Source organism: Onychomys torridus, chromosome 9 (assembly GCF_903995425.1).
Source record: "Onychomys torridus chromosome 9, mOncTor1.1, whole genome shotgun sequence".
Classification (NCBI taxonomy): domain Eukaryota; kingdom Metazoa; phylum Chordata; class Mammalia; order Rodentia; family Cricetidae; genus Onychomys; species Onychomys torridus.
The window spans coordinates 35,805,487-35,943,735 of record NC_050451.1 but is presented as its reverse complement, the minus strand read 5'-3'; the positions used below and the strand labels follow the sequence as shown (position 1 = coordinate 35,943,735).

General features: G+C 43.8%; 1 protein-coding gene and 2 pseudogenes across 7 annotated transcripts; 1 reads left to right on the top strand and 2 right to left on the bottom strand.

Annotated features, from left to right (window-relative positions):
• Positions 1 to 22,754: 22,754 nt before the first annotated feature.
• On the top strand, positions 22,755 to 98,637 carry Ddhd1 (DDHD domain containing 1). 7 transcript variants are annotated; one of them, XM_036198758.1, is made up of 15 exons: positions 22,755 to 23,709; positions 58,836 to 59,009; positions 59,718 to 59,738; positions 66,384 to 66,485; positions 67,884 to 68,012; positions 69,801 to 69,948; positions 72,569 to 72,675; positions 75,835 to 75,941; positions 80,457 to 80,719; positions 82,680 to 82,755; positions 87,649 to 87,798; positions 89,910 to 90,162; positions 91,057 to 91,251; positions 93,505 to 93,588; positions 97,729 to 98,637. In XM_036198758.1, the coding sequence occupies exons 1-15, from the start codon at positions 22,923 to 22,925 to the stop codon at positions 97,908 to 97,910; spliced, it is 2,778 nt and encodes a 925-aa protein (XP_036054651.1). In that variant the 5' UTR covers positions 22,755 to 22,922; the 3' UTR covers positions 97,911 to 98,637. The 7 variants fall into 7 exon arrangements, with proteins under 7 accessions (XP_036054651.1, XP_036054652.1, XP_036054654.1 ...); XM_036198759.1 differs by lacking the exon at positions 59,718 to 59,738; XM_036198761.1 differs by lacking the exon at positions 66,384 to 66,485 and having other exon boundaries at positions 22,756 to 23,709.
• Positions 43,434 to 43,745, bottom strand: LOC118591141 (annotated as a pseudogene).
• LOC118590928 lies at positions 49,178 to 50,497 on the bottom strand (annotated as a pseudogene).
• Positions 98,638 to 138,249: the final 39,612 nt, after the last annotated feature.

Sequence of the window (138,249 nt, the reverse complement as noted above, 5' to 3'; positions counted from 1 at the left end):
GCTCTCTCTCTCTCTCTCTCTCTCTCTCTCTCTCTCTCTCTCTCTCTCTCTCTCCCTCTGTGTGTGTGTGTGTGTGTGTATCTGTGTGTGTATGCATGTATGTATGTCTGTCTCTCTCTCCCTGTGTATGCATCTGTGTGTGTGCTTGTGTGTGCATGCATGTATGTGTGTCTGTCTGTCTATGTGTATGTGTGTGTGTGTGTGTATCTGTGTGCCTTTCATCTTTCTTACATCTGCCACGTACCTAAAACTCACCAAGTAAGCTAGGCTGGCTAGCCAGCTAGTGAGCCCCTGGGATCTGCCTGTCTCTGCCTCCTTACAGTGGGATTACAAGTATGGACCAACACGTGGGTTTTCTGTTGTTGTTGTTGTTGTTGTTTGTTTGTTTGTTTTTGGCTTTGTCAGTTCTGAAGCTCCAACTCAGGTCTTGATGCAAGCAAGGAGAATACTTTACCAATGAGCCCCATCCCTACAGCATCTTTCAGCCCGTGGTGCATCCCAAGCACACACTCGAACTGGCAATGTCCTTTCCCATTCCTCAGTTTTAATCCTAGCCACAGGAAACCCTCAGTCTCTTCTTAGTTCTGTCTGAACACTCAGGTGTACCGACAGAAGTGTCCTCTCAATGGGATCCTACTAGTTAGCTTCTGATGGCCTTGTGGACACCACTGTACATCCCAACCTGATTTCTAAGCTCAGGGCTGCCTCCTCTTGAAAAATTATCCTTCTCTTAACTGACTTGTTCAACACTTTAAGAAAACGAAAGTATGCCTATGTGATGGTCACTAAAATAAAAAGATAAAGATCTCTCCACTCCCATTATCGTAAATTCCATCCACAGTGACCCATTCCTGGTCATTTTAAATGCAGACTTCTTAATACTGTTTTTTTAATATCTTATAAGAAGTGAAATCTATTATGATTGGATTTATCTGAATTTCTTCCCCATGATGAAAGAGAACAAGATACTGAAGTATTGCTGAAGGGAAAAATAGAAGAAAAACAGAGACAAGAAGGGAATATAGAAGCCTAAGTCAGCATTACTGTTTCCTAATTTTAATATTAATGTGCACAGCATTGGACTTTTGGAAACAACATCCTACCATAACTACATCTTCAGAATGGCAAAGCCAAAGTTGGTTAGTTTGTTTGTCTTATGCCCAAATAGGGCACTCCATGGTTCACTAATATTAGCGTTAGGGGCCTTTTTTTCCCCCTGAGACAGGGTTTCTCTGTGTAGCTTTGTGCCTTTCCTGGAACTTGGAGACCAGGCTGGCCTCGAACTCACAGAGATCCGCCTGGCTCTGCCTCCCAAGTACTGGGATTAAAGGCGAGCACCACCACCACCCGGCGGGACCATATTTGTGAGACATCACTCCAGGGTTCCTCCCCCTTTCCTCTCATCTTCATAAGTTGTCATCTGGTAGTCCCTAGTGCCATTTGGCCCTGCTCTAAGCCTGGCAGCCAGGATACTCTCTATTCACTGTCCAAGGGTCCGGCTTGGGGAACCCTCTAGGTGCGTCAGTCAGTCTGTGTCACCACCCCACTGCCCCCAGCTCAGCCGGGTGCAGAAGAAGCAGAAATCGCTCCAGAGTGCTTCCCATTGCTTAGAAGGTCCAAATTTACCGCACAGAATTTTCTCTATGCTTCTGCGGCACCCAGACGAGACTCCAAATCCGCCTGAGTTGGGGCTAGCAGACTTGGAGAGACTCTGAAATTAGAACAGCAAGATCACCCTCAGCAAATCAGATGGGGTGCTGACCATCATGTCAGGTGCTCCAGGATGGAGAGGTGATGATGGTGTAAACAGATGCTCCCAAATTCCCACCTCCATCCTGATCCCTCCACACAGGACCCTGAGGTGAATATTTAACCAAAGACCATGGCCACTGGAAGAGGAGGCATGTTTCCCTCGTGTAACTGAATGTATCACCTAAAAGATATACCCACTACATTGATTAACAAAACACATTGCAAGTTCACCAGATAGAAATATACTTTCTTTGTTTGTTTGTTTTTGTTTTTGTTTTTCAAGACAGGGTTTCTCTGTGTAGCTTTGCGCCTTTCCTATAACTCGCTCTGTAGCCCAGGCTGGCCCCGAACTCACAGAGATCCACCTGCCTATGCCTCCCGAGTGCTGGGATTAAAGGAGTGTGCCACCACCGCCCGGCAGAGAAATATACTTTTAAGAAACAAGAAATCGAGGTGCAGCAAAGTGCGGGCGCCTCACTCAGTCAGCCGGGTGGAGCTTGTGCTTGGGTGGCTGTGAAAGAATCCCGTCCCAGGGACGGCACAGCCTGAGCAGAGCCACCCACCCCCAGTTCCAGAGGCTTCGCCCAGCGTATGCAAATTAGCTGGAATTATATTCCAGTTAGCCAGAACAACAATACATTCCTTTCAGACGCAAATTCTGAAAATTCCTTGGCAGGAACACTGCAGTCTGAACACTGCAGAGAAGAAAGGGCTAGGGACTGGAAGGGTTCAGTCAGATAATAGGAAACACTAAAGAGAAAAGTGGGAAAATTAGAGAGATGCCAAGCAGAACGCTGGTACGTGAACTCATGCAGACAGGTTTTCCGCAACAGCCACCCACTCTCTGCCTCCTCCAGGACCATCCCCAGATAGTTCAAGGGCCCTCCTCCAGTGATCTACATAGCTGGCTGGTGTTAAGAGCAGCATGCTGAACGCCCTCATTTTGCAAAAATGCCAAAAAAGCTTCCATGGTCATGGATGTTGAAATCGGGAACCGGGAAAAAACAATCATTAGAAAGTCACAGTTAAAATGACATTAGCTCGATTTCCTCAGATTACAGATGAGAAAAACACTCTGTAAGCCACTTAGTGACAACGCCACTAAAAAGCTCAGTCTAGAAATGAGGCTTCTCGACTTCCTCCCTCCTGCTTATTCCGCGGCAATTGTTGCGTGCTGTTGCTAGCTACACCTTTTGAAGCACATACTTTCCCGGGTCGCCTTCCACGATACCAACGTTCTTCCTTTCCCTTTCGGTAAAAACGAAGGTCACTGCGAAGGACACCTGCAGTCCGTGAGGCTCAAAGAAACTCTCTACAGCAAGAAAGACTAAATTACTGTCACCCAAATACTTGGGGTCTGTACCGGGTACCCTGCTGTACACGTGCATACAAAGGCAACCAGAGTGGTCCGGTTTTAAACCGGCACACACCGCAGAGGCGCCCATTTAACATATTAAAGCGGACTTGGCTGCCTGATTCTCCCAGAATCCCTCAGTCCCTAGCTGTCACAGGGTCCTCCTGGCTGGCGTTCCCCGCCCCTTACCCTAAACTTCTGCAGTCCAGGGGCTGGGCTGCCCTTCCCCCAGCTGCCCTTTCCTATATCATCCAGCCCTTTCGGTTACCTGGTCTCTTTGGTCTGCTCCTTCAGGCCTCCTGGCTGCTGTACCTGGTTCCCTTTTCTCCCGGCTCAGGGTCATGTCCAGACGTCCCTGCCCCGGACTTCACTCTTTCTTTTATCGACAGTAAACTTTCTCCTCCACCACACCTAGGAACAGTCATGTCCTTTCCTTTCCTTTTTCTTTTTCTTTTTTTTTTTTTTTCATTCACACGTGTTTAATTATTACTTTTTAGTAACTTGTCACTGGAGGGCAGCTGACAGCATGGACTGACTGTGAACCTTAGCTGGGGCTAGGGGTACTCGTCACTGTATCCTGAGTGAGCTGTGGGAGCATGGGTAAAACACAGACACAGAAGAAATGTGTGCAGGGAAAATGGAATGTTGCTGAAGTCCTTGGCAATCAAACAGAATTATTGTCTAGTTATTTCTTTGAAAGAAGGAAACATTATTGTTCACTTAGGGAAAGGCATCTTCTGGGAAAGATGCTGTATTTGTAAGTTGATTTATCAGGAAACGCTTTGTCCTTGGAGTAAAGCCAAACTCCACACTTAAGAAAGCCTCATTTTTTTCAGACAACAAGAAAAACAAAACACACACACACACACACACACACACACACACACACACACAAACCCACATTTTTAAAAAATGATGTGGCCATTCTAACGAGGCTGGTAAAAATTATTCCTTTTCATGGTCAATAAAAAAGGAAAGATCACTACTTCTTGATGCTGATGTCTTTTAGTATTTGTGTGCAGAGGTGAATTTCTTTTTTTAACTTTTTTTTGTTTTGTTTTTGTTTTAGTTTTTTCAAGACAGGGTTTCTCTGTGTAGCTTTGCGCCTTTCCTAGAACTCACTTTGTAGACCAGGTTGGCCTCGAACTCACAGAGATCCGCCCGGCTCTGCCTCCCAAGTGCTGGGATTACAGGCGTGCGCCACCACCGCCTGGTCTTTTTTTTAACTTTTATTCTTCTCTTATGTCTATGTGTTTGTCTCTCTTTGTGAGTGCCCATAGAGGCTGGAAGAAGACATAGGATTCCTGGGAGCTGGAGTAAGAGGAGCTTGTGAGGCACCTGACCTGAGTAATGGGACTGGAACTGGGATCCTCTGAAAGAGCAGCAAGTGCTCTTGGCCACTGGGCCATCTCTCCAGACCGAGTTCCTTTAAGAAGGCATTTCTATTCAGTGTAAAACCCGAGTGACTGATACTCCTGTGTGACACAATCTTATGTACAGTAGCAGGGAACATTGGCATCTCTTGGCAGGCAATAAGCACTAGTAACAGGCAGGGCATTGGATGGAAAGGGTCATTAACAGGGTATCTACACTGGCCATTTCTGTAAAGTTTCTTCACCTTCATGATTACACTCAGCAATGTCATCTGCTTTAATCCATTCTCTATCCTACAAACTGATTTTCCTTTAAAAACAAAGATAAAGAAAGGCTAGAGAGATGGTGAGGTGGTAAAGCATAGCTGACTGGAATTCAGTTCCCCAGAAGCCATGTAAAACATCAGGGGATCATAATAATTGGCCTGCCTTTAATTCCAACCTCAGAGGTAGAGACAATGGGTCTCCACAGCAGGTTTTCTAGGGAGACTAGATACATCTTGGAGTTTCGGGGTTCATTGAGAGACTGCCTCATTGAATCAGGTGAATAGAATAGCAATAGAAGACAATTACGGCAATCAGTCACTGGCATCCACATGCGTGCGTGCACATCCACACACGTGCAAACACACACACACACACACACACACACACACACCAGAAAAAGAAACAATGGGCAATTGCTGAGTTAATGTTACTGTTCTTCTAAAAAGCATTTCTATGTCTTCACACTCTATAAGAGTTATCTTCTCTTGAATATGGCATTCCAGGTTCTCTGTGACTGAGTTGACTACAGCATTCCAGGTTCTCTGTGATTCAGTTGACTGGTATTCCATGTTCTCTGTGATTCAGTTGACTGGCATTCCAGGTTCTCTGTGATTCAGTTGACTGGCATTCCAGGTTCTCTGTGATTCAGTTGACTACAGAATTCCAGGTTCTCTGTGATTCAGTTGACTGGTGTTCCAGGTTCTCTGTGATTCAGTTGACTACAGAATTCCAGGTTCTCTGTGATTCAGTTGACTGTGGCATTCCAGGTTGCCTGTGATTTAATTGAATATGGTATTCCAGGTTCTCTGTGACTGAGCAAATTTTGTTTCATTAATTTTGTTATTGGCTAAAGTACCAGATGAACTTTTTTGATCCACTCTTTCAATAATTTTCTAGCTTTCATTTCCTCTCTTGCTAATTTTTTGTTCCTAACTTTTGTCTAGTTTTCTAATGAAAATTATTACTTGCTGAGCTTTGTAACCTTGTAACAGCCAGCCATTTTAAGGGTTTGTTGGTAATATCTTATGAGAGATTTTAGGAAGTCAAAAGTACACAGCAAAAGTTTGTCTTCCACACAGCTCAGATCAAGACTCTCTTGAGGAACTAGAGAGATGTCTCGTGGACACAGGCACTTGCTGCAGAACCTGATGACCTTTGTTCAGCCATTAGAAACCCACGTGGTAAAAGGGAAGAACTGGCTCCCTAAAATTGTCCTCTGATGTCCAAATGCATGCTGCGATATGTATGTGCGCACACACAGCACAAACACACACATAGCACAAACACACACACAGCACAAACACACACACAGCACAAACACACACACAATAAACAAGTGAATAAATGTAAAAATAATTTTGAAACAGGAATTCAGGGAAGGACTGAGTCAGAGGGTAAAGCACTTGCCACAAAAGCCTCAGTGTGATTGCAAGAGCCCCAAGAAATCAACTCCTGGAGGTGGTCCTCTGACCTTCACACTCGCCTACCTGCCCTTTATCCACCCCCCTTTCTCAATAATTATAAAGTTTGAAAAACTCTTCAAAAAGTCTTGCTTTCTGTCTTTTCTATCTCCTATCTGATTCACACGAACCTACCCAGCATTTTTCTGTTTTGGGGGCATCCCTCCGTGTCCACAGGAAGTTTGTTCTAGAACTTCTCAAGGATACCCAAATCCATGGATGCTCAAGGCCCTTATATGAAATGGCAAAGCATAGATGGCGACCCTCCATATCTATGGATTCAACCAACCTTGGGTCCAAATCATTGGAAAAACAAAATTGTGTCTGTGCTGAACATGTATAGTCTTTTCTCATCATTATTATCTAAATATTACAGCTATCAATTGTAGTTAGAGTTTTTCTGCCTGGCCCACAGTCAGGACAAATCTCTCTCACCCACCAGGCCCATAGACGCTCAGACCCAACCAAGTAAACACACAGAAACTGTATGGCCATGGCAGGCTGCTTGTTATCTACTTCTTCTATTTTAAATTAACCCATTTCTATTAATCTATACTTTGCCACGTGGCTTGTGACTTACCGGTGTCTTTACATGTTGCTTGTCATGGCGGCAGCTCGCAGTCTCTCCTCCCCCAGCCTTCCTGTTCCCAGCCTTCTCCTCTTCCTTGTCCCGCCTACCCTATCCTTCCTGCCTGGCTACTAGCCAATCAGCACTTTATTTATACAGAGTGATATCCACAGCAATCAATGTTGTGCTTACATTATAATAGGAATAAAGGGAGCTATGGTTAAGCTATATGCAAATACTACACCTTATTATATTGGGGTCTTGAGTTTTGTAATGCAAAGTGGGGAAACCTTGGAACCAATCCTCCATGTATACTAAGGGATGTCTTTGCTTATAGCCTACATCCATCAATATGTATTAAATTACCACTGGGTTATTCACAGTACTCACAGTGCTTAATACAATATTCATTTATGTAAATTGTTGTTGCACCATGCTGATTAATGAATAGGGAATAAGGAAAATACCCTTTACTTAGTACCAAGCCATTGTTTTTTCATTTACTAATAATGGTTGGTTGGACGCACCCCTCACCGACATAGAGAGCTGACTGTGGCATTATACACTGACACTGACTAGTCAATAGTGTTCAGACATTTTGTACCTTTTTAAACTCGATGACAGGTGTTAGCTGTGCTGATGTGATCATGTATTGGGGAGGGTTATGAAAGGACTTTGGGACTTTGAGCCAGAAAAGCCATTGAGTGTTCAATGTTTGATGAGCTGCTCTCTGTGTGCTTGGAAGATAGACTATGAAGAAAAATGCAAGTCAAGCAGCGGTAACAGCACACCTTTAATCCCAGCACTCGGGAGGCAGAGGCAGGGGGATCTCAGTGAGTTCAAGGCCAGCCTGGTCTATAGAGTGAGTTCCAGGACAGCCATGGCCACCCAGAGAAACCCTGTGTAGGGAAAAAAAAAAAAAAAAAGGCCAAAAGGAGTCCCTTTTGTGGTTTGTGAAGTTCCAGGGGGAAGTTTGAGAGTGACTTAAGGACTCTGGGCCCATTGCGTATTTTGAGTTAAGAATCTGGAGTTTATGACTCTGGTTAGCTGGGGCTGAAGAATTGGCTGTGATTAACAAAGATACCAGAACTACCAAAGTGAAACCTTTGCTTTGCTGGGAGAATCAATGCTGGTCAGTTGGAGCTGAGAAATTAGCTGTGGTTAAAAAGAGAACAGAATTGTTGAGGGAAAATCTGGGAAGCATTTCCTGAGAGGACAGAGAAGCTGTGTTCCAGAAGGCTCCAAAATTATACCTCATGCTGGTAGCCGAACTTGGTAGTGTAAGAGTCACCCAGAGGGTACTGGTTTTGAAGGCATGACGGAATCATGGAGAGCAGCTGAGCCCAGGAGAGACTATTGGTGTAAGTGCAGCCCATTTACAAGAGAGCCCAGGAATTTGGAAATGCTAGCACCATGGGATGACTATCAAAAATAGATTTAGCTCAGTGGTAGAGTGCTTGCCTAGCAAGCACAAGGCCCTGGGTTCGATCCTCAGCTCCAAAAACAAAGCAAACAAACAAACAAACAAACAAACAAACAGCAGCAGCAGCTATGGAATGGAGCTAGCTTGAACTTAGGAAACAAGTTGTGTGTGTAGCGGAGGGTGGAGCTGGAGAAGTGACCCAAGACCCTTGGAGAAGCTTAGAACATTGTGAGTGACATTGAGTTATTTACACTTTGGGAGCTTGATTTTGCCCTGTTCAGATTGTGAGTGTGCCCTGGCTCCTCCTTCTTGAAGTTAGAAAACATTTTTTTTTTTTTTTAAATTTTACAGGAGCCCACAGTTGAAACAATTTGAACTTTTAAAAGAGATTTTGGATTTTTAAAGAGACTGGATTTTAAAGCATTGGAATTTGTAAAGACTTTCTACATTTGCAAAATGTTTTATATTGTGATGTTTATATTAATGTGCGAGCTTCGGGATGAACAAGAAGGGAAAAGCTGTAGCTGAACAGTGATGTGTTTGTGTGCCAAGTCAACAAGGGGTCAGTTGTGCTGGCTACTTCCATGTCAGCTCCACACAGCTAAGGTAAGCCCCATAAACCCTCTCCTCCCCAAGTTGCTTTGGGTCATGGTGTTTCATCACAGCAATTGTGACCCTGACTGAGACATTCTATTTGTATACTTATCCTTCCCAAGAATTATAACGAGTTCTATAATTTCACCTCTGACTTAGACTAAGTTGTCAAATAAAAAAAGAAACCCAAGAAAGTTTGATTTACCTTATTAACATTCCAACGAATCTCTTAGGTCCCCTAAGGAATATTCCTAAGCACCCTGAAGAGTGTGGCAAAGTTTAGCTCAGGGAACCTCATGGGCCGGAATACCCGCACTAAGACACTCCACAGTAGTCAATAGGGAAGAGCACAGAGTTGCATCAAGAATTTCCCATGACCAGAAATTCATGTCTGGAGACTCTCCGAAAAGCAGAAACCAAAAAGAATTTGTGAGCAGCCCTAGAAAAAGGGATATGGGCATTTGCAGGCCCTTTCTGGGTGGAGAGGTCGGGTTCCTTCCCCTGACCTCCGTGTGAATTGGCCAAGAGTTCTAAGAAGAAGGTTATGCAACTGAGGAATCACAAGGCTGGCGTGGAATGCAAACAAAGCAAGGTCCTTCAGACGCTGAGGACCACTGGTTCTGCTTTGTGGAACTGACAAAGGAAAATCAAGGATGGAAAGGGAAACGTTTTGCAATGTAGGAAAGTCTTCCTTTGCATAACGTTCCTGCTGCCACCTATGGCAGGTGACAGACAGTCACGGGAGTCACCACCAAAGCTTTCATGTACGCTATCTCGTTTTGCACTAAATACTATCCACCTCTACAAAGAAAGGCAAGCATTGTTATTCCCGTGCACTGGGTGATGAATCCAACTCCACGGATTGTAGAGCCGCTCTTTGAAGGGCTCAAGAACCGAGCTCAGCTCCATCTGCAAGGCACATGTGAGTTCTGTGACATCTACCGATAATTTCGTTCAAATATACTTGTTTCCTGTGTTGGCATGGTCATACAAGAAGACTTCTAGAGAAGAAACCTTTAGAGCAGGCAGACTTAAGTCATATTTTAAAATCTATTTCCTATTCAGTTTTACCTATTTTAAAAGCTATATTAATGATACAAATACCATATAAGTGTATGTTTAAAATGAAATAATTGTTTATTCACAGTAGTTTTTAACGTGTTAGCAAAGAAATACAGCATTATCTGACAAAGGGAATTACTACCTATGTTTTCTTGAAATTTCAGGTAACTGTTTTCGTATTTTGTTTTGGATATTCTTATCTGTAATTTCTCAGAGTAGTCACACATTTTTCTGCCAAACACTGGGGAGGGGAGAAGGGTGGGAGAGAGATTCCATTCTAAACATAGTGATATAGACATTGGTAGCACAGTCCGGCGCTGTTCTCTGGAGAACTCTGCTCAGTCTACCTTCAGCGTCCAGGGTCTGGGCACCAAGAGATCCTTCTCATTTGGATCCTGGGTCTTCAGTGTCCTCTCTCGGCCCTGCCTTGTAGGTGTGACCGTTACAGAACCCTCAATGGGGGTTGGAACTTCCAGGCCAGTGCTGGAATGGCTACCCACTACACTAGACAATATTATTCAAAGTGGCCCATCTCTGTTTTGAAAGCATAATCAAAAGAAATAGAAAAGCATATTGTAGTAAGAATGTAGTAAAATACAGGGTAAATATTCAAATCATATGAAGCCTGAAGTCTACCTTTACTTACCCCCCAGTATCCAGAAGAAGAATGTGGGTACTTTGAGAGATTATTCTTTCAGAATTTTACATGGTGATCTACGATCTACATGTAAATGATGTACATCTATGAAAATGAAGTAGACAGGTAGTAGAACCTTTAGGAAGTAATTGGGTCAGAGAGGCTCCACCCCCAGGAAGCAACTGACTTCCTTTCCAGCTTACCTTTAACCCAGAGTGAGAGAGTGAGCCGGGCCCCTCCTCTAAGCCTCGCCTAGACATGTGGTCCATCTTGAAGTGCTTGCCTCCCTTTCTGTGATCCGAGGCGCCAGAAGCCAAGCAGATGCTGGTAGCACACTGTGATACTTCTTTCTTTTAGAAGTCCGAGTCAAAATAAACTTCTTTCTTTGTAAATCATTTGGTCTTCGACACTTTGTTATACAAACAGTAAATGATGACCATGGCTGAATAGAGGTATGAGGGATTCAAGTCTATAATTCCTAAGCTGGGGAGAGTAACATTCCAAATCACCTGGAGGACTGTAATCGCCTGGTAATTAAGAATTAGTTTGAGGCATCAGGCTGTGCCAAAAACAAGCGAGTATGTGGTGGAGAGGTGGGAGAGAAAGACAAATGGAGCAGTTTGTGCTCTGAAGAGAAGCAGAACTGGAGACATCAGTGAGGAATAGCCTGATGGGAGAGCCTTGTGCTGCCACCTGAGATCATGGTCAGGACTGTGCTGCGGCCCAGAGCCATGTCTGGATCCAAGGTCCTACTCCAGCAGGGTCTGTCTTGTTATGTCCATGGCCCATGTGACCACCAAAGGCTGGGATGATGTCCATGGTCTGTACTGCAGCCTGAAGCCATGTTAATGTCCAAGGGCCAAACTGAGCTGGCTCCACCCCTCACTGGCCACCACATGGTAGGGTCAGAAAGAGTGCAGGAGAGTTGGCCCTACCTGGCACATTCAAAGTGGCCCATCTCTGTTTTGAAAGCATAACCAAAAGAAATAGAAAAACATAGTATAGTATTTGTAGTAAAATATAAGGTAAATATTCAAATCATATGAAGCCTGAAGTCTTCCTTTACTTACCCCCCCAGTATCCAGAATTAAAATGTGGGTACTTTGAGAGAGTACCTGGCCAGCGGGAGAGCTGACCCCCAATGGCATGGAGGCTGGAGAGCCAGATATGGAGGAAGTATAACATGCAGGATATGAGGTAACAAGCCATGAGCCATGTGGCAGCATGTAAATGAATAAAAATGGGTTAATTTGAGTTATAAAAGCTAGTTAGAAACAAGCCTAAGCTAGTTAGAAACAAGCCTAAGCTATTGGCCAAGACTTTCATAATTAATAAATCTCTGTGTGGTTATTTGGCTGGTTCGCAGGACAGAGAAAGACCTACATCTATGACCTGCTGAAGTTCCTGAAGGGGCCAGTCCTGTGGCTCCTTAGCCGCAGGTACTCCATGACAGAAGGATATCCAAGAGGCATCTCTATGAGGCTCCAGTATTGATGGTGCAGCAGAAGGCAGAGACCTTGAACTAGACCGAGGAACATTCACAAATTACGCCGTTTGCGAGAAAGGGTATGCTGCATGACACACTGCAGCTTCCGATGCCACTATGACAAACGAATGAGCGATGGAGGGGCGGGAAAGATGCAGGAGTGGAAAGGCACATGCACAGGCGTCTGCAGCTGATAGAGGAGCAGGTTGCCCAGAGGATCAGACAGATTCGTTTTATTTTTGTTTTGGGGTGTTTTGTTTTGTTTTTGTTGTTTGTTTTCTAAATTTTATTTTTTATTTTCTTTGAGGGGTAGGTTACAAGGGTAGAGGGTGGATATGGAAGGACTGGGAAATGAATGGGATTGGGGTCCACGATGTGAAATTCCCAAAGATTCAACACAAAAACATTAAAAAGAATTAGTTTGAATCTGAAATTCTAATGCTAAGAAATGAAAATGGCATGTGTTTCAAATGTAGGGCCACTATTTCCCATTTCCTATATTTAAAATACAGGTTGTTGAACCTTTAAACTTTTAAAGAAATTGGCATTCCTACCCCCTCTTATAATTTCTTCTATTACTTAACTACTTGTGTCTATAAAGTACTATTCAGAAAACAATAGGAGAAATAGGTTTGTGAACATAGACTATTTTGCTCTGGAAACCTTAAGATTTTATATGTTGATCTCCTACAGCACCAGCAGCCATTGGTGCCATATGGCCCCCAAGCACCCATTGAGAAGAGGTGAGACCCACTAGACAGCCTAGTTCTCTAGCCCCTAGACCCAGGGGCTTATTCAGTGCACCTTCCCTCCCCCTTCCCCCCCCCCCCCAGCAATTGCAGTCCTAGAGACCTGGCAGCAACCGGCTCCTTGGCTCCCTCGCCAACCATCCCCTGCAGCACCAGCGACCACTGGAGCCATATGGGAAGAACACCTATTGAGAAGAGTGACCACTGTAGCCATATGCCCCTCAAGCACCTCCTTCAGCTATTGGGAAGAGTGACCACTGGAGCCATATGCCCCTCATGCACCTCCTTCAGCTATTGGGAAGAGTGACCACTGGAGCCATATGCCCCTCAAGCACCTCCTTCAGCTATTGGGAAGAGTGACCACTGGAGCCATATGCCCCTCATGCACCTCCTTCAGCTATTGGGAAGAGTGACCACTGGAGCCATAAGCCCCTCAAGCACCTCCTTCAGCTATTGGGAAGAGTGACCACTGAAGCCACAGGCCCTACCTGCACCAATGGGGAGAAGAACGACCTGGAGCTCCATCTTCATGGATTAAAGGAGGAAATGGGTAGACAGCAGGGTAAGAACACATTCAACATCATAAAGAGCAATACGGCACCACCAGAACTTAGTGATCCTACAACAGCAAGACCTGAACATCCCAATGCAAATGATACAGAAGAAAATTATCTTAAAAACAACTTATGAAGATGATAGAGGACATAAAAGAGGAAATGAAAAATTCCCTTAAAGAAATTGAGGAAAAGACAAACAAAAAATTGGAGGAAATCAATAAATCCCTTAAAGAAAGCCAAGAAACCCAAGAAAAAACAATCAAACAGATGAAGAAAACAGTTCAAGACTTGAAAATTGAAATAGAGGCTATAAAGAAAACACAAACAGAGGGAATTCAGGAAAAAGAAAATTTGAATAAACAAACAGGAGCTACAGATGCAAACATAACCAAAAGAATACAAGGGATAGAAGAAAGAATCTCAGACCTTGCGGATATGATAGAGGAAATAGATAGAAAATGTGAAATCCAGCAAATTTTATAACATAAAACATCCAGAAAATCTGGGACACCATGAAAAGACCAAACCTAAGAATAATGGGTATAGAAGAAGGAGAATAATTCCATTTCAATGGCACAGAAAATATATTCAACAAAATCATAGAAGAAAACTTTCCCAACCTAAAGAAAGACATGTATATGAAAGTACAAGAAGTGTACAGAACACCAAATAGACTGGACTACAAAAAAGTCCCCTTGGCACATAATAGTCAAAATACTAAACATACAGAATAAAGAAAGAATATTAAGAGCAGCAAAGGAAAAAGGCCAAGTAACATATAAAGGCAGACCCATCAGAATAACACCCTACTTCTCAATAGATACCCTGAAAGCAAGAAGGTCTTTGACAGACGTTCTGCAGATACACAGATGACAGCCCAGGCTACTATACCCAGCAAAGCTTTCAATCACCACAGACGGAGTGAACAAAATACATAAAATACATTCCACTAAAATAAGGAACAAGATAAAGATGTTCACTCTCTCTGTTCCTATTCAATATGGAACTCAAAGTTCTAGCTAGAGCAATAAGACAACAGAGAACTCTTACAGCTGATAAACACCTTTAGTAATGTGGCAGGAACACAAGGTTAACTAAAAAAAGTCAGTAGCCCTCCTAATTACAAATGATAAACAGGCTGAGAAAGAAGTTAGAGAAACATCACCCTTTACAATAGCCACAAATAATATAAAATATTGTGAGGTAACTCTAGCCAAACAAGTGAAAGACTTGTATGACAACAACTTTAAGTCTTTGAAGAAAGAAATTGAAAAAGATATCAGAAGATGGAAAGATCTCCTATGCTCATGGATAGGCAGGATTAACAAAGTAAAAATGGCAATCTTACCAGAAGCAATCTACAGATTCAGTGCAATCCCCATCAAAATCCCAACACAATTCTTCACAGACCTGGAAAGAACAATACTCAATTTCATATGGAAAAACAAAAAACCTAGGCTAGCCAAAACAATCCTATATAATAAAGGAACTTCCAGAGGCATCACCATCCCTGACTTCAAGCTCTACTATAGAGCTATAGCAATAAAAACAGCTTGGTATTGCCATAAAAATAGACACATTGATCAATGAAATCAAACTGAAGACCCTGACATTAATCCACACACCTATTAACACCTGATTTTTGACAAAGAAGCCAAAATTATACAATGAAAAAAAGAAAGCATCTTCAATAAACGGTGCTGGCATAACTGGATGCCAACATGTAGAAGATTGCAAATAGATCCATATATGTCACCGTGCACAAAACTTAAGTCCAAGTGAATCAAAGACCTCAACATAAATCCAGATACACTGAACCTGATGGAAGAGAAAGTGAGACGTAGTCTTGAATGCATTGGCACAGGAGACCACTTCCTAAATATAATACCAGTAGTACAGACACTGAGAGAAATAATCAATAAATGGGACCTCTTGAAACTGAGAAGCTTCTGTAAGGTGAAGGACACTGTCAATAAGACAAAACAGCAGCCTACAGAATGGGAAAAGATTTTTACCAATCCCATATCTGACAGAGGGCTGATCTCCAGAATATATAAAGAACTCAAGAAACTAGATATCAAAATACCAAATAATCAATTAAAAAAATAAGCAGAATTCTCAACAGAAGAATCTCAAATGGCTGAAAGATATTTAAGGAATTACTCAACATCCTTAGTCATCATGAAAATGCAAATAAAAACAACTCTGAGATACCATCTTATACCTGTCAGAATGGCTATGATCAAAAACACTGAAGACGCTTATGTTGGAGAGGATGTGGAGCAAGGGTAACACTCATCCACTGCTGGTGGGAATGCAAACTTGTACAACCACTCTGGAAATCAGTATGGCAGTATCCCAGAAAATTGGGAATCAATCTACCTCAAGACCCAGCCATACCACTCTTGGGCATATAGCCAAAGATGCTCAACCACATCACAAGAACATAGGCTCAACTATGTTCATAGCAGCATTATTCACAATAGCCAGAACCTGGAAATGGTCTAGATGCCCATCAGCTGAAGAATGGATATAAAAAATGTGGTACATACACACAGTGGAGTATTACTCAGCAGTAAAAAAACATCATCATGAAATTTGTAGGCAAATGGATGGAACTAGAAAAAAATCATCCTGAGTGAGGTAATGTTATGCCCAGATCATGGGGACCCCCAAAAGACCACCACAGAGACTGAATCCTGTATGTAAAAGCAAAGAGCCTTTACTTTCAAGGTTAGAGTCTGGGCTCTCTGCCTGACGCAGCAGTGAGAGCCCAGAGCCCAGAGCACAGGCAGGGTGAGGTTTTTATCACAGCAGAGGTTGGGGTGAAGGGATTTCCAGGGTTCAGGACCCTGACTGGCTGACATTTGTATAGGGTATGTTTGGAATGTCAGGTATTTCCCCTTAGATGCAGGCCCCACTGGGTGGGGTCAGCTTAAGGCTTTTCCTGGGTCCAGGTGTTGCCTGCCAGAAGCTGTGTCTGGGCCTCTAAGCCTGTCATGGCAGCTGTGTGCTCAAACTGTTTCTCCCCTACCCCAGCAGTAACCCAGACCCAAAAAGAGAAACACAGTATGTACTCACTCATAAATGAGTAGTAGACGCAAAGCAAAGGATAACCAGGCTACAGCCCACAATCCCAGAGAAGCTAGGTAAAAAGGAGAACCCTAAGAGGGGAAAGGGTTAAGACCTCCTGGATAAACTGGAAGATGAGAACATGAGGGTTCAAGATGGCCGATTTGGGGGAGGGACGGAGGAGAGCAATGAAAGAGATACTTTGATAGAGTGAACGATTAAGAGGTTAGGGAGAAATCTGGAACTAGGGAAATCCCCAGGAACTCACAAGGCTCTCCTCAGCTAAGATTCATAGTAATGGTGGATGGGTGCTTAAACTAGCCTTCCCCTGCACTTGGATTGGTGTGTACCCTAATTGTCATCACAGAACCTACATCCAGTGACTGATGGAAGCAGATGCAGTGACCCACAGCCAAGCACTTGGCCAAGCTCCTGGAGTTCCGTTGAAAAGAGGGAGGAGGGAATATAGGAACAAGGAGGGCCAGGATCATGATGGGGAAAACCACAGAGATAGCAGACCCAAACTATTGGGAGCTCACAGACTCTGGACTGACATTGGGGAGCCTGTGTGGGACCACACTAGGCCCTCTGAATGTGGGTGAGAGTTGCTTGATGTGTTGGTGGGTCCCTGGCAATGAGACCAGAACTTATCCCACGTACACAAACTGGCTTTTTAGAGTCCATTCCCTATGGTGCAATGCCTTACTCAGCTGTGATGCAGGGGGAGGGGCTTGTTCTTGCTCCAACTTGGTATGCCAGCCTGTGTTGACTACCCAAGGGAGGCCTTACCTCCCCCCATGAGCAGGGCATGGGGGTGGTGGGATGCGGGGAAGGAGGGTAGGGTGTGTGTGGGGAAACAGGGGCTGGAATGTAAAATGAAAAAAAATTAATTAAAAAAAAAGATTTTAAATGTTGCCATACAGATAAACTTACTTCCTCAAGCAGTAGTTGTAAAAAACAGGAACTGTATCTGTTAGTATTTAAGCGGCGCTAGGAACACGTCCCGAACACGACAAGACCATAGAAGAGTTTTATTAAAGAGGATAGAGGTGACAGGCCTGCGTGAAACACACGTGGGTGAGGAGATAAGGAGATACTCATGTAAGATGGCGCCGGCTTTTTAAAGGTTGGGCCGCGCATGCGCACAGGGACTCTTGTGGGTACTCCACGCATGCGCGTAGATTACATGGCTGCGTGCGCGCTTTATGCAACCACGTAGGCCACAGAGATGTCTGACCCGGAGATGGCTATTCTACACCGGAAATAGTTAGGCGGTCCGCCGGGCAAGCCCAACTGTGTGAACATGTAATTATCTATCAGTATCCTGCCATATAAAAAAAATCCCAGCAAATAACTCAGGGTGTCCATGCTAAACATCCCATCAGAGCGTAGGGCTCATTGTTTATTGAAAAATCAGAATAAAATACATAGGTACAATCTCTCTCAGCACAATATGATAATTATCAATGGTTTTTTACATGAATCACATACTATATTAATCATTTATCTCTGGGGTGAGACAGGAAGAAGGAAAAAAACCTAGAACACAGTAGTTATGAAGTAGCGCAGCTAAGCCTCACAGCAAACCACAGCTGTGGTCGAAATCATGTTTTACTACTGACATCTCCCTTTAAAAAGTCAAGGAGTATTTTGTGAGTGTCCCATGATATATATAGATCAAATATTGTATTGATTTTTTTATTTCTATAATTAAATGACATTTATCTTCAATAGAATCAGTCTTTATTTGCAGAAAGAACACTTCTGTTTTACGGGGTTTGAAGTATTTTGTGGGGTTTATAGTTTTGTGGCTAGCCATTTAACAAATTTGTAAGCAAATGCATTTCAGAATCCTACACTTTCAGTTGTATATATTTAAAAACAACATATTTAATACTACTAGACAAATACTTGTTGAATGACTAGATGGAAGAATGAATGACTTCATTACGTATGTATTATGTATGTATTATGACTTTATTTTCAATGGCACTTCAGCTGCAGTTTGGTTTCCTCTATTGACCTGTCTTTAGAGAAAATGGCTGTGTACCGGTACTACCGTCCTCACCTTATGCTCACATTCCTCTTAGGGATTAAAACGTTGTCACTATATTTTGTTTTGTTTAACTTGCGCACTTTTAAAGATTATTTTATTTGGGGCTGGAGGAATGGTTCAGCAGTCAAGAGCACTGGCTGCTCTTCCAGGAGACCCAGGTTCAATTCCCAGCACCCACTTGGCAATTCACAACTGTCTGTAGACACCCTCCACACAGACATACGTGCAGACAAAACACCAATGCACATAAAAAATAATAATTTTTTAAAAGATTCTTTTATTTTTAGGTATGTGTGTTTCTGTGTGCACTTGCACACAAAAGGCAGAGGAAAGAATCAGATCCCCTGGAGTTGGAGTTACAGGTGGGTGAGCCTCCAGATGGGGATACTGGGAATCAAACTCCAGGCCTCTGAAAGAGCAGCAAGTGCTCCTAATGGATGGGCCATCTCTCCAGTCCTACCTCTCTGTTTTTATTGGGAGATACCCAATGTTAGGACATTTCATACAGTTCCTCATTTTGTTGTGAACCTCAACCATAAAATTATTTTTGTTGCTACTTCATAACTGTACTTTTGCTACTGTTATGAATTGTAATGTACATATTTGATATGCAGGCTGTCTGATATGTGACCCCTGTGAAAGGGTCACTTGACCCCCAAAGGAGTCACAACCCATAGGTTGAAAACCACTGCTGTAGAGCCTTGCAGAAGGCCTGGAACTTGGGGGACACTGATATGTCTGTGACTGTTCTCTAAGTCTAGAATGTGGTTGAATTTGGTCAGGGTCCTAAAACACACCCTCACTTAAGGAAATGGAAAAATACCAGTTTTAAAGAGTAAAGTTCAAATGTAGACAGAGTGGTAAGCAGGAGATACTGCAGATCGCTTGGGTTTCATTCTAAACGCGCTCTGTCACCCGTCTGGATGAAGCCATTTCAGTGTGAGTGTAGGGTACTAGCTCAAAATAACTTATATGGCATCAGGCTAGCCTCGTATTTTCTACAGGTGAAAGCAGATTAAAGTGAAAAGGAGACACAAGACTGACAAGAAATGTACCCGTGTAACTTCTGAGAAGCAGGAAGAGGAAGGTGGTCTTTCTTGCCAGATAACCCTTGCCAGGTGCATTATGGGAAGGAAGGCAGTAGGATGAACTGATGCACTACGCTGTTTTTCTTTTGTATTATGAAAAAATGCTAATTTTCCTCCCCCATACTGAGGCTCCCTTGGGCTTGGTTCTAAAAACCACCTGGCTCTTACAGGCCCACAAATGCCAGATGTTTGAATCAGTCATGCCTAATTTCCTTATGGAAAAGAAGCTTGGTTGGGTAATTATTAAAATGCAATAGGATGTGTTGCATAATGCCTAGGCAGGTCAGAGAGTGCTGTGTCCATTAGCCTATTCATGATGTGCAGGACTGAGGAGCTACTTGACTCCTCTTCTTGCTGGTGAGGAATGGAAGGCATGCCAGACCCCTTACCCACCTGAGAGGAACATATAACCTGAAAATAAAATCTTCTAGGGAGCAAAAAGATTCCAGCAGGAAGTCTTAGCTAGGAATGACCTTTTAAAGCAGAAAAGAAGGTTGAGAAGAGCTGCTTCCAAACCTTTGCCTTGCTATGGCTAGGGAATAATAAGGAACACACAAAGACACATGCGAGCTGTTCTAGTCCATGGGAAGCAGCGAGCTCAGTTCCCACAAATATGGACTGACATCTCTCACCAATGCACCCTGAAGTCAGGAAAGAGTCTACAACATCTTTTTCTTGCTACCTGGATGACAATGAGAAATCAACACCTACTTCAGGAAAGATTATGCTATCTAGCTGCGTGGTCTGAATCAGTACACAAACAATAAAAACATTCACTCAGTACAGGGCAAAGAGTCCTTTTTAAAAAACAGATGAGAGCAGATGTGGTGGCCTGTAATCCTAGCAGAGACTGGCAGATCTCTGAGTTTGAGGCCAGCCTGGTCCATAAAGCAAGTTCCAGGACAGCCAGGGCTACACAGAGAAACCCCCATTTCAAAAAACAAAAAGTACAACAATCAAAAAGAAATAGCAAACAATAATATTCATTGATAGAAATGATGTCATCCTTAAGAGATAAAATTGCTAAAAATAAATAATAAATAAATCTGACCATTAACATTTGGGCTACATCCTGTCAAGAAACAGGAAGGTATTTCAAATGTCATAATGTCTATTGCTTTTAATTACAGTTTAGTATAATGTCTGTGTTTATTTATCAAGGTCCCTCCACTAAGCAATAGGTTTTTTGTTTTTGTTTTTGTTTTGGTTTTTTGAGGCAGGGTTTCTCTGCATAGCCCTTGCTGTCCTGGAACTCATTCTACAGATCTGGCTGGCTTCAAACTCACAAAGATCCCCCTGCCTCTTCCTCCCGAATGCTGTGATCGAAGGTGTGAACCACCAACACCCAGCAAGCTATAGGTTCTTGGTTCTTTTTTGCATCAGAAGCTAACACAGAGGTGCCTGTATATCGATACCTATCAGAACGGTGATAAGGCCTTCATGAATAACAAACAGTACATACCCAATTTCTTATCCTGCATACTACCAATAGAAATATTGGAAGAGAATTTGGGATACAGGTACTCAGACAGTATGGACGCTTTGTTATTGGGGTTGTGATGTACAAATGGACAGACTGTTCCCTGGGCAAGATTATCCAGACAAATGCACAAATTACAGTAGAAAATTCAGCCCATATTCTTCACCGTGAGCCACAGTATCACTTGCATAGAAAGCAGGGCCTTCTTACAGATCCCTACAGAAGCATTGTGCACAGCAGAGATGAGCCTAAGTTCAAGAATGACTTTGAATTCTCTCTGACAGGTACATCCTAAGAGCAAGACACCATGCCCTGCTGACCTGATTCCACAAGGTCAATGTAACAGTGGGGATGGTCTGTTCTTGAACTAAGAACAAGATTGGAGATTGTTTTCCAAGGATTGTCGACATAGGATGGGCTTATAAAATAAATACGTCTCAATTAAAAAAATTGTCTGAGGTGATAGAGTACCTCAGCTATAAAACAGGATCCCTACAAGGTTACAGCTGACCCTGACCAACCTCATCCGTCAACCACAATCCAGAGAATGTCTGCTAGGGACAGTCTATGTCCCAAGATAGCTGTCTTGCCTGAAACAGACAATTCCAAGAAAGACAGAGTACAGACCCACACAAAGCCCGCTATGGCTGCAAGAACTTCCTCATTCCCAAGCCTCCCACCTGCTTCTGTTAAAGGGCCCCAGCTAGCCTTTCCCCTTTCAAGACACTCCTTCCCTCAGGAGAATGTCTGTCCTTCCCTGTAAGTGTTCAGTCTGTTGAGGTCAGATTCTGGTCTCTTTCTGCCTTTTGTCTCTTTAAGCTGTTTCTGAAATCTAACAGAAGGGAGCCTCAGTATTTCCCTGATCCCAGGAAGTAAGTTACAGAATCTGAGGCACACAATAAACAAATAAAAACAAAACCAACCCTGTGAAGGCTTAAAGATCATAGAATCACTACTAGGCGTTACTAGAGACTATCCGGTCCAGTGATATCCTGATTATACCAACAAGCAAGCCAAACAGATTAAGTGACTTGCTTGAGGGTGGCAAAGCTGAGCCTAGAACCTTGATATTTTTTCTTTCAACCTAATAATCTATCACATCTGGTTGGCGATGCCATCGTTATAACTGAGGACCATCAAACATACATCAATGTGGGAAATGACTGAGACACAGGGACTTGGTTTCTATCCAAGGCCTTACTGCACTATGGAAAGAACAGGAAATGTAAGTACAAGAGGGTAAGCAATCCTAAGAGCTGGCACAGGGGGAGGCTGGGACTCCTTTTTCTAAGTGGGAGTAGTGTTGCCTAGGTGAGCAGCAGGCATAGGGTGGGTGCCTTCTTATGTCTGGGCTGAAGGTTGGGGAAGGGCCAGGCCAGGTGGCCGAGCAGGTCCAGCGGAAGCTGCAAGCGGGCCTAAAGCCTGGAACGTGAGCGAGCAACTTCCAGGGCCCCTCTGGGCATAGGGCTGAATCAGCCTCTGGGCTCAGGACCCGAGTGTGTAAAGATGAGTGGGAGAGAGCCTCATTCCAGCTGGCATCTGGGGGCGTGGGAGCGAGGGGGAGAAGCCACGGCGCCGAGAGCCGTAGCGGGGGAGCTGCTCTGAAGTCAAGACCGCAGTGACCCCATCCGATCCCCCTCCCGCCCCCCGCTCTGGGCGGAGATAACTAGATACCGCCGCCCAGCGCGCGCTAAACTAGCAGCTACGGGCCTTCCGGGGCGGTGCGCGCGGCTCGGGGGGCGGGGCCTCGCCGGGGCCCCGCCCACGCGGGGCTGCGTAACAATGGGGCGGTCCTCGGAACGGCGCTGCGGCGGCCCCGGGGCCTGCGGGGAGGCGGAGTCCCCTCGGCCGCAGCTGCTGGCCAGCTCGGGATTTGAAAGCTTATAAAGTCCGGGCGGAGAGGGCGGCGGCATCGGATGCGCGTGTGGCGGAAGCGCCGGCGGCATGAACTACCCGGGCCGCGGCGCCCCGCGGAGCCCCGAGCGTAACGGCCGCGGCGGCGGCGCCTGGGAGCTGGGCTCGGACGCGGCGGGCACGTTCGGCGGCGGCTGCTGCTTCGAGCACCAGCCGGGAGACGGCGTGCCGCTGGCGTTGCTGCGCGCCGAGCCGCTGCACCTGGCGCCGGGCACCGACGACCTGAGCCACCTTGCTCTGGACCCGTGCCTCAGCGACGAGACCTACGACTTCAGCTCGGCCGAGTCGGGGTCGTCGCTGCGCTACTACAGCGAGGGCGAGAGCGCGGGCGGCGGCAGCTCTTCTTCGCCTCCGCCGCCGCTGGTCGCTCCGAACTCGGGGGGCGGTGGGGCGGCGGGAGGGGGCCCCGGGGACAGGAAGCGCGCCCGGGCCGGCAGCGCCGCTGCCCGGCACCGCTACGAGGTGGTGACGGAGCTGGGCCCCGAGGAGGTACGCTGGTTCTACAAGGAGGACAAGAAGACCTGGAAGCCCTTCATCGGCTACGACTCTCTGCGCATCGAGCTCGCCTTCCGGACCCTGCTGCAGACCACCGGCTCCCGTACCGGGGTGGAGGGCCGCGATGGAGACCCGGCGTGCGGCCAGGCCTCCAGCTCCGGGGAGGAAGACGACGAGGACCGCGCCTGCGGCTTCTGCCCGCGGGCAGCGGGGCCCGAGCCCGAGATGGAGGAGCTGGTGACCATCGAGCCGGTGTGCGTGCGCGGCGGCCTCTACGAGGTGGACGTCACTCAAGGAGAGTGCTACCCGGTGTACTGGAACCGTAAGTGGCTGGCTAGGGGCCGGCCGGGTACGGTGCGCGCGGGACCGGGTTAGGGGCTTGGTTGTCCCCGCGATGCCTGCTTACCGCTGGTTGGGTTAGGATGCAGATTGTGCGCGGTGCGTCGGCAGGTGAAGGGTAAAAGAGCAGATGGCAGCGCCCAAGCTGCCGGGAGGGGGGGGGGGGGTGGTCAGGAGAGGAGGATTCCGCCGGGGATGGCGCCTCCTGGGTGAACCGAGTGCTGCTGCCATCCCCTGGAGGGGGATCCTGGAGCGGATCCCCAGTCCGGTAGCTTTAGTTTCTTGACCCTACCAGTGTCCACCTGGATATCTGATTTGGTCTCACATCTCCGGAAGCGCTCGTGATTTAAACAAGATGCCCTGCAGTGAGTGGGGAGGTTTGAAAGTGTCTGCTTGAGAATCAACAGTTTAGTTAGAGAGAGACCCGGGAAGAGAAAAGCCCTGGCGGGAAAGGAGAGCTACGGTGTGCTATTCCTATATTCCCTTGGTTGCATCGGCAGAAGAGGAAAGAACCGCAGGAAACGGCTCTAGGGAGTGGGTCCGTGCCCTCTGTGTGGGATGCTTGTGTACCTCTTGGGTCCTCTACATAATTTTACTTTTACTTTGGCTGCTGCTGCTTCTTTTTTGAGCTGAGGATCGAACCCAGGGCCTTGCGTTTGCTAGGCAAGCGCTCTACCGCTGAGCTAAATCCCCAACCCCTACTTTAGCTTCTTAACCTGGGAAAATTTGCAAGACCTATGCCTCGGTTTTCTCATCTGTTAAATGTATGTGATATATAATAATAGCAGCTGTTGGCCATCAGTAAGTAATTTGTAACATACAGTATTAACTTTATGGGGTTCAGTGCCCTAACTCAAATGCCCTTCCCGATCTTTAGGCCCTCCAATACATCCTACTTTATTCTGACATGTTAATAATATATATGGATGCCTTGGCTTCCTTTCAGTGTAGTTAGTGACTTCTGGGCAGAGTCCACCACCTTTATCTTTGTGTTCATAAAACCTAGCACAATAGGTGTTCAATGACTTGGTATCGGTTGGATGGCACCGGTGATTCTGATAATGTCAAAGCATGCATCCATTAAGTGCAAGTTACCAACATGGCAAATTCAACAACATGCCAAATCAGGTAAAATTAGCATAGCAGAGATTGCCTGCTACTCTTGATGACAACAAAGGCATTTGTTACTTTTTTAAGATGAGACTCATGTGGACTCTGTTAGGTCACCTCTTGATTATAAGCTCACTGAGGACAAGGAGCCTTGCATTCATTCATTGATTTGCATATTTACTTAGTGATTGAATCTGCAAGCACAGTGCTCCTGTGCACATTATTAGGAAAATCCATATCTATCAGAGGCCCTCTCGTCTGTCTGTGTCTCTGTCTCTCTGTCTAATGATCCAGACATCACCGTGTGTCTTTTCTGCAGATAGAAGCACAGACCCTACCAGTGTCCACCTGGCTATCTGATTTGGTCTCACGTCTCCGGAAGCGCTCGTGACTTAGAAAGAAGGATGCGAATGCAGAGCATCCTCTAAGAGGAACTGGGAACTAGAACAAGCTCAGCCTCACCCTTAGCTTAGATTTTGAGTGCCTGGATTATGCTTACACGTTTTGGTTTTGGTTTTGGTTTTTGGTTTTTTGAGACAGGGTTTCTCTATATAGTTTTGGTGCCTGTCCTGGAGCTGGCTCTATAGACCAGGCTGGCCTCGAACTCACAGAGATCCACCTGGCTCTGCCTCCTGAGTACTGGGATTAAAGGCGTGCGCCACTGCAGCTGCCTGGCTATGCTTACATGTTTTAATGGCTTATTGTTCACAAAGTAATTTTGACAGTAGTCATTGCACTGTGACAGCAAACTGATGTTGACTTTCAGCATATGAGGAAGTAGCCCCAGTGCAATTAATGAACTTGACCAAGGTCATTCAGCTAGAAAGTGATGCAGTGAGCATCTCTTTAATCAGTGAGGGAGCACAAGGCCATATCTGAGAAGTTTCACTCATCCATTGGGGAGGCTGCCCAGGATGTAAAACTGAGTCCAGAGGTTGGCTTTAGTCAGGCAGAGGAAGCAGGGGTGTTAGGGGAAAGGGTTCCTCTCAGTTGGGGCCAGAGTATCCAAGGATACACAGGTAGGAAACTGCAGAGCAGTTGAAGAATTGAAGGGTACATCTCTGGGGTTCAGACATCCAGTGTGGGTTTGGATTTGACCACTGCAGAGGTGAGATGTGTGAGGGCTGCTCAGTGGCACACTCGGGAGAACACTGCCCAGGGTGGATGTGCGGTGCTGAGTTTGGACTTTATCCTTTGAGTCACGGTGAACCAAAGGTGCTGTATTAGTTAGATGTGATTAGTGCTGGTTGCAGAAGAGAAAACAGAACATCGTGTGATACGTAAGTCATGTTATAAACCTGAAGGTCATGTGGACTTAGGCCTCTCCAGTTTTCTTTCCTAAAGCAATTATTATTTGGCCAATTATGACTGATAAATTATTTGTTAATTAGTATAGAAAAACTATTTTATTTTAATTTTATTATTTTCTGATCAGCTCTTTACAGTACTCAACCCTGTGGGTGTTCATCTTATAATATAGTGTGAAAACACAAAAGCAGTCTTTCTGGTGTCCTGTTAAGTGGCCATGTCTCACAAAGTCCCCTGTAACTTTAGTTGAATTGGTTACCTGAGTATCTGTGTACTATATACATGTTCACACCATTGAGCAAGAGTTCATGCCCAGTTTGATGGTCTCATCCTTTCCTCAAATAACGGAGCAACAATAATGTCCAGCTCTTTCCCATTGTGTGTTCCCTTCTTCACCCTTTGGGTGAATGGTGGTAATGAGGTTTTTAAAAGAAAGCATTCAACAAGGACCTCCTTAGTGTGGTAGTAATGTCTATCTATTGGCCATGTAGGTTTTTGTGGCCTAATTTAACCCACTTTTTCTTGGCATTAGGGAGAATGAGCTAGCTCTGTCCAATAAAAGAAAGGTATTAATTTACCCTTTTTTTTTTTAACTTCATTCACAGACAGTATTTGAATCACCTGAACATCTGTCAATTAGACGGGGACAGCATTGTCTTCTACAATAGATGGGGGTGGGGTGGGAACTAGCTGTAGGGCATTTATTTTGGTTTATCATCTACTTGAATATTCTTATGGCTGTGTGTGGATGTTGTAGATAAAAGCTGATCATTGCTGAGTAAAGGCTAGGTGAACTCCCTTGTCTTCACTGTTCTTTCTAAGCTCCTTGTTTTGAGAATTACTATCTGTGACATGTTAGAATGTGCTTGGGCACACAGGACGAGGTAGGTAACTGCTAACTGTAAATGGATCTCAAAAAGCTATGTACCCAACAAAGATTAATAATGTGACCACTGCAAAATTGTGTGCTCCAAGTGTGTTGTTGGCCTTGTCCTCATCAAAGGTGACAAAATATTTGTAAAGAATATTGGCAAGAAAGTGGCCCAAGAATTTAGTCACACGCTGATGGGAAGACATCTGGAACTAGAGATGTTTCACGAGCTTAAAATAGTGTCGCTGCTATTTCATGGCATTGGTGTGTACAGTATACACTGAGAGTGTATGATTTTTATTCACTGAGCAAATTACTTAATTGGCCACATTTTTCTTCTGTGAATGTGTAGTGTCCCAAAGCAGCCACTAGCCTCAGGTCCCTCGTCCCCTCCGGCTCTAGTCTGGTTAGTTTTCAGCCATTCACACTGTCAGGTGCTTTAGAAATTAGTTTGTTATCTTTGTGGATGGTAAGATGAAAGGGACATTATATTGCTGACAAAGCAGGATTTTAAAAATTGGAGGTTTTCCCTCAAATTTGTATTTATTAATTTAGCATAAATGTAACCTATTCAGGTGTGAACAGTAATTCTTTATGTGCACAATAGGTATCATGAGAGACTGTAACAGAGTCCAGGGGGGGTTCTAGGCACTTTTCCTTGATCAGTTTATGTCTCCAAAACAGGATTGTAAGGGGTTTAGAGACCACTTACAATAGTAATATTCATCATTAATATTAATATGCCTATCTGAGAAAGTGCTGCGGAGCTTCCCCAGATCGCCCTTCCCCAGTAGTTCAGATTAGAAAGCAGCCCTGGGCACCCTTTTGCAGACCTACCCCAGGTGGAGTCTGCTTTAGGTGCTTTCTAAGTCACTGAAGCGGCACAGGATGCCATTGGCTGCCACATGTAATAGAAGGCAGGACCTGGCACTCCCAGCACATTCCATCCAAGACTTCGGTTAATCTTTGCTGTTAGTTAAAAAAATCTTGGGATATCACTTACTGGATTCACCTTGTTTCTGTATGGTTTGAATGTAATCATGCACACTATACAAGTGCGTTATGTAAATGTTCAGGACGGGTCTCTCCTCTGCCAAGCCCCTCCTCTTTCTTCATATACTGTTTTATTATAAAAGACCCTTTGTGCTCCTTCCTCTTCCAGAATTTATTTCCTGGTCTTTTATTTCCCCATCAATGCCTGTGTTTTGTTTGGTTGAGGCCTTTTATGTCTGGAACCCTACAGCTGATCCCTTTTTGTAGAGAACAAGAAAAGACTGGCTGTGCTGGCCAAGGCATCCTCAGAAAGTGACAGACACTAGGAGGGGGAGGAGGAAGGGTGAGGAGGGAGAGAAGACTTCACAGAGATCTGAGGTGGAGATGCTGGCAGAGAGGGGCAAAGTCGTGCAGAAAGCCTGGAAATTGGGGAATCGGATCTAAGACCTTTATCTTTCCATGAGCAGGATAGAGTTTGAACATGTCATCAAGGAAAAGCAACACCAGTGATAAAAGGTACAGAGTCAGACAGTCCTGGCTTTGTCATTGTACATTCCTAAAAGGTAGAAAAAAAGAAGGGGCGGAATGTACTTACTATATGTAATCTACATTTCTGCTTTAAAAATATTTTCATTAGACTTACTCATTTTATGTGTGAGTATTCTGCCTGCATGTATGTCTCTGAATCATGCCCCTGATTGGTGCCCATAAAAGTCAGAAGGGGGCGTCAGGTACCCTAGAACTGGAGTTACAAATGGTTGTAAACACTGTGTAGATACTGGGAGTCGAACCCGGCCTTCTGGGAGAATAGCCAGTGCTCTTGACCCCTGAGCATCGCTCCAGCCCCCTGCTTCTACTCTTTCAGTTCTGCGCCTTTAAAGGAAATTGTCCCCACAGGAAAAAGGTTACATCACTGATAAATGAATGGTCTGTTGAGACAAAGGACATAGATATTTCTGGTATGGCAACATTAGGAGACAAGTGGAATTGTAGATAGTAAAAAGCTGGTATTGACTATGTCAGAGAGCTATGAACAAACTGAAGCGATATGATGGCAGCCGCAGATTCCTCTTTTATGTACTACTTGCCATTTCTGCCAGATTGCTAAGAATAAACTACATATTCCTTGTTTATCCTAAAGTCTTAAGCTACATCGAGACATCTTTATCATTGTTATTCTTGTGTGTTCAGACTGACTCTGCTAAGTGAGCACAGGGGCTGGGCCAGCCTTTGGAAATCACATTGTTATTGTCACGTCTTTATCCCATAACCAGAGAGCCCCGAAAATGCTGGAGAACTATAAATTGCATCTCAGTGGTAGATGGCATTTCTGAATACATGTAAGCGAAGTTGTTAAGTGCTTTGTGCAATTCTTACTCCTGTGTGAGTAGAAATCTGTGTTACTACTTCTCCATTGGGCTATTTCATGGACCATTGTTTTAAACATTGGTACAGACTCACCCTGGACACATTCCACAGGACAGAGAACTAGGTGAACGCAGCCAAAGCCTGAGGTTTCTGAAGCCTGTGCCGGGGACCGTGCTGCTCAGTGGCTTCCGTGACGCACCAACAGCAGAACTGAGCCAGGTCTCAGCCTCAGGACGGGAATAGTTAGAGGAGTCCCAGCACCACGTTCTGCTTATCACAAGTGGCCAACTTCATTCACATTCTATTGACAGAATCCACTGTTCTCATAGACTTGCTTTTGGTTTAGCCCAGGGTCGACCTGGTTTGCCTCCATACTTCTTCAGTAAAACCTGCGTGTGCACATGTGTAGCAGTTATCCATGTTAGTTACCTTCCTGAATTGCTCAACACCTAATTTTTTACATAATAATTTTATTTATTCTTTGAGAATTTCATATATGTATGCAATGTATTTTGGTCATATTTGTCTCCTCTACCCTCCAATGCCTTCCAGATACCCTCAACATGTCCTTCTCCCAACCTCAGACCCTTTTTATTTTTATAATCCACTAAATCCAGTTAGTGCCTCCCATAAGCCCATGAGTGTAGAGCCTTCCATTGGCTCATGGTCAACCTGCTAAGGCCTCACTCCCAAAAGAAAAACGACTTGCTTCCCTAGCAGCCATCTATTACCTCCCCTTCTGTTTTGAGACAGAATTTCTCACTTGTCCAGTACTTCCCAGCTAGACTGGCTACACAGTAAGTCCCAGAGATCCTCCTGTCTCTACCTCCCCGTGCTGGGACCACAGGCATATGCTACTGTGTCCCACTTTGTATGTGGGTACAGGGATCTGAACTCAGGTCCTTGTGTTAGCGCTCGGGCAAGCATTTTACTAATTAAACCATCTCCTGTCCCCCCAAAACCTACATTTTAATATCCAGTATATTTAACCTTCCTCTAAGTTCATTTATGATTTGAAAAACAAAGTCTTTGCTTTGACTCAAAAGACAATCCTTGGAAAGAGACTACTTCAGAGTAAACCAATGTTGGGTTCCACTCACTAAAGAAGTAAGTGTGAGTGCTCAAGCATGTGTCGTGGCACCTACTAGACCCCTGGACATTGGCTGGCCACTGCTGAAATGAGCCCTTGTTGTATACTGAACCCTAAGTAAGACAAATGTGGTGTCCATGAATTAATGAACAGTGGCTGAAGAGATGGCTCAGCAGTTACTGCTTTTGCAAAGGACCCAGGTTCAATTCCTAGCATACACATGACAGCTCATAACCATCCATAACTTCATTTCCAGGGAATCCAATGGCTTGTTTTGGTTTCTCTGGGTACCAGGCATACATGCACATGGTACATGTACATACAGACAGATTTTCTTATTTAAGGTTAGTACAAGTCAGTTGTTTTGCTCTTTGCCTTTCACTAGAAAAAAAATTGAGACACGTTTTGCTGTTGTTGTTTGATGTTACTGGGAATTAAACCCAGGACCTCATACATGCCAGGCCAGCCACGTTACCAAGCTTTAGAGTATCTTTTTGGATAGAGTCACAGGTGTGTGTGTGTTCACTCATTCACGTGTATACACGTATGTGTTCATACGTGTGGAGGCTAGAGGATGTCTGGTGTCATTCCTCAAGCACTGTCCATCTTGTCTTTTGAGACAAGATCTCTCACTGGGACATGGAGCTGAGCTGGCCGGCCAAGTGAGCCCCAGAAATCTGCCTGACTCCACACAAGACCCACGAAATCTAAGTGAATGAAGTAGTAGACTGCATTGTCTATTACACTCTGGTGTGTAACCCTGCCTTGTGGATAGCGAATGCCCAGCGTTGTAAAGCAGGGTAGACTTGTTTGGAATTCTGCTCACCTGACAGGAGTCTGTCTTCAAGGAAGACTGCCAGCTGGTTCAGGAGGACGATGGGTCCACACACCGGTGACCTAGCTTTAGCATTGGTTTTCAATTCACCTTCCACCGCAGTGCAACTCCTCAGTTTCCTTTCTGCCGTCTCTGCCTCGGTGCTGACTGGCTTTGCTAGAAAAGCAGCATTGTGTAGCCCTTAAAGTCAGGACTGAAGAGCCCCTGGCGCCAGCTCTGCCCTTGCTTGTCTGTGTGACTGGATAACGGTAACCTGGCTCACCTATGCCTTTGTTTGCCCGAAGAATGTGGTCAGCGGTTTCCACCTCTTAGCACTGCAGCCGATGAGTGAAAAGTCCCCATCTTCCTGCCATGCTCACCCGCTCAATTTGTGCACTACTTGACATTCCTCGCTCTCTTGATTTAGAGTCTTTCCTGAGGTGACATTTCCTTGGTCTGTTGTTTTGATAGTCACCCCTCAAGTAGGCAGAGTCCCCGTAATTGTTGCCCAGACCTGAGAGGAGCCATGGTTTTCACTTGATCTCTCAGATCCCTGAAAAGTCTGAGGTGTCTTGAGTCTCCCCTGCTTGGACCTCAGAGAAGTGCCTCCGTGGTTCTCTTGCTGCCTGCCTGAATGTGTCGGGGGTGGGGAGGGGGTTCTTTGCCATAGAAACACTCCAAAGCCTTGAGCATCTGCCTTGGAGAGACTGACTCCATCCCCAAAGCTCCTGCAGGTCATCTCTACCACCTTCTGGGATTCTGATAGAATCAGAAACTTTAGAAAGTCTGCCCGCTTTTCATTTGAGGTGGAGCCAATGCTCTTGGTTTTCTGCCATGTTGGCAAAGAAGAATGGCTGACACCAGCCCCTCCTACGGTGGGGATCTCAGCCTGGAAACTTCGCAGGAGTCCTGGAGTTGACCTCTAGGTAAGCCAGCAGGTACTGACAGCGGGTTCTGGCATCTAGTAGGCATCTAACTTGAAATAACCTTGACTCTACCCTTAATAAAGGGGTTTGGGAGAACCACCTCTTTTCAGCATTGGCAGTAAAGGCTGGGCAGGCTCAGAGCTGGTCTTCACTGTCAGATTTCTTTACTTAAATCCTGTAGTCACATGACTTTGAACAAGTTACAACCTGTGGCCTAGTTTCTTCTTTGTAAATGGAGTTCATTCCTGTGTCAAAAGATTCCAGTGAAATATATGTAGAGTCCTTCCATGACCGAGTAAGTTGTTAATTGCTGTAACTAAGCCAAGCTAGTGTAACTTTTTTTGACCCGGAAGCCTTGTCTCTTGGAAATTTCAAGTGATGTGATAGGCCTGTTTTCTTTGTGAGAAAGAGGTGTGGAAAGCTATAACTCTACCAGAGCCACTTTGGCTTAAACTTGACATCATTCACCAATTTGTGGACATGACTATAAATATATTTCCATACACCCGCCTTAAACTTGTTTTCATCCCCAGAAACTAGGAGGAATCCCACTGAAGTCTCACCGCATGGTCTTTCTGTAACCAGGCGAGATGAAGATGGCGGAGTCTGCAGTGCGCATGTTGGTTCTGTCTCCAGAATGGCATCTGGTGTTAGGCTGGTAGTTGGCAGTTATTGTTAGCATTGTTCATCAGTCAGCCATCTTTTGTCCTCCTGGCCTCCTCCCATTGATGGCTTTCAGCAGTTTGATTGTGTTGTTCCTTGGTGTGGTTTTCTTCATAGTCCATTTGCATAGGATTCGTTGACATTCTGGTGCCTAGATTTGTAGTGTTAATCTAATTAGTAAAACATTTGGCTTGGGGGAGTTTTTTTCCTCCATATTTATTTGATTAGAATTATTCTCTTTTACAGTTTGGCTTGGAATCTAGTGTATTCGATGTGTCACCACAACTCTGCATTTTGATTGACTTCACAAGCTCTGATTTTTCCTTTCAGTACTTTTCTGTGTATTTCATTCTAGATAGTTCCTATGATTACTTTATATTGTCAGCTTCCTATTTTGAACCATGAAGAATTTCACTGGTCTTCTCTAATCTCTAATCAGCTATCTCATTTTAGATGTTTTTCATGTGTGATATATTTCTCACTTCTACAAGTTGTTTAGGTATTTTCTAAACCTTGTTTTCTCCTTCATTGTGTTCATATTTTCCTCTACTTCATGCATCAAGGATATGGGATGGTTGTTTTAACATCTTGTTCTTCTAACCTTACCGTCTGTGTTGTGTAGGGGTATGGGGGGCTGTCTGCTGGTTTTCTCCTCCTGGTGGGGTTGTCTTTGAGCTTAGAGTGCCCAGTTGGTGTTCTCAGGACTCTGTAGGACTCTAGAATTCTGTAGGAGCCTAGAATTCTATAAGACTCTAGGATTCTCTAGGACTCTGTAGGATTTTGTAGGACTCTAGAATTCTGAAGGACTCTAGGATTCTGTAGGACTCTGTAGGATTCTGTAGGACTTTGTAGGATTCTGCAGGACCCTAGGATTCTCTAGGACTCTGTAGGAGGACTCTGTAGGATTCTGTAGGACTCTGTGGGGCTGTTGTAGGACCCTGTAGGACTGTGTAGGACTCTATAGCATTCTGTAGGACTGTGTAGGATTCTAGGACTCCGTTCGGACTCAGTAGTACCTCTCAGCTTTGCTCCAACACACAGTAACTGATAGGCTGACAATCTAGGGCTTTCCTTCAACCTTTTCTAGGGTTAGAGCAGTTTGTAATAGAGTGATTTATCCCTATTACTGAGGCAGTGCCTGTAAGGACATTTGTCAAGATCCCTTGGATTTGGTGCTGGAGAGGTGGCTCAGCAGTTAAGGACACTTAGCACACAGGTTCAGCTCCTTACATCTCTGATCCCATCTATAGCTCCTACTGTTTATTTCTCTCCGGCCAGCACTGCACTCCAACTACAACAGACTCTTACTGATCCTAGAGTGTGAGGTCTAGCCCCAGGGCCTTTGCACTTACAATTCCCTCTGACCCATTTCATTGTTCCTGGGTCATCATGTCTTATGATACACATTTCTCATGCCTAAGATGTCTGCAAGGCTCATACTCTGACCTAGATCTTGACTGTAAAGCTCACCCTCACAAGCATCAAAGCAAGGCTGGAGAGGTAGTGGTTAAGAGCACCAGCTGCTCTTTCAGAGGACCTGGATTCAATCCCTAGCACCACATGGCAGCTCATACCCACCTCTAGCTCCAGTTCCAAGGGATCTGATGCCCTGATCTGGCCTCACTGAAGACATGAGTGGTACACAAACGTAAGTGTAGGCAGAACACCATATACTGAAATGACAAAAGCAAACCCTTTGAAACGATTAGTCTTTTTGTAGCCTGGCTTTTTGGACCATAAGCCACCCACAAGCTGTATGAGCTGTGGGAATTGTCACACCGACTCATTTTCTAGGGTTCTTTTCTCCCACGTGTGCATAAATCAGAACTTAGCCAAAGACTTTCCCTGAGGCCTCTTGTATTGCTAACACGGCTCTTCTCTGCGGCCCTCTGGCCCCGGTGTTCTACCCACAGATTCTGACCGCAACTCAGCAAAATTCCTAGGGTCTTTTGGGGTTGTCTTCCCCACATCACAACCTGGGAAGTGCCCCGTAACCAGCAGTGGATGGTGGTAGCGCTTGTCCCATGGATTGCCGCCTTCTCAATCTGTTCTCCATTATTGCTGGGAGCAGAGGTCTCCTCTTCCAGACTAACAAATTGTTCTGTGTTCTCTGTTTAATTTTTAGATTTAATTTGATTTTACTGTTTTGGGTTTTTTTGTGTGTGTGTGTCAGATTTCTTTGTGTAGCCCTGGCTTTCCTGACACACTCTTTCTAGGGTAGGCTGGCCTTAAACTTGGAGATCCACCTGCCTCTGCCTTCCAAGTGCGGGGATTAAAGGCATGTGGCACATTGTCGAACTCTCTGTTTAGAGTTTTGTTACACTTAATTATCATTTTGTGTATGTGCACAAATGATGTGTTTGTGTAGGGGTGTGCATATGGAGGTCAGAGGACAATTGAGGAAGCCAGTTCTCTGCTTCTACCATGTGGGTCCCAGGGATTGAACTCAGGTCATCAGAACTGGTGGCAGGAACCTTTACCTATTGACCATCTTACAGGCACCTGCTCTTGCCATTTTTTAAAATTTTTCTTCCTATATTTCTGCATTTATGAGACAAGATGGAGTATTCTCAAATACTTTGTGTCTTTCTGTGTGTGGGGGGGAGTAATTAGAATGAGCGACAGTACCCCTTTAAGTGGGGGACAGATCAAGGGTCTGCCACATTGGGATGCCTCGCTAGCCATTTTTAGGGGCTATAGGGTAAAAATGCTTGCTGACTTTTTATAGCAAAACTCTGCTGCTGGCCCTTTTATTGCCGATATAATACCTGTGGGCTAATTTAATTTCTTTGGCCCTCCAGTGGACTGAGTGTTCATAGCACTCTGAGACTTCATATACTGGAATCCTAACTTCCAAGGTGATGGTATTGGGACATGGAGGTGGAGATGATGATGTAATAAGGTCATGAGGTTAAAGAGTCCTCCTCAAGGAGATCAGTGCTTTTATAAAAGAGGCCTGATAGAGCTCTCTGCCCCATCTGCTGTATGTGGGTGCAGCAAGCTGTATCTGTGAAGCAGAAAGTGAGACCTCACCAGACACTGAGTCTGCCTGGTTGAAGTCTTTACCTTCAACTTCCCAATCTCCAGAACTGATGAAATTGCCGTGTGTGAGCTACCCAGTTTATAGTATTCCACTGTAGCAGTCTAGATGAGTGAGACAGCCTCACTACCTCCTCCTTCGTCTGTTTCTTACAACTCCATTGTAACAAGGACAGGAAGGACCTGCCTTTTATTGCTATCACCAAAAAAATAACTCGGAATGCTTGATTAACCCACCAGTCCCAGGATGATGGACTACACACTCTCATCCTCAAGTCTTAGCAGACTTTGGGCTCCCCAGCTACCTTCCACACTCGGCCTGGTAGGAGGTACTCCTTCGGAATTTTGAGATAATAGGAAAATGGGGTTTTAATGATGCCAGATGGCTGAGGATTCCAGGAGGATAGAGGCAGATTTAACTGTTCCTGTGGCTTGAGAGACTTCAGATGGCTCCAGAGTCAAGGCGGTGTGGTAATGTAGAGTGGGGTCTGGGTGAAGCGGTGACATTATGATCCGTTGCCACTCCACTGAAGGCCGTGTCTGATTTCAGTCTGGCCCGGTATCTTTAGTGTCCGGCTTTCTGTGCGCTTCTCAGTGTTCTGGACCTGTGCCATGAGGACCCCCTTTTCTTCTTCTCCCCTCTTCTCCTCCTCTTTTAAAAAAGACTTGCTTTTCTTTTGATTTCTTTTCAGTTCACAGCTCAGGTTCAGATTCATTTGCCCCTCGGTTAGTTTGGCAGCGGCAATGTTACCATCCTAAGTACGGTTCATCCGTTACACTTTCCATGGTTTCTAAAAACTTGAATTACTGTGATTCAGTGCTTATTTATCTGTTGTCTGTGGTCTTCAGGTAAAAGGAGACCCCTCTCTGACAAATAACTCCATAGAGAAACATGTTGTTGGCTTGCGTCTTAAAGGTCCTCACGCCAGGAGTGAATTTAAAAACCCCGAGTCAGGAGGATGGTCGCCCTTTCAGAGATTGTGTGGTGTGGAGCAATGAGGTAGAGTAGAGAAGGGTCAGAGACAGCTAGATCCGGACTAGACTGGGGTGAGCTTCATCACGCTGAATTTTTAAATTTTATCTTGTGAAAATGAAACATTTGGCAGGTGTAAAATGGAGAGGCCGAAATTTGCATTTTAGATTGCTGCTTTGGCAGCGGTGTGAAAGAAAGTGTAAAGGGGGGGGCGGGGCAGAATGAGGGAGAGTCTCTAGGGAGTTGGTGTAGTGCTGTGAGACCGCCCCGAGAGGGCGCTCTGAACGGTTGGGACGGGTGAGGAGGTGACAGGATGTACAGTGCTGTGTTCCTCACATGGCAGAGGGTGTGTGGAGCAGCCTAGGCTCTCTGCTCTCCTCACCTGATCCAACCCAGCCCCAGCCTGTGGTGGCAGAGAAAAGGAGCCCGCTTCAGCTGGACCGAAATACCCATGGCAGTTGAGGGCATAAGTCTAGAGTTCAGGAGAAGAGCATGCTGAGATTCAGGGTACAAAGAGACTGTAAACCAGTAGCCTCTAAGATGGAGTATGTCAACACTGCTTTTGGGGGTGTTACAAATGAAATATTTGAATTTTATTTAATTTCTATTTCATCCTTCCAATTTTATACCATATAATTAATAAAGAAATTTTATAACACTAGTATACATACATAATTTGTAAATATATATGTATGAGAGCATGTTAAAAAATACCTTTTTTTTTTTTTTTTTAAATCTTTGATGAGTGACCAGATGTGGAAATGTCTGTTTTAAACTGGTTGTGAGCCAGTGGTTACTTTTGAGCATTTTCTTGCATGCCCTGTAACCTGGAACTCTTCATTAAAGACATATATTGGTTGATGCTATCTCTAGAGAGGATTGTTTAGTGAGGGTTCTGAAAAGCCTGTCTTTTAGTTCCAACTCAAGTGACTTATGATACTTTGGACAGGCTTAGAAACCACTGGTTAAAATTACAGGAAACATGTTGAACAGAAAGAGAGCGCGTGTTCAGGTGATACTTTTCTCATTCTAAAAAGTCCAGGTATGGTAGTGCATATTCTTTTTTATTTTAGACAGCATTGTGTTGGTATATACAATGGCTGTGTTGTAAATAGAGCAAATGTTGTCAGTGTAGAACTGATGATCTCCACCACTTTAAAATTCACACTAAGAGCTCAGGTGACTGAATGTTTTGTTTGTTTGTTTGTTTGTTTTTTGAGACAGGGTTTCTCTGTGTAGCTTTGCACCTTTCCTGGAACTCACTTGGTAGCCTAGGCTGGCCTCGAACTCACAGAGATCTGCCTGCCTCTGCCTCCCAAGTGCTGGGATTAAAGGCGTGCGCCACCACCACCACCACCTGGCTACTGAATGTTTTTAATCCATCTTTTAGCACAATTTCTTTCTACATCTATGTACATTATACCAACTTATTTTTATGTTATCCCAGTACTTGGATATAGAATTTTCCTTAAGCATATAAAATTCTGCATATGTAAATGTACCAAAACAGTGAATTTGGGAGGCTTAGTATATAGTGAGTTATGATATAAAGTCTGTTCTCCAGATTCGAGGGGAAGAGATGCTAAGAACATCTAATGTCAGTCATCTACTAATTAAAATTCGAGGAACTTAGCTGGGCGGTGGTGGCACACGCTTTTAATCCCAGCACTTGGGAGGCAGAGGCAGATGGATCTCTGTGAGTTCGAGGCCAGCCTGGTCTACAGAGCTAGTCTAGGACAGGCTCCAAAGCTACAGAGAAACCCTGTCTCGAAGAAAAAAAAAAATGCGCAGAACTATGAGTGCAGTATGAATGCTGGAAGAGATCATGTGGTAGAACTTTAGGGGACTATTATGGGTTGAATTGTGTCCCCATACAGCTCCACTCTCCAGTCTTGAGAGTGTGAGTCCAGGTGAGACCGGTGACATTGGAATCAAGCCGATAGGTAAACCCCAGTCTGCCCCGGTCAGCCGCAGCTGGGTGAGAGGAGGAAATTTAGGCACATATGAAGGAAAGACTGTGTGGACAATGTGGCAGTGAGCACCCACAAGCCGAGCAGAGAGGCCCATGAGTGCCTGAGGCTTTGTGGGGTCTCAAGATGCCAACCCCTGTATTTGGGGCACCGAGACTCCAGTTTCAACAAAACACATTTCTACTGATGTGCGTCTCTAGACCTGTTGTATTTGTTAAGGCAGCTCTGGCAAACTGGTTGATAGTGAGGCAGTTAGCTTTGTAGTGGAACAGACAGGTGGGCTTTCAGACCCTAAATGGAACCAGAGCAGTTGGTGTTCAGTGTATAACTACATCTAGCAATTTCACCTCCGTGAAATTTGTAAGTTTGCCTAAGTGTGGCTAGTTTTAGGTAGTATTGGCATTCATTTAAGCATGGCTAACATTCTCAGTGTGATTATAACTTTCCAGTATGACCCAAGGCATATTTGGAGGTCTGTTGGTTTTGTAAGATCAGTTGTAGTACTGCAGGGAAGCAGAGTTGACTCTGTTAGAACAGTCATTTGATTGCACTCATCCTACATTCCTTCAAATCCCAGATTCTAGTGAATGAACTGGTTTCCAGGAATCCTGATGTGTGACAGCTTTCGATACTCGGTCCCTAATTTACTTTCTTTAATTCCACTTACTAGTTGAATATTTGTTAACTTTATATTTTATCATTCACTTAGTTTATTATAATTATATGTCTCAAATATATAAAGAAAAATGGCATAACCAACAATATCCTCTTTACTTAGTTTAAACATTAAGCATCACAGATCAATCAAGATCTCCTCTATGACCTCTCCAGTCACTGTTTTCATTCTAGACACAGCCACCCTAGTCTGTGTTCCTTCGCATTTTTTAGGTGACTAATCCCTGTTAGCACTTTGGGCTTATTGTAGTTCTTTATAAAGGACTATTCTATTTGTATCCTTCTGCACCTTGTTTTTTAGCTCAGAGATAAGTTGCTGATTCACGGAATCCACCTATTTCCATTGTATGAGTATGTCCCTTGACTTTCCTCTTTGGCCTTTAAGTTGTTCATGGTTTGGGGTGCTGTGAACATTGCTGCAGCACACATCTTTCTATGTACCCCTTGTGGGCTTGTGCCAGAATTAGAGCTGTTCAAATCTGTCTAATAGGTTTTTTGTACACTACAAAAGGTTTCTCCACCAACACAGTAAGCCAGATCAAGCCAAATTGAAAAAGTAAAAGAACAGGTTTATTTGAGCAAAGCAACTCCCAGGTGAGATCTCCAGCCTCAGAGATCGAAGCAGGAGAAGTCAAGTTCCCAAACTGAAGTAGGAGCTCATATTGCCTGTAGGCTAGGGGTGGTGACATGTCCCCTGATAAGCTAGCCGGGTTTGTGCCCAAGTATGGTCAAAAGCTGGAGTGCTTAGGTGAGGACTTGGGCAGCTGGCAACCTGAGGGGCAGGGGGAGGAGCTAAAAATGCGGAACTGGGTGGGCTTTTTGGTGCCTTCCCTTTGTTCTGAGAGGGCATGGTTTGGAGAGAGAGAGGGGGAGGGATAGTGCTTTCCTGATCAAGCAGGAGTGAGCTGGAGGTTCCAACCAAACACTGTCCATCTCTGATGATTACCAGTGAATCTGAGCATACTTTATGTTACAGACTTAACTATGTAAGTTCCCTCTTCTGTAGAAAGTCTTGCTATAGAAGTCCAAGGAAAAGCCAGAAATTCTTCACTAGTTTTAACAGAAAGAATAACACAAATATCTATTAATAGAGGAATTAGTAAAGCAAAGGTAACTATATAAAGAACACAGAGGTAGAAGGTACAGGTAGCAGCCACTTAACCGTGGGATTGAGAAAGAGAGCATTCCTGGGAAGGTAAAGATTCAGACCTAGTTGAAACTGGCAGTGACCACTGAAGCTATCCCTTTAAGGAATGCTGGAAATTGACCCCTTGCTGGTGGAAGTAACCTGAACTTGGACATCACTGTAAGCCTCCCAAGGCTGTGCTGAATAAGTCACTCAAAATGACCTGGGGATACAATGCCAGGGGGAGCTTCCCTAACAAAGGTGACATTTTGTCAGCTCTGTGGACTGTTGAAAATGGAGGGTGCAGAGAACCCCCTCCTTATCTCCATGACATAGTTTGCATGGGTAGACTTGTTTTTATTTAATCTATTGTATGTGGTGTGTGTATGTGTGTGAAATGTGTGTGTGTAGCACATCTGTGTCATGCATGGCACATGGGAAAATTGGAGGACAGCTTTCAGGACTCAGTTCTCTCCTTCACTGTGGGCTCCGAGGATCAAACTCAAGTTGTCAGCTTTCACAGCAAGTGTCTTATGCGCTGAGCCCTCTCACCAGCCCCACCTTCTGCCTATATTTTTAATTGACTTCTATTTTCTATTTATAGAATGTACTCGTAAAAACACAAACAGACAGAATGTTCAGACAAATTCGAAGTACCTTCCTTCTGATCCTAAATTATTTTTGACCTGTTTTTTTAATACAGCAGGGGTTACCTTTAAATTTTTGCATAATTCTCTGTCAGGTAGTGCTAGTTTATCTTTATATTCAAGTACCTTCAGGTGCCCCAAACAGCACACAGACAGTATTGCACAAGTCCAGCACACTTAATGATAGGTGTGAAGAACCTCCCGCTGTCCTGTGATAGCAAGGAATGTGTATGCTCTACACACTGTGTTAATATAAAAGGTAGATGCCATGGAGACTGTTACAAGTAAAGCTGGAAATCAGAGCTGTTAGTTTGGTAAGCAGGCTGGCAGCTAACTACACCAGTAGAACAGCGGATGACATGTCCTGGCTCTCGTGGGTATTGAGAACGTGTGGAAAGCATAATTGCCATAGTAGATGGCTGCTTCTTTGGGAAGGAAGTCACCTGAGCAAAGACAGATTGACCAATGTAACTTCTTCTGCTTGTCTCAAAGAGATACAGATGGCTGGTGAACAAAGCTTAGGGTGGTGACTTAGACGATGGCTAACATATCAATTCTACCTCCTCTACAGCATTGGTGTGGACCACAACTGTCTTCTTTTCGTAATAAATAAAAGCATTCGCTAGAAAATGTCAAATTATATGAAGCATGTTCTGTTTACTAAAGAAGTTAAATACTTGAGAAAATTTCCCGACCTTTATGATTAGACAGTTGTCTTTTATGACACTGTAATTAGCCAGAATACTACATTTCAATAACCAATACATGGTTGTATTTTACTGATTTTAATGGGAGATGCCAACCAATGTTGTTATGTCTGAATAACTCAAACTTTATATTTCTGTAAGATGAATTGGAAGTAAGTGCAGACATTGAAATGACAGATTGTTTGTTTGACCGAGCTTACCTCATTTGTTTTGGTAACAAGTTCAGTTACTTTATACCATCTTACCCCTCTTGTCTTACTGATGCTTAACAGCTTGCAGTGCCCTGCACAGGAAAGTCAGATTCTGCACTGCTCAGGTTCCTAAAGAATCTCAGCGTTGTAGGGCCCAGTGCCTATGCTGTGGCCACAAGGGAGAATTGTCACCTTTACCTGCCCAGTCCTGCATATTGTTAGGAAAATAAAGATGTTCATGGGATATAATTTCTGCCATAGTGGAGAAATATGTATCTAGAGCCTAAATTGTAACAAAGGATTCCCTTTTCTCCTTGTTACTTTGTGTGTGTGTGTGTGTGTGTGTGTGTGTGTGTGTGTGTGTGTGTGTGTGGTCAGTCATAGCATGTGTGTGGAAGTTAGAGGACAACCTGACCTGTTAGGGATCGAATTTAGTCCTCAGACTTAGCACCTTTACCCACTGAGCCACCTCAACAGCCAAAATGCATTTTTCTTTAATAAAACATTATAAAAGATGATTTTGTGGAAATGGTACATTAATTAATGCACATATAATGGCTGAAGAAGGCATCTGTGGGAACGGTCTGGCCCTCTTTTAAAGCAGTGAATCTATGAAAGATAAAGTCAGAGCTCCTAGATGTGCATTTACAGTAAGCGTTCAAATAAAAGACAGTTTTCCACCTTGTTTTTCTGTCCTCCAGGTCTTGTATAGTTCCTTCCTCTGTGTCTTTTTTCCCTTCTAATTCTTGCTGGTTTCTTCTTCTCATGGATAGCAATAACCCACCACTCCTGTCCCACTTCTGCAGTGACTTCTTCCCTCTCTGTAGTCAGACTTGCCCTGGAAGTTTCTATGAAATGACTCATAACATGGTGTGGTGCAGCGATCAGGGCATAGAAGGAGGGTGATCTGAGTTCAAGGCCACCCAGAGCTACACAGGGAGGCCCTGTCTCCAGACTTTTAGGTGTGCATTAGGCCTAAGAAAGCTGTCAGAGCATGATGGTAACCAGAGTAGGTCTTTCAGATCTTCTTTGCTTGTCTCACATATACACAGTATGATGGGATATAATCTGTCCTCAGAAATACACCTGTAAGAATCCTAAAGTTGTTTTCCTCTGACTTGTGGTTAATGTCTCTCTCTCTCTCTCTCACTCACTCTCTCACTCTCTCACTCTCTCTCTCTCTCCTCTGTGTGTGTGTGTGTGTGTGTGTGTGTGTGTGTGTGTGTGAGACATTTATCAGGGAAGGGGGCACCAGTCCTTGGCCGCTGCCTTCCTCATGGTTACCAGCATGTTGCTCAGCTCCTCCTGCTTCCTCTTGGTGTAGATGTGCGTGTCCACCCTCTTCTTGATAAGCTTGAGCTTGTCTTTGAACAGCTTGAGCAGCTCCACAGCTCTGCTCATAGGGCACGAAGCCCCACACATCCCGAAGGAACTTGGTGTGTTTGTTGAGGTGTTCATGGTGCTGGCTGAGTGCATCTGCTTGCTGACATTCTCTGTCACCTTGTGGCCCTTGCTTAGGCCCACGGCCATGGGGTGATGCAGGGCCATGGCTGCTATGCTCCAATAGCAACTACAAGAGGCTAATGTAACTTTTTATACATAAATGTTTTTCTTTTCTAACACATTTTTAAATTTATTCTTTCATATATTACATCCCTACTACAGTTTCCTCTCCCTCCGCTCCTCTCAATCTACTCTTCCCCACCTCCCTTCTCCCTCAGATCCACTGCTCCTGTTTCCCTTAAGAAAAGAACAGGCCTTCCAGGAATATCAGCTGAACTCGGAATAACAAGTTACAATAAGACTAGCCGTGAACGCTCATATTAAGACTGGATGAGGCAGTCCAGTAGAAAGGAAAGGGTCCTAAAGGCAGACGAGAGAATCATAGATACCCCGCTCTCATTGTTGGGGGTCCCACAAAAACACAAGCTAAATAATCACAGAATGTATGCAGAGGTCTTAGCAAAGACCCATGCAGGCTCCTTGACTGTTACTTCACTCTCTGTGAGCCCCTACTAGCCCTGCTTAGTTAATTCTGTGGGCCGAATCTTCATGATGTTCTTGACCCCTTTGGCTCCTACAATCCTTCCTATCCATCTTCCATGGGCTTCCCCAAGTTCCATTCCGCCTAATGTTTGGCTGTGGGTTGCTGCATCTGCTCCCATAAAGAGGCTGAGTGAAGCTTCTCTGATGATGATTGGGCTAGACACCGATCTATGAGTATAGTAAAGTATCATTTCATTGATTAAACTCTCCAATAAAAAGATACAAACTATGGTTGTTTGAAAGAAAATGACCACCAAAGGGAGTGGCACTATTAGGTGGTGTGGCTTTATTGGAGTAGGTGTGGTGTTGTTGGAGAAAGTGTGTCACTGTGGAGGCGGACTTTGAGGTCTCATATGCACAAGCTATATCCAGTATCTCAGACCACTTCCTGTGAGTTAAGATGTAGGACACTCCAGCACCATGTCTGTCTGCACACCACCATGTTGTACCATGAACATGGGCTAAACCTTTGAAAATGTAAGCCACCCCAATTAAATGTTTTTCTTTTATAAGAATTACTGTGATCATCTCTTCACAGCAATAGAAACCCTAACTATGAAATTGGTACCAGGGACTGGGGTATTATTGTGATAGACCTGACTATGCTTTTGTTTGAAGGAATATAGACCTTGGGAAAGTGAGTTAGAAAAGCAGTTGAACGTTTTAAGTGCTGCTTAATGGGCCACCCTAGTAGGAAAATGGAAGACGTAGTGCTGAGTGTAATTTGAACTGTGGATGCCTGGATGAAGAGCTTCCAGATGAGAATATTAATATGTGGCCTAGAGATTGTTCTTGTGATTTTGGTGAAGAAAGTGGCTGCTTTTTGCCCTCGTCCAAAAAGTCTGCCTGTGGCTACAGTGGAGAGATTTGGATTAATTCCATTGACAGGGAAAAATCTCAAAACAGCCTAGTATAGACTCTGTCATGTGGTTATTAGTGGTAACTCTAATGAAGATTTATAATGAAAAGGAGCAAGCCAGTAGTCAGTTGTCCTCTATGGCCTCTGCACCAGCTCCTGCCTCCAGGTTCCAGCCCTGCTGAAGTTCCTGTCCGGACTTCCTCCAATGATGGACTGTGATCTGGAAGTGTCAAATAAACCCTTCCCTCCCAACTTGCTGTTTGGTCATCAAGTCTCACCACCGCAACAGAAACCCTAAGACACCGATTAACAAAACGGATGGGTTTTTTTTGTTGGTTTTTTTTTTTTTTTTGGTTTTTTTTTTTTTTTTGTCTTGGAGTAAAAAGTTGGAAATAGATTTTCTAATCAAATGGACCCAAGAAGCAAGGTGATCTAGCCATTCTGGTATCTAACAAAACAGACTCCAAACCAAAATTAATCAAAAGAGATGGGACTCATTAAAGTAAAAATCCACCCAAGGTGACATTTCAGTTCTTAACATCTATGCCTCCAATGTGAGGGCACCCACAAAGAAACATTACTAAAGCTTAAAACACACACTGATCCCCCTACATTGATAGTGGGAGACTTCAGTACCCACTCTCGCCAATAGGGGTCATCCAGACAGAAGTACTGGACCTAACAGATACCTACAGAACATTTCACAAACACAAAAGAATACACCTTTTCTATCACTTCTAACAGGTTTCTATCAGATTTCCACACCCAAACATGAGAGTCACTCATGCATTTGCATAAATAGAATATTTATAGCAGAAAACAGACCTTGAAATGGTTTTCCAATCAAGAAGAACCCACACACTTTTATTTGTTACATGGTCAGAGCTTCTCCCTAAACCAGCAGTTCTCAAGCTGTGGATTGTCAGTGACCCCTTTTGGGGTCAAATGATCCTTTCTCAGGGATCACATAAGACCATCAGAAATATCAGGTATTTATATTACTGTTCATAACAGTAGCAAAATTACAGTTATGAAGTAGAAACAAAAATAATTTTGTGGTTGGGGGTCACCACAACATGAGGAACTGCATTAAAAGGTCGAATCATTAGGAAGGTTGAGAAGCACTGCCTCTGATTTGGGCAAATGTTGCATTTCCAATAATGACTTAGTTGTTTTCTGATGGGCAGGTAGCAATGCTCAGTCTTAGTCTTAAAGTTTAAAAAGACTTTCCATGGGTATTGTGCAAACAGAGAAGCAGTACTAATCTAGCTAGTTCAGATACAGTCTTAAAGTTTAAAGAGATTTTCCATGGGTATTGTGCAAACAGAGAAGCAGTACTAATCTAGTTCAGATACATGCTTTAACATCCACTAACCTACTGTTCCTTGGTCTCCTGTTATAAGTCCATCATGTAGCAGATGTGTCCAGGATTGCCATGGTAACTAGGGGGACATTTTCAAACAGCACACACAGGATGAGTGTCTGTCCTGTAGCAGGAATCTTAAAAAGTTCTCATTACACTGGGCGGTGGTGGCACACGCCTGTAATCCCAACACTCAGGAAGGCAGAGGCAGGCAGATCTCTGTGAGTTTGAGGCCAGCCTAGGCTACCAAGTGAGTTCCAGGAAAGGTGCAAAGCTACACAGGGAAACCCTATCTTGAAAAACAAAAACAAAACAAAACAAAACAAAAAGTTCTTATTAATAAAATCAAACCTGAGCCAGGTATTGGGGTGAATGCTGGAAGATCAGAGAAGCAGAACCAGCCACAGCTACCTCACCTTGCTAGTTCCTCAGCTGATACTGTTTCCTCAGACTGGAAGCCTCTGAGTCTTTATCCAAATGAATCTCAGCTGAACTGCTGCTCCAAAGCCTGAATGCTTAACCAGCCAAAAGTTTCTAGTTTCTGGTCTTCACGCCTTATATATCTTTCTGTTTTTGCCATCACTCCCTGGGATTAAAGGCGTGAGTCACCGTGCTTGGCTGTATCCTTGAACAGATGGATTTCTGCCTCTGGAATGCTAGGATTAAAGGCGTGTGCTACCACTGCCTATCCTCATGTTTAATATTGTGGCTATTCTGTCTCTGACCCCAGATAAGTTTATTAGGGTGCACAATATTTCGGGAAACACAGTACCACCACACTGTCCACCCCCGACGCTGTAGCACCTAGTTTTGAAAGCCACAGTGGTAGTGGCTTAAGCACATGGGTGTGTGGCTTTGTGAAGTCAGTGATAAGACGGTTACCTTGTGATCAGGATCTTCTGCAGGAAACCACAAACAAGTGCCGTGAAACATGTACCATAATGAGTGTGTGCAAATCAGGTCTCAGACTCAGCAGCAAGCACCTCTGCCCACTACGTCACCTAGCCGCCCTATGCATTTATCCAGTTCTTTGTTGATAGACCGTGGATGTTTCGTTTGCTTTTTGTTAATCAGCATGCAGAGTTCCCGATTTCCCTGTAGCATTCTCGTCTGTACTTAGTCTGGGCTGGTCATCCCCTACTTCACTCACTCTTCTACATCTCCTCAGCCCCCTCAGCCCATGGATGAGCTTACACTCCTGGTATTTTGTGTTCCACTTTCATCTTCGTGTGTTTTACTGGTTTCCCACCACCTCCCTCTGAACCTTTACCCTGTGTTCAGGGCCCCTTTCTAGAGTCCTGCTCTCTAATCATGCTCGCTCCACATAATTAAGTTAGGATCCCCATGTGAGAGAACATGTCGTATTTGCCTTTCTTAGCCTGGTTTACCTTACTTGATATATTTTCCAGTTCCATCCATTTTTCCGTCAATTTCATAATTTTGTTTTGCTTTAGAGCTGGATAAAATTGTGTCATGTGTATGTACCACATTTTCATTATCCATTTCTCTGTTGATGGACATCTGGGCTGATTAAATTTCCTTGCTATTATGAATAGAGCCCCAGTAAACATGGCCATGCAAGTGTCTCTGTGATAGGACATAAAGTCCTTTTGAAATATGCCAAGAGTGGTATAGCTGGATCATATGGCACTCCTATCTTTAGTTTTTGAAAACCTCCGCACAGATTTCCATAATGGCTGAACCAGTTTACACTCCCACCTTGGTAAGAGTTCCTTTCCCTCTATCCTCTCCAGTGTGGGTTTGTTTTCTTGGTAGTATAGGTGTGTTTTGTTAGGCTTTCCTTTCTATTATAACAGTACTGGAGTAAATATCTTGGCAATGTCTCTGAACAGTTTAGCACATTCCTGTAAATACATGCTAGAAGTACAGTTGTTCTATGAAGATTATTAATATTTTAGTCTTTGAGAAATATCTGAGCTGGATAAGGTGGTATACACACCTATATGTAAATCTCAGCACTTGGGAGGGGGAGGAAGGGGAATCAGGAGTTCAAGGCCACCTATCTTCAGCTAGATAACAAGTTTGAGGGCATTCTGGCAGACTGCTGTTTAGAAAAACAAAGAGAGTTCTTAGTATCGGCTCTGTTGACATGTTGAGCCCAATACTTCTTTATTGGTGGGAGTGGAAAGGAAGGAGCTGGGCTGTATGCAGTTTTTTAGAAGCACCTTTGGCTCCACCCACTAAATTCCAGTTAGCAGAACAACCCTAGGACCAAGTCTTTAACAAATAGACTTTCGAGGACACAGCCGTCCCAAGCTTCAGCAGTCCTGGAGATATAGTCCTCACTTGGTAACCCACAGCATGAAACTAGAGAGTAACTGTCCAGTGTGTCTACATTATTTAGAATCAGCTTAGTGGTAGAAATAAATAGGCCAAGAATGTAGCTATGGCTGTCTAATTTTTGATAACCCCTAACAAATACTTTACCCATTAAATAACCCTGTTTATGGCTGGTTAGTGGCTCATCTTGTGAAAATGCCTGACACTAAGTACTGTCTCTGGATCCCACATGGTGGGAGGAGAGAACTGGCTCTGACCTTCACCTGTGGGGAGGGAGGGATGGATGGTAATAACTTCTCCTGTTTTGAACCAAAGAAACAACAAAAAAGTACAAACTATATTATGATATCATGTATAATTTTTTTTAATCTTGTAATTACATTTATGTACAGAAAATTTAGCAGTGTACATCTAGCCCAGTTTAGTGGTAAGTTCTTTGGTCTTTGCCTTTTCCAGCTTGGCAATGCAAGCCACAGATTTAGGACCCAGGATGTTGCCTCCTCATTGGTGGCTGACCTCATTGTATCTGTCATTGTAATTGGTCCTAACAGCGTCCACCAGCTTAGCCATAGTGCCCTTTTCTTCCGGGTTAGCCTTGTGAAGACAACAGTGGTGCATGTCTTCCTGTGGACCAGCCACCCCAGCCTGGTCTTTCCCTTGATGATGCATGTTGTAGTTAGGGTCTCTATTGCTATGAAGAGACACTATGACCACAGCAACTCCTATAAAGGAAAACAATTAATGGGGGTGGCATATAGTTCACAGGTCCGATCCATTATTATCATGGTGGGACATGGCAATGTGTAGGCAGACGTGGTGCTGGAGAATTGTACATCTTGAACCAAAGGCAACAGGAAGTGAACTAAGACACTGGCGGTATCCTAAGCATAGGAAACCTCACAGCTCACCCCCACAGTGACACACTTCAACAAGGCCACACCAACTCCAACAAAGCCACACGTCCTAATAGTGTCAGTCCCTATGAGATTATGGGGGCAGTGACATTCAAACTACCACAGTGCAGTGGGGAACCTCCATCCTTCAACACAGGGCAGGCAGGAAGATAACAAGCTCTGTGGGGTCTACGCCATGGGCGACCACCACCAGCCTTCTTGTTTTCCACCGAGGTGGTGGCTTATTGACCCCCGCTCGAAGGACAGGTGGTAGTTGGGACATCCCTTTGCCAGCAGCCTTTGCTTCTTCTCCTGCTTTGTCTCTGGCCTGTGCTTGTAGGCAGGCTTAAGCAGCTGGGTAGCTGTTGCCGGTCCAGGGCCTGAGGGAACTGGTAAATGGCAGGAGGTACTTAGTTTGAAGAATCTGCCTCTAGTAGCAGCAAGTATTGAACAACTTGTGGAGATACAGGAGAGAGGAAGGACAGCAGAAGCAGTGAAGGGTAAGGCTTTCAGCTATAGCTCTGACCTCGTGGATTTTAACTCTGTAATTGGTTCTGTGTTTCTTATTTAACAAGACAGTTACATGTAATTGGTTCTGTGTTTCTTATTTAACAAGACAGTTACATCTACAACTTTGAGCCGCTTATGGGGGATGGTCCTTTGCTGCATTTGATGAAGCGTGTAAGGTCTCTTTGGGCTGATCCTGCCCAGTGCCGAAGTTCTTAGGCCTTTTCTCCAACAGGGGATGCACCACCTTTTTTGGCCTCCTGTTTCTTCACAATGGCAGCACTGGGGCTACCTTCTTCCCCTTGGCCTTCTTTCCTTTGGGCATCTTTCTTGGCTGGAGGAGAGAGAAAGTATATATATATATATATATATATCACACTTTGATGGCTGAACTATTCTGTAGTGCAGTAGTTTGGGTGCATTACCTGAGTGGTAGGAGGGAACCTTCTGGAACCCTCCCTTAGTCTGGGTATTAACACTTGTAAATTGCTGTGCATGTGATGGTGTATTTTTCTGGATGCATGTTACTCTTAAGTGAGGCATTGGCCCTCAGAAATCCTCTCATTCTTATCCTTAGAAAGTAGGCGGACGGGTGTGTGTTTGTTTTCTGAATAAGAGAATGAGTGTCAGAAACTAGTGTGATCATGGCTCTGCAGCACACCCAGCCAACCAGACAGGCACACTCAGAACTGGGAGAAACCCAGGCAGCCACTGGGGCCGTGCTGCCGCTCCTCCGCAGTGTTTAACACGTGCGGTAAAGTAGTGCTTCCTGGGAGTTCCTCTTGCACACAACTGAGATCTTGTGTCCCAAGATCCCAGAGAAACCAGGATGGCTAAAGCAGCTGGACTATACACAGAATAAGCCATGTATGTGGGCACAGGCCCGCAGTACTGTCAGAAGCTTAGGGCATTCTCAGCTACATGATGAGTTTGAGACCAGCCTAGTGTCCTGAAAGTCCCTGTCTCAAAAAGCCCCCACCCAAAAAATCATTTAAAAATAAATAAAAATCATCAGAACAAAAACAAAGTATTTATGTATGCCATAAAGAAACTGTTTACTTTGTGTGAATAGTTTTTAATCTTTTTTTTCCATCTCTAATTTTTTTTTTTCCTGAGACAAGGTTTCTCTGTGTAGCCCTGACTATCTTGGAATGCACTCTGTAAACCAGGCTGGCCTCAAACTCACAGAGATCTGCCTGCCTCTGCCTCTGCCTCCCACGTGCTGGGATTAAAGTCATGTGTCCCATGCCTGGCTTCTAAATATTAATTTAAAAGAATATAGTCAAGATAAACACTGACAGCATTAATCCAGTAGAGTCATAGAGAAGGGAAGGGCTCATGGAGAGGTAAAGCTTGAAGTTAACTAGATGAAACAGGTAAGAACATCCTATGTGCAAATGTAACATCCAAGACCAACATATGTAGATTATACTCAGAAACAACCCCCTCCCACCCACACACACACCACAGGAGGAAGTGCCCTGATGATGCAGAAAGTACAGGGACCATCAACACTCTCTTCTGCATCCCAACACCTACCTTGGTGCCTGCTTTATGGAGATACTCAGAAGTTGTGTGAATACATACATGAAGTATATGAAGAGGAGGTCAAAGGGAGGGTGATTAGGAACTTACCTGAGAAACAGTACAGAGCCATAAGAGAATTTGAGTATTGAAATAAACATTTTTTGGCAACTATAAAAGATAGATTGGCTTTCTGAGGAGAAAGGAGTAGCTGGAGGAGTCCATGCGTACACACATATGTGTACTTACACAAGTGCATGCTGACAGCTAAGCGTTAAGAGAGACAGTGACTGTTAACAGACTTGACACTAGCGACTCCAGGTGGGGACTTCCGGAGCTAAACAAGCGAGAGCCGAGGCATCCTGGAGAGTCAGATGGGTTTTTGTTGTTATGGTCATTGGAGGTGGCTGAGCGGGTGCGTACCCATGTGCACACATCCAGGGTCTGGAGAGGCTCTGTTGCTCTCCATCTTCTTCCTTTGCGATGGATAGCTTGCCAGCAAGCTCCCAGAGTATGCCTGTCTCCACCCACGGTATTGGAGTTTCTTGCACCTGCAACCACACCTGGCCTTTATGTGGGTCTTACCATAGCAAACAGCTTATTCGGTGCCTTCTCCTCAGCCCAATTTGAACATGATTTTTGAGATACAGTAAACATAGTGTTGAGCTGTAGTTGTAGAAAGCACTCAGGAAGCGGCTTCTCGGGTGACCGAACCCAAGCTGCCGAGCCACACAGATGGAAGGAACAGATTTGTGTGCTATTGTGTACTGTTTGTTTCCCCCGGAAGTCGGTATGTTAGGTGGTTATTTCATGACTCGGTACGACTCAGGAGCCTGTGTTTGGGGAGAGAGGGCTAAGCAGGTGTCTTTCCTCCTGGAAAGCTTCACTGTAGGGTTGGAAAGAGCTCAGGTGAACATAGTAGACAGACTTCTGCAGGGATCGTGGTTCTCACATTACCCGCTCTGTGCCTTGGGACAGGTGATGGGTTTTCGGAAGACTCAGCGGTACTTTGGAAGCAGGAGAGCAATTAAGATTACAGTTAAGATAAAATGAGATAAACTGCTTGATCTGGAAGGTGGTGACAGCTCTCCAAACCTAAATTGCCAGGAAGGGCCACACACCTATACACAGCTCACACCTTCAGCAAGACAGACAGTAGTATGAATCTTTAATTACTTTTATATAAAGAAAGCTATTGGGGAGTAAGGGGGTCCAGCCCCTCAATAGTCCCCTTCCAGGGTCCGGGAAGAATCTACAACCAGCTGATAATTAATCTTTGATGAAAAGAAATGAATCCATGTACACGAAACTCCTTAGTTCATACACTTTATTATTCTGTGACAGCTCTCTCTACACAGCTTCTATTCTGCTCTCGTGCCTAGCTCCTTTCTTGCCTGATTTCTCTCTATATTTAACTACTGTCCCCTCTAGGTTCTATCTTAATTCCTTCATCTAGTTCTGTCCCTTCTAGGTTCTCATCCATCTAGTTCTTTCCCCTGTCAGCTCCTCTCCCATCTCCTCCTCTCTCATCTTATTCTTCCTCATCTTGTTCTTCCCTATCTGGCTCTTCCTCATTTCCCATCTCGTTCCTCTAGTACTCTCTTCTAGCCCTTCAATCTGGTTCTTCCCCATCTCAGTTTGTTCCTTTCAAGTTCTTACCCATCTAGTTCTTCCATTCTCTTTTCTCTTCTCCATCCCATGCCCTGGAAGTCCCGGTATAAGAAGGGAGGGTCTGAGCTAAAATGTATAAAGCTATTACTTAATGTCCACCTGACCGAGGCGGTGTCCCCTTCTGGAATTCACCTTAAGTCAGGAGAGTTTTATGTGGGCTGCTATCACTGTTAGTCCTTGAAAGTTGGGCATCCACCTCGGCGGTGTCTCCTTGTGGAGTTTATGTTAAGTCAGGAGACTCGAATGTGGGCTGTTACTGTTAGTCCTCGGAAGTTGGGCGCCCACCTGGGTGGTGCTTCCTGTAGTCCTTGAAAGTGGCTAAGGGAAATGTCTGATTCCAAAGGAAGCCTTTCCTGAGGCTGTTCTCCCAATTCCTGGAATGTGTATATCCAGAGAGTGATCAGGCTACACTGATAGCCCTTCTTAGGGAAAAGTCAATTGGGAAAACTATGAAGGCACACAGGATTTTCATAACAGAACACAGCTGATATATAACAAGCCAAGTAACACCAAAAACTCCTTGGGATTTGGCTTCCTCTGGAGGAATTCCCTGATTCCTCCAGGTAGTGACTTTGCCATAACCAGCTGAGTTCTTATGATATATTCCTGTGGCCTGCAGCAAGAAAGCAAATTACAGCAGTCACTGTCACTGTTATAAACCTGTGAGTGCAGAGTGGGCACACAGAGGCCTAAGACAAAAGAAAGAAGTGGGAAAAGAGTTTAGCAAAAAGCACAGACAGACTTACCACAGATCCCAGGGTGGATGGGGGAAACTTCAAAAGGCCCCACCTCTAAATGGAGAGCCGCAGGCAATTACTGGCTGCTGAGAGGTTTGAATTCATCTTCAGCCAGACCCCTGATAGATTATCTAGTTCCAAACAGTCAGCCCTACACATCTGTCCATATGAGTAATGCTACATGAACTCAGCAAATTGTGAGTGCATGGGTGAGTGTGTGCGCGTGTGTGTGTGTGTGTGTGTGTGTGTGTGTGTGTGTGTGTGTGTGTGTGTGTAACAATGATAAACAGGTCATGAAGTTGAGAGGGCTTGAACAGGGAGAGGATATGGTTGAAATGAAAATACAGTACTCGTGGATGAAAATGTCAGATAAAAATAAAAATAAGTTTGACCACTTAAAGCATCAAGAAAAGTTATCCATACAGAGAAAATGTCCAACACCAGCTGCTGAATCCCAGTGCAGGCCAGGGATTAGTAAAGGAGGAAGAGGAGGGGAAGCTAAGGCTGGGCTTGGGGTATGGAAGGAGAAGGGCAAAGCAAGAGCCACTTAGGGCAGACATTCCAAGGCCAGGACAAAACAGAGGCAGGAAGAAGTGCAGCAAGGTTGTATTGAACTTGGGAAAGAAGTCTGCGCTGGCTGGTGTTCGTCAGCTTGAACACCCTACATAGGTCAGGGAGGAGGGGACTTTAGCTGAGAAGTGCCAGCATCTGTTTAGGCTGTAGACAAGGCTCTAAGGCATTCTCTTTATTAATGATTCATGTGGTTAGGCCCTGCCCACTGTGGGCAGAGCCACCACTGAGTAGGTGCCCTGGGTTGTTTAAGAAAGCAAGCTGAGCAAGCCATGGAGAGCAAGGCAGTATGTGTCGCCCAGAGTTCCTTCCCGATGAACTAACTGTAAGCTGTAAGAAGAGATAAACCCTTTCTTCCCCAGTTGCTTCTGATCATGTTTATCACAGCATAGAAACCCAAGACAAAGTTGAAGGAAAGATAATACATTAACTACAAGCTATCCACGGGAGAGTAAATTCAAAACTTAGTAACGGCCATTGATGAAAAGGTAAATAACCAGGAGCAGGAAAGTATGCTGCAAGAGCAAGGATGGGGGACTTAGAAAGTACCCGATGCCACACAGACTGGATGGAACACTGACATGCACCACCGGGGTCTCCCAAGACTCTAGAACAGCCACCTCGGAAGACCAGAACAGCTCTGAGTCACCCTGGTGACATTAGACTTCAAAGGTCAGTTGTTTCTTTCTGGACCCAAAAGGGGGAAAAGGTCACATTACTAATAAAATTAGAACCATGTCCCAGGAAGGCTTGATACAGGAGCACTTTTAGGACTTGAGCTGGCTAACCTGCCCTTCCAGTATCAGGTGAACAGATTGGACATATAGGAATTCAGAAGATGCATACCACAAACAATTATATTTTAATGTAAATCCAAGAAAAAGAAAAACAGTGTTGGAAACATAAGTGTAATTGCATGTCCAAACAAAGAGAAAATAGTAGTAACCTATTGCATGTATAGTAAGTAGGAGTCATAAATACCATTTAAAAGAGACTGACCAAATAGTAAAAAGTTTAAGGAAAAAAAGATTTACAATAACACACACACAGAGAGAGAGAGAGAGAGAAAGAGAGAGAAAAGAAGGAGGAGGAGGAGGAGGGGAGGAGATAACTTCTGGAATGAGAAACACACTTTCTCAGTCTTCCTAATATGGAGGGCAGAAATGCTACACAGAGAAAGTTTGAAAAATAAAGGATAATTACAAAAGAACAAAGAGTTGAGTTCAGCTATATTAATCATGTCAGTAAACGTTGTCTTATTAAAAAGAAAACCTTACATGGCTCTTTCTGCAAAACCCAATTCTTCACTATATTTGAGGCGCATGTAGAGCACAGTGATACAAAAGGGATGTGCAGCTACCACACCTAATGGAGAGAAGAGATCCGGTTTCAGCCTCCATAGCAAAAGTAAAAGTCAAGCCTCCACCCTCCCCAATAAACATAACAGTGTGAAAGCCATAGCTTGTGAAGCTCTGTTTTCAGTGTGTCTCCTAACACAGCAAGTATGGCAGTGCACAGAGTTTCTGTAGAGCATTAGAAGAAGACATATAGGAGCCGGGGTGCTGGGATTCTAACACTCCAAGTTCAAGACCTGCCTGGGCCAGCCAGGGCTACACAAGAAGACCTTATTTCAAAAAACACAAGACGAATAACAAACTTTTAAACACATTGTAGTACAAGTCTGGTAGAATGAAACACATAAGATAATCTGACATATTTCTTGCCCAAGCCCAGAGTCAGCTGTTTTGTTCCGTTGTCTTGAACTTGGGAGAACTGATATTTTGAGATCAGCTCAGCTCAGTGTTAGGGTTACTCACATACACTTGAGTGGTTTGTGTCTTTTTTTCTTTTAAGAGAAAAGGTATCAGTAGTTCCTAATTGAAATTTATAATTATAGAAGTTGTTTATTTGCTTGTTTGTTTGTTTGTTTTTTATGTCTGTACCCCTTTTGTGCTAAAGCTCTAAGTCCCAATTTTCAAGTCCAAAGGACACTCCAATTCCCCAAACTCCAGACAGCAGTCCAAATATCTAGAAATGAAGTCAGTCTGGACTATGGAAGGCTCTCTGGTGGTTAAATAAAGCCAGCATTCTTCAGGAACTTGTGAAGCTTGCCAAAAGGAGCCCTTTCCCTTACCTCTGGCAGCAGGGACATTTGGCTGTCCAATTAACATATACTTGTGGCCCTATCAGCATATCAAGGTCTAATTAGCATAGCTGTGATGCCTATCAGTATACCAAGGTCAGTGGCAGCCTCCAGGCTCCCTCAATCTCTATTCACAAGTAGGTGTTATACATTTCAAAGCTCCCAAACCAGTCTCCTGCCACCCCTTCATCCTCCTTATAACCCAGCTATTCTCGCTGGTCTCAGCCCTTGCTATGCTCTCTGCTTTCTCCAGCCTCTGTCCCCTGATGTTCTCCCCTCCTGCAGATAGCCCTGGCTGTCTACTTCTTTCTCTGTCCTGCTCTGGACTCCTTTAGATGCCGCTGGCTGGTTTTTTTCCTCATGAATGGTTTCCCTCTTTTATGCACAGTAAGACCTAACCATACCATGACATCAGTTTATACATTAATGACATTGACAAAGCTAATACATTCATCAGAGCCTACAATTTCAAATTAGCTGTGTTGTTATGACTAAAAATGGGACTATTGAAAAGTTTAAGGTATATTTTTGTGTTGCCTGTAGATTATTTCATGTGTGTGTGTGTGTGTGTGTGTGGTGTTGTGTTTCATTTTGCTTCTACTTTTAGGGTGATGTTAGTTTAATTCTGGTTGATTTCTTTTGCTGTTGTTTTTGAGGGGACAGTCATTATTTGCTTTGTTTTTATTTTTTGGTAGTGTTGAGAGTTGAACTGAGGACCTGGTGTGTTTTCTGCAAGTACTCTGCCTCTATAGTGCTTGTAGCCCTGTGTTTGCTTTTTTTGTAAGCATTTTTAGGATTCAAGATGACTACTAGTTTGGTTTATTTAAAATAAACAAACGTCTTAGGCTTCTGGTAACAGTATTTTATTTTTAAAAAATGTTACTCAATTTATTTATTTATTTATTTATTTTTACTAAATGGATGAAAAATTTACTATAATTGCCTTATTGTTTTTCCTTGTGTTCCACCTGGAAACACATGTATTCCAACATGCCCTAAAAAGCTCAGCCTTGCATGTACAGTTTTAAACACTGCATCTGGGATATCACCTTAATATAAGTTGTCTTCGTTGGCGTTTCTGTTGCTGTGAAGAGACACATGACCACTGCAACTCTTTTTTTCGGGGGGGGGGGGGGTTTCAAGACAGGGTTTTTTCATGTAGTTTCGGTGCCTGTCCTGGATCTCGCTCTGTAGATCCGCCTGGCTCTGCCTCCCCAGTGCTGAGATTAAAGGTGTGTGCCACCGTGGCCTGGCATCACTGCAGCTCTTATCAAAGAAAACATTTAATTGGGGTGCCTTACAGTTTCAGAGGTTCAGTCCATTATCATCATGGTGGGGAGCATGGCAGTGTGCAGACAAAAACGGTGCTGGCTACCTCTTGACTTGCAAGCAACAGGAAGTCAACCGAGAAACTGGGTGGTATCCTCAGCATAGGAAACCTCAAAGCCCGCCCCCACAGAGACACACTTCCTCCAACAAGGCCACACCCACTTGAGTAAAGCCACACGCACACCTCCCAATAGTACTGCTCCCTATGAGATTATGGGTGCCAGTTGCGTTCGGACTACCATAAAGACTTTTGAACTACCAACAGAGTCTTACAGTAAAGCCTTTAACCTCCAGTTTTGGGTTTAGGATCTCAAAGGTATAGATAGTTGCTCATCTCTCTTCTGAATGGTGTAGTGTATAGTATAATTTAGTCTTGATATCTGTAAAATACTCTAGCCAGGTGTAGTGTCTCACACTTGCCAACCTAGCACTCAAGAGGCAGAGGTCAGAGTGTAGCTGCAAGCATGAAGCCAGCCCGGCCCACCCAGTGAGTTCCAGGCCAGCCAAGGCTCCAGAGTGAGACCTTGACGGAAATGAACAGGAAAATTAATCCCTGGTTTGAAATCTGGATTTATTTCTACCTTAAATGATTATATTGGGTCACTAAAGTCTGTTTGGAGAATCACAATAGTAAAATGTAAAATTGTAGCTCAGTCTCCTTTTGAGATGCTGACCTTGTGATGTCTCTTTTTCAGAAGCTGATAAAATACCAGTAATGCGTGGACAGTGGTTTATTGATGGGACTTGGCAGCCTCTAGAAGAAGAAGAAAGTAATTTAATTGAGCAAGAACATCTCAGTTGTTTTAGAGGTCAGCAGATGCAAGAAAACTTTGATATTGAAGTGTCAAAATCCATAGATGGAAAAGATGGTAAGATGACCAGTTAATACATTTAATATGTTCTGTAAAAGTAAGTAAGCAATTGATGATTCATAGAGTAGTTGGTAAATTTGGTAACAGGTAACTCAGGAGGGGTTAGAATTTATTAAATTTGACATTATTTGAGGTGCTAGGGATCAGGCCTTATGCATACTAGGCAAGTGTTCTACCCCTAAACTATATCCCCTAGCTCTAAAATTTGGTTTTTTAAAATACTTTACTATTCTAGAATTTAAAGTTACTATGAATTTCTGGATTATTTTACTTAGAACATAGGTTTTATTGCATGGTATTAACAGAATATATAATATTGGTACAAATTGTTTATATTATACTCCAAGTTAGTCATTTAGGGTAATTTGAGTTATCACTGAAAATAGAACTTACTTTTAAAAAAAATCCTTGCTGTTATATTTAAAAAACACTTTTATTAGTATTTTAATATTGATTCTCTTCATGAGTTTTAAAAGTCAGCATTGCTTTTGTGTGTCTTTTAACTCTCTTTGGAAGATAAATACCAGTTTTTAATTTAAAACATTCTTCATAGAGTTCCTTACTCAGCAAGTAAATATGTTTCAACGGGTTAGAATGTTATATAATAGCCAAGATTGCCATGTTTTCAGTATGTGTCTGAATCTTGAATAAACCTCAAAATATGTGGTAAAGTTAAAAATCCTTCTATTATTCCATTTAATGCAGGCAGTGGGATCAACTATTCTGGTGAGTACAATGTCCAGGTAGCTTAGACTGTATAGATACTTAGAGTGTTTCTTCCTCTGTGCTTGCCTGTGTTTGGGAGGTTTTTGGCAAGCCCTGTTGAACCCAGATGAAGTATGACTTGGGTCATCCTTTTCCTTTCCCTATAAAACCTCTCTAAAGGCCAGAAGCCAAGTATTGATCAGGTGATTCACAGAATGTAGTTCTTCACTGTCTTCAGACCTTGATCCAGTTTCTTCTCTTGTGGTCCATTGTTTTCCTCTCTGCTTCTGTTCTTAACTGTCTGTCATGTCACTGAACACACATAAGCACACATTAGTCACAAGAAAAGAAGCTATAACAGTCACTACCTTAGCTCCTGTGTCTACTCAGTTAAGTCTGGTTAACTGATAACTTTCCAGTGAAATCCATCATTATGTGATGCTTTACAATTGGCAGATACCATACTCTGAGTTTTAAATACATTATCTCATTTTATTAATCTGTAGACTCAAGTATATCTGTATTTTGCTGTAGATTTAGGCTAAGGTTTTACCCATCAGTGTAGACAAAGTAGGTCTCTGTAAGAGCTGTGGCTGCCAATGCCTGCAGGTAAGATTTTAATAACTAGAGAAATAGTATTGCGCTCTGTGCAGCAAGAATTGAAAATTTATTTCAAGTTAAGGGAGGAAATCTCTTACCACTATGACCAGAATCACCACAGACCTACTTCAGTGTATGAATCACAGAAACTTTAGCATAAAACATTGCTATTAGAGAGCAGTTTGAGAACGTTTTTCTTCCTTAAGTTTTCTACCTCAAAAATAGCAATTCCTATAACAAACATAGTTTTTGTCACCTCAATTCCTTACTGTTAGTGCTTGAAACCCCGGAGCTTGGAGGAAGGGAGGAGAATATGCAAACTAGGAGGAAGTTGCCCCTTCCTCATACTGTTCTTCCCCTTTTGTGGAGTTATCAACTGTCATCCCTGCATCCCACTGGTTTAGAATCTTATTCACAATAAAATTCATTTTCATGTCAACTCTATATTCTGCTCCCTTCCTAAATATTAAATGTAACAAATACTTCAGCCTTCTACAAAGTGCCCAAACTTAATATTCATAAGAACACAGTTTATGCTGTATAGTGGTGGTGCACGCCTTTAATCCCAGCACTTGGGAGACAAAGACAGGTCGATCTCTGTGAGTTCAAGGCCAGCCTGGGCTACAGTGTGAGTTCCAGGGCTACTGGGTCTACACAGAGAAACCCTGTTTATGGGGTTAAAAAAAAAAGAACACAGTTTATTTGTAAGAGTAGGTTTTTCAGGGTTGGGGATTTAGTTCAGTGGTAGAGTGCTTGCCTAGCAAGTGCAAGGCCCTGGGTTTGGTCCTCGGCTCTGGAAAAAAATAAAATAAAATAAAATAACTGAAAGAAAAAAAAAAAAAAGAGTAAGAGTAGTTTTTTCTCTGTGTGTGTTGGAGGGGGTTAAATCTCAACTAGTGAACAACATTGTTTGGTTTCTTTAAGGATCCACATGAAATTCTAATTAGAAATAACATGTTCATCTGGGCATCGTGGTACACACCTTTAATCCCAGCCCTCGTGAGTTCAAAGTCAGCCTAGTCTATATAGCAAGTTCCAGGATAATCAGAGCTACGTCAAAAGGGAGAGAAAGAGCGGAAAGAAAAAAAGAAATAATGTATTACATTGTCATAATTTTAAAGTGATTCCTTAGCATTCATTAGAAGAAATTTTTATTTATATATGTGTTTTGTTTATTTATTTAGTCTTTTAAGGCAGGGTCCCTCTGTGTAGCCCTTGTAGACTAGGCTGGCCTCGAACTCACAGAGATCCACCTGCCTCTGCCTTGGGTAATGGGTTTAAAGGTATGTGCCACCCTGCCTCACAGATTTTTATTTTTGTTGTTGACCTGGTCCTTATTTATTTATTTATTTATTTTTGAGACAGTGTCATGTAGTCCCAACTGGCCTTGACTCTGTATGTGGTTGAGTATATAACCTCTTAACCTCTAACCACCCAAGTGCTAAGATTACAAGCATATACCACCACTCCGGTTTGTGATGAGAATGTTAGTTGAATTGTGATATGTAGATAAAGATTTATCATATTGTTAGTTCAGTAATTCTCAGTCCTTTCATCTATTAGCTGGTGTTATGATAAATATATACCCAGAGGTGAAGGTGTGACACTTAACTTTGAAGATCATGGGAAATTTGGTAGTGTATTTTACAGTGATATTATAGAAACAACATTTACTCTCCAAAAAGCCACCACTTGGGGAAAATAACTCAAACTGAAAACATTTAACAAAAATATATAAACTCCTGATTATTTCCTCTTTCTTTCTAAACTTCTAAAATTTTCTATTTCACTCTTTTTGGTGTGAAAAATACCCTTTTCAACTAAATATTTTCACGTATGGTGATAAAGCTTTGGCTCTTCCCTTGGAAAGATTGTCAATTCCTCCTGGTTCTGCTAGGCACTTTTGTGGGAGAAATATGAAGGCATCCAGCCATGGAGTTGTCAGGGTATCTTAGAGCAGAGAGAGCCAGCAGGATGGTGAGCAGACTGTGAGTGCTGAGTGGGACAGTGGGCAGTGGATCCAGACAGTTGGAGGAAAGTGCCATGCAGTTCACAACAGGCTGTCTGAAGAGCCTCGTCCAGTAAATACAAATGTTTAAAAATACTAGAAGCCGGAACTCGTTATTAGTATTTTATGGAGTCCCAAAGAAACTAAGTTCTTGCCTTCGGGAGCATTAAAATAAGATACTACTCCCCACTTTTTGACCATGTCTGTTTAGTCTAAGTGTGGCCACAGATGGAGTGGATATGTTGTAAGTTTTTACCTCCTTTAGATTTTCATACTGATCTGAAGATAAACATTGAACTAGATTGATGGAAGTCTGCTATATCTAAATAAAGATAACCTGCTTTGTGACTTAGATCCTTGAAACTTAATTCTCTGAGAACTAAAATGAAAATACTCTCCTACCTCATTTAATGGGGGGGGGGGGGTATCTGTATGGTGTGGCTGAGTGTATTTGTGTAAGGATTCTGTCCTTAATTACGTCATCAGCCTGGGACGGCAGCCCAGCCTAAAAAGTGGGTGGGCCCTGTGCCTCCCTTTTCTCTTTCCACTCTCTTCCCTGTTTCTCTGCCTTTCTCTCTCTCTCTCTCTCTCTCTCTCTCTCTCTCTCTCTCCCTCCTCTCCCCCTCCCTCTCTCCCTCCCTCCCTCCCTCTCTCCCTTTCTCTCCCAATAAAGCTCTAGAAAGGTAACTATGGCTGGTGATTCTTCTGCCAACCAGCACACTTCTTTGTCGGCATGGCTGCCACAGGCAGCGGCCAGCCATGAGCAGCGCTGATTTAACCAACAATGTGTACCACCTGTGTGCCCAACCAGGTCAGAAAAGGCTGCCATTTGGGTGCTGGGAACCGAACTCAGGTCCTCTGCAAGGGCAGTAAGCACTCTCAACCACTGAGCCTTCTCTCCAACCCCAAGGCTAGGAAATTTTTATCTAACACAGTAACTAATCTGAGCCCATCCATTTACTTAAGATAACTAATATAAATAAAATTGTGCCTTCAAATTAGTAATTCTTGCCAGGTAGTGGTGGCACATGCCTTTAATCCCAGCATTCAGGAGGCAGGAACAGGTGGATCTCTAAGTTTGAAGACAGCCTGGTCTGCAGAGCAAATTCCCAGGCTATACAGAGAAACTACCGAGACAGGGTACCTTGGCTCAAAAAACAAAACAAAACAAATTTGTAAACACATTTAGTGCTCAATTGTTGTTTCATTCCCTTACAGTTTATCCAAGCATATACAGTAGTTTTTAAAAGTTGACCTAAATGTGTTAATATTGTGCATCACTCTGGCCACAAAATGCACAACCTCGATTTTGTAGTAAAAGAAACGTAAGACAAACGAGATGAGAGCTTTTCTGCCATGTAACAAGTAAGATGTTCCCACTTTGTTCAGACTTCATAACCTGGTATTCTGGATGGGGTCCTAGGACAGAAAATCCAAGAGTTTGAGGATAGCCTGGTCTACAGATCCTGTGCCAAGCCAGCAAGGGCTACATAGTGAGACCCTATCTCAAAAGAAAGAGACAGATGAAGTGGAGGTGTTCTGGCCCTTGAACCAGCTTTCTCCCCTGTCTTTGGTGACTGAAGAGTCCCATCTTCTAGTTTGGGATTGTGACTTTATGATTAATATTTTTTATCAGTTGTTTAAATTAATTTGCCCAAGGTCCAAGAAAGAATGCTTAAGTTTGGTTGTACTTAGCAAGTTTGAGATGCACAAGGCCACCTGCTTTCCCTGAGAGAAAGAATTTTCCAGATCAATGCTAGGCATCATGGGACATATCTGGACTCTGATTGCTTGGAAGGAAACAGCAAGGGATCATTTGAGGCAGCCTGGGCAAGCCGCCATCTAAAAGAAGAGCACTGGTTTTCCAGACAATTGGCTTTCATAAAGGAAATAGTAGTTGTGTATCCTCTTGTAGGAATTATTATCCTATTCATTTTTTTATAAACTTACTGTATTCAGAGTTACATGGTGAAGAAAGTTTCTTTGAGAGATTAATTAGTGAGAAAATTATTCTAAATAATTTAACATTTCAGTCTTTTTTCATTACCGAACAAGACTTTAATATGTAAACGTCTTACTTAATGTTATCAACTTACATCCCCCCGCACCTTCAGTTGTACTGGGAATATATGAATACTTTTGTAATAGTGCATAGGAACTACTAAACTTTATTTTTAACAAAATGTATTTTAACAAAAGAAAATAGAAATGCCTAGAACCTAAGCCTTCTTTACCGGTGAGTAATCTCTAGTTTGTAAAGGGTTTCTTCTGTGAAAAGTAATACCTGTAATTCTGTGTTTGGGCTTCAAAGAATTAAGCTCCCTAGCAAATGATTTTCAAATGAAAATAAGATGTAAAGGTAAAAAAAAACATAACCATTTAACTTTATAAAAATGTTTCAAATAAATGCAATTTTCTGTTGGGAGCAAAAAGCTTTGTAATGGTGTTTGTTTATCTTCGTAGAGTTAAGCTGTTGTTTTTAAAAGGCAAGAGTTCGTTATTGTGTCTGACCAGCTTTTCTGAAAGTGCTTACAGAATTTTATAATGTCAGGTGGCCTATATGTGTCCTGAGAGCTCTTTTGGGTAACTGGGGGATTTGGTTCTGGTTTGTTTTACCACTGGACCTACAAAATCTAGTCTTTGTTTCTTTCTGTAGTGAATTACAAGTTTGTATTAGTCTGACCCCTTAGCTGTGTTAGCAGCTTTTCCTAGCTTATGTGGCTTGACGCCTTTGCTGGCCTAAGCACACCTCTGCTCCTGACTGGCCAGAAGGCACAGGAAGGAGCATGGGCAGGGAGAAGCCTGCTTCCCTGTCCTTTTTCCTGTGTCCGAGGCCTTCTATAGTGCTGCTGTCACCCAGCGATAGCCCTGGTTTATAGTCCTAAAGCCATCTAATTGCATGTAGGTGTAGTAATCTCATGTGTAGCTGTAGTTAATGCTTTGTAAGAATTCCCCAAAAACCCTTATTGCATAAATATTTGCATATACTTCGATTGTATATACAACAGAAATTAAAGTTTTTTTTTTCATTTGAGCAGTATTTAACTTTTGAATGTCAAATTCATGTAGAACGGAGTGAGGGTGAAAATTGAATGTATTAAAACATAAATTTTAGCTAAATCATAAAAATAATTACATGACGTACTAAACTGATTTATAAAATTTAGTTTCAAGTATACTGAATAATTACTTAAATATAAGGAATGTTATCAGCAATATATAACTAGCAAATTCAACAAGGAACATGTTGGCTTTAAGGTTATCTACTGATTTGTCAAATCTCCAGTCTGTGCCTAGCTTTTCTGTGCTGTCTGCTTAATGCCTACAAGATAGCACAGCGTATGTTTTTCTAATGAGATTATTTTTGTTATGTTATCATTAATCTTTCCAAAAGGGATAGTTGAAAAGTGAGCCTCCAGTGTGATTTTCTTAGAAAATTTTTCACTTTTAAGTCTTTTAACAACTTTCTCGGTTGAGATAGGAAGCCTTGCTTTTAAAGAATCTTAAAGCCGGGGTTGGGGATTTAGCTCAGTGGTAGAGTAAGGCCCTGGGTTTGGTCCTTAGCTCTAGGAGAAAAAAAAAAGAATCTTAAAGCCAACATACCTTAGTATAGAGAGCATTCAGTGGACCTGTATACTATGGTATCTCAGGGGAGCTGAATTAGCTGTTTAAAATATGGTTGTATTCTCAAATTGTGTATCACCTCTTAGCTGTGTCATCACAAATTAAGATAGAGTTTATAAATCTCTTATCATTTGAAAATGCCATGCGTTTCTTGTAGCTATGCAAAGGAATTAAATAAGGATCATGTAATTGTCTGTCACTGATAAATTTAGATATTATTTGCCTTTGTTCCTTTCAATACAAGTAGAACATATATTTGACAGACATTAAACTAATTTTTGTCTTATCGATTTTTAGCTAGATATTATATTTTAAAAAGCATTTGGAATAATGTTTGTCAAATGTAGTTTTTAAAAGTTAAGACTAAAAGGAAGAGGCTAAATAGAAAAACTCACTTAGATGTACTTTGAAGCTCAGTGTTTTTGCTTTCTTAGTTGTCTACCACCTCCCTCCCTTCACCCTCCCTTCTCTGTTCAAATGGAGAGGATATAAGGAGAGTGCAGAAGCGACAGGTCTTAAGCGAAAGCGTTCCCAAGGTACAGTAACCGTAGTTTCTCTGTAGCTCACGCCAGCTGTAGTGCAGTTGTGCTTAAAGCTTAGAAGTACTAGTTTTTTCTAAAGCTGTCTCTGTTGCGCTGTTTGCCTTAGTTTTACATTATTATACATATATATATATATAAGCTGTATTCCATTAAGATGTTTGAATATTAGGCTCTTCCACTTTAAGACAATATATAAATGATTTGCAGAGGAACAAAGTTTGGCTAGATTTATACTTTAAATATTTGATCATATAGTTTCAGTCTTTTAAACATACGGGGCTCAGAACTATATTAACTATAATTTGTTTTGTAAATGGTTATTAAGCCCTTGCAAAAGTTATTAAACCCTTTTAATTTATAAAAAGCTTTTAAATTAAAAGTCTGAGCCTGTGGTTGCATTCTGTGGAACTAAAGCTGTTTGTGTGTGTTGTGTTAATTGAATCTTAGTCCTGTGAGAGATACATTCACAACACACACACGCACACGCACACGCACACACGTGTACAAGTCATTAACATATCCTGAGAGGTAAGTAAAAATAATTGGTTTTCATAAAACTAAGTTATTTGTTAATTTAAGAACTAGATTTTTCTTGTAGTGTGTTATGTCTTCTCATGGGGAACACGCTACTTCAGCATGTCTTATAGTCTTGACCAGGAGTATACCATCTTACACAGAATGTATTCTTAATTCTTAAAAGAACTCTTTAGGGGCTGGAGAGATAGCTTAGAGGTTAAGAGCACTGACTGCTCTTCCAGAGGTCCTGAGTTCAATTCCCAGCAACCACATGGTGGCTCACAACCATCTGTAATGAGATCTGGCGCCCTCTTCTGGCCTGCAGTTATACATGTTGCATACATAATAAATAAATCTCTAAAAAAAAAATAAAAAATAACAACTCTTTAGGTAAAGCAGATGTACCCTGCCAATCACTAGTTTTTTGAGCAAATCGGTCTCTTTTTTGTTTTGCATTGAGTGAAATTTTTACATATCTTAATATTTTTAATAAAATCAACAGAAGGAGTTAGAACTTAAGTTTCTATGTCAGAGCTATTGAAAACTTTTAAATAGGTGTGTACCCCTCAAAAAGAGGAGCCATACCCCTGGGGATACAACTCCTTCATAATCAAAAGCCATTTCACCTACATCCAAGGGGTCGATATCATGTAGTCATTGCCAGTCACTCTGCTGTTCCTCGTAGCATTACTGACCTCTTATAAAGGTCTGTGTATTACTTATGTGACAGATGGTTTTAATGAAATATTCTCCACTGAACTAAAGCACATGGTATCTGAGTTAGGTAATGGTGATTCAGAAACCTGAGTGTTAGGATTTTCTACACAAAGAAAATCCGTCTTGGCGAACTTGAAACTCCTCTCTTTTGTACAACAGCTGTTCATAGTTTCAAACTGAGTCGGAATCATGTGGATTGGCACAGTATGGATGAGGTCTATCTCTACAGTGACGCCACAACGTCCAAGATCGCAAGGACCGTAACCCAGAAACTGGGGTTTTCTAAAGGTACTGTTACATGTCGCCGCGCTCTCAAAAGTCTAGAACTCGTATTTGTTTTTAATGTGTTTTTAAGTAGAAGTTAAAGTAGGTGACAAGAACCCTGTTGAGCAAAACTTACTATGTGGAAGCAATCTACGTTGAGACATGAAACCTGAACATGGCACTTGGTACATGGCCTAAGGGAGGGGAGGCTGGAAGAGTCTTCAGGGACGGTGGGTTTGGGACTGGAATTGCTGGGACAGAAGCCGTATTGTCATAGATTCATTTTCAGTGGAGGGGGGTAGTGGTTGTGGAAAACAACACAACTCTTCGGAGAGTTTTGCTAAAGGAATTGCTTCTTGGCCTTTTGCAATTTAAAGTAGTCTTTATTTATTTATTTATTCTAGGGATTTTTGGGGGGCGGGGGTTGGGGGAGGATTTTGAGACAGGGTTTCTCTGTGTGATAGCCTTGGCTGTCCTGGAACTCACTCTGTAGATTGAGGCTGGCTACAGGCTGCCTCTGCCTCCCGAGGGCTAAGATTAAAGATGTGCATCACCACCACTGCCCTGCTGAAGTAGTCTTACTAAAGAAAAAGGAAGGGTTAGGGAGGTGGCTCCATAGAGAAAAAGCACTTGCCACTCAAGTGTGATGCCCTGAGTTCAGAGTCTCAGAAGCCACATAAAAGCTAGATGCATAGTATGCATCTGCAGTCCTTGCTGAGACGGCATTCCGGGAAGCTCAGAGCCAGCTACCCTAGCATCATGCAGCAGAGGGCAAGAGGCTGCTTTGTAGAAAGTAAGTACCGGACACCCGAGGCTGTCCCCTGACCTTGCACATGCTTCCCATATAGTCTCCCTCTCTCTCTCTCTCTCCTCTCTCTCTCTCTCTCTCTCTCTCTCTCTCTCTCTCTCTCTCCTCTCTCTCTCTCTCTCTCTCTCTCTCTCTCTCACACACACACACACACACACACACACACACACACACACACACAATTTTTTTTAAAAGAGTGTTTAGGGAAGATAGAGTATCCTCAATAAGTTTGAAAATTCATTTTTAAATCTAATAAAATATTGTCACTCTTTTAATTTATTTGTTATAAATGTATCTGAATATTTTATATGTTGATAGTTGTATTCATTTTGTGGAGTACCTTTTTACATCTTCAGCTCAAAACATTAATTGAATGTGTGTACTTTTTGACTAACAAGCTCTCTTTGACTTTTCTTTGTTTGTTTGTTTTTGTTTTTCGAGACAGGGTTTCTCTGTAGCTTTGGAGCCTGTCCTAGACTAGCTTTGTAGACCAGGCTGGCCTGGCCTCAAACTCACAGAGATCCACCTGCCTCTGCCTCCCGAGTGCTGGGATTACAGGCGTGTGCCGCTGCCACCACCACCCAGCTTTTTTTTTTTTTTTTTTTTGAGACAGGGTCTCACTGTATATTCCTGGCTATTCTGGAACTCACTGTGTAGTCCAGGCTGGCCTTATACTCACAGAGATCAACCTGCCTCTACCTCCCAATTGCTAGGATTAAAGGCATGTGCCACCATATCTGGTATATTTTTTAATGTGGTTTTTTTTTTTTTCTATATTCTATTTATCCTTTTATTTTCCTAATGGTTTCTGGCTTTTCTATTGTATTCACTTCATGTTATGTCTGTCAAATCAATAGATATTATCTTACAAACTTTTATTTTCTCTGTCTATACCCAGTGAAATATTTTCTTATATTCTTATCATTACTACTTTTTCTTTCTTTAAACATATTTTACAATACAACTTCCCAAGTACTAAACTTAGGGCCATAATTTTCCTACAGCCTCCAGTAGTGGGACCAGACTCCATAGAGGTTATGTAGAAGAAGCCACCCTAGAAGACAAGCCCTCACAGACTTCTCATATTGTGTTTGTTGTGCATGGCATTGGACAGAAGATGGACCAAGGAAGAATTATAAAGAACACAGCCATGTGAGTTCTTTGCAGACAGAGTCCCAGCTTCTGCCTAAGGCAAAGCAGATCCACAGAGGCTCAACTCCATGTTTTCCTGGTGCCAACTCTTCGAATACCATTGATGTTTCTGGATGAAACCAAGAGTGACTGTATGTTGATGATCCGTGGCTTTTACCTCCATTGTAGGAGTGATGCCAAAAAAAAAAAGAATAGCCTTGATTAACATGTTAATTTAGGGTTGAGAGCAGGAAAAGAGCTAGTTTTAAGTTTGTTGGTTGCTCTCTGAGCTTCAGAAATTGAGAATCTTCAAAGTTGTCCAGCTCTGAGAAGATTAAGAATTGTTCAAACTGACAGTTTTCAGTATAATCTGCCCACTAATTGCTCCAGAGGAAACTCTCTAGATTGTACACAGAAGTCAGTGGATACTTATCACAAAGGCAGTTTGTTCATCTCCTTAATTGACAGGCACTCAGCTTTACTCTAAACCCTCTTTAGGAGCTTATTGGGATGTGTGTGGGGCCTTGTGTGTTCCAGAAGTTAAGTGCTGTGCTGGAGGGGTGTTGGTTAAAGTTTCTGCCTTATATCTGGCTCTTTGCCAGTGGTCCCGACAAAGCAGAACTGATGAGGCACAGGTCCTGATGTAGGGAGAACAAGCCAGTTACTGTGGAAAGCACACTGATCAGCTTTGGAGGCTGCCAGTCAAATTTGCCATCCGTGAAGTAAGTGTTGTTTGACTCTGGGAATTAGATCCTCGGTGACCTGCATGAGCAGGTATGGAGCTTGCTACACTCTGGAAGATCATCGTGCCCACCGAGGCTTAAAGTAAAATCCTGTGCAGCTCATGTGGTAGTGGTGGTGCTGGAGACTGGGAGGTTCCCTCAGTTTTCTCAATCCCTTGTTTTCTCTTATAGGCATCTCATAGCTCTAATTCTGACTTTGTTTTATGATGATCCATATATGACTTGGCATGATAATTATGTCCTGATGCATCCTTTGCTTAGATTCCAAGGACCATGAGAATTGGTTTGCTGGCATATCCTCCATGAGATCATTAGTAAAACAAGTTTAATTTCTTCAGGTACAAGTAAGGCAAAACCTAACACAAAAAGGCTGAAGCCTGTGGAGTCTGCAAACTCACTGACCCCTGCTCGGCCCACCATCTCATACCACCTTATAAGAGCTGTGCAATAGAAAACCGCGTTATTATTATTCACAATAACGTCACATGGATGCAATTAGACTGTAGGAAACGCTGTAAGGGGGTGGGGAGCCTGTAAACTAACAACAGTTGTGACATGTCTACCATCTGCAGTGAATGAACTATAGTATTTGGAACATAAACAAATATAAAATGTTTTAATGTTATTGTGAAATAGTTTTTGTAGTCAGTTGGGGAAATGGGGCTGCTGAACTACATATTCGCTAAAATTAAAAATTACTTGATTGCAATACCTTAATATGGAATAGATGTTGTTTTAGAAAAACATGCTCCTTGGAGATAAGATGGCTAGAGATGAAGCTCAGTGGAAGAACATTTACCTTACATGTGCAAGCTGTAACTCAGTGGTAAAGCGATTGCCTCAAGTATTTAAAACCCTGAGTTCAGTGCATGTGTGAAGAAATAAAAGGTGTGGTAGTTGGGATTTGCTTTAAACCATGAAAGGAAGGTGTACCTGTTGAAGGGACAGCATGAGAGAATTGTTCACAGTGGACCTCTGAGTATCTTCATTATGTTGTGCTGATCAAAATCCTATCTGTAGTAGAAGTCACGTAATTGGCAAAAGGAAAGCTGTAAGTCATTGATACCTTAATTTTCAAAGTTAAAAAAGAAAGAAATTTGCATTATAAAGAGTTAAAGGGGGGCAGAAAGATCGCAAGAGCCAGAGGACCAGGAAGTCTTCTGCAAGACAGTGTCTTCTAGCTGTGACTAGGAAGCTACACCCATGAGACCTCAACAGTATGGCTGCCTGAAAAAGATCTGAATAGTGGCACCACCACCAGACATGCCAGCATGGATGAGGAAAACTCATGGCGGCCCATTACTAGATGAAGAGCCACAGGCAATTAACTGTTTCAGAGAGAGAAAAAAATTAGTCACCCCAGGATGAGCCCCTCATTGGTTATCTGGTGCCGTGTGGTCAGACCTGAAACTATATATATGTAAGCAAGACTGAACAGGCTGAGCGGGTTGTGTTTATATATTTCTCATTTGTGTGTATGTGTGTAACAATAATAGTTCGAAGAAAAGAGACCCTGAATTGAGGGAGTAGGAGAAGCGAGTACAGGGACATGAGAGGAGCTGCAGAGAAGGGGTGGGGGAATGATGGAGTATGTATTAGTTAAAAACACAGTTGTTCAAAGGAGATGAAATGAGGTCATGACTGGATGCATGGTGTGTGGAGATGAGCGAGAGCACGGATGTGTTCACTGTGCTCTCACCTCCCTGGAGAGCAGTGTCATTTAGAATGTAATGTACGAGGGGGCGTCTGGAGCCCCAAGTGACACACAGGAAAGTAACTGAGGCAAAGCTGTGCTAGTGTAACCTGCTTAGTGTCAGTCAAGGCACACAGCTGGACAGAGCTGCCAGGAAATACGGGAAGTCATTCTCAAGTGTTTCTTATGTTTATTTCTTTTTTAGGATGAGAGAGGCTGCAAGAAAAATAGAAGAAAGGCATTTTTCCAACCATGCAACACATGTTGAGTTTCTGCCTGTTGAATGGCGATCAAAGCTTACTCTTGATGGAGGTATATTTTGTTTTGAAATTGAATGATTTTAGCCAATGACACACCTTTTCTAGAGTAAATATACAGTTAGAAATATTTTTATTAAGAACAAAATCTTGGGGTTGGGGATTTAGCTCAGTGGTAGAGTGCTTGTCTAGCAAGCACAAGGCCCTGGGTTCGGTCCTCAGCTCCAGAAAAGAAAAAAAAAAAAATCTTGGCCATGTTTAATGGCATAATATGCCTTTAATCCAAACACTTAGGGGTGGGAAGGATAAAGGCAGGCAGGACTCTGTGAGTTCAAGCCTAGCCTGGTTGATATAGCAAGTTCCAGACCAGCTGAACACACATGGACAGACACACACACACACACACACACACACCCCACAGGAACAAAATCTTTTGTTGTCTTAGAGTATATTCACTTTTTGTTCCAAATTATTCAAGAACATGTTTGAGGGGGAAAAGCTGATTTAAAAATTAACAAAATTGACTTGTGTCTTTGGACTGTCATGTAGACTTCACAAATAGCATGTTTGTGTGTGCGTCCTTTGTGCTTTGGAGGTAGAGGAAGGAGATCTAGGTCTGTGTGACAGTGACAGCTACCTTCATTACAGTGGTACACTGCCCTGGGTGCAGCCACAGTCTTCTGGGTCTGTGTTACAGTCTCACAGTTAGCAATGTCAGCTAGAACATTGTACTCCAAAATTATATGAGCATCAAAAATTGTAATGAGCTTTTTAAGAAGTAAGTATGTCTTATTAGGGTTTCTCTTGCTGTGAAGAAACACCATGACCACAGCAACTCTTATAAAGGAAAAACATTTAATTGGGGTGGCTTACATTTTCAGAGGTTTAATCCATTATCACCATGGTGGGACGTGGTTGCATGTAGGCAGACACTGTGCTGGAGAAGTGGCAGAGTGTCCTACATCTTGACTTGCAGGCAACAGGAAGTGGTCTCCAACACTGGTCGGTATCTTGAGCATATATGAGACCTCAAAGCCCAACCCCTAGCCCCAGTGACGCAAGCCTCCAACAAGGCCACTTTCTAATAGTGCCACTCTCTTTGGGGGCCATTGTCTTTCAAACCACCACAAAGTAGCTAAATGCTAGTGACCAAAGGAAGCTGTCTCAGCAGTAATGGTACATATGTAAAGTTCCATACACTAACACTGTAGGCTTTTCTGACTCATCCAGGTAAACTTCAAGAATGTACATTTACTAAACCTCAGAGCCTGTCATTCTGGCTAAGTTTACATTGTCCTGATACTTGTTTGTTTTTGAAACAGTCTCACCTTTGTAGCCCAGATGACCTTGAAACTCACAGTCTTCCTGCCTTAGCCTCCTGAGCCTTGGAGTCCTGGGCATCACCTACTGATGATCGTTTTGAAGGTGTTCAGATAACTGAAAGAAGCCTACCAGAAAGAGACTGTGTACTTCATGCTTCCATTCATATAACTGGACAAAGCAAAAGTACAGTCACCAGGAGCAAGCCAGTGCCTGCCGGAACTTAAGGAAGGGAGGCAAAACGTTGAAGTCAGGACAGTTCTGTGTCCTGATCACAACCGTCATTGCATAACACTGTGCAAGTGTTAACATTCACACTCAGCTTTACTGTGTATAAATTTCAAAGTAAAAGCATGCTGTAGCAAGTATCAGTGTACTCATGGGCAGTGAAAGGATAAAAGGAAACTAACAATGTCTGTGGACTTATCTTTGCAGCCCAGTAAGACATGAGAAAGAAATAACAGGAGTAAATGTAAAGCGCCAGTTCTGATCTACAGGTCCCCTGGTGTCTGCTCAGACTGCACAAAACGATACAGAAAAGTCATTAGAACTGACCAGCTTATCAAGGTCATGACATAGAGAATTTATGGGTAAAAATAGTTGCTTTTCTGTAGACCAGCAACAAACAGAAATAACATCAAAAAATGCAAGGCCCCCAGAAATAGCTTAAATATACAACTTTATAAAAAAATGTGTAACTTTAAATAACTTAAATATGTATTTTTAGATTTTAAAGTATAAGAACTATTAAAATATAGGAAAACTTGAATACAAAGATGATTCTCTCAGATTAAGTGTGAGTATTGTAGAGATGCTAACTCCCAAATTGATCTGTAGATTTTCACAGAACTTGATGAGCTGACTGTAAATGATTGTAGAACAGAGGGCCAGAATAGCCAGGAACGGCGTCGAAGTCATGTCCTCCTTAGTTGCTGGCTTGATTTCACTTCCATAGTTGAAACACTTCAATGTTGGACAGAGCTGGGCAGATAGACCAGTGCAACACAGCACGGACCTCATCATCTGTGCTAATGTGGAACCTGATCCATGGCAGAGCAGTATTGCGATCCAGAAGGGGAAGGATTGTTCTTTGAATGTGCTTAGAAACTGGTTATCCTCTGGGGGAAATGGTTAAAGTGATGTCTGCTTTGCATCAGTAGGACCAAAGGCTTACCATGAAGGCTAACACTTTAGAAAATATTTGGGAGAATCGTTCAGAGTAGAGGGAGAATCCCAGTCTTTATCATGGTGCCTTTCAGTCTTTACTACATTGTACTAAATTACAGAATAAATGTGAATAAATAATCTGAGCCAGTGCGGTGACTTGTCCTTGAGTGAGGTCATCAGGCCCTTGCCCTCCTGTGCTTTCACAGGCAGTGTTCATTCTCTGTGCTTCTCTAAGCAACACAGATGCTTCTCGACATCTCCAGTCATTTTAGTACGTAAGACTTTTGTCACGGTTACACCAACTTTGTCCTGTTACTGAAGCACATCACTGAGTTGTTTGCCTTTGTGTTTATTTATGCTTTGACAATTCCTGCCCATAGAGCCATTGGTTCACAGGGGTAGATAAATATGAAACATAGGAAAAGTCTTATTTATTGTTGGTTTGTTGTTAGCAGTGCCCCGGTGTACCAAGTGGGCATAGTCAGGGACAAGGTAAATGGAGCCGAAAAATTTGACAATGGCCTTCATCCTTCAGCGTTCCTTTTCTTTTTGTTGTCTTTTACTTTTTATGTTTTGTTTTGTTTTTTAGATATTTTGCAAGAAGGAAAGGTCCCCACTAATGTTTAATATTTAAATATTAAGTAACTTTGGGAAATGTAATTTTACCTGGAACCCTCTCTGAGTTTGATTTGGTTGTTTTGTTTTGTTTGTTTGTTTTTTCTTGTAGACACTGTTGATTCCATTACTCCTGACAAAGTGCGCGGCTTGAGGGACATGCTGAACAGTAGTGCGATGGACATAATGTACTATACTAGCCCACTTTATAGGGATGAGGTGAGTATCATGAGCATCTTGTCGTGGTAGGTGTGCTTTATAGTAACATGAGCTTTTTAATAGTGAATTTGACCAGCTTCAGACCAGAGAGGACTAGTAACAGCAACCGCTTGGTGCTCCTTAAAAATACAGAGGAGGGCCAGACATGGTAGCACACACCTTACCTCAGCACTCAGGAAGCAGAGCTACAAAGCGAGACCTGTCTCAAAGCAAGGAGAAAGGTACATGGTGGTTCACACCTGCAATCAGGAGACTAAGGCAGAAAGATTGCCATGAGTTCAAGACCAGTGTGAACTACAGGGTGAAGCCCTATCTCAAAAAAGATAGATTAATAAAAATAACATGATTGTATAATATAGAGAGACTGGGAATGAAGGTCTCATTCTGAACACACAATTTATATGTATGTATGTATGTAGGTATTTTATATGCAGGTGACCATGTTTACATGCATAAATATATTTCCCAGCCATGTATACTAAAAAGCCAAAAAACCAAGGATCCCCTATCATACTGAGCACACCTAACACCCAGATATTTGTAATGTCTTATTCCCCATAAAGAAAAAATACAATACCTTCTGAGTATAGCTGATTCAGAGGCCAAAACAATTTGTGACAGAAACTAAAGAAATGTTCAAAAGAATAATGGCAGGTCACAAGGGTAGGAGCTAGAGAACCATTCCAGTTGGCTGAATCTGAAACTGTTTGGGCACCAGAGTGGTTCACCATTGCTACAGGAATTATTAGTACTTTAATGTGGGATATAATAAAGGATTGTAAACCGTTTTTTAAAATCTTTCATTTATATTGATTATAATTTGAAAAATTAAGTGGGAAGCAGATAGGTCCCTTGTTTTCAGGAGAACAATAAAGCTGACTGGCATTGGAAAGTCATTTTATATCTGTCATGGCAGTATTGGGTATAAGGAGACTGGACATGAATCAGCAGTGACTATTAAATCGAGGGCAATGTTTTGTTTAGGAGCAGGCTAATTGTCTGCATCCCCACAGTCTGCTCACTGGTCCATAAAAGAGAAACCATAATTACACACAAGAGAAATCAGGCAGCATCTATCCTGGGTTTTCCCAAGGGACAGGTGGACATTGTGATGTGAGTTGAGCCTTTGGAGGTGATACCCAGTGGAGGATGCAGCAGCCCCTATGTGGCATCATAATAGTGAGGAAATACCTGAGAAATACAAACAGGGAATAGAACTGGTGCTGTATTTTAAATTGTCAATATCATAAAAGACAGTAATTATGGGAAACATTCCTGATGACAGGAGGTGAAGAGATGTGATCAGTACTCTATCCCTATCCCGCTTTCTGCTGTCCTGTAGTAGATGAGGAAGCTGCAGGAATGGATAACAGAGCTGAGCCGTGCTGGTAGATTAGATCAAACATATCCAGATAGTGCCATGTGGCCCAATAATTTTACCAGAAACATTCTAATATTAGAGAATGTACAATGAAATATTAAGGGATAAAAGTTGACAATGTGTGTACTATATCCCTGAAGTAATTACCAGAAATTTGGGGAAGGTGTACATTTGCATATTTACAGAAGAGACTACCACCACGTGACAAATGCTGACAAGAGGGGACTCTAACTGAAAGACAGTGTGTGGGCTTTTTAAATTGTGTGTTGTGAGGAGGGGATGTGCATGTGACTGCAAGTGCCTACGGAGTCCGGACAAGGGCACCAGCTCCCTTGGAGCTGCAGTTAACAGCTGGTGTGAGCCACCTGCATGGGTTCAGTTGAGAACTGAACTCTGGTCTCTCTCTGTAAGAGCACTGTGCTTTCATAACCCCTGAGCCAGTTCCAGCCTAGACATTTGATTTTTTTTTTTTGTACTAATTTACTTGGTAACATTTTGTATTTTCAACTAAAAAGTTCAAGAAACAAAATATTTAAGGGGAAAAACAGTTTTCTAGATCCATCCCCTAGAGATTGTGATTCAGTTGGTCTGAAGCAGAGCTTGTGTTTGTATTTTAAATTAGCAGTTCTCCTAAGAGGTATCATCAGGGAATTCTGGGTAGTGCTTTTTAAAGCATTATAAAGGACAAAAGGCATAGAGGGGAGGTGGGCAGAGGGGTTCTTGGTTGCTTGTTTACAGAAGGACAGTCCGTAAATTAAAATCCCTCATACTGGGGTCGAAGATGTGGCTCAGCAGTTAAGAGCACTTTTTGCTCTTGCATTGGATCCTGGTTTGGTTCCCAGCACCCACATGGTGGTTCACAAACATCTGACTCCAGTTGTAGGAATCCTAACCCCCTCTTCTGACACCCTCCAGGCATGTGTGGTGCACAGACATGTATGCAGATAAGTCATAAATAAAAAATAATCAAAAAAATTTTAACCCCCTCATATTGCTCTGTAACGTAGAAAGTAAATAATCAGTGGACAGGAGGAGTGTGTTTGTTTACTGTGGTGAAGACCTTTGTAGTAGCAAAGTTGCCTCAAAAGAATGGACACTCTTTTCACCATGGAAACAAGAGACGGGGTGGATGCTAAGCCACCACCAGCCAGAGGTGCCACAGAAGGCACTCTCATCTCCACAGCAGTTAAGTTAGGTCACCCCTTGATCTCTTGACTCTAAGATTGAGCTTCTTAAGGGAAAAACCCTAAGTTTGTTAATGGTCAGAGAGGAGCCAGGGTTAGAGGGACAAGACCGTTCGTCAGCTGGTCCTTCTCAACTCACACTTTCTGGGGATTGTGGGGGTTTTTTTGTTTTGTTTTGTTTTGTTTAAAAAAAAAATGAAAATTCGGTCCTTCTTGCCCGTGTACTGAAGTACTTCTGTGTTTACCTAGTATAAACCTTAGAATCAAGACCTTCGTAAGTAAACAATAGTGCAGAGCTGGGTCAGTGTCCCACTGCCCAAGCATACACAACGTCCTGGATGCAGACCCAGGCAAAACACACCATTCTCTTTCTCTGAAACTGCTGCATGCATTGGAAGGAAGGAAGTTTTGTAATCCTATGGATTGTTGATATTGTAAGAACTCCCTCCAAAGAATTAGAGCTCCCTTAATGAACAGCACGCAGAGTGACATCGCATTGCACACTCCTTAGTCCTGGAGTTTCACCTACAGCCCATGTCTTAAAAGGCCTTTATATTCATTTGTTCTTGAACGAGTAGTTCCTAAATAGAGCTCTCCGGCCAGCGGCACCAGCATTTTCCAGGAACTTGTTACAAATGCAAATTCCCAGGCTCTCCAGAGCCTCTGAGTCAAGAACTTGGAGCCAGAGCCCAATTCTAATACATGTGAGAATTGGAGAACCATGGCCACCAACACACAGGATTCTTCCTCTCTCTGTCTCATTGACAGAATATGTTGCATCAGACATATTCCATAGTTTCAGTAACTCAGATTAGCCTCTGTTTTATTGAACACTAAGATGTCAACAGAGGATGCCAGGGCTTCGTGCAAGTCATCACTGAGCCTCCCAGTCAAGTACAAGAGTGAATGCCGGTGTGTGCCGTCAGGTGAAGAGTGTTCAGTAGCAGCTGATAGAGTTTGGTTGTCTCTTGATATAACATGATTTTAAAATAGAAGCTGTAAACAAACAAACAAAAAAATCTGTCAGAACAGTGGCTGGCTTGTTAAGAAGTAATGAGATGGGCCTGGAGAGATACTCAGTGGCTAAGAGGACTGGCTGCTCTTCCAGAGGACCCTGGTTCAATTCCCAGCACCCACATGGCAGCTCATAGCTGCCTATAACTCCAGTTCCAGAGGATCCAACACCCTCACACAGATATACATGCAGGCAAAAACAAATGCACATGAAATAATAAAAACACATAAATTTTTGAAAAAGAAGTAATAAGATAAAACTGAAAATTCACAACCAATTAGAAGAAACAGTAAGAAGAGAGGACTGGGCTAAACTTCAGATCAGGGTCCAGGACACGTGGGAGAGAGAAGCCAGCTTCCTGTGGATTTGGGGGAGGGGTTAGTCAGCAGCTTCCCGTCAGGGCTTTTTAGTTAATCTCAGAAGTCGTCTTTTATTTTTCTCTGTCACCGATGAGACTTGAACTGTCAAGGTCTCCTGGTGATTCTTCCATACAGTAGCCCCTTACTACATTCTCTTAACCACATAGTATATATTTAATATATCTATTATAAATCTGGGTTCTTTTTGTCCTATGACTAAAACCCACACACTGAAAATTTAGACTTGACATACAGTGAGTTGTAATGAAGTAGGAATTCCCAGGGGTCTTTGCAAATTTTATTAGAATCTAAAAGGAAGTATATTTCTGAATTGACTGAAAACCTACAAAAGGATCCTCATGGGTAACATCTGCCTCTGGTGTACTCTGTGCTAATGTAGGGTGTGTAGCATGTAGACATACCTCCATTCCTGTATCTTTTTGATGCACCTGAGTAAATTGAATAAGATGTTTATATTTCATCAGTCTTGTTTGTTTTTCTTCGTAAGACATAGAAATAAAGTGTATAGCACTCAGTGAAAAACCTAATACGATTGTATTTTCTTACCTCAAACAGCTAGTTAAAGGTCTTCAGCAAGAGCTGAATCGATTATATTCCCTCTTCTGTTCTCGGAATCCAGACTTTGAAGAAAAAGGGGGTAAAGTCTCAATAGTGTCCCATTCCTTGGGGTGTGTAATTACTTATGACATCATGATGGGCTGGAATCCAGTTCGACTGTATGAGCAGCTGCTCCAGAGGGAAGAGGAGCTGCCTGACGAGCGATGGATGAGCTATGAAGAGCGCCACCTTCTGGATGAGCTCTATATAACAAAACGGAGGTAAACAACCTAGAGTTTGAAAGAGTTGAAAAGGTCCTCACGGAATTGCTGGTGTCCTTAAAAGAAAGCCTCTGGTCTGGAGAGACGGCTCCAAAGTTAAGAACACAGGCTGCTCTTTCAGAGGACCAGAGTTCAGTTCCTAGCACCCACATCAGGCTGCTCATAATTCCTTGAACTCCATTTCCAGGAAATCCCTGCCCTTTTCTGTACTCACACATGCACACAACAAACACCAATGTAGTTAAAATTTTAAGCAAAAAAGAAAAAGCTTTATGCTTTGTTCAAGGTAAAGATTACTAGATAACATACCTAACCAAGCTAGCAGTAATCTTCATACTTTCATTACATGCATTTTTCAGACTAGTTTCGTTTGCCACCCGCCATCTTTGCCCACAGTTTGTTCAGTGTTTGCCGTATCATTTGTTTTGCTGGTGTATAGAGGTCAGTCTGAACCATTATTATTATTATCATTATCATTATTATTATGAAAATAGTATTAAAACTTCGTTATTCTTGGAAAATTATTTTACATGTTATTTTTACTAACAATTATATAGTATATAATTATAAACATTTAATGATCATATGACCATCTGGGACCTTGTTAGTATCCTTTAACTCTTTGCTGCATCATTATCTTAATTTATATTTGCATTCTCCATCTTCTTCGTCCTCTTACTGATCCAAGTTTATAATGAAAAATACTGATTTTGATAGTTTAATATTTTATAAAAACAGCGAAGTCAACTGACAAAAATTTTTACTCAGAAAGTGTTGGCTTTGTTTTACTTTTAGAGTATTGTCTCAGGACTTAACTTACTAGGTGCCGTAGACATAAATATTATGATAGCAAAGTGATTATTAGTCTCAGAAGAAAATGGCATTTATCCAGGTGTGGTGACATGCCTTTAATCCCATCACTCCAGAAGCAGAGGCAAGTAGATCTCTGAGTTTGAAGCTAGCCTGGTCTACAGAGCGAGTTCCAGGACATCCAGGGCTACACAGAGAAACCCTGTCTACACAAACACACGAGAAAATGAGATGATCCCTCAGAGTGGCATTTTCAGATGTGCAGATCGAGTGAGACTTCTCAGTGGGCCTGAATCTGGTCCCTGGTGCCTTTGACAGACAGCACAACCACCTTCTCTGTGCAGACACGGCGTCCATATCCATTCACACGACCACCTTCTCTGTGTGGGCACGGCATCCATATTCATTCGCACATACACATGATTAAAGATGAAATCTAAAAACATTTTAAAAAATGTTTAAATGTAGTCATGGTGGCACAGGCCTGTAATCCCAGCACTTGGGAAGTAGAATCAGGAGGATCAGGAGTTCAAAGTCAGCCTAAGATACATGAGATTGTCTCAGAATAAGTAAGGAAATGCATATGCATGTAATTAAGTCTGTCTTAGAAAGTGAGTTGTAGCTTTCTTGAGAAATGTATCAGATGTGGGCACAGCTGGAGTGTGATAAAACAGGTGACTCAGATGTCCTTAGCAGAGATGGGTTGAACGTGGTTCCTCGTGTGGTGGACAAATAATGGCTGTTTTAGAAATTAAAGTAGGTGAGGGCAATTCGATGAAAGACTATAAAATTCATTACTAAATATAGAAAAGGAAAAAACATTTTTAAAAAAGATTGGACAAGAAAGTATAAAGTATAATTTAAAGCAACATAGGTAGATAGGGTAGGTAAGTAGGTAGGTAGGTAGAGAGAGAGAGGTAGGTAGATAGGTAGGTAGGTAGGTAGATAATTATGTCTAGGTATCATAAGAAGTACCTTTGCAGGCCTTGCACAGTACAGCAGGAACATTAATTAAACATTGTCACGGGTGGGGTTAGGGCGAGGGCCATCATTTGCTTCCTAACGTAGTAACGTAGTAAGCCTCTAATACAATGATGGTTTGTAGTGAAACTATAAATGTATGTATGTGTGATCTCATACTGCCTCCTAGGCTGAGGGAAATAGAAGAACGTCTGCAAGGATTGAAGGCGTCATCTATAACACAAACACCTGCCTTAAAATTTAAGGTAAGGGAAGGGACCAGCTTCTCCTTGTCTGGGTACTTTTTGAACATGGGAGTACAGAATCCTGACGCGAATGAAAATTTAGTCGTGAATGGTTATATGCTGTGTGCCTGGACGCTGGATGGTTATATGCTGTGTGCCTGGACGCCGGATGGTTATATGCTGTGTGCCTGGACGCCGGATGGTTATATGCTGTGTGCCTGGACGCTGGATGGTTATATGCTGTGTGCCTGGACGCCGGATGGTTATATGCTGTGTGCCTGGACGCTGGATGGTTATATGCTGTGTGCCTGGACGCCGGATGGTTATATGCTGTGTGCCTGGACGCTGGATGGTTATATGCTGTGTGCCTGGACGCCGGATGGTTATATACTGTGTGCCTGGACGCCGGATGGTTATGTGCTGTGTGCCTGGACGCCGGATGGTTATATGCTGTGTGCCTGGACGCCGGATGGTTATATGCTGTGTGCCTGGACGCCGTATGGTTATATACTGTGTGCCTGGACGCCGGATGGTTATATGCTGTGTGCCTGGACGCTGGATGGTTATATGCTGTGTGCCTGGACGCCGGATGGTTATATGCTGTGTGCCTGGACGCCGGATGGTTATATACTGTGTGCCTGGACGCCGGATGGTTATATACTGTGTGCCTGGACGCCGGATGGTTATATGCTGTGTGCCTGGACGCCGGATGGTTATATGCTGTGTGCCTGGACGCCGGATGGTTATGTGCTGTGTGCCTGGACGCCGGATGGTTATGTGCTGTGTGCCTGGATGCTGCTGCTTCGAAGAAGAGCGTGAGCAAGCTAGTTCTCCAGCGCCGGGCTGTAACGGTGTGCAGAGCAGTACTGCACTGATGAGGGGGGCTTCCTTTAGTCCGGAAAGCTTTCAGAGGATGAACACTTGTTCTGTACCTCAGTTTACATTTGACCACGTCAGAAGAGAAAAGAAAAGGGAGGAGAGGAGAAGTTGAGGCAGGTGTGTGAAATGTTGACTGTTACAAATGTAATAAAATGTGTGGTCAGCAACAAGAAAATAAAAGGAAACGGGCTGGCATGAATTCAGGGAAGAAAGCTGGGTGCTCAGTTGATGAAGTCTCCACAAAAGTCCAAGGCAAAGCTCCCAGGATCAGTTTGGCTGGAGTTGTCAGGACTTGGCCAGGGGCTGTAAGAGAAGGGGAACCGCCATCTGCTTGAGAGGGACAGAGTGAAAGTCGTTTTTAGACCTGTGGAGACAGCGCTCTAGGAACGCATAAGGGTTAGAGACGTCGGCACTGACCGCACTCTGGGAAACGTCCTCACCGCGGTGGTGGGCCTCTAACATGACCACCACATGTCTGCCCCTGGTGTTCCCCTTCTCACACAGGAGCTTAGCGTGCAGCTTAAAGTGCAGGGAGACACTATGGCTTACACAGTTCTTCTTTAACTGGTATTTATTTTTGTGAACATGGGTGAATGCCTGCATGAATATGTATAAACTACATGTGTGCCTGGTGCCTGCAGAGGCTATAAGAGGGTGCCACATCCCTGTGACTGGGCTCCCCCACACTGTTTCTTTTAACTTAGACCATACATTTAAAAACCATGTTGTTGAGCAGGGCTCATAACTCCGTGGCAAAGAGCTTGGCCCCTGTGCATAAGGCGCTAGGGTCAGTTGCTAGCACTGTGCAGGTGGGGTGGGGTGTGATGGGGTGGGGTGGGGTGGGGTGGGGATGCATGGTCAAATGAAACATGCATTTAAAGAATATGGTCTCTGAAGTTATCAGTCTAAAATTTGAATACCAGCACTATCATATACAATTAATGCTAATGTATAAATGTATCTGGTAGATAAAGAAAACTGGTTTTTTTACCTCAGAATTGGACAGGACACATTGTTTATTATGATCTTAGATTTAGTACCACATGGCTATAACCTGCACATATAATTGGGTTTCTTCTGATGCAAGTCATGCATAGGTTACTAAAGGCTCCTCATTGTTATTTGGAGGGAAACAGGAGTCAAGAATTAAGAAGGGCATCTAACTGAGAACAGGGTCAGAAGAAAACAAGTTTTCCTGTGGATAACCAGCAGCTGGACTGACCTTGAGGATGCTGGTGTCTGTCCTGTTGGAGTTGACCACTGAGCTTCAAAACCGGGAAAAGAGCAGTGACAGTTGTCAGGGTGCAGTGTGGACAGCGGAGCTTTGATTTGGGTGGGACTTTGTCCTCTCTAGTAACGTTAGCCAAGTCATGTCCCATTTCGGAACTCAGATCTTGACTTGTCTCTGATGAGGAAGCTACACTAAGTATCTAAAGTTCCTTTTTGTCTTCGAAATTCTTTGATGGGGCTGGTAAGATGGCTCAGCAGGGAAGGATGCTTGTCCTGCAGGCCTGGTGACGTGAGTTCAATCCCTGCAACCCACACAAAGGCAGAAGGAGAGAATCTACTTTACAGAATTGTCCTCTGACGGCCACATATGTGCCATGGTACACACATGCCCCCCCATATACATCACACATGTACACACATGATATTTTAATGTTTTTTGATCATTTGACAGTCATAACAGACTGTAAGAGAACAGTAGCTCTGTGTTTCAGTTTGCAGTCATCATAAACCAAACAACACGGAAGAAAGGACTTACGTGTTTCTGGAGTGACTAGCCAGTGCAGAAAGCGCTGTGCACAGAATGTCATAGCTTCCTCTTGTCACCTATTTTTTGTATATTGGGTGGCTGGTGCAAGTGGGGGAGGGGGCCTGGTGCATGCACTTGAATATACAGGTGTGTGTGTAGGGGTGGGCCGGTGCATGCACTTGAATGGGGGGGGGGGGGCTGGGACATGCACTTGAATATGCAGGAGGGGGGGCTGGGACATGCACTTGAATATGCAGGGGGGCCTGGGACATGCATTTGAATATGCAGGTGTTTGTCTTCATTACACAGAGGTCAGAGTACAAAGCTGAATGTTTTCCTCTATCGCTCTGCCTTACTGCCTTGGGACAGAATCTCGCACTGAACTAGAAGCTTCCCGTTTTGACTGGTTTTCAGGATTTCAGAACCTTCACAATCCTGGGATGACAAGTGTGTGTAACCACACACAGCTTCTTCATGTGAATGTGAGGGGTTCGAACTTAGGTCGTCATGCTAGAGAGTAAATGCTCTCTTTTACCCCCTGAGCCACACACACCACCACACCCCAGCCCTTGTTTTTGCTCTTTGAGACAGAACCTCTGATACCAAGTAACCCAGGCTAATCTCAAAATTACCCTGCAGCCCAGGCTGGCCTCAGACTCCCAGCCCTGCCTCAGTCTCATGAGCACTGGGATTACAGACATGAGTCACATGTATGGCTTTATTTCCTCTTTCGGACCTTCTTTTCCCAGTTTGTATAAGAACCGGTTTATACCAGCTGTGCCCTGTTACTTGCAGCTTTTCCTCAGGCTGGGCAGCTTGGTGGTGGCATGTGTGAGGGCCCTAGGTTCAGAAACACAAGGCCCCATTTCAGAATATTCATTCAGAATAAATATTTGTGCATATTTTTTCACTCTAAAAATAAGTCATCCTGTCATCTTTTTGGAAAGAGTTACAGGTGCATGATGATGGCTATTAGGAACAGAGTCTGATTTACGTGAACCATTTATTCTGGTTCTTTCTTTCCCTCTCTAGAGTCCCCTCTTCATTTTGCTGACTAAATGTAGATCTGTGTCCAGCTGTCCGTGTTCTAAGCACATCCTAGGCAAGCTCGTTGACTTTCTTAGCCTCACATGCCCTGACTACAATGATGGTGGTGTGGATGTAGATGCAGATGGCAGAAGATACAATTCTGTATCCCCAGCTGACTTTTCACCCACATTGCAGAGGTCTCAAACTTAACTGTGAACAAACCTAAGATTTGGGGACAGTTTCCTCTGACAATGAAATTATATTGTTGTTTCTGGCCCATTCTTTATCGTCTCCGTCCAAGCATGTGACCCCACTCTATCCTCAATGTTCCCATTGTGAGTGACAGCTGGGCCTGCCCGAACTGAGATTATCTCTTGCCTTGTTTCTTTCAAGAGATTTCCCCCCCAAAATCAATAGTATCTCAATTTTCTGGTGCATCTATACATACTACTACCAGGTTATACTTCCCAGAGTATGGATTAAGTGCTGTTCTTCACTGCCTAAGATATAAATTAAGCCCATCTTCCTTAGATAGAGATCTGACTAGAAGATTCATGTGTGCGCGCATAATTTTTCAGTCTTACGTCTTTTCTCAAAAATCATCCAGTACCTTTCTCTCTCTGCTTTAACCCATATGAGTATCAGTCAGTCTTGTCTGTCATTCTCCTAGCCCTGAAACCCCAGTCTCAACCGTAGAAACCCTTACTCTCTTGTACTGGTCACAGCACACCCCACCCTCTGTAAAGCCCTCAGAGTTGGAGGCTCCATTTGTAGATGTGATTCTTAACGGTTTTATTAAATCACATTTTTATTAAAATCACTTTCAGCACAAAATATCACCATATCCATTCTTGTATGACATCCTTCCACTGTGCCTCCCACACACCACTTGGGAACAGTGGCTCTCCCTTGCTGGTCCCAGCCATCACAGCCCCTCGTCTAGCAGTGTGGTCACGTCCTAGCTCAGTACACCCTGACTGGTGAATGCTAGACACAAGGACTGCTTCTCCTCACCTCCCTCCTTTTCTCAGTTTCAGCTTGTCAGATTTTAAAATAATAAAAACCCTCCTGGAAGTAAACTATTATAAAATCTTTAATGACTAGTATGTAATTAACAAATAACATAGACAAAGCACAGACTTAGAGGTAATTTTATTGTTTGTATTTTATTATGGAACGTGTTATCCCCAGATTCTATTGAAAATAACCCTTCATCATTTTTTAAATTTGAGATGGCTTTTTCCTTTCAGGTCGAGAATTTCTTCTGCATGGGATCTCCACTAGCAGTTTTTTTGGCGTTGCGTGGCATCCGGCCCGGAAATACTGGAAGTCAAGACCACATTTTACCTAGAGAGATTTGTAATCGCTTACTAAATATTTTTCATCCTACAGACCCAGTGGTGAGTTTTTATTGTGAGCTTCCTAGATCCTGAATTGTTGCTCTGTGAGAAACCTTGTAAAGGGCTGTGAACTAACAAGAGAATTCATTTTCTAGCTCATTGGAAAGGTTATATTTTTAACACTGTGTGTTGGTTCATTCAGAGTTCATAAAACAAAATATTAGAGAGGATCTTCTCTTGTAACACCTTATTAGGGACTGGAGAGATAGCTCAGTTGTTAAGAGCACTTGCTGCTCTTGCATAGGCCCTGGGTTTGGTTCCCAGACCCACCCACATCCGGTGACCTTCTGCAAATCCAACTTCAGGGAGCCCCCTTCTGGCCTCCACGGGCACTGCACACCCTTGGTGCACATACACATAAATCAATCTTTTTTAAAAAGTTATAAAAAATAATACCCCTGGACATCAGTATGAGAGACAGGCACCTGTTAGTTTCAGACCTTAACCAGTAATCATGCCAATGGCCTAGGAACAGAAGTCTTCAATCCTGCTTTAAAGGCTGGCAAGAGAACTCAGGTGAAGGTGCTTGTTGCCATGCCTGACAGCCTGAGAGTACTCCCTGGAACCACGTGATGGAAGAGAAAAGCAGTTTTCACAGTTGTCCTATATGTCTTGGTGTACAGACATAAAAATAAGGAAATACAGAAACCCTGCTTTAGGTGCTATTTTACTAACATGTCCTATGTAGTTGAGATGAACCTAACAGATCATCTTGAAAACATGAAAGATAAAACCATGCGTTTAGTTGAGTCAAAGTATAAAATACTCATTTTTTCCAATTTTCTACTATATTTGCCTTTTAAAATGTTTTTAAATGTAAACAGTCCAAGATCTTACATCTACTCGTAAATAGAGCCAAGAAGAGGTCTTTAGACAAGACAAATACTTTTAGGCTGGAGTGTAGCTCAATTTACTTAGTTACTGGAGGAACCTGGTTCAATTCCCCACCACACAGTGAAGAAGTTTTCTTAGGTCTTGTTAGGGATAACGGTCAAACACACACACAGAAAAAACACTTTAAATAATTATCTGAAATTGGCTTTTATTATACTTGTTTGAAGTCTTTTGAAAGGTCATTCACTACCACCAAACACTGACTGACAGACTGAATTTTAGAAAGTCCTGGGTGTTTAAGCTGTCAACTGCCATGTTTGAGAGAAAGCTCCCACTGAAACGGAAGAGCTGAAAATAAGCCTCTGCCAGGAGCACAGCCTCAGTCTGCCAGAGGCTCAGACAGAGTACAGAGCCGCAGTCACTGTGAGACCAGCATGAGTGTATGTTCAGGTGTCTTTCTGCAAACAAGAATTCTGTCGTCTTTGTACATCTCAAATTTGGCTTTTATGTGTGGGTTCTGGGATTTGAACCCGCACTTCACATGTCCTAAGCATGCATCTTGCCACCAAGCTGAACTGTTTTTCTTTAATGCTTTGTGTGGACCTTGGCTAGGCCAAGGTCCTCCTATAAGACGGCTCTGAGATTCTGTGACCTAACTAATGGCAAACCGTGACGGCGAGACTGTGCTAAGGGACTCTGACGCTGCGCCTGTAACTGATGACTGGTTTGTTGCTGTAGGCAGCAGCCTTTTGTTGGCTTTCAAGTTAGGCTCTTATCGGAGTCATGTGTTTGAAATCAGGTGTAATAAATATCTGAATATTAGAGATCCACCTTATTTGCTATATTTTGGGCTATCATCCACCACTTCAGCTTTGTGATTCTGCCATAAATCTTGTTAGACCATATCAGAATGTGGTAAAACTTAGTCTTTTTGGCTGAAAATGAATTAATAGACACCATTAATCAAAACTAACTCCAATTTTTTTTTTTTATAATCTCATTAAGAATATGTAATTAGAGTTGGGGATTTAGCTCAGTGTTAGAGCACTTACCTGGCAAGCACAAGGCCCTGGGTTCGATCCTCAACTCAAAAAAAAAAGAATATGTAATTAGACAAGCACATATATTAACAGTGAAAAATATAGAAGCCTATTTAAGCCATTTTTAAAATTCCTGTTCTAAGATACTTATTCAGCAGAGCTTTGGGAATAAACATTTTACTAAAATCCAGCCATTGTGTATTAACATTGTATTTCTATGCATTTTTAACTATCTAGGCTTACAGATTAGAGCCATTGATTCTGAAACACTACAGCAACATCTCACCGGTCCAGATCCACTGGTACAACACTTCAAATCCTCTACCTTATGAGCATATGAAGCCAAACTTTCTCAACCCAGCAAAAGAACCTACCTCAGTTTCAGAGAGTGAAAGCATCGCAAATATCCCAAGCCCCGTGACCTCCCCGGTCTTATCGCGGCGCCACTATGGAGAGTCTATAACGAACATTGGCAAAGCCAGCATACTGGGTAACCTCTCTCATTTCCAGCTGTGAACGGAAACACCTAAGTTGGGGGCAGTTGGAAATAGGCTGATAGAAACTTCCAGCTGTCTGTCTCCTGGAAGTAGCTTCCCTCTGACCGAGCAGAAGCTCTGACCGAGCAGAAGCTCTGACGTCCTCCACTTACAGTGGAGAAGAACAAGGAGCAGCAGTCTGTCACTCGCTATGGTCTTGGCCCATGACTTGCAGAGGGCCCCTGAGAAATGCTGTTGTTTGATGCTCCACTTGCTCTTCCGCATCCTGGGAGAATCTCCCCATCAGGACTCTGGCGTCTTCTGAAAGTCAAGGCCTTTAGTGCTTTTGCTTCCTGGGGCAATGGCTGTCTCATCTCTCCTTGAGTAACTTCTGTGCCAGCACAGTAGCATACCACCGAGTTTGTCCTTTATTTCTGGCCTAGTGTCCTTTATGCAGATACCACAAGATGGCGCTATAAGTAGGCCTTACCTACCACACTTGCTTGCTACGTGACTTCCTGCTCAGAGGTTACTGAAGGCTTTTTATAGCATACATTCAGTAAGACGTATGCCTATTAATAGTGGGTATATGCCCCATGTCAAAAGCATGAGTTTTTATTAGACATTTTAATTTTGCCAAATACTTCCATAATAATGAACATTTGAATGAAATACCATCTTGGTTGTATATTCATGTATCTGTATTCCTAGAATTTTTACAACTTTATTCTTTTAAACATTGTTCTTACTTAGAAACCTACTTAGAAATTGGAATTTTTTTAGGTCCCCACCCTGGAAAAAAATGAGTAGCTTGGCCCCTCTGCCAATTGGCTGTAATTAGGGGTGGTGCTCTTCAGTGTGCTGTGAGGTGAGTCAGCAGAATGACTGCCCCATTTTGTGACTTACAGGGGCTGCTAGCATTGGCAAGGGGCTTGGAGGAATGTTGTTCTCGAGATTTGGACGTTCTTCAACATCGCAGCCATCTGAGACATCTAAAGACACAGTGGAAGGCGAGAAGCAGCAGCCTGTTTCTTTGCCGTCAACCACCACCGTGGCCACACAGACCCTGCCGCACAGCAGCTCGGGCTTCCTGGACTCTGCATGTTAGTTCCTACAGTTCTCCTCGGGCTTACTTACCTCTCTAGCTTCTAGAGGGACGGGAGGATGGGAATACTGGAGGTCCCCACTCAGGTCTGAAAAGAATACTTTCTAGTGTCTGTAGAGAGAAGTTACTAGATCGTTTTAGCCAGGGCTCTGTAGCACAAGGGTCTAAACTATCAAGCACAAGACAGTCTGTGGGGTGAGTGCCTCTAGCTTTTACAAAGTACATTTCTAGTACAATCGCCAAGGTGTAAATTTCACATTATCACTGATAGACGTGTCCTGTACCTGGCCTTGAGAGTTCTGAAACACTGCTCTGTCCTGCAGCTAAACACGCTCGCTTCCAGCTTTATGAGACCTCCAAAGCTGAGACACTTCATTCTGTCTACTGGGTTCTTCTATTTCTGCCCAGTTACCCAATGTATAATAGGGATTTCTATGAGGGTACAAATGTTGCAGTGAGATGGAACTTTATCTTTTTCCAGTGGACTTCAATTGTTTTCAGTCTTACAGAGCTGTGGACCATCAGTGAACATTACTTTGAAGTGTCCAGTCATAGCTCTAAGACCTTGGGTATTCCCATTGGTGATAAGGACGGCAGGCTCTAAAGCAGCTGCTCCCTTTCTGAAGCTAGCAGGAGGAATTGGACTGCTCCAGTCATGTGATGGCCTCATTGCAGTTACTGGTAGCCTTGTGTGCCTGCTGTGTCCGCCACCCTGAATTTTGAAGTGACCAGCAACCAGAATAAGTCAAGGTGGCGTCCTAGAGGCTGCATGGCTCCTCCGTACTCAACCCTCCGGAGCGGATCAGCAGTAGGGCTGAGCATTCCTAACCGGGCCGACATCATTTTTCTTCCTTTTGAGTGCTAAGATTTATATTTGTGAGTCATGAGGACCATGTGTAAACAGTCCTTTTTAGACTTTGGTAGCTGTATATAACTCATTTTCCTCTGAGTTCTTACACCGTTGTCCAGTCATTTGTACCTAGAAACATGACTCTGAGTGTATACACTTTAGTGACATGCAGCTCTCCAGACTCTTGCTACTGCACAGCAGAGACGCTGAGGAACAACCTGGGGTCAGACTCTCACGGCGACAGTGGAGACCCTCAGAAAACGGAGTGAACCCATACAGAGTCTGAGCAAAGAAAATGTTTTCATTTTGGGTACTTACTACCAAACGTGTCTCAAATGGTGGTAGAGAAACAGGTCTTCCTACTGTTGAGCAATCCATAGGTGCTCAGCTGGACAGACATCCCACATACTCCCTCAGACCGAGGCCCGAGCGTGTGCTGTGCATACAGCGTACAGTCTGCTGAGGTGCACCCCAGCCATGATGTGTCTTGCTTGCATGGATATGCTTTACCAGTCTTCATGTTAAATTCCACCCTTGGGCTCCACTATATCAGAGATAATCATGAGTCTCTATAGTCATCTCTCAGTAGAGATTGGACTGTTAAACTCCGACCTATGACAGTACGATTCTGTCGTAAGTCACTCAGGATTTGTCTTAGGAATTCTTTGACTTGCTTCAGTGTATCACTCTGTGTAATCCTGACTTTTACGCCGTAATTGCTGTCTTGTAACCCTGAAACATCTCTTCCTTCAATCTTTCTGGAATTTGGCTGTTGTGATTAGGTGACTGAGCTTCCTCCCTCCCTCCCTCCTCCTCACACTGATTGCCTCAACTCTTCAGGATAACCTCTGTTCTGATGCCACTGTCTGTGAGTCTCATTATCTGAGGGTAAAGAGGACACAGACTGGATTTGCAACCAAGTGTTCTCTTGGAAGAGTAGGGGTGTCAGTGGCCCCGCTTTGTCTTCAGCAAGTTGACACATCTTCTGTGGCTAGCCGTCATTTCTTCCGCGAAGAGCAGCTTGCTGTAGAACCTATGCTTTCCTTTCTTGTGCCCTGTGTTTGTAACATGGTGTGAAAGAAAAGGATCTGTTTCCCTCAGGGGTTTTTGGTTTGTTTTTGTTTTTGTTTTATTGCCCTCTAGGTAACTTGAATTAGTGCTAAGTTTGAGGAGTTTTGAGCTGTCAACAAATTCTGACATTACACTTGAGAATTGAATTGTGCTTACATTTTCCATGAAGGAGCTCTTCACAGAAACCTAGGGGTGTGCTTCTTTGTGTGTGTGCTAGGCTTACTCAGCTTATTTGGAAGGTTGCACTAACGTTTTGGCCGTTGCAACAGTGAAGGCCATTTTGAACTCTCAGCCTTGACTTTACAGCATCTTGTTTGTTTTTTTCCACAGATTTCAGACTTCAAGAATCGTTCTTTTATCTCCCACAACTTCTTTTCCCGGAAAATGTAATGCAGAGTAAAGATGCTAGCCTCGGTATGGTATATGTCAGGGGTGGTGCTCGGCACACTGAGAGAATGGTCTACTTGGAGAGGCTCAGGGAGAACTGGGCTAGCCTCTGGAAGAGCAGCCTCAATGCCACCTCTGCAGACTATATGTGTATTTTCTCATCTTCAGTAGTAGAGTTCATGAGCACTTCAGATGCTAAAAAATACAGCACCCTACAGAAGAGGGCCTTCAGAGACAGGAGAGAGGCATTAGGCCCCTGTCCATCTTCCTTATTGTCCTCGAGACCTCAGACATTTTGCTCTTCTCTTCCTCTCTCTACTTAGATGTAAGAAGGTTTCCTGTACAGAGAACTGCATGCTCCCGCTTGTTCTGACGTCTGCCGTTAGCACTTGGGTTGTGGGTCTACCACAGCTGACAATCATTCCAACACAAGCACAGAGTGTTCTCCCCCGGGCGGATCCTTTATAAACAGTGGTACTGATGCAGAGGCATTCTCAGCCTTCCTGCCCAGCACACTCCGAATCTATCACTCAGGACTTATCTAACAACTTAAAATTCTTTTACTGACTGATTTCTCACTCTTTCTTCTAGAGTTTCTCTCTCTTTCCTGTTTTTCTTACTAATAGTGAATTTTATCTTTGATGTTAACGTGTTCAGGATTTTCTTCGGTTATGTTAGCCACCTTTAATTTTTCATACATCTTCTTCAATTATCAAAAACCATATTACTTGATAGTTCCCAAACGGTGTTTGAGTATAAGAAGCTGGGTCTTTTTTTTTCCTCCAGAGCAGGAGTTTATATTGACCTAACTCAGTAAATTGCCTTCAAGAAGTTACCTTACATAAGAATTCTAGTTATATAGCCAAACATTTCCTTAAAAAGAATAGCATCATTGGGCTGGAGAAATAGCTCAGTCAGGAAAATCCTTGCAAGAGAACCTGAGTTCAAGCCTTACAACCCACTCTTTACAAGCTGGGCACGGTGTTACATGCTTTTACTGCAGTTCTAAGGGGGCAGAGGTGGCTGAATCCCTGGGCGCCTCCTGCCAGCCTGGCCTAGTTAACACCCTGCTCCGAGACAGTGGGAGGTACTGTGTGAAGAACCACACAGAAAAGGACAGCACGTAAGGAGTGACTCCCAGCGTTGTTGTTCGGCCTGGGTTCGCACACACGCACCTGTTTTCAGCCACACTGCTCTCTGTTTCTCTCCACCTGCCCAGGAACAAGGTCTGTCTGTCTGGTTTTTTAACAGTTTACATTTAGGTATTTGAAGCATAGAAAAAGAAGAAAAGGTAATTTTGCTTTCTCTCTTGGTATGATAATACCGAGACAGCAGTCCCTCTGCGTCTGAACCTGTTTGGCCAAGAGCATATTGTCCAGCAGTACAAAGTGGTACTGCCGCGTAGAATCTCTCTCCCTGGGAGATGCTGCGAGCCACAGAACAGGAAGAGAGGAGAGGGAGGACAGACCCTCTTCATTTCCGCCCTGATCTCCCACAAAGCCAGCAAGATGAACAGGAACTGCACTGAGGACACAAAGGAGGTTGTGAGGCCACAACAGGTTTGGGGGAAGCTGGCTGCCTCATTTGCATTTTGATGCCTCTAACCCAAGCCCACTGATAGTGGAAAAGCGCAGATGGAGCCAGTCTAGGTAACAACATGACCAATGTCCCCAAAAGTGACAAGAACGACAAGGGCCCATAATAAAATAGAGTAACCACTTTATGAAAGCAGTGTTTTAGGACAGCGGTAGCATGGCAGTGGTGGCATATCCTTCAATCTCGGGAGGTAGAGGCAGGTCTATGTGAGTTCGAGGCCAGCCTGGTCTACAAAGCAAGTTCCAGGACAGCCAGAGCTACACAGAGAAACCCTGTCTCAAAAAAAAAAAAAAAATCAGGACCTTAAACCCAGAGTGGAGCCAAATAATTCCTGTAGCGGGGGGGAAAAAAATGTGCCTTTGATTTGAACGTGTAATGTAGAGTTTGGGACTAAAAAGGATCATGCAGCAGCATTTGAGGTGGAACCCTCCCAGATCTCACACTTACCTCTTCTCTTTCTCTGTAGCCTGCTTCATCTTGACTCCATGTATCATGTCGGAGAATTCAGTTTTCTCATTTCCTTTTCTGGTCTGGTGTGAGTGAGTGCCTATAAATCTCATGTGAAGGCCCATGTAGTACAAAAATACAGGATTAGGGCATTCTTACCTAAATCCACATGGATTTCAGCAATTTCTGACATTGTGGATTAGTTTTATTTTCATTAAGTGAAAAATTTAGAGTTAAAAGAACTTTGTGAAAGATCTGTGTCGGTATTTTATACAAGTATTTTATAGGCTAGAAGGCATTCCATCTCTTAAGTATAAATCTTCTCTGAGCAGATACATAGCTAAATTTACAAATCAGAAAAGTATAACTGAAAGGTACCACTCTGTGTTTATATACTGTCAACCGCTATTACCACAAAACAAACCCTGTTTAAGACTAGCGTCAGCAGCTGGCAGTGATGGGACATGCCTTTAATCCTAGCACTTGGGAGGCAGAGTTCTGAGTTCGAGACCAGCCTGGTCTATAGAATGAGTTCTAGGACAGCCAGGGCTACACAGAGAAACCCTGTCTCGAAAAAAATCAATGACAGCAACAACAAAAAGATAACATCATCAAGCATTTATTTAAAATTATTTTCTAGAGTGGTAAGATTTCTTACATGTGACTGCCACATTCCCAATATAAAGCAAAACCTAGTTTTTTCTCCTCCAGCCTTCTTTGGTTTTGCTACATTTTACTTTTGACATCCTTTGGCACTCTTGTTAATAAGTATCTGGTAGTGACCTAGGTGTTTTTGTTTGTAAGACAGATCATTCAAAGTATTGTATGGCTCAAACAGTTTTAAAAGAGACCCTGAATATCATAATGCCATTTTGTTTGTTGTTGTTTTTTTATTATTATTGTTTTTTTCTGAGACAGGGTTTCTCTGTAGCTTTGGTGCCTATCCTGAATCTCGCTCGGTAGACCAGGCTGGCCTCGAACTCACAGAGATCCACCTGCCTTTGCCTCCCGAGTGCTGGGAGCCTGGCATAATGCCATTTTTTAAAAGTATGTATTGTGTGTATATGCAAGTAAATGATGTGTATACATGAGTCAGAGGACACTTTGTGGAGTTGACCCTCGCTCACCCTTTTCATGGGTTCCAGGAAGCAAACCTAGGTTGCCAGGTTTATGCCATCCCTCCAGCACTTGCGATATCATTTTCCTGGTGTGTTATCTCCGAGGGTCCATTACTTTAGCCCACTAAGATTTGACAAGAGCCTTGATCTTTCTCTCCACTGTTGCAAGGACTGTTGGTGGGTTTTGGAAAGGTTTACTTGGATGCACGGAATTGTTTGAGGGCAGGAAGTTATAGGTAAAGCCCTTCCTCCTACAAGATATTCCCACAATTTAATTTATCCCACCACATAGTGGATTCTTTTGAGTGCTCGAATGTCGCAGGTCCAGGCTAGACCCTGCGAAATAGATGCAGTCTGATATATGTGTAGCGACTGCCTCTAAGGAATTCAGCCTAGTGGGGAAGAACATTGTTGTAAGATGGTGATGATGATGATGATAAATTTAATTTAAAAAAAAAAAAAATGGTGGTTGTGGAACATTTCCCCACAGAACAGGTCCCCAATGAGGAGGCATCAGGTGACCTCCTCACTTCCCTGGGGATGCAGGAAATTCTTCAAAGAAGGGGAGATAAGAAGTAGTCTTCTGGCCAGGTGGTGGTGGCCCATGCCTTTAATCCCAGCACTCGGGAGGCAGAGGCAGGTGGATCTCTGCGAGTTCGAGGCCAGCCTGGGCTACAGAGTGAGTTCCAGGAAAGGCGCAAAGCTACACAGAGAAACCCTGTCTCGAAAAACCAAAAAAAAAAAAAAAAAAAGTCTTCTAATGCCAGAAATATGCCATGATAGCAAGTGAATTTTTGTTGTTTTCTTTTATTATTCTTTGCTGACTGGAGCAATGAAACAGAGCCCATCAGGAGAACCCTGACAGCTTCGGCTTTTTTACTGCCCCACAAATTTAGAGTGAAGAGGGTAACAATTTAAAACTCATTTCCATTCCCTAGATTTCCCCCCAGCTGTCTGCAGCCTGTACCGAACGCACCCTAACCCTCATAAACTCCTGTCTTTTCAGTGGAACTGGAGCACAGGATTGACTTTGAACTCAGAGAAGGCCTGGTGGAGAGCCGCTATTGGTCAGCCGTCACATCGCACACTGCCTACTGGTCATCCTTGGACGTCGCTCTGTTTCTTTTAACATTCATGTACAAACATGAGCATGACGATGGTGTGAAGCCCAGCCTAGAGCCAATCTGAACTCCCGAAGGATATGAATGGCCCAAAACTTGTTTCTCTGTTAAAATGTGTCAAGATATGGAGATATCAAGGTTCCAGTTTTGTTTAGGGCAAGAAATACTTTAATTTAAAAGCACCTTATTTTATTTTTAAAAGAGAACAAAAACACACTTTCAGTTCTAAAGAAGTTCCTTACTGTTTCTATAATTTCGATTATGAGTCTAGCCAAGCCCCTGCAGAGAATCACCAGGCGTGGAAGTGTGGAGGGTTTAGGTGAGCTGCGTGAAGGTAGTCATCACAGTCCAGTTCTCCAGGAGTCTAACATAATGTATTAATCTAAAGATGGTATAACTCTAAGGTGGTCAGAGTCCAGTCCGTTCTGTGAAGACTACATACAGGTGGCATCATGGTTTTTGATTCTGTGAAGGTTTCCATGTCCACAGTTCCTTTGAAAGAAGAATATAACAAATTTAAAAAGTTCTAAATTTAACTTGTCTAAAAAAAACTAATGCTAGAAAGCAATATTTGACTACTGTACTTATAATTTATTATCTCTAGTTAGTTCGTGTATGAAACATTATGTTTTTAATGTTTCTTTTGAGCCACATTCATTTTGTATCATGTTGAGGCCCCTTTTTCTCAAAATCCATCTTTGTACCTTCAGATGACCAGGTAATGCTGTGGCATACTTTCAGGTTTTGGGGGGGGGTTTGTTTTTGTTTTTGTTTTGTTTTTCATTAAAAACATGGTTTCACACAGCACTAGTTCAATTTTTTTTATTTATTTTTTTATGATGTCACATGTACCTCAGAGAACGCTGGAAGTTGTCAACATAGGGACTCCACATTGGGTTATGTTGGAAAATTAGAACACACCTTTGGGCTAGAGAATGTGAGGACTTGAAATATATAAACAGCTGTGTGCCAAACAGCTAACACGTGTGAAGGATGGAATGCCACCAACATGTAATCTTTAAAGCTCTAAGGAAAACATGGAGACTTGGGCCCAGTCCACGGACACTGAGGCACTGGAGGGTTTTCTGGGCTGTAATTGTGTCCACAGTGCTTTTCATCTGAAGTGTGCATTCAGCGACCTGTGTAGAAGCTTCCTGAGGTAAGTAACACATGCTACCATGTCACATGTTTATATACTAAGGTACCAATATTTGAAGTGCCTTGGCATCAGATTACACAGCAAATCAAAAGTGTTTGGATTGAAGCCAGACCATACCCTTTTCTGTGCTACCTGATGACTTCGTTCCCATGTGACCCATGTAGTCTACAGATGTTAGTAAGCTGGAGAATGACGGTGAAGCCCAGCGTTACCTCCAGGTACATCCTGGCCTCCGACAGAAGAGGGGTTCACTTAGGGCAGCAGGAGCTCTCCTTGCCGTGGCCAACACTGGCTTCTGGGTGGCTCTCCCTAGGTTCCACTCAAGGTGCTCTTTCTCATGGAAGGGATTTTGTAGCTGCTGGGAGCAGTGCCAGTCAGCCCACATCTGCCCTGCTCTTTTCTCTGCAGGGTGGCAGAGCCCGTGGCTTTGTGGGTGTTGCTCCTGGTCCTCAGTACTGTCGGTTCCTCACTGCCCTTGAATCTGCTCGACATTCAGCACTTCCTGCTAGAATTCCAAGGCTGTGTGACCAAGTACGTGGCTCACAAAAACCCTTGCTGCAAAGGCTTTTGATGAATCTTAGCAAAGCTGAGGCATCTTTTGAGTTTGGAGACTCCTGTGAATGCAGGTCATTTTTGTAACCTGTTTATTTAGCAGGTCTTATTTAATTCTCAGGAAAATTAAGCCCATATCATATAGCTTTCATTAAAGGTGGTTGAGCATGTGTTAGATATCAACTGAAAAGTTGGCTTTCGTAAGCAAAGGAGTATGTCTGCTTGCTTTTCCTCACACCGAAAAGCAGTTGGATTTCACTGTTTGAGCTTATGTCAACTCTTGGGAAGAACAACATTCAAAGCACCCTTTCAATGAAAAGCCGATGTTCTGCACCTCTGGACAACTGTTTCCGGCTCATAATTTCATCAGTGCCAATGGAGAGTTTGGTTTTATAGCTCTGTCTCTCCATCTCTGCATGTAATCATTGGATATGCTATATATACTAAAGCAATATACAGAGAGAGTATGTGTGATTCTGACTTGATTTAGAGGCTCAGTCAGTTACCAAGTAACAGTTTGCAATTTTACTCCAGCAAGTACTAAATTGGCCCCCAAAAGTCCTGATTTTTATACTAATTAAAATTCTATTCTCTATCCTGTGTTCATATTGAGTCTTTTGAGTATTGATCATACCAACCTTAACCCAGTTAGGTTAGATAAGAAGACTGTTTGGAGTTCAATCTTATTTTTTCCTTTAAAATTGGCCTTTCTACGGCTTTTCATTCATAACTTTATTTTTAGCAGTAATTGCACTTTTCTTATAATCCAATCTTAACTACATTTTTAGGGCATAATTACAAAATAATGCTGACTCTCCAAGCTTTGAAAATCTTAGGCTTTTCTCTCTATCAGAAAGTAAGCTTTTGAGCTGGAAAGATGGCTCAGTTAAGAGCATTGGCTGCTCTTCCAGAGGACCTTAGTCCAACACTTACATGGCAGCTCACAGCTGTCTGTAACTCCAGTTTCAGGGGATACAACACCATCACAGACATACATGCAGGCAAAACACCAATGCATATAAAATTAAAAGTAAATAATGTTTTTTCAAATTAAAAAAAAAAAATAGCATTTGTGCTTGTTTCAAAGACCTCCGACCCAGAAATTCTCATCAGTCTCTTTCTCTGCGCTATATCTTCACTGGCAAACCACCCTTATCCGTGAAACATTGAACGCCATAGCCAAGTGAGGCATGGTAGGTAGTGTCCATCTGTAATCCTAACACATGAGAAGCTGAGGCAGAAGGGTTGCTGTGAGTTTGAGGTTACCCTGGGTTAAAGGTAGGTTAAAGTGGGGCAGGGTAGAGTTGTAACTCAACTAGTAGAGTGTTTGCCAAGCATGCATGAAGTATTGTGTTTAATCCCTGTCAACACCCAAACCCAGAGCACACCTGTAATGCCAGCACTTCAGAGGTAGAGGCAAAGAAGATCCTGCTTCAGCTGTCCACTGCTGCACAGTGACTTTGAAGCAAGCCTGGGCTGCTACACACACCAGGGACATGGGAAAGAAATCATGAACCAGTGAGATGGCTCAGTGGCTAAAAACACTTGCTGCCAAACCCAGGGCCTGAGTTCCGTTCCCGGAACCCCCATGGTAGAAGGAGAGATCTGGCTCCCGTCGGTTGCCCTCTGCCCTCCACACACTAATGTCGTCGTACGTGCATGCCCTCACACATGCACTCACACAGTAAATACTTAAGGTCCGTGCCATGTCAGCACTGCGACACTGTCGTCAACAGCAGTGATACCTGAACCCCTGAGGTAGCAAGCACACCTGTTGAAGGTAAGTAGTTGGCCCTCCTCATCATCAGTTACTGTTTATTTCCTCGGAGTCTAATGAATTAGACATTTCAAAATTTGAGAAACTGACCAAAAGATCTTTAAAATGTCTTGAGTTTTGAATCTTCAACTATTTGTGGAAACAGGCCAAAGAATGATGAGATGTTAATAATAGTCAAGGCAGAGCTGAAAACAATAATGTACCAGTAGTGTCTGGAAGAAAGAAACTCCCGAGCTGAGTGTGGAAGAGTTGTGGTCTGTTTATTCTCGGTGCGTAACTTGTGTCCCCTAGCTGTTGCCGTCCTGACCCCTGGCTTCTGCCAGGACCTGGTGGTGCTCAGACTAAATTTGAACATGAAACTCACATTGCTCTTGCCCCCTGTGGTGCTAGCACCTGAGAAACCTCTAGTATTGTGATGGTGACCTGAGTGTGTACAGTCCTTTCTTGGTCGTCGGTGAATGTTTTCAAAGAACCCTCAAATTTCACAGTTGTGTAGCGTTTGTGAAAATTTCTTTGGATTTGTTTTATGTCTACAAGTATTGTGCTTGTATGTGCAAAACCACCACTTGTGTGCCTGGTGCCAGCACAGACCAGATAAGGTGCTGACTCCCCTGGAACTGGAGTTACAGATGGTTGTGAGCCACCATGTGGGTGCTGGGACCCGAAACCAGGTCCCCTGCAAGAGCAGCCGGGGCTCTTAACCACTTCGCCATCTCTCCGGCCTCCAGCCCACCAGATTGTACAGATTTTAGAGTCATCTGTTTCAACCCTGTGAGTTTCACATAGCAGCAAAGGTCGTGAAAAGTAGAGGCTGCAGGCTTGGCAGGCAACAGTACAGTGACTGAAGGAAGCAGCCGGTTCTCCAAGGAAAGAATAATAGAGTGCTAAAGCCTGAGCAGTTAGAAAGATGTGTTTTCCAAAGCATGGGCTGCGAATGTTAATATGTCGTGCCAGAAAATAAGTGGAAAGTAGCAAATTCAAGTTTCTTCAAGCCAGGATGGTGGCACATGCCTTTTGTTGAAGCTCTAGGAAAGCAGGGACAGATGGATTTCTGTGAGTTCAAAGCCAGCCCTGGTCTCCATAGAGAGTTCAGGCCAGCCAGAGGGGAAATCTTTCTTGGAGGACGTAGGGAGTCTGCTGTGTTGAGTGCATTTCACATCTGCCAGGTGCTGGGACGGAGAGAGGAGGCGGACAAACTTGGCTAACATGACTTGTTCTCTAGCTGGGGAAATACTGATCACAGGGAATTCTGTCATCCTGCAGTTTCACCCTGGTCTGGAACCTTCATCTTACAAGGCAATGCTTCCACCCTGCTGGGGTTATGTGTTCAACAAGAAACAGAACCTCCTGTCCTGTTTTATACCAGTCTGCCTGTTTTAAAAATCTAATAGGAAATTCTGGGGGTAGAAAGTGGCTTCATTTTTGTGGGGTGCACAACCCTTCTTAGGCATTGCTTACAAGATATTCGCTGAACCATCCATAATTTGTATCTGGAGTTGATCGATCCCTTTTCCTTCAAGTCTTGTGAGAGAGTCTGAACATATCTGAACAGACTGCCTTGCATGTCTGAGACTCCTAATACCCAGGGGCAGGGGACACAAAACCCAGGAAGACATTTGTTTTCCTTTCTGTTGACACATGCAGACATGATAGGAAGGAAGCAAATGCAACAGGATTGGCATTTGCCCCTCCCTCCTTCCCATCTCATTTAGTTGGACAGCATCCAGTAAAAGTTAACTCATGCACCTTAAGCACTGTGTTTTTGGAGACCAGGAGGAGCATTTTTGCTGATGATGCATGTGCTCCCCAAAATAATCTCTGGTAGATTGCTAGCCTGAACTCTTCCTCTGCTTTTGTTTGAATGAGGGTGGGTCCCTGCCTAGCATTGTCTCTCACCCTGTGGCTTTTCATTTATATGTACCCAAGTGCAGCTTACTTCCTCCCCACCCTGGAGTTCTCAGGATATGTTGGGAGATAGCCCTTAGGAAGAATTACTAATGCCTGACCAGAATTTGGTCAGGGTAAGATGAAAAACAGATGTGGTCCTCAGCCCAGAGAAGACTGGTCTCGGGGTCATCTGCAGGCACCAACAGTTACAGATTCTCAGGGGTCGTGAATAGTGTGTTAGAGTTTACACTGAGCACGAGCATCTCCTAGTTTACTTGGAATGTAGTATAAGGTATATGCTTTGCAAACAGCTGTATTTAGGAAATAATGAGGGGGGAACGTGTGTTGATGTTCAGTACTGATGCGTTTTCAGTTCCCATCCTCACTTGGTGGATCCATGGCACTATAGAAGGAGACCAAACACTGGTACATCACCTTTAGTGCTGTCTCCTGGAGGACATGACTGTGTAACAGCATCACTCATAAAGTTCCTTGATGATGGCCACACCCTCTGCCTCATGGCCTCTAAAAACAGTAACTGATTCCACAAACTTCATGAAAGAAAGTTAACCCTGTTTTTCTGGTCCTCAGCCTGCCACAGTAAGCCTGCTCTGTGGTAGAGTCTAAGGAAGGCTTCCTTTCCCTTGTTCTGCATTGTGACTAGACAAGGCAGGCAAGTTTTCTGATTTTTCAGTTTTGTTGAAGCATCCATGATTTCTGTTTATATTTATCTCTTCAGTAATCAACTTGGATGGCATTAAACCATTTATGTCATTGTCTAGTTCTGCCTTTTCTCAACCAGAATTTAGTTGATACATTCTGAAAATTGAAGGAGAGTGGAATCTGCTTATAAGCTATGGTTACTACATCCTATTCTAGATACGGTGGCCACTATGTTCTTCGACATCAGATGAAAAAGTCTACATATGACACATTCTGTTCTTACAGAGTGCAGTACACTCACAGCTTCAAAGATAATAGTTCTCCAGTTTGAGGCTAACCCAAAAAAACCTGTGCAGACTGGAACTGACTGCTGCCATGTTCCTCCTCACTTGCCCTCTGGTGGGTGCCATGGTGACTAAAATGTGCTGTTTTAAGTATAGCTTGTTTTCAGTCCAAATTTTAATAGTGAATAAAAGTAACGCGTTTTGGATTTGGAAAGTAATGTGGGCAAGGGGAGAGAGAGTAAGCATGATCCAGCAGAGTAGCCGAGAGGCAACATCGTCACATAGGTCTGACCACAGCATCCCTCCACCCGAATGAGCATTGACCACTCAGAGCTACAAAGGCCAACCTAACCACTATCTCACCCTCCACCAACTGTCCTCGCTAACCGGTTCCTGTCCTAGCAAACCAACCGTTCCCATGGTTACAGTGGCTACTGTTTGTGTCTACCGGGCATCCTGCTTCTACCTCCTTGTGGCCCCTTCCCCACTGCATGACCCTAGTCCTGTTCACTCTGTTCTGCCAGGAACCAAGAAAGTCTGCCAGGGCAGTGGCACATGCCTGTAACTCCAGGACTGCAGAAGCGAGGGCAGGAAAGGACAGCCTGAGTTTTGAGTCAGTGTGGACAACACAAGGAGCTTCCATATCCCACCCCCCAGTTCAAATTGTGTCCAAGTCTGGGCCCCATATAAACAGTGGCCACAGTTGGCAAGGCCTGTGCTATGGCCGAAGAGAGTTTGTGACTCAGGACAGACTTCATTTCCTACCCCATGAGCCATGCTGATGAGCCAAGAGATAAGCACATGACCCAAAGTAGAGGGCGGAGGTTTTTGTGGAATTACATTTACCAGCCTCAGAATGCAGATAACCTACTGTAGCTACTAGGCATAATCCAGTGGCATTTGGTGTCCTTGTACGACAGGTCATGTCACTCTTCCATGGAAAAGTGAAGCCTGCATGGTCAAGCTCCTGGGGGAGCCAAAGCCATTTATATTTCTTTTGAGAACTCTGTTCAGATCCATAGCCCATTTTTCAATTGGGACATTTGTATTCTTTGTGAGTTCTGAATATTAGTTCTCTTTCAGATGCATAGCTAGCAAAGATTCCCATTCTGTGGGCTTCCTCTTCACTCCATTGATTATTTTGCTGTGCAAAAGCTCTATTTTTTTTTTAATTGAAGACCTATTCATAAAACTCTTCCAACTGTTTTTAAGTGAAGCTGTCTCTTTGATATCGAATAGTTAAGATTAACATTATCTCATGGAAAATAACCCCCACATCCCTACTGGAAATTGTCACTAGGGATACGTCTTATGAAGCCTTTGTCTTCTGGCTGAATGGTGAAGCAAAACCCTGCTTTTGAAGCCACATTGACAGTGTGTTCAGAAATTGCATTGGCTTGGCCTGCCTTGGCTTTGGTTCTAAGTACAAGGCTCCTCCCCCATCGTCGCTTGTGATCCTGTCAGTGTGTACAGCATCTTAACAGTATTACCTAGGAGTTAATGGCTCAGGGAAGAGCTGTCTGTGCCACCTCAGCCTAAGCACTCTGTGTTCAGTATGGAATTTTTTCCAGAACTTAGATCCTACAATGTTTCAGTTCTCTAACATGCATTTTCTACATAAAATGTGTGTGTGTGTGTGTGTGTGTGTGTGTGTGTGTATTTGTATTACTAATACACCCAGTTTCTGTTATGCAGAAATCTCTAAGGATTCTACAGATTTCAAATTAGAAATCGTCAAGAGGAACCTTGGCAGACATGATGGCTCTGCGTAAAGGGTCTTGCTGCCAACCTGACTACCTGAGTTCTATTGCCCAGAACCCATATGAAGGAGAGAACTGATTCCTACAAGTTGTCCTCTGACCTCCATGCTTGAGCTATAGCATGTCACGTGTGTGAACACATGTACACACATACTTTAAAAATGTGGAGGAAAAAGAAACCAAAATTCCTTTTATTTAAATCATGTTCTCTGAGAAGTTCAATGTATTTAGATTTCAATTTACCTGAGCCTTGCTGAGTTTGCAACATGGTATGTAAGAATACAGAAGATGGCTCCCAAGACTCAAAGGCACAATCATGTTTACACAAAGTATCCCCATTGTACTGGTTGGTTTGTGTCAACTGCTAAAGTCATTGAGAAGAGAGGACCTCAATTGAGAAAACTCCTCCATCTCATTGGCCTTGTTTGTTTGTTTTGGTTTTTGTTCCTGATGAATGATCGGTGTGGAAGGGAAGGCCTAGCCCAGAGTGGGCAGTGCCACCCCTGGGAAGGTGGCCCTTGGAGGCATTAGAAGGGTAGCTAAACTTGAGCCTTCGAGCAGGCCAGTAAGCAGTGTTCCTCCATGGACTCTGCTTGAGTTCTGCCTTGAGTCCCTGCCTAATTCCCTTGATGATAGATTATAATCTGTAAGATGAAACACACCCTTTCTTCCCAAGATGCTTTTGTTCACGGTGTTTATCATAGCAATGAACTTAAGACACCTTTATAACTTGGTTGAGATAGGTTCTGTCAATAATAGAAGGAAAATCATGAAATCTATGCAGATGCTGTCTGAACACCACCTGCCTTCTGCCTACCCTGTTTTAATAGTTTCTTTTTGCTGATTATCAGCTGTCATTAACTTCTTATGTTTGGATGTTTAGTAGTTAGAGACTATAGTGTCTCCATCATGATGGGCATAAAGGAAATTCAAAAAGCAGCACCATGCCACCATCTCTCTTCAGCAAGCCAGGGAGACCATCAGACTGAACAGCCACCTCATTCACAGCTCATCTTTATCCTTTTACTGGCCACATTGTGCAGCCTTGTCTTTCCCTCGATGATTAAGCATTCCATATGCCTTTAATTTACTTAGAACTTGCTCCTGAGTTTTTGCTTTTGGCCTTTGTCCTACTTTTTGGTTGCACTAAACAAGGGAAGCATTCATCACTCTACACTGTCCAGATGCTTGTATAGCATTCAAGTTTAGAACACAGGGTCTTTTGTTGCAGGAAAAAAAAAATGAGCTAAAGTATGTTCTTAAGCATATGATAGCAGAAGACATGTTACCTGGGAATGTCTACCACACTGCTACGCATTTATAAGAAGTTTCAATTAGCTCTCCAGTGCGCATGTCCCTGAGAAAGTGTTGCTGAAGCAAGAAGATGAATACAATAATTGTTTTGAAATTGTCATCCAAAAATACCCTCGTTTGTGTGTTAACACATACTTGAGTCCTAAATAGTTAAGTAACTAAGGCAGGCTCTCAGCTCCTGCCAGTAACTGAACTGGGTCATGGTGGAATGTGCCCAGTTTATCAAGCTTTGGCTGACCTTTATGGAGTGGCCATTTTCCAGAGAAGGTAGCTTTTCAGTCCATTAGATTATTAAAAATAAGAATCCTCCAGCTGGAACTCGTGTGTCCAGGTATGCAACTGGATGTTCCTCCAGATCTTCGTGTGCCCTAATCAACAAGCTCTTCTTCTCCATGCACACTCTTGCCAAGGCCTCCTAGGCAACCCATTAGAGAACTTAGACCTGCAACACGTCCAAAGAGTATCATCCTAAAACCTTTGGAGACACAAATACCAGAGGAAGCAGTGTCACATTCAAGAAGTCACTAACCCAAGAACTGTGGTCAGTAAATTTCCAGGCATGACCAAACCCACTGCAAAACCAAAAAGAACATCTGGGAAGAGAGTCAAAACCTTGGGTGTTGTGCAACATTCAAGCCAGCTGACAAGAACTCTGGAGTATTGGCTGGACTCATAGTGGTGGCTACAGAACATCACATACGAAATTCACTGCAGATTGTGTGTGGCCAGCTTTTTCAGCAGAAAGTTTTAACCCTTGGTGGATTTTTTTCATTTGCATAAAATCTATCTTTGAAGTATTACCAAATAGGCATAAGACTGCACTAGGATTTCTGTGATGTTTTCATTGGAGCATTAGCCTGATCTGCCATGATTAGTTCCTAAAAGATACTGAATAATAAGGCCTTATAATCACAAAGAAGATGTGACTCAAAAGATACAAAGAAAAAAAAAAACAAAGCTTTTGTTGATAAGTCGTAGTAGTTATCTCCCTAAATTATTAGTGGGATGCTATCCCAATAAAAATATATCAAGATTGGTTTGAACCCAAACTGTCCTTTGAATCATAGTTGTTTGAAGGTGAACAAGAGGCTGGAGAGATCACTCAGCAGGTAAGAACACTGACTGTACTGCCAGGGGTCCTGGGTTTGATTCCTGGCACCCACATAGTGCCTCACAACCATCTGTAACTCCAGTCTCAGAGAATCCAATGCCCTCGTTTGGCCTCTAGAGGCATCAGGCACTCATGTGGTGCACAGGCATGCATACAGGCAAAATGACCATACAAAAAGAAAATTCAGGAAACCAGAGTGTCAGCTTTCTAACCCAGAAATTCCATTTCTGTAAAGTTGAGATATTTTCAAATCCTTCCAAATATTCTCCTCCATGCAAAGTGACCTGTGTATAAGTAAAATTCTTGGTGCCCACAATTTAAACCAATTTAAATATCTGTTAATTAGGATTAAGTAAGTGGCCAGCCGATGGTGGCACACATCTTTAATCCCAGCCCTCAGGAATCAGGCAGGCGGTTCTCCAAGTTTGAGGCCAGCCTGGTCTACAGAACAAGTTCCAGGACAGCCAAGGCTACACAGAGAAACCCTGTCTCAAAACAAAACAAAACAAAAATTAGGTGATGGTACTTCATTGAGTCAGATAATTATAATGTGCCACTTAAAAGGTGAAAAAATGCAGTCCTGTCCATATACAGCGGAACAATTACTAAGCCATGTGTTTATATGGAAAACTGAAATATACAGGAACATGTACCGATTTCATAAAGTTTTTAGAATATGTGCCATTTGTTGGAGAGAGGGGAGGTAGTAAAAGAAAATACCCCAGAATGATTAAAAGTGAAGTTAATTCTGCAAATTGTGAGGCGATAGCTGGAAATAAGCGCCAGCCAGGCTGCTCTGAGGAAGAACTACAAAGGCTCAACTTAATCCCTTTGGAGAAGTTCAAAGGAGAGGGTAATCCAGCTGGCACCTGGGCTGTACCTTCCTGTACTCAAGGCACCCCACCAATCAGACGACCTTATCAATACCATCGAGCAGACATCCGGCTGAAGCCCAAAGTGGGGGTAGGGGTTGGGCTGGAATTACCCTCTCTAACAGGGAACTCCCAGAGGTTTAAACTAGCTCAGTCTGCAAGTCTTCATCAATAAAGGGCTTTGTCGTTTTTCATTTGTTAGTGGGGACGACTTGGCTGCAGCTCTTCAGCTCCTAGCCTCCAGCAGTCCTCTCCTCTCAAGCATCTCAAACACCAAAGCATTCATACCACACTTAGCTTAGTCAAGCTTCTAGAACCCTGCAATTTGCCTCCACCAAAGAACTTAGAACTCACTCATTAAAGTCTCCCAAGGCTTTTGTCTAGCTCGTTTATGAATCGGTTTGTTTACCTCTCCATCTCTTGGTCTGTGTTCTTTTTGTTAGCAAATAGAGGGAAAAGGATACTTCTTATTCTAATCATTCTGTTGTTGGTCAATCGTCGGTTTTTACTGAACAGCCTTTGGGGTGGTTACTAAAAGTCAGGCATAGGTTATAGTGTCCCCTATAAAGGTTCCTCTGTACCAGGAAGAGACCTTGGGACACTGGAAGCATCTCCAAGGTGAGTAGGTATCAACAGATCTTCCTGTGGTAGGCTGTTTCCTTAGTGGCCCCATGTTCCTAGCAGTTCCCACGATGTATCCACCCCCCTTTAGGGTAGAGAGTTACAGAAAGACACTGAACATCAGCCTCTGGTCTTGATACACAGATAACCTCTGGCAATTTAAGTATTAAAAAAATTAAAGCAGCTCTACATATACAGACAGCTGTGGAAGTCACTAAGCTGTATGGTTAAATGAAAACCCAGATGCAATAAAGAAGACACTAATGTCTGGTGTCTGAGCTGCACATCTGATTCTAAATTTTCACTTTTTATTACATAGTTAAAAATATTCCCATGGGCTGGGCATGGTGGCACACACCTTTAATCCCAGCACTCAGGAGGCAGAGGCAGGCAGTGATTTCAAGGCCAACCTGGGGTACAGAGTTCCAGGACAGACAGGCTCCAAAGCTACACAGAAACCTTGTCTTGAAAAACAAACAAACAAACAAACAAAAATTCCCATGGAGCTGGAGAGATGCCTCAGGGGTTAAGAGTACTGGCTGTTCTTCTAAAGATCCTGAGTTCAATTCCCAGCAACCACATGGTGGCTCACAACCGGCTGTAATTAGATCTGGCACCCTCTTCTGGCCTGCAAGCATACATGCAGACAGAACACTATATACAAACTTTCAAAAAAAAAAATTCCCATCAATAAAATTTGTATGCCTTTTCTCTTGTTAATGTGGTTACAAATTGTTTATTCACATTGTAACTGCCCCTAAACCTAAGATAGTGCTTGGGATTTTTTCCTTCCTGACATATTTCCCCTTGTTGAATTTTAGTATTTATTACAGGCCGTTTTCATCATGAACTTTTGGTATGGTCTGTCACTTAAGAGTTGATAGAATTTCCTGGTCAGAACATCTGTGGCCAGGGTGTGATTCCTTAGCTTGGGGTGTATGGGATCTTAGGGATGTACAAACTTCCACCTCTCATAGCTGATGCCTTGTCCTCTTCTAAGAACATTGGCAATTAATGTTTACTAAGAAATCATCCATTTCGTGAATGTTTGAAGGTGCTTTGCTCAGAGCTAAGCAAAAGCAGCTTTTCGAAACCCTTCAGTCTGGCATGGTGGTGCATGCATATAATCCATACTACATGTGAGGCTAAGGCTGGAGGGGTGGGGATTACCAGGCTGCACAGTAAGAGCCTGTCCAGAAAGAAAGGGCGGGGAGGTTGGTCTCTGTTTCCCGTCTGTGGTCACTCCATTTCCGTGTCTTGTGTTTACTGTGTTTGCTTTATCCTTTAAAAACATCCAGAAGGGTCCAGTGAGATGGTGCATCAGGAGAAAGCACTTGCCATGGAGGCCTAACACCCGTATTCAATCTCCAGAACACAGGGAAGGAGGAGAGAGCCAAACCCTGAACGCTCTCCTGTGGTGCACACATGCTCTCACACACACACACACACACACACACACACACACACACACACACATGCTCTCTCACACAGTGCTACTAATGATGACTTAAACTTTTTAAATTGTTTGGGCATGATAATACATGCCTTTACTTCCAGCACTTGGGAGGCAGAGGTGGATGGATCTCTGGGTTTGAGGCCAACCTGATCTATAGAGCAAATTTCAGGACAGCCAGAGCTACACAGAGAAACTCTGTCTCAAACAAGAAAAGGAATTTTTAAAAATAAGTAAATTTAAAACCATTATGTAGAGGCTGGGACTGGATCTCACTGGTAGACCACTTGCCTAAGATGCTTGAGGCCTTGGGTTAGAGGTCTAGCACCAAGTACTTAATAGTCTCAAACACCCACCTCCTATGCCAGGGTTCAAATAGAAGGTTCAGAAATGTGAGGCATGCACTCTGACTCTGAGCTGCACCCTCGGCCTCTTTTATAATTTTTAATACTTACTTTAATTATTTATGCATCTCTTCCTTTTACTGTATGAGGTGTAATTAAGACAGTTCATTTGTAACAAAGCATTTAAAAATGATTAAATAAATTGAAGTGATAGGCCATGTTTATCATGCTCTCTACAAATAATTTTTACATATGTGTGGTATGTGGGTGTGTGTCTGTGTTGGCAGATGTGAATATGGAGGTCCAAAGTTGACAATGGGTGTCTTCCTTGATTTGATCACTCTCCACTTTTATTCATTGAGGCAGAGTGGCTTGTGGAACCCACGGTTTCCCAATTGCAGCTAAGCAGTTTTCTCTGGGAAGCCTCAGCCCTCCCAAGTGCTGACCTTACAGTGCCTACCTGGCTTTATGTGGTTCTGAGGATCTGCACACCAGTTTGCACAGCAAGTACTTTACACACTGAGCCATCTCCCCAGCTACAGAATCTTTTTTTTTTTTATTAAAGATTTATTTATTTATTTATTTATTTATTTATACCATGTTCTGTCTGAATATATGGCTGCAGGCCAGAAGATGGCACCAGATCTCATTACAGGTGTTTGTGAGCCACCATGTGGTTGCTGGGTATTGACTCAGGACCTTTGGAAGAGCAGTCAGTACTCTTAACCACTGAGCCATCTCTCCAGCCCCTAGAATCTTTTTAAAGATAGAACAGTTCATTGCAGTGAGGAAAGATGGGGTGGAATCCTAATTCTGACTCTCTTGAGTATAATTATCAGTTTAACTACCTATATTCTTTAATTTGGGAATTGTTGATAATTTAGCTTTCCTAAGCAACAAACCTAACAGGGTTTTTGTTTATTCCCTTTTTGTTGGCTTAAATTCCTTTTTAAATATTTTTTTAACTTTTAAAATTATTTTTTATTTTATATATGTTGGTGTTTTCCCTGCTTGTATGTCTGTGTGAGGGTGTCAGCTGCCTTAGCACTGGAGTTACAGACAGGCGTGAGCTGCCATGTGGGTGCTGGGAATTGAACCCAGGTCCTCTGGAAGAGCAGCCAGTGCCCTTAATCACTGAACCATCTCTTCAGCCCTGGTTTTCTTTAATTCTTAATTTTTATTCAGTAGTCCAAATTGTAATATAAAGATCGAGGAAATGTACTTTCCCATCTTCTCTTTCTCCCAAAACTGTGTTCAGTGCATTGGTTTGCAGGAGGCCTTGATGGTGCAAAGCAGGCAGTTGCCACCTTTGTTTTTGGGTCAGTTCCATTGCCCTCAGAGATGGGGGAGTAAGTCCAGCTTCCTTCCACTGTCCTAGCTGCCACTACCTTCACAGCCCACAGCTCCTCTAGCAGAGATGTAAGAATGACTTAACCCAGTTCCCTCTCTCCACAACAGCAAAAACAAGAAACAAAAGCTAATCCGGTTAGTATGCACACTCTGTAGTCAGATCCTCACTGCGATGTTACTTGTTCAGCCCTCCTTAGCTTGAATGGTGCTCTTGTTTGAGTCTAAATCCTACGAGGACTCAACCCCCAGATTGGATTTCCCAGGCAGCGCTTTGGTTCTTGACACACTGCCAAGGAGCGTTGAAGGTTAGAGGCCTCCCTTTCCCTACAACACCCCCCAATTCTTGATGCTGGTGGACCCTGGGAGTTGTAGCAAAAGGGTTTAATTACCTTCAGAGAGTTTGATTTCTTACAAATGCAAAATACCCTTCATTTCCATGGTCACATTCCACATAGAAGACAGGACAGAGAATCATAGGTAGCATATATGCACACTGTCCAAAAGACAGGCTGTCGCCTGTGATGTTAGAAAACAAGCAGGCATCTAAAAAAGTAAAATAAACTGGAATAGGACAAAGTGAACAGAAGAAAAAGAGCCAAATAAAAAATACAAATAAACACAGAGACACACGTGTTCCCACATACAGGAATCGCATAAAAACACAAAACTGGAAGCTAGAATTTATACATAAAGGACCTGTAAAGTTAAAAAAAAAAAAAACAACTCGGTTTGGTGGCACATGCCTTTGGTCCCAGGACTTGGCAGGGCAGAGGCAGGCCGATCTCTATTTTGAGCACAGCATAGTCTGCAGAGCTAGTTCCAGGACAGCCAGGACTACACAGAGAAACCATGTCTCAAAAGGAAAAATTAAAAGCCCTGCCAAAACATTATCAGACAAATGTACTAAATATATCAGGCTTTTTCTTTTGGGCCACCAACCAGCTCCCAAATCCTGATACAGAGACTTATTATTAGTTTTGAGAGTTTGGCCTAGCTTAGGCTCATTTCTGGCTAGCTCTTTAACTTAACCTTTTTCTCTCCATCTACCTTTTGCCTTGGGGTTTGTTACCTTTCTCTCTTCTGTAGATCTTACTCTTACTGCTTCTCACATCTAGCTGGCTAGAGTTGCCTGGCTTCTGGCCCCAGACATCCCCCTCATTCTCCTCCTGTTTCTCTTTTCTCTCCAGCCTAGACTTCTCCCATTTATTCTCTCTGCCCGCTTGCCCTGCCTATCTTTCTCCTGCCTAGCTATTGGCTGTTCAGCTTTTTATTCGACCAGTCAGGTGCCTTAGACAGGCAAGGTAAAACAAATGCAACACATTTACATAATTAAACACACTTCCTTGCATTGTTAAACAAATGCAGCATTAAAAAAAAAGTAACACACCTTTACATAGTTAAAATGATATTCCAGGACAGACAAAGGACCACCAAAGGTGCCATTTTGTGTTGGACATCTACTGCTGGGCATGGGGCCTGCCTGCCCTTAAGAGTGATTTATAACCCCAGTGAGACTCCACTGGAGAAAACTAAGCAGGCTGCTGTCGGTTGAACTTCTGAGTTAGGGATGTAAGGATGCGGCTTGTGTCCACTTCTCTCAGCGCTGGGACCCCATCTGGTGCAGACCTGTGCAGGTCCTGTGAGTTCACATGTGCATTGGTCATACTGAGGTTAGAAGGCCCTGTTTCCATGGCATCCTTCATCCCTTCCTGCTCCTTGTCCTCTGTCTGCCTCTTCCACGGGGTTCCCTAATCCCTTAAGGGACAGATTGGAAGGACGTGTCCCATTTGAAACTGACTGTTCCAAGATCTCTCAGTCTCTGCCTGTGGGTCTCTGTGTTTGTTCCCATCTACTGCAGAGGAGGCTCCCCTGATGGTGGCTGTGTAAGACTGATCTGTGAGTGTAGCAGGATGTCATCACAAGTAATTGTGTTGCTAGGTTCCTTTAGCCAAGCAGTTGTGTTTGATTTTCCCCAGGGCCCATGGCCTATTGAGTCTCAGGTTTTGGGCCACTTAAGCAGTGTCAAGCATGGGTGTAGGGGTGGTTGTCTGTGCTTCACCCCTGAAGCACCGGCCCTAGAAGGCAGCAGGTAACTGCTAGGTACCTGCCCCGCTTGGGGCGTGGCCAAGAGGGAGAACCCTTAAGACCAGAGATGCGAACTGCTCGCTCTCTTGGCTACCTCGTGATCCTGGATGCTGGATTACATACCAAGTCGGAGTTCCCCAGGGAACTGTGTTGGGCTATGCCTCACCTCTCCTGGATCCCTGTAACCAATCCCTTTGCTGGCTGTAAGTCACCCCCAAATAAACCTCTTTTCACAATCAGATAAACTACATGGAATTGCCACTACAGTGCCAGTGAATCTTGCAGGTAGGTCACCGTCGTCGATCACAGGGTTTGTAGCCGGGTTGAGTGCTTACCTTCCTAGTCCTGTGAACACTCTCCCATGGCGGCAAAGGCTCTAGATTGACACCAGCTTGGCTTCTCTATGTTCAATGAGTTGTGTAGCGACTCAACTCTCTTAATAGATTTTGTTTTTCATAGCATCCCTTTGCCATCTAGCCAGTTCTGTGTAACCCATACTGTTAGTTGATATGTAATAAGCGGATTTATAGCCTTTACCCTCTGGACAAATCCATCATTTATTTCACAAGAATCCCTCCGCAGCAGCCAGCACATCCTCCTCTTGGTGGCACCACACGTCTAGGTGTTTTTCTGGGATCTCCTGTTAACCAAGTAGCCAGCAACGAACAGTCAGCCCTTGTCTCCAGATACAAGTGAGTTGTCTGTTGCTGGGTGGTGGCAGCTGCACACGCCTTTAATCCCAGCACTAGGGAGGCAGAGCCAGGCGTATTTCTGTGAGTTCGAGGCCAGGCTGGTCTACAGAGCGAGATCCAGGACAGGCACCAAAACTACACAGAGAAACCCTGTCTCAAAAAACAAAACAAAACAAAACAAAAAAAAACCACGCGCTGAGACTTCCACTTCATCCGCTTCCTCTGGGACGTGTGGTCTGGATCACCATGCTCCCTATTACTGTTGGTTTTAATGTCAACTTGCCACAAATTAGAATCTTCTGCATAGGGAGCCTCACCTGGAGAACTGGCCAGTAGAGACCCACCCCATGATTGAGCAGCATCTTCCAGTTTCAGCCCAGATGAAAGGGGATGGCCAGAGAAAGCTTGCTTGTCTGTGGCTCCCTCTGCCTCCCTCTTGCTGGGGATTTGATTCCTTTGCTGGTTGAGGAACCAGCATTTCTGGGTTCCCATCACGGACCAAGGACCAGCAGCTCCCCAGGAACCTTCCAGGTTTTGGACACCAGATTGGGACAGCCCTGTAGACTGAGCAACCACAGGGTGTCACCCTCTCCAATGAGAGAGAGAGACTGTGAGACAACCCTGACTGCTGAGGCATCCAGCCTTGGGGACCGAGTAACTATGGGGTTCCCAGCCTCTCAGATGTGACTGTTTTAAAGTAAGCTAACTTAATAAAGTCTTGAAGGGACCTAGAGAGACGGCTCCCAGGTTAAGAGCACTGGCTGATCTTCCAAAGGACCGGGTTTGATTTCCAGAAACTATGTAGAGGCTCATAACCATGGTAATTCTGGCCCCAAGGGATCTGACACTCTCATCCTCAGGTATCGGGTACACACATGGTGCATAGGCATACATGCAGGCCAAACACCCATACACATTAAAAATATAGGCAAAGAATTTAAAAAAAATAAATTCATGAGATGTGTGTAGTTCTGTCCCTTTAGGGAACCCTGGCTAAATCACTCCCAGTCAGCTCAGGCCATCTGCACTGTGTGGTCCTATGGATCCTACACACAAGTTCAGTTCACACTCACTCTGGACATGGGAACAACCCAGCTCTTCAGCTGCCTCTTCCCTAAAATCCTTTCTATGTCTAGAATTTTCTGTCCCATTTGCCCTGAGGCTCAAGGATAGTATAAGGAATGACCTTTCAATGAGTGACTTCAAAGTTCTTGCAAGCCAAAAATAAAATGAGTTCCTTGGTCAGACTCAATTCTTAAATGAAGTCAAAAGGAAGAGAAGCCTGAGTTATTATCCTCTCCACCACTGCTGTGGTGTTAGTTAAAATGGATTCACCCACTTTCAGCTGCTGTAACAGAATATCTGAGCTGGGATAATATATAAAGAAACCAAGTTTAGCTGGGCGGTAGTGGCGTACGCCTTTAATCCCAGCACTCGGGTGGCAGAGGCAGGTGGATCTTTGTGAGTTTGAGGCCAGCCTGGTCTACCAAGCAAGATCCAGGAAAGGCACAAAGCGACACAGAGAAACCCTGTCTCAAAAAACCAGAAAAAAAAAAAAAAAAAGAAGAAAGAAAGAAACCAAGTTTATCTAATTCATTATTTTGAAGGTTCAAGAGCATGGTTCCAAGACCTGCCCAGCTCTGGTGAGGATCCCCAGGCTTGTTCATACAGCAGATAACATCATGGTGAGATTGAATAAAAAAAGAGAAAAAATGGAGTCAGAACAGGAGAGGGCCAGTCTGCACAGAATTGTCTTGGGAGAACTAACCAGGATGTCAAAGAAACTATTTGTCTCTTCTGGGGGTATTGGTGAAATTATTAAGGCCACTCCACGTAGTTAAAAGGGAGGTTTATTTTGTGGGGTAGCTTACAAACGAAGGGATAGGTTGCAGGGTCTGGGAAAGGTATGGCGCAGTCCGGCCGTGTTCTCTGGAGAACTCTGCTCAATCTACCTCCAGTGTCCAGGGTCTTGGAACCAAGAGCAGCCTCTCCTCTTGATCCTGAGTCTTCAGCGTCCTCTCTCAGCCCCGCCTTGTAGGCATGACCATTACCGAAGCCTCAATGGGGGTTGGAACTTCCAGGCCAAGGAACTTCCAAGCCACATGGGGGTCATGTCCCTAATAACTTAATCACCTCCTGTTAAACTTTTTTTTTGGGGGGGAGACACAGTTCTGAGATTGGGATTCTATGTGTAGCCCTGGCTTTCCTGGAACTTGCTCTGTAGACCAGGCTGGCCTTGAACTCACAAAGATGCACATGCCTCTGCCTCCTGAGTGCTGGGATTACAGGAATCCATCATTAAAGTAGAGGGTGGGCAATGGCGTTCCTTCACTGATGCCGGTGTGCCTTCTTCACCATCCACTCAGAGATCTGCATTCTGTCTGCTCATATTGTCAGGCCCCTGACACACCCCAGACATCCCCAGGCCTCTGATGGCCTATTCTGCCTTTCTAGTTTTCTCAAAGTAAGACATCATCTGCATCCTGAGCAAGAGGGACCTTCAGTCAGGCCCAAAGAGTCTAAGTGAGACGTAAACACCTCCTCAAACATTGAAGGAGGCCCACCCTACTTCTGAAGCACACTGAGGACATGTTGGCTCCCTTTAAATGTGAATGCAAACAGAAATTGTGAGTCAGGCTCCAATGGAGGCAAAAATAAAGCGAGCTGGGAGTGCACCTCAGTCATTAGAGTACTGGTCTAGCATACATACGGGAATCCTGGTTTGGCTCACTAGCACTTCACAGAGTAGACTTATCGCTTTAGTGGCATAGTAGGGCAGGCCTGTAATCCCACCATGCAGAGGTGGAGGCAGGGGGATCAGAAGCTCAAGGTCTTCCTTGGTTATCTAGTGAGTCTGAGGCCAACCTAGATTCCATGAAACTCTGTCTCAATAAGTGACTACAACTGCAGAAGTCAATTACTGTAAGCCGTTGCATCATTGGGAGTCAAGGTGATGATGTGGCTGGATTAGGGTCTGTGGGATGGCAAGGAATTACGACTGAACTTCTGGCGCTCAGATCTTGTGCAGATTGACAGATTGGGTTTCCCTCTGAATCGATTCTCTCTCCTTTCTTTACTAACCTGCTTATCGTGCCAGAGGATGAGGAAGTAAAGACAAGAGCATCCTACCCTCCACTCCTCATGAAAGAGGGGATCCAGCTGCTGATAGGAAAAGGTTTGCTCCTCCCCAAAGATGGGCACAGCTCTGCACTTAGCAGCAATCCAACCTCATGTGCATGTGAGACACAGAAACCAAGAGGGATTATCTTTTAAGGTTACACCATCTTGGACAGTTTTTAAATCAAGATTAGTCTCCATCAGGCAATAAAACATTTCAGAGCAGAGAAATAAAACCCCCTTCTCATCACATGCTGACAGACACATTACAGCTTTCCTGCTAAAAGATGTGCAGATAAGAATTCAGAATCGAGGAGGGCGGAGGATCCTGAGGTACCAGACTCACAGAGAAGTCCTCTGAGTCACTGCCTGTTCCAGATGCTTCAGCTGATGTACAAATGAGGGGTTCTCGGGTGAACTGAGACCAGCTGACCCTTTCAGTTAATGAGATATTGACCCACAGAAGCAGAAGAACCATCTAGGGAGAGTCTTTCTTATAACTTTCCGGTTTCCCTAGTGTCCTGGAGTATAACATCTGCGGATATACAGACACCTACAGAGGAGGTTCAGCAGACTATACTGTCAAATGACAGATTCAAGCTATTTTGGTCCTGCTTTTGTGTCCGTCTGTAACTGCTCGATTTGCTAGGCAAGGGTTATTGATTTTCATTCTTTTTTCTTCTTGTTTTCAAAGAATTCTGTAGCTGCTTCTACAACAGTGCCAGAAGTCTGACTCACCAAGCTGGGCACTATCTGGGATTTGTCTCTTTATATCGGGAGATTTCCAGACAGGACAGACATTTCACATTTCCTGTGTCCGGGGCTTTCACAGCGCAACATTGAGAAGTTATGTGAAGCACTCCACAAGGGCATTAGGATGTCCCTGAAGGCAGGAGCTAAATATGAGCCAATTCACTGTGGGACCAAAGATCTCTGCCCTCACTTCTTCATATACTGTATATGGTTTTTTAAACTAAGTGGACGGTGGTGGCACATGCCTTTAATTCTAGCATTCAGGAGGCAGAGACAGGTGGATATTTGTGAGTTTGAGGCCAGCCTGGTCTACAGTTTGAGTCCCAGGACAGCCAGGGTCTACACAGAGAGACCCTGTCATAGAAAACCAAAAAGAAAGGAAAGAAAGAAAGAAAGAAAGAAAGAAAGAAAGAAAAGAAAGAAAGAAAGAAAGAGGAGGGGAGGGGAGGGGAGGGGAGAGGAAGAGGAGAGGAGAGAAGAGAAGAGAAGAGAGGAGAGGAGAGAAGAGAAGAGAAGAGAAGAGAAGAGAAGAGAAGAGAAAGAAGTAAACTAACTGGAAAGATGATCAAGGTTAAGAGTTTGGATTCCAGCGTCCATAGAAAAGCTAGGTGTGGTACCTACCATTCATGCCTGTAACCCCAGCACTGAGCAGGACAGAGATGGGAGGGCTGGTGGGGCTTGCTGCCTGCCAGCCCAGCCAAAACAATGTGAGCACCAGGTTCAGAAAGAGAGCTTAATGCTTCAATGTATATTTGGGTTGGGCCTCAGTCCTCTCCCCAGACTTGGCCTAAGAATCTCAAACAAAATATGTTCACAGAATGTCACAGTGGAGACCCTCTTCCTTCCTGTGTCTTCACCTGGGTTGGAATCCCACCAGGTGCCCTTCAGGAACCACCCAGTGATGAGATAGTAACCCACCAAAGCTGTACAGGGCTTTGTAAAGACAAGGAGCTCCAACTCTCTTCAGTGAACCCCAAGCGTATGTGCTCAGGTATGTCCCCCCACTTCTGAGTGTCTCTCTTTCTCCTAACCTTCATGCTTAAGCCTATATTAAAATACCTTTAATAAAATCTCCAACTCTCATTCATAAACTGGCTAATCATCACGTTCTTTTCAACATCAAAGCAACGAACCCTAACTTCACATCAATCTAGATCCCCAAAACTCTGGGAGAGCGTCACATGCTGCTACATGTGGCAGTACAGAGCTGTGTTTCTGTCACCCACCTCACAGTGGACAATCCTACCTCCCTCACAGGCCACTGTGGCTGGTCACCTGACAACAGCTGACACTTGCACCCCCTGGCTAGGGGACACCAGACAAGGTCTGTTCTCTGATCATGTAGACAAGCTACAGGGCGTAGAACAGAATGGAGGGGGGACTTCATTTGATTTTGCTCTGTTGGGAGACTAAGAGGCCTGCCCTGCTGAGAACCATGAGTTTACAAGTCTGTGAGCCAGCTCCAGGGACAGAATGGCAAGACTCCACCTCTGCCAGCTGAGATCCTGCTCAGCATAAAGGTTTTCTCCTGGCAGTCTGAACTTCGAGGGGTTGGAGAGACTGCTCAGCAGTTTAGAGCTAGTACTACCACCGCAGAGGACCTGTGTTGTGGCCACCACCATATTAGGTGGCTCAAAACCACTTGTAACTCCAGCTCCAGGGGATCTGACACCTGGATCCTGTGACACTCACATTCATATGTTCATGTACACACACACACACACACACACACACACGCACACACACACGCACACACACACACACACACGCACACACACATGTACTGGAGCACATTTTAAAATAATTAAACAAAATCTGAATTTAGAAAGGGGGAAAAGATAAGAAACTTGTAGAATATTAGTTGAAGATGTGTTACATTCATTTATGCAGTGGAACATTTGTTTGCTGATGCAAAGACGTGTTGTATTCTTCTATGTTGCATTTGTTGAACTCTGTGAAGCTGTGTTACTGTGCCTGTCTAACCACCTGATTGGTCTAATAAAGAGCTGAATGGCCAATAGCTAGGTGGGAGAGAGAAATAGGCAGGGCTGGCAGGCAGAATAAATAAGAGAAAAAAGAACAAGGTAGGAGAAGAAGAGAAACAAGAAAGGAGAGGAGGACACCAGGGGCCAGCCACACAGCCACACAGCCGCACAGCCAGCTAAGGAGCAAGAAGGAAAGAAAGACATATAGAATAGACAAAGGTTAAAAAGCCCAGAGGCAAAACATAGAAGAAAAGAAACAGGATAATTTAAGTGAAGAAAAGCTGGCTAGAAATAAGCCAAGCTAAGGCCAGGCATTCATAAGTAAGAATAAGTCTCTGTGTATTTATTTGGGACCTGGATAGCGTGCCCCCAAAGAGTTAAGAGTAAAAAATCAACGTCAAGACTTTTGTTTGTTTGTTTTTATATACAGTGTTTCTGATGTTTTTCTGTCAGCTTAGTGGCTGCGCATGAATCTACTGATATTTTAGTTATCATGTACAGCCCCATGGCCCCTCAGTCAGTGCTTTGCCAACCACTCAGGCCTTGTCTCAGTGGGATTTCCAGTCCCAAGGCTCCAGCTCTGCTGCGGCCCCAATCTGTAGGTTTAAAGTAAATCTCTACCATTCTATTTATCAATAAAACTCGGGAGTCAAAGACTGAGGTGAAAACCTGCTAGCTCAGAGATGCTGAGTGGCAAGTAGCTGACCTTGCTTTTAGGCCAGAGACACTGCAAGAGACACATCTCTTCTTTTGTCCCAGAAAGCTCAAACTCTAGTTCCCACCCTTTCCTTCCTATACATCTTCTCTATCCAAGTTTCTGGCTTCTCTATGGCCAATTCTGGTCATGTAGTCACTGGCTCCACCCCTGATTCAAGGTATAACTTTATTGGTCAGTTTTGGGAGTGTCAGAGTGTGATCAAACTATCCCACAACAGATTTCTCTGCATAGCCTTCTTTTTCCTAGAACTCACTCTGTAGACCAGGTTGGCCTCAAACTCACCGAGATCCACCTGCTTCTGCCTCCTGAGTGCTGAGATTAAAGGCGTGTGCCACTTCTCCCAGCTCCCTTTTATAAATTAACAGTGTCATCAGCTGAAAAAAAGATGAAAACAACATAATTACAAAAATTATTAGGTAAATTAAAAGTGGGGTCAGAGTAGGAATGGTGAAAACTTTAATTCCTAACAGAGTGAAATCTTAAGGTAAAAGCTAATTTTAAAAAATGTAGTAGAGGAAACCAAAATATAGCAACACCCTATAATATGCCTTTTTTGGTGTCAGTATGTTTTGAGCTGAGGACTTTAAGGAAGAGCACACAGCAGTAAGTCTCAAACCAACAGAACATACGTGTTCATGGGGACTTTCTGAGTTGAGAGGACATCTCCACTTGTTGGGATGTCTCCTCCCATGGCAGAAAGATAAGAACACACCTAAATTCTAATGAATAGAAAAGTCATGCGCTGGGGCTGGAGAGAGGGCTCAGAGTGCATTCTGCTCTTGCAGAGGACCCGAGTTCTGTTCTCAGCACCCATGTCAGGAGGCTCACAAACTCCAGCTCCAGGGGATTTTAGGGGCTCTATGACACCAGCAATCACATATGCATATCTGCAAATACACATGTGCGTGTGTGTGCACACACACCCTTAATAAAATAATATAAATAACCCTTTTTAAAAAAGAAAAATCAACTAACACTTATGAGACAAACATCACCCTTGTTTATACTGTGTTGCCCTGCCCATAACCAGCTTTTTCCACACTCGTCTCTGCTACAGTAGGTGACTTTATTTAAGCCTGGAATCAAAGCTTGATTTCCCAAGTTGCTCATTTTTCTGAGTGTGTCTCCTATACAAGGCACACAGGTTTTGAACCTGGGTTGTTTCACACTTATTCATCTGTCTTCTGTTCAAGTGTCTGCCCCAACTAAGAACTGTGAAGGGCTGAAAAACTTTCCTCTCAAACATTCTGGCAAATATTATGCTAAGAGTGTATATGATTTGTCCCCTAGCAGGTCATGTGAGGGAAATCTGGTCTACAGTGTTGAGTGGGACCTTTAATAAGGTACTTGTGTCGGGACTGGAGAGAGATGGCTCAGCGGTTAAGACCATTGGCTGCTTCTCCAGAGGTCCTGAGTTCAATTCCTAGAAGCCACATGGTGGCTCACAACTATCTAGGGTGGGATCTGATGCCTTCTTGTGGCATAAAGTCCTACATGCAGAGCACTCATATACATGAAATAAATAGATCTTTTTAAAAAATGTATAAATAAAGAAGGTGCTTGTGGAAGGATCCTTCATGAAGGGCCTGACCTCCAGAAGGTAGTTCCTGTGAGTCACTAAGTGTGTCCTAAGAATAAAGTAGTCTATTGGTTAAATCAGGGTTCTCTAAAGGAATAGCTAAAAGTGTGTGTGTGTGTGTGTGTGTGTGTGTGTGTGTGTGTGTGTGTGTGTGTGATTTATTAGAGTGACTTACAGGCTGTGTATGGGTAATCCAACAATGGCTGTCTTTTGCAGAATGGCCAAGAACACTGTAGTTACTCAGTCCATGAGACTGGATGTCTCAGTGGTACCAGTTTGTGCTGGATCCGGAGGATTCGGTCTGCGATGGAGTCCTGAAGAAGAAAGGGCTGCTCCGAGGAAAGGAACGCCTCATCAACAGGATGAATGAACTTGCCGAGAGGGAGGGCCAGCAGGCGAAAAGCAAAACCTTCCGCGTCCTTTTTCACCAGAAGGTGTGGCCCAGATTTAGGGTGGGTCTTTCTACGCCAAAAGATCTGATCAAGGAAATCCCTCACAGGTGTGTCCAGCTGCTTGGGTTTTTGTTGATTCCAGATGGGGTCAAGTTGATAACCAAGATCAGCCTTCACAGGTGGTTAGGCCATAACAAGAGCGAGGGCGGCCCCTCCCCTCACTCCAGCTTTCTGTCTTCTGGCAGCCAATGCCCTCCTGCGTCCCCAGCATTGTGATGTCTGCCCCAGTCAATGCCAGCACCACCCCCTTGAACTTCCTTGAGCTGAAATAAACTGTCTTCCTCAGTCTGTTTCTCACCCTTAGGATTTTTTTTTTTTATTGCAGCAATAGAAATAGACAAATCTAATCCCTGAAACAGAGGCAGAAGGATCTGCAGAAATAAAGAACACGTTGTTGCCAGGTGGTGGTAGCGCACGCCTTTAATCCCAGCACTCAGGAAGCAGAGGCAGGTGAATGAATATCTGTGAGTTCCAGGCCAGCCTGGACTACAGTGAGTTCCAGGACAGGCTCCAAAGCTACACAGAGAAACCCTGTCTCAAAAAAACTGAAGAAAAGAAAAAAGAAGAAGAAGAAGAAGAAGAAGAAGAAGAAGAAGAAGAAGAAGAAGAAGAAGAAGAAGAAGAAGAAGAAGAAGAAGAAGAAGAAGAAGAAGAAGAAGAAGAAGAAGACATTGTCTGCCAGGTGTACTGCCTCACATCTGTAAATCCAGCACTCAAGGTGCTGAGGCGAGAACATCGTGAAGTCAGGCCAGCCCGAGCTACATAGCAAGGCCATATCTAAAAAGTACCCCACATACCTTACTGTGCATTTGAGGCAGGAAGATTGCGAATTCAAGCACAGCCTAGGCTGCATAGTGAGACCTTGCCTCAAAAAAATTTTAATTAATTAATTAATTAATTAATTAAAAAATAAAAACTTTTAAAGGGCTGGCAAAATGGTTCAATGGGTAAAGGAGCTGACCATGCCACCATGCTGACATGAGTCCAGATTCTGGATTTCTGTGAAAGTAGGAGAGAACATACATATGCTGTCCTGGTCTTCACTTGCATGCCATGACACATGTGCCCACACATGTACACACCCACAGGAAATAAACCACAATTTTTAAGGTCACCGAGGCACATTCAGTGTTGAGACATACCTTGGTATAGCTCCTGGAATTCAAAAGAAGGAAAAGAATTCAGACTCTCCAGCAGATCCAATTATCAGAGCTCAATGGCAGAAAACAGAGGAGAGACGCTGATGGAACCACCTTGGGGGCGGCTTCTAAACTAAGTTTTGAGGGACAGGCAAAACAGACCCTCTCAAATTGTCAGCTTGACACAAGCTAGAGTCACACGGAAGAGGGAACCACGGCTGAGAAAATGCTTCCATCCTATTAGCCTGTAGGCAGGTTTCTGGAGCATTTTGTTGATTGATGATTGATGTAGAAGGGCCCAACCCACTGTGGGTGGTGCCATCCCTGTAGGTGGTCCTGGGAGGTATAAGGAAGGTAGCTGGTGGAAGTTAAAATCACTGCTTGCCCTTCCAGAGAACCTGGGTTCCGTTTCCTCACAACTCTCTGTAACTCCTGGCCCAGAGAGATCTAATGCTCTCTTCTGGCCACTGAGGGCACTGTGCCTATGTGATACTACGTGTGATATATATATGCGTGTGTGTGTGTGAGATTATATATATAATTATATTATTAATATTAATATTATATATATGCACATATATATACATATATATATGCCAGCAAAACACTCGTACAAACAAAATAAAAAAGAAAGAAAGGTAATTGAACATAATCCTAGAGGACACACTGCAAGCAACATCCTTCCGTGGTTCTGCTTCAGTTCCTGCCTCCAGGTCCCTGTTTGAGTTCCTGTCCATGGTGGATTGTGATCAGGGCAAATAAAGCCTTTCTTCCCTGAACTGTCATTGATCATTGTTCCTATCGCAGCAACAGAAACCTAAGACGCCAAACATGGAAAGAGTCCGGGCACACGTAGCATCCACGACTTCCTTTTTTAAAAAGCTAATGGATGACGTTTGGCAGCCGAGAGATGGAAGGGGTGACGAGAAGGTTGGTGAGAAGTGTGGACCAGGGCTGGGGGTGAAGCTCAGCCACAGAGCGCATGCTTAGCTTGCACCAGGGCCTGGGCTTCCTTCCCGCCACCAAAGTCAGGGAGGATGCAAACACCTCATCCATTCAATATAAGGGAGGCCCACATGTCTGCCTGCTAGACTAGCTTCACCCGGGAGATGGTCTCCAGATTGGGGGCCGGGGGGGGAGGCTCTGCTCTGTGAATGAAGCTCTCTGCTGGGCTCAACGCCTGGCTCCAGTTACCAGCCGACCAGTTGAGGGAGAGAGAAAGCCCAACTGGCTGGGTTTCTCCCTGCACAAGCTATTTGCAGCTTTCCTAACATTTTCTCCCCCGTCTCTGCAATGTTTTGGAAGCTTTGGGGCCTCTGTTTCTCCTCCCTTTCAAATTGCCGACTGCTTCCAGCCACAGGGGAGACCCAAAACCCAGCAGAACATCCCGGAATGCAAAGCATTTGCAATGAGTCACAGCTGCGGAGGTGCCAGCTAGGGCTGTTCTAGACTTACAGGGAAGGGGCGGGGTTGTGGGCATGCACAGCTGCAGAACCCTCACCCGCTGGACCTAGAAAGGAGAGCGGCAATGGGGACCAAGTGAGGACAATGAGGAAGCAGCTGTCTGGGGACCCAAGGCTCAGAACTTCCCACCAGCTCTTTTTGGGGTCAACCCACTAGCCTGCCACTGTTCCCTAGAGCTTAAATATCTGCACAGGAAACAAACTTCTGGGTTATAGAGAATTGCAAATTGGCTTTTGGAAAATGATCCCTGACAGTCTTGTAACCAGCAATCACCAGGGCTGAGCCGGGAGCTCGGCCATGCTCTATTTTAAGCTGCATTTTTCTCCCGACAGAGGGGCATTCACTGGCTGTGTCTGCCGGAAAGTGCACCCCTCTTTTGAAGTTCTAAAGAGCGCTTGGGTGTCAAAACCTTACTCATTTTCCATTAACAATTGTGAACAGGGGATTCATTCATAACGTCCACCCAAAACATTCAGAACACTGTAAAATAAATAAGTTCCCAGCTCATGTCTCCCACTCCAGGCATCTAGTTCCTTGATCTGGAAGTAAACATGGTGCCTCCTAGTTTCTCATCTATTTTTACAGAAATATTATCTGAGTACACAAATATGCCTACAATGTGTCAGGTTTCTGTGCAAACATAAAAAAATATTACACGTGTTGCCTTCTGGAAACACACACACAAGCTTTGAAAACACCCCTGTCAGCGCAAATAAAACTACCTTGTTTGTTCGTTTTTAGCCAGAATATTAAACAGGACCTTGTTTACACATGTTGCCTATATTTAGTTTTTAATAGTCTTCCCTTATTAAAAACTGTGTTTTGGCATGTACCATTGAGGAGTAGGTTCCCTCCCTTCACATTGTGGGTTCAGGGGGTAGAACACAGGCCCTCAGGCTTGACAATGTGACTTCACCAGCTGAACGTATGTACAGGTATACTCTTGGGAGGTTGCAACGCAAACATTAACTTTTTTTTAAATTAACTTTTGTTGTTATTTGTGGCGAGATCCTGTAACCCATTCCCCCAGCCGACCTCGTGTTTGCTATGCTGCGCTCAAAAGTGTGACAACCTTTCTGCCTCATTTCCCCAAGTGCTGAGATTGCAAGGGGCCCGCCACACCTGACTTTCAGTTCCTGTATTTTCACAGCTCTCCCATCACATCGCCCCGCGCTGTGTTTATGCCAAATTATAACCACATGCAGGGAAGCATCTTTCTCTCCCCTCCCTTAGCGCAGGATAGACTCATGTCTTCACATTTGCCAGCTGATAGATTCAAAATGGCATCTAGAGCCAGGTGTTGGCTCCGTGAGGAAAGAAAGACAGAAAGACGCTTGCTGCCAAGCTTCAGTGTGAGACCTGCGTTCCAGCCACTGGGCACCATGTGGTGGAAGGGTTAAACCTACTCTTGCCAGCTCCTCTGCCCTCCCTAAGAGTGCTGTGGCATGCACACTTTCAAGAGTAAATTAGTAAAGAAATGCTATTGTTTAACGTTAAGGTTTATTTCATTGCTATTTTAATTTGGTTTCTTATGAGGCTCAGCAGTCTTGCCTATATCTGAGAGCTGTTTGTGCCTTCTGTCCTGTAAGACATGGTTTTTGCCTGTGTATTTTGCTGTTTTGAGCTGTTGAACACTATCTATTAAGGAAATCGCCCTTCACCAATGGCAATGTTGGAGTTTTTCCAGGTTTTTTTTTCCCCTTTACATCCTACTTTCTGCATTAAGTGCATAAGGAGTCTTTTTTTAGTTTTATGCCATTGCGTTTGTGTTTTCATTCTTAGCATGGGGCTAAAGAAACTGTCCCAGCACTCTCTAGAGCGCAGCAAAGTTGACTCTATGAAGTAAGCTGACAGCGGACAGCAGACAGCGGGAGCAAACCCTTCTCTGCTTCCGTGCACAGGACCATAGGGAAGACAAGCGAGTGCCCGGTAACCTAGGAAATTACCAGGGTGCCTTCTCTAATGATTCTGGGGAGAGCAGGGTTGGTCACAAGCAACAGCCTGTGACTACAGTCTGTTTGGTCATCTCTGGTCTTCTTCCACGTGAAACGAGGCAGTCTCCCGAGATGATGAGATTCCTAAGAAGGGCCTCAGAAAAGCTGACTTCATCTTGGAGGGTCCATATAAAGGCAGACAGGAAAACTGGCAGCAAGCCTTCCCCACAGTGCAAAGAAGGAAAGGCAAGATCTCACGGGGCAGGAGGGCCGTGGGGCTTTGGTCATACTTGAGTTTAACCTAAAGACACTATGTTTTGGGGTACCAGTCTTTGAGTCCCAACATTGGCATCTAGAAAGTTTAGTATTTAGATATTTTCCCTGAAAGTGTGAAAATATTCCCTAACCTTTTCTGCTTGGAGATTATTTTATGTCCAGCATGTAAATCTTGCTTCCTCTAGCTGGCAGTCAGTAGTTCTGACCCCACGGATGGGTTGGGAATCCAAGAATTATGCATCTTCAGAGTCTTCTATCCCATAATACAATGCTGCTATTAATGTGCCAGGCAGGGCTGTTGGGGGAGGGGTGCAGCATGGTCTCCACATGAGAAGAATTTGCTTCCAGCTCACATTAGCAGGAGTCATCCATTCACTGTAGATTGTCAGATCAAGGGCCTCAGCTCCTTGATGGCTGCCTCTGTGGGCCACCCTGAGTTTCATGCCAGAAGTGCTTACTGTTTGGGGCAGGGGGGGGGGGGGGGGCCCGGGGGGCACACAAGCATCAAGCCAGCACACTTGAAATTCATCCTCAAATCTTGTCATGATTTCCAAAGGCCCTGAGATATAACTGAAATCAAGGTGGAATTCTGGGTAAATAAATGACAGGCTGGGTAGAGGAAAGACTAAAAATTTTAAACTCTTTGCTAGGTAGAGAGCAGGAGGAAACGCCGCTGCAGGCTGGTTTTTTCTTCATTTTCTGGTTACATTGTGTGTGCTCAATTTGCTTCGTGCTCATTGTTTGTAAACATCTTAAGGGTCCTTACTACTCTGCTTCTGCTGGGAAGTAAAGGGGACGTGTACCTCAGGCCAAGCGTGGAGGATTGCTTTAAAGTGGGCACCAGGAGCATGGGAGAGGCTGGTCACTGGGTTCCTGGCACTGAGACAGATGGAATCAAGGACTAAATCCAATGACTGGTGTCCTTGTCAGAAAAGAGAGCTTTGAAACTGAGTCACACAAAGAGAAGGTTGCCCAGAAGGGCAGGGACAGACATCATGGATCTGTGCGGCCCAGCAGGAAGGCTGGACTGACCACCAGACGCTGCAAGAGGCCATGGAGGGTCCTGATCTCCAGCTTCCCCAGAGAATGTGTCCCCAGCAACCCTGTGACTTCAGACACCTGACCCCTGTGACTTCAGACACCTGACCCCTGTGACTTCAGACACCTGACCTCTGGAAGCAGGACAGACAGAATAACTCAGTGCTGTTCTCAGCCATGGACTCTCACACTGAAGACTGAGGCTGTGCCTTCGCCTCCAAGTGAAAGGGATCCTACTATTCTTCATGATCCTGTACGGCAGAGAAAATTCCTGAAGGTCACATTGCTAACGATATAGGGAGATATAAAAAAAAAACAAAAACAAAAACTATTTCTACATGCTTAGACTTCTTAAGTTCAAAATATTTAAGAAAATACCATTTGGTGGCTTTGGTGAGAGGGACAAGGAGGAAGGAACGAGGCAAGAAGAAACATTTTAAAGTGCATCTCTTTCGTGCTCTGCGGGGTTTCGATTTTGTATTTCATTTTGTATTTGGTTTGGTTGGGCAAAGTTTTATTGAGATTTAGGAGGGAAGGGGGTCTCAAAACTTAGTCGCCTCCTTGTGAGATTTTTTAAATCATATTTATTTATTTGGGGGGTGGGGTACATGTGCATCACGCTGTGCATACAGAGAGAGGTCAGAGGAAAACTTACAGAAATCGGTTCCCCCCTTCCGTGATGGGGGTCCTGAGGCTTGAGCTCAGGTCATCTGCCTTGGTGGCAGGTACCTTTATCTGCTGGGCCACCTTAACAGCCCTGAGTGAGCTTTTAGCTTGTGCCTTTCCTTCCTAAAACAATGGACAGCATCCCTAGTGCACTGTCAAGGGTGGCGTGGCTTCCACGGGTACTGGACAGTATCTTCTAAGCAACAATCATGTAATGAAAATGAAACACTGATTTGTGGAGAAGTTTGATGAACACTTGAGAGATTTTAGAGTTTTGTTGCATTGCCACTACTGGGAATTTGGGTCCAAATCCAATTCTTCTGTCTCCGTATGTTTAATTTGTGTTAAATAACTCTGGAATGTAGAACTGTGCCTTCCTCTGCTGTAGTATGGGTGGATAAAAAATGAAGGCAGGCGCCTGGCAAGGTGGCATAGATACTTAATCTCTGCACTCAGGAGGCAGAGGCTGGTGATTTCTGTGAGCTCAAGGCCAGCCTGGTACAAACCAAGTGCTTGGCAAGGCTGAGGGTGTCCCCCTCAGTGACACACGGCCTGACCAGCATGCACAGCGGCCCCAGGACACAGGCACCTGTGAATGGTTATGGTTCAAATATGAAATGTCTCTCACAGACGGTGTTTAAACAGTTGGCCCCCAGCTGTGGCACCATGTTTGGAAGCTGTAAAACCTCTTAGACATGACATGGAGCCAGTTGACCAATGAAGGGCCAGAGGGGACTGAGTCTCTGGGCCCCAGTTCCAGCCAGGGTCCCTTGACTGCAACCTTACCAGCTGCCTCACCCTCCCACTGCCCCCCACAACCTACTTATTGGGCCACCTTCCCCACCAGGATGGACTGGACCACACTCAAACTCTAACCCAAAACAAGCCCATCTTCCCTTACATTTGTCGGCCATGCACAAGTAACTAACAAAGGGCTGGTTTAACTTCTTTTCCTAGACACAGAATCTGAAGCAGGCTTCCATATGAATGCCAGTTTAAAGATAGCTGCTTATTGTCCTTGCCAGCAAACAAGAGAGAGCTACATTCATAACTGCTCATTCTTTCTCTCACTCAAACTCAGGCCTGCGTGTGCTTTATAATCTGTTGGGGGCTGTGGAAAAAGTCCATAATGCAAGGAAGTTACTGTCGTGATAGGGTCAGAACTGTGTGGGCGTGTGCTTGTGTGAGTCACTCTGATGTCAGAACAGACCACAGGGCCCACAGGAAAGGAAGTGTGTGTCTGGAGCTGAGGAAGAGCCATAGCGATGATTGACTCTGACAGTGGATGCTGATGGCCTCATTTCAGATCCCTGTCTGCGGCTCCGGGCCATCTAGGCAGTGTGGTCTTTCCTGCTACCATGTCTTTCTTGTGACTACAGTCAGCCTCGATTCCTGTCGGGCTCTTAGCCACTTTCAAACACCCGACTGGGCTTATCCCACATTTTACAGGAGATGACAGGCATGCAAAGAGAGGGTGCCACTGGGAGCAGAGTTCTCACTGTAGAGAAAGAGAAAGGCACTATACAATTTGAAAATAGAAATGTACATTTGTCCACCCACCCCGTGGCCAGCAGAGCTAACTCTCCGTGAGTGAAAAGTATTCCAAAGACCTGAGTGGAGAACCAAGGGTCCCCAGGCATTGGGGCTCAAGAGTGGTGCAAACAAATCACTTCTCATTTTTATTACTAAAGCAAGCAAAACATGAGGTGATGTTTACAGTTAGCTTAAGCAGACACAAGTACAGCAAGGGAACCCACCTGCTGTGATGTCTCATCATCTTTGGTCAGGTGAGAAGAGCCAAGAATTTTCCTCCCAGGCCTTTGCTTTTCCCACAGAGATAATATGGACATGTGGGTGTGTTCTCTTCATGTCCTTGCTTCCAAGGGCATGCATTTATCGTAGTTTATGGAATTCTTTCTAGAAGACCGCCTTGTAGGTAAGAATATTCTGCACTCTGCCCCGTCCACAGTTCACAGTGAGCTCACAGCTTTCTTACATAGGCTCCCGCGCACACTTACAGCTAGTGCACACCCTTAGTCGTGTGCTCCAGGCATTTCATGACATTTAGCAATCTTCACTGTCAGGAACGACACACAAAGTTCACAAGACTGCTCAGAGTCATTCCGTCCCATGGAGACCTCGGTTGGAGGCTTGGTGGATGACTCAGCCGAGCTCACACAGCTCTTGCAGAAGACCCACATTCAGTCCCCAGCCCCTGCGTCAGGCAGCACACAACTAACTGCCTGTAACTGCAGTTCCAGGGGAATCCTATGCTCCCTTCTGGGCCCCACACATGAATACACTAACTCACATACAAAGAAAAAATTGTAAAATAAAATAAATACATAAAAATTTCTAAAGCATTGAGTTTCTTACCTAGTACAAACCAATTGTGCTAAAAGACACTGTGGTGGTTTGTAAGAAAATGGCCCCCACAGGGAGTGGCACTATTAGGAGGTGTGGCTTTGTTGGAGGAAGTGCGTCACTGTAGCCAACCCCACCATACCCACCCCCAACCCCCCACCCCTCACACTGATCTGTGGGCTTCCCTAGAACTGTTGTGTGAATAAGAAGTAAAGCATATGGTATTTGACCCATTACACATTGTGAGGTCAATCGTCTCCTAATAAATTCTTTCTCTTGGACATTTTTGGGAAGGATACATCAAGGAAATTTAACTATATTTGTGCAGATATCTTTCATTTGCCCTTCAAAGTTCACCCTCCAAACTCTGTGCCCTGAAGACTGACATACTGCACAGAACTCAAGCTCTGGGACTCCTGAGGCATGAGGAGGGAGAGAGAGGTGCACTCTTTCCTTTGGCTGATTCTTTGGCACAGGCCTTGTTATGTAACTCAGGCTGGCCTCACACTCATGATCCTTCTGCCTCAGCCTCCTGAGTGCTGGGATTACAGGTGTGAGCCACTGCATGGCCTGGTGGCTTCCTGTCCTGATTGGTTCACACTTTCTTCCTCCGAACTTGCCTTGTGTGGCTCCCTCTACTCTGGATTCTCATCTCCATCCCCTGCCGTTGTCTGGGATACCTGGAGTACAGCATCAGTTTGCCACTGCCAGACCCAGGTTACCGCAGCATCCCTGGCAAAGATGCTAGACCCACATCTTGATACTGTCCTTGAGAGAACGCTCCTGGAGTCATTGTCCTTTGAGAGCATCCCTCTGCTTCCTGTTAGCAATCTGGAGGATACAATATTGTTTTATCATCATGCTCACAAGCAATGACAGCAAGGGCTGTTATTTCCACACCCCAGTGAGTAGTTGTACATTAGAGCAATCAATAGCATTCACTAGCCATAGGTCAAGGTCAATTAATGCATCTCCCCCTAATGGAGCCTGGAAGTTCTCAGCAGCTCCGACTTCACCTCTCCACCCCCCCAAACCTGATACTGGATGCCCTTAGCCTTCCATCGGGCTCAGCTCCTCAGCCCAGCATTCAAAGCCTTTTTCCAAGCTCAGCTCCTCAGGCCAGCATTCAAAATGCCCCTGTTGCTCTCCCACACCATCACTGCCAATCCATAGCTTTCTGCTCTCTTCTCATCTACATCATATGCCAGATGTAGACCTCTCTCTGGAGTCACCTTCCATGTTCCTTTTCACCTAATTCTTGGTAGCCTTTCAAAATTTGGCCCATTCTTTGACGTCTGTCCTCAACCAAGGCCCCTCACCACCCGTATGCTACCCCACCTCTCCAGGCTGGTGTCAGTCTCTGTACCCACATGGGGTGTTGCAGCTACTCTGCTAGCCAGTCTGTTGTTCTGCTGCTCTTGACTTCTGGAGATTTCTGAACATCTGAGATTGCCTTTTATTTAGTTATTTAGAGACACAGCTCACTGTGAAGCCCAGGATGATCTGTAGGCTCTTTCTGCCTATAGGTTGTGGAACACTGTCTTCCAGGTATGACATGGCCATTGGTGTCTTGAAAATAAGCAATTGTAATTAGCCACACAGGGACCCCACAAGGTTTGACCGATAATATTGACTCATGGGAGAGTGGGTTTGCAAGGCTCACAGGGGACTGACAGGCCATGGCTCAAGGGGCACCGGAAGGGCTCAAGCCTGGCTCACATCAGTCAGTCCACATCCTGAGATTATGTAAGTGGTTGATGATTACTAGGAGGGAGCATCGTCTTCAGTGGTACAGCTACTTCTAAACTGCTCACCCTCCTGTAGGCATCTCTCACCAATGCTCCTGTCAGAACTCTGGTTGAACTTGCTGGCTCACTAAACAGGATTTAGACACAATTGTTTCTTTGGTTTGTCATTGGTTCACGTCTCACCAGGAAAGGTTCACTCAAAGCTGCTTCTCCTAGATGCTGGGATTACAGGCATACACCACCACCATGGCTGGGATTACAGGCATGCACCACCCCCAGGGCTGGGATTACAGGCATGCACCACCACACCAGGGCTGGGATTACAGGCATGTACCACCACACCAGGGCTGGGATTACAGGCATGCACCACCACCATGGCTGGGATTACAGACATGCTCCGCCCCCAGGGCTGGGATTACAGGCATGCTCCGCCCCCAGGGCTGGGATTACAGGCATGTATCACCAAACCAGAACTAAGATTACTGGCATGCACCACCACTGGGACTGGGATTACAGGCATGCACCATGATGCCAGGGCTTGGGGTTATAGCCATGCACCACCACAGCAGAGTTAGAATTGATTATCAGTGTCGACATTTGTAAATGTTAGTTGACTGCAGTCTCTAGTGGTTCCAGGCATTTATTGAAATCTCACGAGTGCCCCGCCATTCCCACAGGGATGAAGATAAAGATGATGCAAAGAGAGGATAGATATCAACACTTCTCATTCTTTTCCCAAAAAAGCTGGGGATGTGAGAGAAAAGGGCTGCTTCTTCTCTCCCAGGAACCCCTACCTTCTCTCCCCACAGAATAAATGACACTCCAGCCTTAATATGCATAACCCACCACAAACTCCCCATGAGTAGGACCTGGGTAAATGAAGTTTGTATTATCATACAAAATCTTATTTAAATTATTATGCCTTGCTTGTATTACTAATAACATTTTCATAAGTACATTTCCATAACTAATAGATAATATTTCACAAAACAGCGTTCAATTATTCCTTAGAATGTTGATCCAACTTTTGAAACATTGAATAAATGAGTGCAAGTATCATCTGTTTTAAGAACTCTGGAATCAATGGCTCCATAGTATAGCATATAGTGTTGACTGAAAGTAGGAGTCCACTGGCTCCACATCTTATTTGCAGCAGGACTTGAATGATTCTCCCGGCTGTCTGCACCTCAGATACCATCCCTAAAAGGGAGAAGCAATTTGTATCTCATAGGATTGTATGAGGACCAACTCAGCATGTAGAAAGTACTTAGAATAGTGTTTGACCCATCATACCAGCATTAGGATGTAATCTTGTTTATTAAGTGTACTTTCAATAACATTTATTTGCATATACATGAAGGTCATCATTGAAGATCAGAATTATTAATTTAGTTTGTCAGGCTTGTCACACTTCCAGGTTGGTCATTGCCTTTGTAAACAGACATTTCCTGTCCTGACCACTTATCCCAAATACCCAACTCAGAGGCTGAAATGCTCAGTTGATAGCTCAGGCTTGTTACTAGCTAATTATTATACTTAAATTAACCCATACTTCTATTCCATGCTTTGTCACATGGCTAACGGCTTGTTACTTCATTTTCATATACCCTGCTTACTTGGTGGCTGGCTGGTATCTCTCCTGACTCTGCCCTCCTTCTTCCCATCATTCTCAGTTTTTTATTAACCAATGAAAGTAACACATATTCATAGTGAGAAAAGGATTATTTAACAGCAGTCTTAGTTAGCATTCTATTGCTGTGAAGAGACACCAGGACCATGGAAACTCTTACAAAAGAAAGCACTTAATTGTAGACTTGCTTTTAGTTTAAGAGATTTAGTCCTTTATCATCATGGCATGGAGCATGACAGCAGCATGTATGGCCACATGCAGGCAGACATGGTGCTGGAGAAGTAGCTGGGATTTCTGCATCCTGATCCATAGGCAGAGACAGAGAGAGAGAGAGAGGGACTGGGCTTGGCATGGACTTTTGAAACCTCAAGGCCCACCCCCAGTGACACATCTCTGCATTCTACCAAGGCCACAACTCATAATCCTTCTAATCCTTTTAAATAGTGTCACTCCTTGGTTGACTAAACATTCAAATATATGAACCTATGGGGGCTGTTCTTATTCAAACCACCATAGTCATTTAAAATAGTTTATAATTTTATTAAATGTTCAAGAGCTGTCAGGCAGTGGTGGTACACATCTTTTGTTAGTAGTTATGCGGCGCTAGGAACACGTCCCGAACATGACAGAACCACTGGAGAGTTTTATTAAAGAGGATAGAGGTGACAGGCCTGGGTGAAACACATGTGGGTGGGGAGAGAAGGGGGGGAAGGGGGAAGGGGGAGGAGGAGAGGGACTGAGAGCCTGAGCGCCTGAGAGAGTCATGCAAGATGGCGCCGGCTTTTTAAAGGTTGGGCCGCGCATGCGTACAGGGACTCCTGTGTGTACTCCATGCATGCACGTAGATTACATGTAATTATCTATCATTCCCGACTCTCATGTTTTAAAAAAGAAAAAAATGTGGATAGATGGGTATGGGACGCCGTTTCTCTCAAAGACTGCTTCAGGCTGAATGATGGACGTTGATTGGTTTTGGGGGGGAAAATGGGGAAGCCGTCTCCTGAAGTTCTGGGATGAAATCCTGTAGCTGTGTCCATCCTCCATGGTGTGGCTGATCCTAGGATGAGATCCTGTAGCTGTCCGTCCTCCATGGTGTGGCTGGGAACCTTCTATCTGACAAAACACTGGTGACATAAAAAGCTTAGAGAAAAGACTCATTATTATTTTGCTTTTGGAGTTGACATTTATCTGAGGTAGATCTGTCTGGTCTGTCTGGTTGGAGACATGTTAAAGGTGGTTGTGATGTTTAAGTACTCTGGTTGGTTTTTTACCTGAGACAAGCCTCATTTGAGGTGGTTTATTTAAGGCACCTGTTTGTTTTGCTAGTTTAGCGTTTGGGAAACATAGGTGATCAGTTACTGAGTATTGGACAGTGACAAACTGTTATAACCTTACCGCCTGGATATTTTGACGGTCTCTTTTGCCTCCAGCTCTATGTGGCCCTAGTTGGGAAATTCCTCTGGAATTGGTGACAAGGCAGTGGATCCTGGTGTCCTCTGGAGCTTGAGAGTGGAAGAGAACTTATTTTTTAATTAGGTACAAGGCAAAGATCGTGGCCCTGTCTGTATGCACATGAGAAACACAGGCAGTAACTTTGAAATGAGACAATGAGCTCTTAT

Bases quoted from the DNA above. Each gene is read 5' to 3' on its own strand.
- Ddhd1 (XM_036198758.1), top strand. From the start codon at position 22,923: ATGAACTACCCGGGCCGCGGCGCCCCGCGGAGCCCCGAGCGTAACGGC. The intron at 59,739-66,383 runs GTGAGTACAATG...TTGCTTTCTTAG, and splicing joins CAGTGGGATCAACTATTCTG to TTGTCTACCACCTCCCTCCC. The intron at 91,252-93,504 runs GTTAGTTCCTAC...TTTTTTCCACAG, and splicing joins GGGCTTCCTGGACTCTGCAT to ATTTCAGACTTCAAGAATCG.